This window comes from Parasteatoda tepidariorum, chromosome 11 (genome assembly GCF_982258835.1).
Source record: "Parasteatoda tepidariorum strain Cologne lab strain chromosome 11, Ptep-v5.0, whole genome shotgun sequence".
Classification (NCBI taxonomy): Eukaryota; Metazoa; Arthropoda; class Arachnida; order Araneae; family Theridiidae; genus Parasteatoda; species Parasteatoda tepidariorum.
In genome coordinates, this window is record NC_141765.1 from 1,739,294 (window position 1) to 1,861,504 (window position 122,211).

The window sequence follows — 122,211 nt, forward strand, 5'->3', positions numbered from 1 at the left end:
TGCATTTTTTGCATTTGGGGCAATACATGCGTTGCTGCTCCATCATTCCTTGTCTCTTTGTTTGGAAAACAAGCATGGAGTACCGTCATGTGATTATGCATTTATACGAACACGACCATCTTTCAGAGAGAGAAATTGCTCGTCAATTGGGATTGTCCCCCTCTACCGTGCATTACTGGATACAACGCAGAGGTCAAAAAGCCGACACCAAGCCAGGTCGTCCACGCGTCACAAATCCACAACAAGATCAAACGTTGTACGACACTTCTACCAGAGAGCCGTTTTTGTCGGCCGTAGACTTGCAGAAAGCGATCGTGCCCTCGTGTAGCGCAGATACGGTTCGCAATCGTTTAAAAGAGAAGGGATTAAAATGTCGCATTCCAGCCCGAAAACCCTTTTTGACCCCTCACCATCGTCAAATGCGATTCGTCTATGCTTTGCGTCACATCAATTGGACTATGGATCTGTGGGAGAGGGTTGTTTTCTCGGACGAAAAGATTTTTAGATCCACGAGCCGCGGAGCCTTGCGAGTGTACAGACCCAAGCACGGAAGTGATCGTTACGATGATAAATATCTGGTACATTCTTCCAATCCAGCGATGGTGGGTACCCCGCGGTTTACCATTTGTGTGTGGATGGCCTTTGGAAAACATCTCAGACGCTTGCTCAGGGTGGAGCAAAGGACGTTGAACGCCCAGTATTACACGACGCAGATTCTACCCTCCATCGAGGATGACGTGTGCGAAAATGATTTCATTTTTATGCAAGATTTGTCGTCCATTCACACCAGTAGGATGACTATACAATGGTTGAGGGATCGCAACATTATAGTGATGGACGATTGGCCTCCCAAGGGACCCGACATGAATCCGGTGGAAAATGTGTGGGGTGAGTTGGTCAGGCGCATCGAGAAGAAGAAGACGGGTGTCAGAAATCGGGATGAGCTCTGGGACGACATTCTGCAAGCGTTTCACGAGTTGCCTGACGAATACTTTGATCGTTTAATCGCTTCCATGCCCAAGCGAGTGGCTCTTGTCGCCACCAAGCACGGCGGTTGGACTAAATATTGAAAAGGTGTCAATGTGATAGTCAAAGAGCTCGTTGTATTTATCATCCAAATATTTCCATTTACAAGGATTCTGATTTTTACAAAACAAACACATTTTTTTATGATGTGGCCATTCCAACACCTTCATAGAGTACAAATCATTGTCTTCGTCATATTTGATTTGCTCCACCTCTGGAATGTGAAAACGTAAAATGTTGACAGCAGCCTGGCCTTTAAGAATAAAAGTATCACTGTCGTAAAAGTCGAGAATTCGTATATATTGTTCGGTAGTAATAGATAGAAGTGCGTGGGCTCCCTCTGCAATTTCTTTTACAAATCGTCGATAGTACATTATGAAAAGAATCTAAGCAGCGTTCAACTTGACTTTTAAATACTCAACAACGTAACCAATGTTTGAGCTTGAACCAATAGCGTCTCAGGTTGAGACGTTCAACAAATTTTAAAGTTGCGACGAGTTGAGGGCTTCAAGAAAGTTGAGGGCTTCAAGAAATTTTGACGAGTCTGAAATTATCAAGACTCGACGCCCGACTTTAAAATACAATGTCAAAAAAAAAAAAAAAAAAAAAAAAAAAAAAAAAAAAAAAAAAAAAAAAAAAAAAAAAAAAAATTTTTTTTTTTTTTTTTTTTTTTTTTTTTTTTTTTTTTTTTTTTTTTTTTTTTTTTTTTCAAATCTATTGACGTTTGAACTTGAGTAAGTATTATCTAACGTTGTGAGCTCCAAGAAATTCTAAAGTTGGGAGCTCCAAGAAATTCTAAAGTTGGGAGCTCCAAGAAATTCTAAAGTTGGGAGCTCCAAGAAATTCTAAAGTTGGGAGCTCCAAGAAATTCTAAAGTTGGGAGCTCCAAGAAATTCTAAAGTTGCGAGCTCCATGAAATTCTAAAGTTGCGAGCTCCATGAAATTCTAAAGTTGCGAGCTCCGAGAAATTCTAAACTTGCGAGCTCCGAGAAATTCTAAACTTGCAAGTTGGAGGGCTTCAAGAAATTCTGACGAGTCTGAGATCATAAGCCTAAACGTCTAGCTTTAAATTACAACGTCAAAAAAAAAAAAAAAAAAAAAAAAAAAAAAAAATTTTTTTTTTTTTTTTTTTTTTTTTTTTTTTTTTTTTTTTTTTTTTTTTTTTTTTTAACGAAGCTATTGACGTTTGAACTTGAGTAAGTATTATCTAACGTTGTGAGCTCCAAGAAATTCTAAAGTTGGGAGTTCCAAGAAATTCTAAAGTTGGGAGCTCCATGAAATTCTAAAGTTGGGAGCTCCATGAAATTTTAAAGTTGGGAGCTCCATGAAATTCTAGAGTTGAGAGCTCCGAGAAATTCTAAAGTTGCGAGCTCCGAGAAATTCTAAAGTTGCGAGCTCCGAGAAATTCTAAAGTTGCGAGCTCCGAGAAATTCTAAACTTGCAAGTTGGAGGGCTTCAAGAAATTCTGACGAGTCTGAGATCATAAGCCTAAACGTCTAGCTTTAAATTACAACGTCAAAAAAAAAAAAAAAAAAAAAAAAAAAAAAAAAAAAAAAAAAAAAAAAAAAAAAAATTTTTTTTTTTTTTTTTTTTTTTTTTTTTTTTTTTTTTTTTTTTTTTTTTTTTTTTTTTAACGAATCTATTGACGTTTGAACTTGAGTAAGTATTATCTAACGTTGTGAGCTCCAAGAAATTCTAAAGTTGGGAGCTCCATGAAATTCTAAAGTTGCGAGCTCCATGAAATTCTAGAGTTGCGAGCTCCATGAAATTCTAGAGTTGCGAGCTCCATGAAATTCTAGAGTTGCGAGCTCCATGAAATTCTAGAGTTGCGAGCTCCATGAAATTCTAGAGTTGCGAGCTCCATGAAATTCTAGAGTTGAGAGCTCCGAGAAATTCTAAAGTTGCGAGCTCCGAGAAATTCTAAAGTTGCGAGGCCCCAGAAATTCTAAACTTGCAAATTGGGGGGCCTCAAGAAATTCTGATGAGTCTGAGATCATAAGCCTAAACGTCTAGCTTTAAACTACAATGTCAAAAAAAAAAAAAAAAAAAAAAAAAAAAAAAAAAAAAAAAAAAAAAAAAAAAAAAAAAATTTTTTTTTTTTTTTTTTTTTTTTTTTTTTTTTTTTTTTTAACGAAGCTATTGACGTTTGAACTTGAGTAAGTATTATCTAACGTTGCGAGTCCCAAGAAATTCTAAAGCTGTGAGTTCCAAGAAATTCTAAAGTTGTGAGTTCCGAGAAATTCTAAAGTTGCGAGTTGGTGGGCTTCAAGAAATTCTAAAGTTGCGAGCTCCGAGAAATTTTAAAGTTGCGAGTTGGAGGACTTCTAGAAATTCTGTTTATTAATTTCGTTGTCTGCTATTTTTTGGTCGTCTGAGCTTCGATTTCAATTTTGTACAGGATCTCGTCCGTATCAACTTTCCAACTTTCTGCAACACTGGTGGGATGTATTTTTGTAAGATCAACCAAACCACGGGTTCCTTTTCATTAATATATACTCGATCGGATCCATTATTGATAAGACGAAAGTTGAGGTGTCCACAAGAACCGGGAGAGATCACATCATCATCTACTCTCACATTCTGAATCAATGAATACAACCATCCATATGTACCTGGTGGTATTTTGATCTCGACATGAGTTGATACTTTTACGTCATCCCCTGGTTCAATATAAAAATTGCAAATTGGAAAAAATTGCACAGCAAAATTTTTGTAAGTCTTTGGTTCCATTCCAACGAACGGTTCTTTCAGTCTGTATCGGAACAATCGTTGAGTGGAAGCATCCATGTTTTGAAAATCAGATGATGAGGTTGGACAATAGTTTTCAACAAGACAAGCACACTGCTTGAATAGCAAATCTCGTCGGCTCTTTTAAACACAAACCTCAAAAAAAAAAAAAAAAAAAAAAAAAAAAAAAAAAAAAAAAAAAAAAAAAAAAAAAAAAAAAAAAAAAAAAAAAAAAAATTTTTTTTTTTTTTTTTTTTTTTTTTTTTTTTTTTTTTTTTTTTTTTTTTTTCATCTATGTGTTCATAGGTTCTCCAAATAGGTTTACAAGAGCTTCAGAAAAGTCTGATGAACTGAAATCATCTAAATTTCTCAGTCTTTTGTTTTCTTTAATCCGTTGATCCTTCCTATACTTGAGGTCTGCCATGGCTCCTTCAATTCGGCGCAGACTCTCGTCTGTCAAAGCATATGATTCTGTAAATTGTTTAAAATCGTCTCTTATCATACGATTGATGACGTTGTCTTCCTCACTCAATGTTACAATTTTTTCAATATCAAGTTGGATATTTGAAACAATGCCTTTGAATATTTTTCGTTTAGGAGGTATACAATCTTGGTAAAAACCAATTTCATCATATTCATCTGGATGTTTCTGCATGTTGATTTTATTAATCTCGGATTGATGTTCGAGAGTTACAAGTGGCGCTACAATATTTAAAAGGTTGTAATTTAAAAGGTAACCGGATGGGTCATAGATGAACCGTTTACGCAATGCATTCATCGATGGAAATAGGGACTCGTCTTCGTGAAGCAAATGTTTCACATTCTCAATGCAGCATTCGATTTTTGAAACGCATTCTTTGAATTCAGTTTTTGCATTGCTCAGTTGTTCCTTGTAAAATTCAATTTGTTTTTGCGTAGACATATTAAATGTTATTCTCCTGTAGTCAATTGTTTCCAACAAATCTCTCGATATTTTTTTGCGGCGCACGGGACAAGTCTGACGGAATTTCAACCATAGATCTAGACATGGCTTGTGAAGCGAGTACTCGCATGGAGAAGTACAACAAATTGAACATTCATCCTCTATCATAATTTTTTTGAATGATATGCGAAAAAAAATGTTGGCTCCAAGAAATTCTGATGAGCAAAGTTCATCGAGACTCAACGTTACAGACGTTTGAGCTTGAACCAATATTGTCTAATGTTAAGACCTTCAAGAAATTCTAGAGTTGCGACAGCTCCAAAAAATTCTAGAGTTGCGAGTTCAAAAAAATTCTAGAGTTCCTACAGCTCCAAAAAATTCTGATGGGCTGAGATCCTCAAGACTCGTCGGCTCTTTTAAACACAAACCTCAAAAAAAAAAAAAAAAAAAAAAAAAAAAAAAAAAAAAATTTTTTTTTTTTTTTTTTTTTTTTTTTTTTTTTTTTTTTTTTTTTTTTTTTTTTTTTTTTTTTTTGACGTTGTACTTACGATGCTAGAGACGAGACCTTGACCTGATACAGTCTAAGGTTGAGAGCTTCAAGAAATTCTAAAGTTGAGACCCACAAATTCTAAAGTTGCGAGTTCCAAGAAATTCTAAAGTTGCGAGTTCCAAGAAATTCTAAAGTTGCGAGCTGGAGGGCTTCCAGAATTTCTGACGAGTCTGAGATCATCAAGACTCATCGAGCTCATCATCGAGATTAACATTTTTTTGAAAAACAATATTCACGAGTCAACCATTTCATTTTTTGTGAATGACGACGCTCGGGCGCGTCGTGTAATCTATATTGCTTTTGAAAATTCGAGCGTCTTCCTGCACCAATTCCACCACTTTTGGAATAGATACCGAACCTTCTACTTTTGATCGATCCCCGTGTTCAAAAAACTTTTCTTCAAAACAGGATGCTATTCCGTTGGCTCTCAACCCATTGTTGAGTTCCATCGTGCCTAAGCGCATCCCTCCCAGGCGTGAACGACCTTTCACTGACTGATTTGAAATTTTGTCTTGGGTGCATTTGACTGGCGCATACAAATGTTCTGAACTCCAGTAAGCAATCGGAAAATAGAACGTTTTTCCATAAAACAGTTTTGCATGAGGTAACATTTTCCCATCGCTGTTTCGCACCACCCTAGCGTCTCTGCCTTGCCCCCTCACGATGCCCTCTTTGATTTGACCGGGTGTCATTCGAAAGAAACCATAGACGTTCACCAGTAAATCGGGTGTGATTCGCTCGTCCAGCAAAGGAAATTGTTTTTGAACGCGCATGACTCCTTTTTGACCATGGAAACTGCACAATTTATCGCCCGTACTACTTTGATGCTCTTGTTCCACACACACGCTTAACGTGTTGCTCGTCAAGTGATGCTTGATGACTCGAAAGGGTTTTTTATGAAAATGCACGTTGATGACTCGGTCATTCACTCGCACCAGTTTGACGTGAATGGAAAAAGATTCCAAGTGGAGGGGACCCTCGTGCACCAGTGAGCCCAACAGCGTCGAATCGACGGCATCGCCCTGGACCGGTCGAAAGATGACCCTTGCATCCGTTTCCAATTTCACACGAATCGTGAAAAATCGACAACAATCAAAAGCATTCACATCCTCTCGACGTACGATGCAATCTTCTTGCGTGCATCCCAGAAAACTCATGTAGGATACCATCATGTGAGGGACTCGACACACGAAATGAGGCGACACCCCATCCTCCAGGGGTTCCATCACGTTTTGGTGGTACGGCGTCAATTGTTTGGCATACACGGTCAACGTATCCATGAAATAATGAGCGCATTTCGAATCTGTGGCCAAAACGGCGTTTTTCAAAGAATTGAATGCTAAAATGACTTTGGGAAAAGCAGTGTACATGAAAAAGGGATTTATGTCCACAAAATAACTGGTGATGAAGGGATATTGGAAGCGATGCACCACCTCCTCCAGGGTCGTGTATCCAAACAATTGTGACATCCAGTACATGATGTCGCGAGGCGTGACCCAAATGTCGCTGCTCGGAATTTTCTTAAAAATGATTCCTGCTTTGTAATGGATGTGGATAAAGAAATCCGTCTTGTAGCATTCCACCAGTCCAAACGTACGTTTCACGTGCAGCAGATTGAGGTTGGTAAAACAGGCTTGCGTCACGGGGATGCACGCCTCGTTCACCACCACACAATACTGCGAGTGTTTTAAGGGCTCCACATTCAACTCTTTCCAAAAGGGTGCGCTCGTGACGTGAAACACTGGATCCAAATCCACGCAGGTCGACACGACCGTATCCCTCACCATCATGGTGGTGCGTCCCACGTTTTTCGTCTCATAACAACCCAAAATGCATAAAAATCCAGCATAACTGTTGTGAAAAGACGGCATGGAATTGGCTTTGACTTTACTCGAAATTTGACGAACGATAATGTTTGAAAAAAATGGATTCAGGGGATACGTCTGAGAGTTGACTTCACGATAGCATTCTGCCGATTTTTCGACAAACACTTCTCCGTCGGCACCAATTTCCCGATAGGATTCCTGCGGGCCGCTCTTGCCCGGTGTCCCTCCTTCCTTGTGAAACTTGGTCTTTTGCGAAATGACTCGCATCAATTTGCCCGTTTCAATGCATTTGGTGACTTTGGCCGCCTTGGCTTTGACGAGAGACCAACAGATTTTGTCTGGTTGCAATGGGCCGTACAAGCATTTGATAAACAATTTGACAAACAAATGCCCAGGGCTAAATACAATTTTATTGGTGAGCGAATCAATGTCAAACACTTCGTGGCTGTACAAATACGACATGTAGGTGGCTGGATCTGTTGGATAGGGACAAAAATCGAAAAAAGACTCGACGTTTTCTGTGTCTTCCGTACCTTTGTTGCTTTTAATCACCACGGAGCCACGTTTTCGACCCGTAGGTGAATCATGCGTGTAGAAACTCAATTCCTTGCCTCGATCCAGGGCATCATAGGTAAAGACTCGCATTGATTTTTTGTACACTTGATGCGTTCGAGAGGGATCGTTGGTAAAACTGTATGGTAAATGCTTGAGAAATCCACTGATGATGAAAAAACCTCGTCCCAGGTCCATCTCTTGGAAAGGAGGGGTGGTGGCAGGGGGGTCCACACTGGCCTCAAATACGCGGCGCTGGCCATGCCGAATCGCTAGATCCAATCGAGTTCCCAGCATCACTGGAAAGACATTTTTCAACACTTTTCCCGTCGGCACATGCTTGACAGAACACGCATACAGGGTTCGATTCAAAATGTGTTGATACACGTCATCGGGTCCATCGTAAATGAGTATACACCGGACACGATTCTTTAAAAAATAGATGAAATTATTCACATGGGCATCAAAATTGTCCAGTATAGGTTTATGCATGACGGGCACATTGAGAGGTGGCATATTTAACTCGGAGGGCATGGACTCTTTTATGAAACGACTGCGTGCATTCATTTTGAACGTCATGTATGATGTAGGCACTCAAACTAATGACTAGAGTAATGACAAATAGGCAGTACAACTGTATCCCGTGGAAGTACGGACGATGCGTAGAATAGTGGCTACCGAAAATGGTTTGCAAAAACATTTCGAGGGATAAACTTTATATTACGCATTATACCCGTGATGAGGTTTTGCATCACAGAGCCAACAGCTTTTCACATTCTAAAGTGGAGTTTTAAGAAATTTTAAAGTTGAGACCTCCAACAAATTCTAAAGTTGCGAGTCCCAAGAAATTCCAAAGTTGCGAGTCCCAAGAAATTCCAAAGTTGCGAGTCCCAAGAAATTCCAAAGTTGCGAGTCCCAAGAAATTCCAAAGTTGCGAGTCCCAAGAAATTCCAAAGTTGCAAGTCCCAAGAAATTCTAAAGTTGCAAGTTGGAGGGCTTCAAGAAATTCTGACGAGTCTGAGATCATAAGACTAAACGCCTGGCTTTAAACTACAACGTCAAAAAAAAAAAAAAAAAAAAAAAAAAAAAAAAAAAAAAAAAAAAAAAAAAAAAAAAAAAAAATTTTTTTTTTTTTTTTTTTTTTTTTTTTTTTTTTTTTTTTTTTTTTTTTTTTTTTTAACGATGCCATTGACGTTTGAACTTGAGTCAATATTGTCCAAGGTTGAGACCTTCAACAAATTCTAAAGTTGCAAGTCCCAAGAAATTCTAAAGTTGCGAGCTCCAAGAAATTCTAAAGTTGCGAGCTCCAAGAAATTCTAAAGTTGCGAGCTCCAAGAAATTCTAAAGTTGCGAGCTCCAAGAAATTCTAAAGTTGCGAGGCCCCAGAAATTCTAAAGTTGCAAGTTGGAGGGCTTCAAGAAATTCTGACGAGTCTGAGATCATAAGACTAAACGCCTGGCTTTAAACTACAACGTCAAAAAAAAAAAAAAAAAAAAAAAAAAAAAAAAAAAAAAAAAAAAAAAAAAAAAAAAAAAAAAAAAAAAAAAAATTTTTTTTTTTTTTTTTTTTTTTTTTTTTTTTTTTTTTTTTTTTTTTTTTTTTTTTTTTTTTTTTTTTTTTTTTTTTTTTAAACGATGCTATTGACGTTTGAACTTGAGTCAATATTGTCCAAGGTTGAGACCTTCAACAAATTCTAAAGTTGCGAGGCCCCAGAAATTCTAAAGTTGCAAGTTGGAGGGCTTCAAGAAATTCTGACGAGTCTGAGATCATCAAGGCTCTTTGACAATTTTCTCTAATCTAGTATCTCGGTGAGTCTGCCAATTTTTATTTTTCTCACTTGACGTGTAGGTGAATTCGTTTGTATGTTTCGTGGTAGCTGAAAGTTTAGTTGATCGTTTGATACATTTTGAGATGAAGTGGACGCAATGCTCTGTACATTAGAAGCGGTCGCTGCTGGGGTGCGGATAGGTGATGCAGGTGGAGTGACTACTCCAGGATTTTCTGCAAGCGTGGATGCAGCAGGGGTTGTCAGAGGTGTGGTGGGCGCTACACGATTTCGAACAGGTGTTCCTGGAGGCGTCGGAAGATATGAAGTGATTCGTTCTGTTATGGTTCTATTCGATTCTTGGGGACCCATCGGTTCGTATTGAATAGAAAATGGTTTCACCGCTGCCACTGGTCTCGGTGTCACCTCGAGTGGTCTATCTGGAAACCTCCAGGGCACTTCCTTTTCAAAATACGATTCGGGTATCACACTATTGGAACGACGGTCTGGAATTTTATAAGGCGTTGTGCGAAGATCCGAAGCTCTATGATGTCGATCCATTCCCACCCTTTATTCCCATTTGGAGATTCAATTTTTTATACGAGCATATTGTTTTCAACATTTGGAAAAACTTGGCTTGGGTGCCATTTCTCTACTGTTGTTATAATAAAGAATATGATAAGTGGATTCATGTTAAAAACATGGTAGTCGATACTTTAATCAAAGCTCTCGACTCGAGCAAATCCACCGTCCTCTTTGGGAATTTAGGAAGAAATCGTTCACTTTTGGAATTTTATCTAAAGCCACTTGTCGTACCGATGAATGACTTTTCCGAGGGTCCGAGATGGTTTACGAGGAACGGTCAAAATATATATATTTGGTCAGAACCCGAATTTGGAGCATATATTCCCGATAAACACAAACATTTAGTGTTTACTAGTCATTTGGATATGGATTGGGACGATTCCAAAACAAACGTAGTTCGTTTGCATGTAGGTCCAGAAAAATGTTTGAAATGGGTCCCACACCTTGACAAACCGTATTCGTTCATGCATAATATTACTGATTCACAGCCATTTACGTCAAATATTCTCCTCAGAATGAACGACTCTGATTTACATCGAATGTATTTGCAAATGCTTCAATTTGATGATGTACTCTCTGGTGATAAAGTTTGGTCGTCTACGGGCTATCGAAAGCTATTGCCACATTTACAATGTTCATGGGAAAAGTTTAAAAAATATATCGGTGATGAAGAACTAGGTAAAAGATATTGGCTACCACCAACGCTGATGTAATTTGTAACAAGTGAGACGTCCAAGAAATTTCAGATGAGTAGAGTCTAACCTTACAAAAAAAAAAAAAAAAAAAAAAAAAAAAAAAAAAAAAAAAAAAAAAAAAAAAAAAAAAAAAAAAATTTTTTTTTTTTTTTTTTTTTTTTTTTTTTTTTTTTTTTTTTTTTTTTTTTTTTTTTTTTTTTTTTTTTTAATAATAAGTATTGCATATATTGTATTATAGTTTTAGACTCTACAACCATCTAGCCGAGTGTAGTAAATCATTGTATCCTTTTAGCAACTCAAGTATGGAGGATAATTGTTCAATTTGTGTCTTTTCTTTTATGCAGCTTACTACTATTTATAAAACGCCCTGCAATCACTTGTTCCATACGTCCTGTCTTGATTTATGGACAAACAACCATCAAACTTGTCCAATGTGCCGCAACAAAATATTAAAAGGTTCTATTAAACGAATCGAATACAGGACGTCGAAACATAATCTAAAAAAGAGTCATAGAATTTATTGCAATCTGAATAAACTTGGACTATCGAAAGATCTAACCTTTAAAGAGTTTTATGAAATGCAACATCGTGCGTCTCTGGCTGAAGATAAATGGAATGGCTTTAGTAATATACCTAAAGATTTGTTGGAATACCGGCGAGCATGTGGATACTATAAATAGTAAAAAAAAAAAAAAAAAAAAAAAAAAAAAAAAAAAAAAAAAAAAAAAAAAAAAAAAATTTTTTTTTTTTTTTTTTTTTTTTTTTTTTTTTTTTTTTTACGTATCGTATGTTATGTATTATAGTTTTAGACTCTACAACCATCTAGTTGCATAGTTACATTTTCCTCCAAGCAAGGGGCCGAGTGTAGTAAGTCACACGGTATCCTTTTAGCAACTCTTCTAAACAGCAGATACGCTAGTTGAATAGGGCATTTTTTGTCTCCGCACTTTTGACATGGGTATTTCAAAACAGTTCTATCATCAATATGGTAACTCATCCTAACATCGTAAAGACTTTTGAGAAATTTAGTGTGGGACCCAACCAAATGTATGTCGTTCACTCCCAAAATCTGCAAGTAATTTATGACCTCCTTTTCCCAACCTGGTATCAGAGGACACTTGAACCACACGGTTTGCGTGACGACGGCACATTCTTCTTCACCCACAGCAACTGCAACATTCTTGTTCGAAGCACATCTTGTGAAAACTTCAAGATTTCCCGTGTCACTCATTGGAAACTCATCAAACAGCAATATTTGGTGAAGATTCAAATATCCAGTCTCTTGACTTTCAAAAGCAAATTGGGCGTGGATTATAACTTGTTGAGCTTTCTTGCAAGGAATCAATGTCAATTGTTCAACATTTATAATGCCTCGCGTAAACTCGTACGTGTTATCAAAGTTGAATTCCAAAAATAATTTTCTTTTTAAACATTCCTGCATGTCACTAGTAAGCTCGTAATCCACACCATTTCTGTGTCTAATTATGCGTGTATGATAGTCAATCATCAACTGCTTAGTAGTCTTTTCCAATTCATCGAAACTTGCCCAACTATGAAGATTTGAATCTGTATGGGTTGCATGGGCTTCCAATTCGTTTGTAACGGCAGAAGTAGACATCTTGATTTAGAAAAGCAACAATGTCCAGAGAAGGAGATGAGTATAATGAGATCAAGACTCTGCACTCGACTCTTTAAACTACAAAGCTAAAAAAAAAAAAAAAAAAAAAAAAAAAAAAAAAAAAAAATTTTTTTTTTTTTTTTTTTTTTTTTTTTTTTTTTTTTTTTTTTTTTTTTTTTTTTTTTTTTTTTTACGGTGTTGTTGACGTTTGAACTTGAGCCAAAATTGTCCAAGGTGTTTTTTTTGGTGTTTGAGGTCGAGCCAAGAAATTCTAAAGTGGCGAGTGGAGGGCTTCCAGAAATTCTGACGAGTTGAGACGATACACTCGCCCGTTGGTGAGAGCTCCAGACAACAACCTCGACAGGTTTGTCAAATTCTTCACCCGATGCTTTGATCCACCACTACATCCGTTTTCCTCTGACACACATCCCGTCTGACAGGATGCTCTAGTCTCAAAATATACTTTATCTGTCTTCACAGGAAGCCCATTTCCTTCGACGCACTCGCTTTTTCCTCACACACAGGACGTGACATTCGTCCTACCGGATATTTTTGCACCTTATCGTCGAGTGCTTCACCTCTTTCACTTCCTGGTAATGCTAAAAAAACAGGATGTATTGCGGGAAATGCATCCGGTGGCGAGGAGAATTTTAAACGTTTCGACTGCGTCACAGGAAGTTTTGGAGGTCGCCCACATCCTGTCTGATGAGTATAAAAGACTCGACGCGCAGAGAGCAGTCATTATTATTCAGAATGAATCAAACTCAACTTGTCGATTTTATTCTCACCAATTCGTTCCGAGTGACCGACGAGGAGTGGGAGTCGCGCATCGATAACACCCCATGGCACATTTTGCCAGCCAAAATTTTCAAATTGTCTCCGCCGGTTGAAAGGCGCGATCCTGATTTCTTTTTTCTAAAGTATATGGATTTGGACCTTTTTAAACGGCGCCAACAATTCTGGAACTTTATTGACCATGAGGCTCAGATAACGTATTTACACGTGCCAATGCACTGGAAGGCATGGAGACTCTTTGGCATCCGATGGCTTCGGAAAATCGTCAAGACTTGGTGGGACAGACATTGGCTCTTGACTGAGGATCTGACGCATCGGGTAGCTATTGAGATTCTCCACTTTATCTACATGGCAAACGTTGAAAATAGATATTTGACGGAGCCAGCAGAATGCTCCATATGTTTATCTCGCATCATTTCCGGTGCAAAATTAAACTGTGGACACGAGTTTCACTCGAAATGTATTGGTGAGTGGGAAAAGAATATTAAAACTTGTCCCAATTGCCGACAGAAATTTTAAGGATTCAATTCTGGACTGAGTAAAAAAATGGGACGAGCTCCCCTTATTGGGAGCTCGTCCCATTTTTTTGCGACTCTAGACCCACCAAGGTTGGATTGTTGGCGTCTCGGATCTTGTGATACCCAGACGCATCAGCACCTGTTGTTTCGATTCACATTTTCTTTTCCATACGTCATCCTACTCCAGCGCCACGGGATGTCCGGCTCCAGCAGTATATAAGGAGCAGCCTCCAGAGCCAGAGCATCTCATTTTTTCAAACAAGCCTCGAGTCAACACATCCATAACCATGAGCCTGTGTGGATTTTTGCATCTGAATGGATACGTCCTCAACGAACGATTTCATGTGCGTGAGCTCGCTGCTGTATCGATTCACGAGAAAGAGCCACCTGTGCACGTGACTTTCAAGGTGGAGGATCTCCCTCGCAGCGTCTCAGACATCCAATCTGCCGATTTTATGCTAAAATGCCAGCATGGACTTTCCTTGATCACTGCACCCGACGAACCTGCCCAACCCCAAGATAATGTCCGGTTCACACTGTTGGCTATCTACTTGGCATTCAAGAAGTGGCATCCAGCTGGCGACTACCTTGGCATCAGTGGCTGTCCCTACACGGCGGACATTTTGAATCAAGTAGCCATTCCCTACATCACCAGTACCCGTTGGGCCACTCTGTGTGAGCTCGATCCCTTACCAACAGCCTGGAGGTCCTGCGGATGGCATTCCCCTTCAATGATTCACGAATGCAGCAAGGTAAAAGTGACAACTTTCCGGACTTGGTACGACGAAAACATGAAATGTTTATAAAGTGCTTATGCGTCACGGACTGGTTTCAACTCTGTATGTATTGGACTCTGGATAGACACTCTATGTAGTTTTGATTGTCATCAGTATATTCTTTAATAAAAAATGTTGAATTGGAAATTTGTGTTTGTCCATTCATTTCCAAAGTATGTTTAGAATTAAATGGTTAAATTATCAAACTGAGAGAATACAAGACTCGCTCCAAAAATATTTTGATAAGCTATGAGGATTGATGCTCAAAGCTCACCTTAAATGTACAACGTTAAAATTCTAAAGTTGAGACCTTGATTAAATTCTAAAGTGGCGAGTCCCAAGAAATTCAAAGTTGAGAGTTGGAGGGCTTTAAGAAATTTTGACGAGTCTGAGATTATAAGACTAAATGCCTGGCTTTAAACTACAACGTTAAAAAAAAAAAAAAAAAAAAAAAAAAAAAAAAAAAAAAAAAAAAAAAAAAAAAAAAAAAAAAAAAAAAAAAAAAAAAATTTTTTTTTTTTTTTTTTTTTTTTTTTTTTTTTTTTTTTTTTTTTTTTTTTTTTTTTTTTTTTTTTAACGTTGTCGACTTAAGCCGAGCGCCCCCAGTATATATAGTTTACTTTTTGGAAATTAATTTTTTATTGCAAGCTCTCTCTCAACATGACTGAAGCAAATGTCTTGTTTCAATATGTGGCTCGTGTGGAACCCAATTTGTATCAACACATGCTGCACATGATTCAACCTCATAGCATAGAAGCTGTTATTCATCATTTCCAAAAGCATTTGGAAGCATCATTGCCCGACTTGCGAGTGTTGAATGAGCGACAAGGTGCTATTCCTACACTGTGTTTTGAATTTGTAAAGGCCATCATCAAGCGATTCCCCACACCCGGTGATGCTTTCGGTATTCAACTCACGTGCCGAGTGACCAAAACAGAAACCCAAGGCACCTTGGACAGCAAACATTTACAATCTTGCTCTTCAGTGGAACCCATCTACCGTGTGGATAAAATGATGCTTTATGAACTGTATTGTTACATCAATCACGTTCAAATTTTTGAAATGGCCCCACGTCGTGGAGGATATGCGACGCTATTTACGCGTCATATAGATTTAATGGATCGTCTTCCCGAAGCTGGTTTGTTGGAAAGCAATGGTCCATTCAATCAAGCCAAAACTGCGGATGGTTCATTCAAATATTTGATACATTTTCCATACATTGTCGTTCAGGATAAAGTCTTGTATCATAAAACACCCCTCCCTTTGCTGCGTCGCCTCAACCGCGTGGAAGGGTTTTCGGATATTCGTCTCGTTTTTCAAAAATGTGGTTTGGTGAGTTATTTTTTCAACGTGGCTTGCGTGGCCAAACGCCAATTGATTACCAACGACGTGTATTACAAAGATGTCATGACCATTGTCAAGTACCAATGCCGAACGGGAGTTCCCCTCCCCCTGACCCGAGAAGGTTTAGCCAGACATCCAGAACGTTCCCCCATCGAAGTATTGAGTTTTGAGGCTCCCAAGAAAAACATGGCTCGTATTTGTACCGCGGCATCCAATGTCTATCCTGTGGAAAAGTCTGCCGACAAAATCTTGTTTGGTCAACAATTTAACGAGGGAACTAGTTTTTTTGCGTTAAGATCAGAGGTCGATCGATGCCTACAGCAAGACGTTGAAGCACGAGTGGAGACACCACTGAAAAAGTTTTGTAAATATACCCGTGAGGACTCTGATGCTGGACTCTGTACATCCCGAGGATCCACGCTATGACTCTCTACAAGCATCCACTCGTCGATGCTTGACTAGAATATCTAAAAAAAAAAAAAAAAAAAAAAAAAAAAAAAAAAAAAAAAAAAAAAAAAAAAAAAAAAAAAAAAAAAAAAAATTTTTTTTTTTTTTTTTTTTTTTTTTTTTTTTTTTTTTTTTTTTTTTTTTAACTATGTTTAGGAGATGCGTTTTTTCCTCACCAACAGGACGTGACGTCTATTCCACCAGATATTTTTTTGTCATATCGACGAGTACTTCAACTCTTTCACTTCCTGTGGACAAGCCCAAACGGGATGTACTGTGAGACATGTATCCGGTCGCGAGGAGAATTTTAGACATTTCGATTGCGTCACAGGATGTTTTGGACGACGCTCTAAAAACTGCTCCTTGCTGCTACTTTCAAAATCCCAGCGCACATCCTGTCTCACGGGTATAAAAGCCTCAGCCCGTGCAGAGCAGTCGTTCATATTCAGAATGACTCCTTCTGAAGTTGTCGAATTTATCCTCTCTCATTCGTCCCGTGTGGTGGAAGAAGACCATTTTTCAGCACTCTGGGGTGAGAGCGCTTGGCAGATACTACCCTTCCCAATTTACGATTTGTCTGCGCCGGTTGAAAGGCAGGAGCCTGACATCGATTTGCTCTTGGCCATAGACTCCAATTTTTACAAACGGGACCTACAGTTTTTCAAGTTTATTGATTCTGATTTGCCGACCCGGTATTTGCACGTGCCAGGAGACTGGCGATGGAAGACGTGGCGATTTTTTGGTATCCGATGGCTCCAGAAAATCGTCAAGTTCTGGTGGAGAAAGCAATGGATCTTGAGTGAAGAACTGACGTGCCGAGTAGGCCTTGAGATTTTGAATTTCATTTACTGGCAAGATGTTCAACCTCTCCCTTTTCAGGAGCCAAAGGATTGCGCCATATGCCTCAGTCGTATAGTGACTGGTGTAAAATTGGACTGTGGACATTTTTTTCACGCGCAGTGTATTTACCGATGGAATAGGAGGCGTAGTACGTGCCCCATCTGCCGACAGAAATTTTAAGGACTTGATTCTGGACTTGAAAAAAATGGGACAAGTTCCCGTAAAAAATGGGACGAGCTCCCCTAATTGGGAGCTCGTCCCATTTTTTACGACTCTAGTTATGCCAAGATTGAATTGTTTAGGTCTTGGATCTCGTGATACTCAAACGTACAGGTGCATATTGCTCATATTCACATTGTCTTGGTTGAGAGAGTGTCCAAATTTTTCATCCAACAAAATTTATAAGTTTTGAGGGCTCCAAAAATTCCAATGAGTGTAGATCAGCGAGACTCGAGGCTTGTCTTAAATATGCAAAAAAAAAAAAAAAAAAAAAAAAAAAAAAAAAAAAAAAAAAAAAAAAAAAAAAAAAAAAAATTTTTTTTTTTTTTTTTTTTTTTTTTTTTTTTTTTTTTTTTTTTTTTTTTTTTTTTTTTTTTTTTAAATATTGCCAATGACGTTTTAACAATAAAGCATTATTCTAAATTTGAGAGCTTCAAGAAATTTTTTTGTTATGGTAGACATGACAATCCTGCTCCGTGCTTGCCGTTAAATGGACAATTTTTAATCAAAGCATAAGATGGAGTGTCGCAATAAGGTGGGTCATTTGCTTTATGAATGTGACAAATTCCCTTCAAAGCCTCAGATGGACACTTTTCAGGCATTTTAAATGTCCTTCCTCTGAAGTTCATTACTAGATGAACAAATTTTCGAATAAATTGATCGTACGTGACATCTCCAACATCGTCATTAGGTTTGATTTCCACACAGTAATTGTCGTATCTTGCAATAAAGAGACATTCATTCCGTACCATGAGCTTGGATTTGAAGAACAGACGTAACCACCATACATACATCGGTGGAAAAAAAGCTCTTAGAAATTCCATCCATACACAAGTCGTAATGAGTTTGCACTCTTTTGTCAAAGTATTGAGAGGCTTAAATAAAATTTGATCGCCTGTTACAAGATAGTCTTGGATAAAGTTGTGAAATATAGGAATCACTTCATCTAAAAACATCTTTTCAAGATCTGAGACGTACCAATACAAATGTCCATCTCCTCCCACGGCACACGTCAACGGTGGCACTCTGGAATTGGCGTGCAGTTTGAAAAACATTGTAAGCAGATGCGACTATGAAAGAATTTGACTTGAGCCAGAGTACATCAATAATGTGAATTGTGTGGACAAACCCTACATTATAAATCCTAATTTAAAAAAAAAAAAAAAAAAAAAAAAAAAAAAAAAAAAAAAAAAAAAAAAAAAAAAAAAAAAAAAAATTTTTTTTTTTTTTTTTTTTTTTTTTTTTTTTTTTTTTTTTTTTTTTTTTTTTTTTTTTTTTTTTTTTTTACATTATTCGAAATGATGAAACATTGTTCAATACAACTTTTTTTTATTCATCTATTCAAAATAATTTACAGCATCAATGATATATTGGTTTAAAGTACATATTCAGGTAGCGTGAAATACCACCCACTACTGCAATCCAACGGTGACACTCTTCTCGACCACAAGACTCGCACATTCCGATGGGCGGCTCAGGCAAAGTATCCAGAGTCACAATCTTTATATCATGGGCTGGATGATATTTCGGCCACCTGCTCAGGATGTCGCTCCATAATTTCCGTGTCGTGTCGTCTGGTAAGACGAGGGTCGTTACGTTTAGGCTCGACAGTTTATCAAAGAGCTCCTGCTTCGGAATGGATCCGTCGCCCGACTTGCACACATAACCATTGGTGATTGTAAATCCATCCGAGCGCAAGCACAGGACTGCAAACGCATTTCTGTGTTGGTAACGGTAGTATTTGGGTGGTGGCTGAGCACGAGGCGTCTCCCTCCATCTCGAAGGATAGCGTTGGAAGGCAGACTGTCTAGAAAAATCCAATCTACGAGGTGTGCATGAGAACTTTGTCGGACGATGACGAGGCGTATAGAAATCTCTGGGACGCTTCCAGCCAGAGGGATCAGAGTTTGAATTTCTTGGACGCTCAGACATTCTTCGCCACGTGCCATGTTGGCTGGAATCGTGTATCCTCTCCGTAGACTTTGTCGAAACGGGTGGATCCACAGGAGTAGGAGTCATGGGTGGCGAGAATAGTGAAATAATTTCAGTGTCCTCGTCATTTTGGTCACGAGCATTGGCTTGCACTCGAGCCATTGTGGCTGTAAATTCACTATTGTCCTCATCAGTTGAAATGTATGGATGATTGCTGGCCATGATGCTATTCAGTCGTCCAATTTCCACAGGTCTTTGGGTTGTGATCAAGTCAAGCTAAGAGTTTTTTCAGACTTTATCTCCGGATGCTGGAGCAGCAACGAGTGATTTTCAACTGTGTGTGAGCGCCTTTTATACTCGCTGCTCAAAAATTTGAACCAATCACAAGCGACTTTTAAAGAGGCTGGTTCCAAGAAATTGGCAAGGTGTGACAGCTCCAAGAAATTTGCAAGTTTTGACAGCTCCAAAAAATTCTGATGAACTGAGATTCTCAAGACTCTACGCATGGTTTTAAATAGCAGCTTTAAAAAAAAAAAAAAAAAAAAAAAAAAAAAAAAAAAAAAAAAAAAAAAAAAAAAAAAAAAAAAAAAAAAAAAAAAAAAAATTTTTTTTTTTTTTTTTTTTTTTTTTTTTTTTTTTTTTTTTTTTTTTTTTTTTTTTTTTGAAGCTAAAAAATTTTTTAAAGTTGTCTTTAGATTTTTCAAAGTCTATTTTCAAGGTCATCCAAGTGGCAAAAAAAATTCACTAGATCCACACTAGTGAGGGGATGATGGGGGGTACCATCATCCAACTTAAAACTAATTGTAAATCTAAAACTAATTCTAAACAACGCAAAATTTTCAAAGTCCATTTTCAAGGTCATCCAAACGGCAAAAAAAATTCACTAGATCCACACTAGTGAGGGGGATGAGGTACCATCATCCAACTTAAAACTAATCTAAAACTAAATCTAAATCTAAATCTAAAACTAAATCTAAATCTAAATCTAAACCTAAAACTAAATCTAAACCTAAAACTAAAACTAAATCTAAAACTAAATCTAAAACTAAATCTAAATCTAATCTAAATCTTAAACATTCTATCCATGGATAGGGTCATGATCAACACATAAGCTCCAAAAAAATATCTCATAGGGGGGTGCAAAACCCCTACGGAAACGCTACCTCGGTATTGCTAATGCAACTCCGACCTGCAATATGTGCATCATAGCCGCCGTAGCGACTACGGGTTTTCTCGTTGGGCCGAAGCCCCTACGGGAACATGCTCTTCTCGATGACATCGTCGTGATGTCACCATCCTCCCTCTCTCCGCTGGACCGCAGAGTCTCCCTCTCTAATGAAACATTAGAGTTTTTAATTCAGCTATTTCTCTCGATTTTTTTTAATTCAGCTATTTCTCTCGATTTTTTTAATTCAGCTATTTCTCTCGATTATCTCCAATTTCTCTCGAATTCTTTAAGGCAACGCTTCTTCTGTCATCTCATGGCTGGAACATTCCATCGGGTCGTCTCCACCTGAAAAAAAAATACTTACCTGCTGGTCTGGACCTGAAAAAAATAAGCTCTCCTCATAGCTGCCGAAGCCACTACGGAAACGCTACCTCGGTATTGCCAAAGCAACTCCGACCTGCAATATGTGCATCATAGCCGCCGTAGCGACTACGGGTTCTCTCGTTGGGCCGAAACCCCTACGGAAACGCTACCTCGGTATTGCTAATGCAACTCCGACCTGCAATATGTGCATCATAGCCGCCGTAGCGACTACGGGTTTTCTCGTTGGGCCGAAGCCCCTACGGGAACATGCTCTTCTCGATGACATCGTCGTGATGTCACCATCCTCCCTCTCTCCGCTGGACCGCAGAGTCTCCCTCTCTAATGAAACATTAGAGTTTTTAATTCAGCTATTTCTCTCGATTTTTTTTAATTCAGCTATTTCTCTCGATTTTTTTTAATTCAGCTATTTCTCTCGATTTTTTTTAATTCAGCTATTTCTCTCGATTTACTCCAATTTCTCTCGATTTTTTTTAATTCAGCTATTTCTCTCGATTATCTCCAATTTCTCTCGAATTCTTTAAGGCAACGCTTCTTCTGTCATCTCATGGCTGGAACATTCCATCGGGTCCGGACCTGAAAAAAAAGCTAATCTCGTTACGACAGACGTCCACAGCTGAATAGGATTGTTTCATCCGAAAACTCAATTTGCGCAGCAAGCAAAGAGACATGCAAAGAGAAAGACATTATCCGCTTCCAGTTGGCCAGGCTAGTCGCAGATAATGTTGAAAAGGAGCACACACATGCAAAAGGTATAAGATAGAGAGTAGCAGCGGCAGCGGTCCCTGCGCACAATCCTATTCAGCTGTAGATTCATCCATCGTAACGAGATGACTGTAGAGGCTCTCCAGGGCTGGTGACTGCTTGCCAATACAGTGAGGATCCCAGATCTCACCAGCGCTTTTAAAGCCCAATCTCAAAAAAAAAAAAAAAAAAAAAAAAAAAAAAAAAAAAAAAAAAAAAAAAAAAAATTTTTTTTTTTTTTTTTTTTTTTTTTTTTTTTTTTTTTTTTTTTTTTTTTTTTTTTTTTTTTTGAGATTGGGCTTTAACTAGCCAGCGAGTACCCAGTCTCTTCACTCCTCATTCAGGATTTGAAAGTTCAAGAAGTATTTTGTCATCAATATCATTATTCAAAAGTTCTTCCTCGAGTCAAGACGTGTCTTCAATTGCTCCTGGTCGACGGCAAAGGCTGCAGATCGTTCCGGCAAATATCAGAGAGAGCTTCGGCAAGGCAGACGGCAATCGTCGGCCAGTCGTTCATCTAGTTCAGACTTGTAAATTTTTCAGGCATATCTTCTCAAGGTGGAGTCGCGGCTGCGACTGATTTCCAAAGCTGAAGGAGCTCCTTTTAAACCCAATTTTGAAAAGTTTGAACCAATCAGAAGCGACTTTAGATTATATAAGAGATTGATAGTCAATCTATAATTTGAATGCTCCCGGGTCCATCGGACCCCCATGGGACATTATTTAAAATTCAAGCAAAGTATATCGTGTGGGGTATCAATAGATTTGTCTCGATGAGCTGAAAATTTTGGTGGCCCCCCGGGGTCGGATGGACCCCCCATGGTACAATTTGAAAAATTCAAGCAAAGTATATCGTGTGGGGTATCAATAGATTCGTCTCGACGAGAAAAATATTTTGGTAGCACCCGGGTCCATCAGACCCCCCATGGATAAGAGTTGGAAAAAAGTTTTCTCAAAGCATATCATGTGGGGTATCAATAGATTCGTCTCGACGAAAAAAATATTTTGAGGGCCATGAGACCCCCCATGGAGCAGACTTGGGAAAAAATTTTCTCAAAGCATGTCATGTGGGGTATCAATAGATTCGTCTCGATGAGAAAAATATTTTGGTAGCACCCGGGTCCATCAGACCCCCCATGGATCAGAGTTGGAAAAAACAGTTTCGCAAAGTATATCATGTAGGGTATCATGTGGGGTATCAATAGATTCGTCTCGACGAAAAAAATATTTTGAGGTCCATGAGACCCCCCCTGGAGCAGAGTTGGGAAAAAATTTTCACAAAGCATATCATGTGGGGTATCTATAGATTCGTCTCGACGAGTAAAAAATTTTGGTAGCACCCGGGTCCATCAGACCCCCCATGGATAAGAGTTGGAAAAAATTTTCGAAAAGTATATCATGTGGGGTATCAATAGATTCGTCTCGACGAAAAAAATATTTTGAGGGCCATGAGACCCCCCATGGAGCACAGTTGGGAAAAAATTTTCTCAAAGCATATCATGTGGGGTATCAATAGATTCGTCTCGACGAGAAAAATATTTTGGTAGCACCCGGGTCCATCAGACCCCCCATGGAGCAGAGTTGGAAAAAACAGTTTCGCAAAGTATATCATGTAGGGTATCATGTGGGGTATCAATAGATTCGTCTCGACGAAAGAAATATTTTGAGGTCCATGAGACCCCCCCTGGAGCAGAGTTGGGAAAAAATTTTCGCAAAGCATATCGTGTGGGGTATCAATAGATTCGTCTCGACGAGTAAAATATTTTGGTAGCACCCGGGTCCATCAGACCCCCCATGGAGCAGAGTTGGAAAAACGTTTTTGTAAAGTATATCATGTAGGGTATCATGTGAGGTATCAAAAAATTTGTCTCGACGAGTAAAATATTTTGGTAGCACCCGGGTTCACGAGACCCCCCATGGAGCAGAGTTGGAAAAACGTTTTTGTAAAGTATATCATGTAGGGTATCATGTGAGGTATCAAACAATTTGTCTCGACGAGTAAAATATTTTGGTAGCACCTGGGTCCAAGAGACCCCCCATGGAGCAGAGTTGGATTTTACGCAAATACTTTCCAACGAAATATATCGAGTGAGGTATCAAAAAATCGATGAGTCTGCCTAGAATAACCTGGAGGAACCCCCCAGGGATTCACTCTACGATGACCCACTTCCAAAGGTTGCATTGGAAACGTGTCTGCCTCCTCCCGTCACAGGGGGTCCACTGAAAAAAGGTCTTTAACAAGGCGTCAATGGCGGGAGCCGTCAAACCAGACTCCAGATTCGGTTTGACGGCTCTCCACGGCTCTACGCCTACTCGACACGCAGTCACTCGAAAAAATAGCTGAGCACCGTGACCCTTGCAAAATAAAATTGGAAACGCAAAACGACACAATAAATAGTCTCAAGCCTCGATTCTCACTGCTCTTTTGTCGTGACACCATGATTGGAAACGTTCTCACTGCCCTCTCGTGAAGCAGTCCATTGTGTATGTGAAATGGGTGACCCCCCCAGAAAGCCCTGTCCAATGCATTTTCAAGGGGTAGGCACCCAAACGCCCAATGTTGGCTTGGTGTGTATTTTAAAAAAATGGGACGAGTCCCCAATGAGGGGGACTCGTCCCATTTTTTTAAAAAAAAATGGCTTTTGACACAGAGTTAGATTTCGTGTCGGCAAAGGGGACATGTCCTGTGTGGACGCGTGCGCAACCAATTGTCCAGACACTGTGCGTGAAACACGTGCTGGCAACGAGTTGGATGAGGCATTTCCAACATTTCCTCCAAACAAATCGGACAAGGCTCAGGTGGGGCGTAATACCAGCTTTCAAAAGGTAACGAGAACAGACAATTTCGAATTTCGCTGGCTAGGCGAATCCGCAAATCGTCTGTCAAGTTGTAGCCTTTCCTAAACCAGTCACACACAATATTCGACAACCATCTCATGCCGAAGCTATCAAAGCTCCGGTAAGCTGGGCTCAAGTGACTGACATTATTCTCGAAACGCAACTCTAGATCGAGAAATTGCTTAAAAGCACCCCTCACCTGCCTCACATCGGAATAGCCTTCCGGGTCGAGGAATCGAAGCACTGGATGCGCCTCGTCCCCCAATTCCACGACCTCTGGCTCTCCCATCAACAACACCTCCCGAGGAAAAGCATAGCATGGAAACACCTCATCGGGGGATTTGAGAACGAGATTTCTTACAATAAAAAGATTTGCCATTTTGAATCGACTCTATGTCAAAAAATATAACGGCTCCTCGGCGTGCAAGCCCTTTTTATAGACACACAGAGGGCGCTCCAGTCGTCCTGAAATGTTTTAGAAAATGCCACGTGACCTGAAAAGAATCACACGATGCATTTCCAGAAAGTCGAGCGATGAGATTCACCTCACCGGATGCACTTTCAAGAAATCGAGCGACAAAACACATCCGCCAGATGCACTTTTAGAAAATCACCGGATGCATTTCCAGGAAGTCGAGCGACAAAACACATCCGCCAGATGCACTTTTAGAATATCACCGGATGTATTTCCAGGAAGTCGAGCGACACATCATATCCGCCAGATGCACTTTTAGAATATCACCGGATGTAATTCCAAGAAGTCGAGCGACAAAACACTTTCGCCAGATGCACTTTTAGAATATCACCGGATGTAATTCCAAGAAGTCGAGCGACAAAACACTTTCACCAGATGCACTTTTAGGATATCACGTGACAGGACATGGGAATTGTGATTGAAAGGTCAATGACCCAAGGTCATTAGAATGTTTGGATGATGCATGGAGAGATTGTCTCGAGACTCGAGGCTCGGGGCTCAGCTGAAAAAAAATTTTTAAACCGAAGTGGGCGTGGCCAAATGACAACTCAAAACTTGCAATTCGAAAATTTCAAATTTTGTCTCGAGAAAATTTTTGCTCAACCCAAATCTGTGGCCGAGTGAAAAAAAATTTTTATAAACCGGAAGTGGTGAAAAGATAAGTGTCTCAAGGCAAGGGTTTTCCAAAAAATGTCACGCGATTCCAAAGCCCATTTTCACCAAAAACCCGCATCCCAATACACGTCAAACCTATCCATTGGCATGTGACGCATCCAAAGCAATGCGTCCATTGGTCTACAGTCCAATCCATCCATTGGCATGTGACGCTCGATGGCCATCCCATTCAGTCTCGAGAAAATTTTTGCTGGACCCAAATCTGCGACCGAGTGGAAAAAAAAAAAAAAAAAAAAAAAAAAAAAAAAAAAAAAAAAAAAAAAAAAAAAAAAAAAATTAACCGGAAGTGGGCGTGGCCAACAACTCAAAACTTGCATTTCGAAAATTTGAAATTTGTCTCGATCCAAATTTTGCTAGACCCCAGTCTGTGGCCTCGAGAAAATTTTTGCTCAACCCAAAATCTCCGGACGAGTGAAAAAAAAAATTTTCAATTTTGTAGTTAAAAAAAATATTCTAATTTTTAATTGAATAAAAAAATTCTTATTTGTAATTAAAAAATGCTCATACAGCTCTTCTACCTAAGTACAAAGTGATTTGCAAAGTGAAAAATTTTCATTTTTCTCATAATACACACCTTCAAAAACCCACAAAGCGTCGTTTTAAACGATGAAATATAATAGATGGAAAAAATCCAACCCAAAAATCCAACCCTGCTCCAGGATGTCAGATCGAAGTGCCATCCCATTCAGTCTCGAGAAAATTTTTGCTCAACCCAAAATCTCCAGACGAGTGAAAAAAATTTTTTTTTTATAAACCGGAAGTGGTATGTGACGTAACGACAACGCTTGCCCATGACAACTCAAAACTTGCATTTCGAAAATTTCAAATTTCGGCTCGACCCAAATTTGCCTCAGCCCAAATCTCCAGGCGATTGAAAAAAATTTTTTTGCCTCGGCCCAAGTCGTCAGACGATTGAAAAAAAAAAAAAAAAAAAAAAAAAAAAAAAAAAAAAAAAAATATCTATTTATAGACCGGATCTATTTATAGACTGGCTCAATTAGTCTTACCCGTTTTAGACCAAAGAATTTAGACCTTTTCAAAAAGGGCGTTTTTACAAGTACATGACCACGCCCACTTCCTGTCAATCAAAGTGGGCGTGGCCAACGACAACTCAAAACTTGCATTTCGAAAATTTCAAATTTTGTCTCGACCCAACTTTTGCTAGACCCAAGTCTGTGGCCTCGAGAAAATTTTTGCTCGACCCAAAATCTCCGGACGAGTGAAAAAAAATTTTTCAATTTTGTAATTAAAAATGCTGAAACATATAACTGTCTTTTTCCGCGCTAAAATTCCGCGCTTTTCAAGTATTCCATTTTCATGAGAATCATCATCTTTTTCTATCAACTACAGGCGACATCATGGACGAGCCCCCTATTATTGCAGCGTTTTTCAACTATTCCCATTTCCATAAAAATCATCATTTTTCTTATCAAGTGCGAGCGACTTTATGGTGAAACTCACGCCATTCCCGCGTTTTTCAACTATTCCCATTTCTATAAAAATCATCATTTTTCTTATCAGGTACGAGCGACATCATAGGAACTTACACCCTTCACGCGCCCGTTAAAAGATAAATGATTATAAAAATCCCAGCCCAAAACCCATGTTCCAACCCAATCTGCGAGTCCCAGGATGTCAGATCCAACTGAATGGATTCCAAAGCCAGCGCCATGGATTTCAAGACTCCCACTCCATGAATGTCCATGCATGTCAATCTTTTTCGCCGTGTTTCACAGCCAGATGGTTTCAACAAAATGTCAGCCGACGCCGTCGTATCCATCACTCACAGCCACCCTTTTCCAATGGCAACAGCCCCATGGATCCAGAGCACCGGTCCGAGGCCATTCCAAACGTCGCCAAAAACTTTTCAAACCCACCCAGCGGTTTGGCAACGGATCACCGGCTGTTCAGAGGCCACACGAGGCCTTTCCAAATCCTTCCGAAACAGCGTGATTGAAACATTGGAAAGCGAGGTCTTGAGGAAGGATGGACAGCAGTCACTCTAGACAACTTTTGCCCACGAAGCAGAGCAGTCCAATCGATCGACAGCATCGATCGACAGATCGACAGCAGCATTTTTATGGAAATGGGAACAGTTGAAAAACGCGGGAATAATAGGGGGCTCATCCATGATGTCGTCTGTAGTTGATAGAAAAAGATGATGATTCTCATGAAAATGGAATACTTGAAAAGCGCGGAATTTTAGCGCGGAAAAAGACAGTTATATGTTTCAGCATTTTTAATTACAAAATTGAAAAATTTTTTTTCACTCGTCCGGAGATTTTGGGTCGAGCAAAAATTTTCTCGAGGCCACAGACTTGGGTCTAGCAAAAGTTGGGTCGAGACAAAATTTGAAATTTTCGAAATGCAAGTTTTGAGTTGTCGTTGGCCACGCCCACTTTGATTGACAGGAAGTGGGCGTGGTCATGTACTTGTAAAAACGCCCTTTTTGAAAAGGTCTAAATTCTTTGGTCTAAAACGGGTAAGACTAATTGAGCCAGTCTATAAATAGATCCGGTCTATAAATAGATATTTTTTTTTTTTTTTTTTTTTTTTTTTTTTTTTTTTTTTTTTTTTTTTTTTTTTTTTTTCAATCGTCTGACGACTTGGGCCGAGGCAAAAAAATTTTTTTCAATCGCCTGGAGATTTGGGCTGAGGCAAATTTGGGTCGAGCCGAAATTTGAAATTTTCGAAATGCAAGTTTTGAGTTGTCATGGGCAAGCGTTGTCGTTACGTCACATACCACTTCCGGTTTATAAAAAAAAAATTTTTTTCACTCGTCTGGAGATTTTGGGTTGAGCAAAAATTTTCTCGAGACTGAATGGGATGGCACTTCGATCTGACATCCTGGAGCAGGGTTGGATTTTTGGGTTGGATTTTTTCCATCTATTATATTTCATCGTTTAAAACGACGCTTTGTGGGTTTTTGAAGGTGTGTATTATGAGAAAAATGAAAATTTTTCACTTTGCAAATCACTTTGTACTTAGGTAGAAGAGCTGTATGAGCATTTTTTAATTACAAATAAGAATTTTTTTATTCAATTAAAAATTAGAATATTTTTTTTAACTACAAAATTGAAAATTTTTTTTTTCACTCGTCCGGAGATTTTGGGTTGAGCAAAAATTTTCTCGAGGCCACAGACTGGGGTCTAGCAAAATTTGGATCGAGACAAATTTCAAATTTTCGAAATGCAAGTTTTGAGTTGTTGGCCACGCCCACTTCCGGTTAATTTTTTTTTTTTTTTTTTTTTTTTTTTTTTTTTTTTTTTTTTTTTTTTTTTTTTTTTTTTCACTCGGTCGCAGATTTGGGTCCAGCAAAAATTTTCTCGAGACTGAATGGGATGGCCATCGAGCGTCACATGCCAATGGATGGATTGGACTGTAGACCAATGGACGCATTGCTTTGGATGCGTCACATGCCAATGGATAGGTTTGACGTGTATTGGGATGCGGGTTTTTGGTGAAAATGGGCTTTGGAATCGCGTGACATTTTTTGGAAAACCCTTGCCTTGAGACACTTATCTTTTCACCACTTCCGGTTTATAAAAATTTTTTTTCACTCGGCCACAGATTTGGGTTGAGCAAAAATTTTCTCGAGACAAAATTTGAAATTTTCGAATTGCAAGTTTTGAGTTGTCATTTGGCCACGCCCACTTCGGTTTAAAAATTTTTTTTCAGCTGAGCCCCGAGCCTCGAGTCTCGAGACAATCTCTCCATGCATCATCCAAACATTCTAATGACCTTGGGTCATTGACCTTTCAATCACAATTCCCATGTCCTGTCACGTGATATCCTAAAAGTGCATCTGGTGAAAGTGTTTTGTCGCTCGACTTCTTGGAATTACATCCGGTGATATTCTAAAAGTGCATCTGGCGAAAGTGTTTTGTCGCTCGACTTCTTGGAATTACATCCGGTGATATTCTAAAAGTGCATCTGGCGGATATGATGTGTCGCTCGACTTCCTGGAAATACATCCGGTGATATTCTAAAAGTGCATCTGGCGGATGTGTTTTGTCGCTCGACTTCCTGGAAATGCATCCGGTGATTTTCTAAAAGTGCATCTGGCGGATGTGTTTTGTCGCTCGATTTCTTGAAAGTGCATCCGGTGAGGTGAATCTCATCGCTCGACTTTCTGGAAATGCATCGTGTGATTCTTTTCAGGTCACGTGGCATTTTCTAAAACATTTCAGGACGACTGGAGCGCCCTCTGTGTGTCTATAAAAAGGGCTTGCACGCCGAGGAGCCGTTATATTTTTTGACATAGAGTCGATTCAAAATGGCAAATCTTTTTATTGTAAGAAATCTCGTTCTCAAATCCCCCGATGAGGTGTTTCCATGCTATGCTTTTCCTCGGGAGGTGTTGTTGATGGGAGAGCCAGAGGTCGTGGAATTGGGGGACGAGGCGCATCCAGTGCTTCGATTCCTCGACCCGGAAGGCTATTCCGATGTGAGGCAGGTGAGGGGTGCTTTTAAGCAATTTCTCGATCTAGAGTTGCGTTTCGAGAATAATGTCAGTCACTTGAGCCCAGCTTACCGGAGCTTTGATAGCTTCGGCATGAGATGGTTGTCGAATATTGTGTGTGACTGGTTTAGGAAAGGCTACAACTTGACAGACGATTTGCGGATTCGCCTAGCCAGCGAAATTCGAAATTGTCTGTTCTCGTTACCTTTTGAAAGCTGGTATTACGCCCCACCTGAGCCTTGTCCGATTTGTTTGGAGGAAATGTTGGAAATGCCTCATCCAACTCGTTGCCAGCACGTGTTTCACGCACAGTGTCTGGACAATTGGTTGCGCACGCGTCCACACAGGACATGTCCCCTTTGCCGACACGAAATCTAACTCTGTGTCAAAAGCCATTTTTTTTTTAAAAAAATGGGACGAGTCCCCCTCATTGGGGACTCGTCCCATTTTTTTAAAATACACACCAAGCCAACATTGGGCGTTTGGGTGCCTACCCCTTGAAAATGCATTGGACAGGGCTTTCTGGGGGGGTCACCCATTTCACATACACAATGGACTGCTTCACGAGAGGGCAGTGAGAACGTTTCCAATCATGGTGTCACGACAAAAGAGCAGTGAGAATCGAGGCTTGAGACTATTTATTGTGTCGTTTTGCGTTTCCAATTTTATTTTGCAAGGGTCACGGTGCTCAGCTATTTTTTCGAGTGACTGTAATATTTACGATCGCGATGCTCAAACCAAGAATGGCTCAAAAGAGTTATCTGGAGAGAAGACCGGTTCCATGTCACTATGATTTGTATGTATATATATATATATATATATATATATATATATATATATATATATATATATATATATATATATATATATATATATATATATATATATATATATATATATATATATATATATATATATATATATATATATATATATATATATATATATATATATATCGCAGAAGTTTCCTTCATTAAAATGCAACGCGGCTGGAAGAAGCCGACCAACCTAATGCAAATCAGCTTTCCCGAACGGCGCGCACCTACACTCAACGAGTATAAAACGAGCTCGCCTTTCGTCAGCATTCGATTTCGACTTCAGCCCTCACCTGGAGATGTGGGCCTGACCAGGCCAGCCGAGTCCGGAAGTATTGGTGCCCCTTCTACTTACTCAGATGGTTGACTTTACTTTTTTACCGCTTTTAGAATTTTATTTGTTTATAAGAAAATAAACGAAGTTATTTTTATAAAAAATTTCTGGTGTCTTCTAATTGCTAAAAGCTCATCATCAATCTCAGATTTTTTTATATCTTACCTGACGTAACCATAAAACTAAGGAAATTTTTAGTTAAACGCTTATACTAAATTCTATTCTTAAATCAAAAATTGATCGCAAAATTAAAATATGATGATGACACGCAAGGTATAATTTTTTCAAACAATTGCTCTCACAAAGCGAAAGTTTTTCACCAACTGTTAGCACTGAAAAAATAGTGTGCTAGTAATGTTTGCACTGCTTCTATATTGTCTGCTGCCCAAAATGTTGTACTTTAGAAACATAAGTTTTGTACTATAGTTTGTCCAAGCTAATAACTCCTCCCGCCAGAAAGTCTGAAGTCGTCTGGTGCTATGGAAACAAGAATGGCGCATTTTAGGGAGGGTAGCTTCACTCTAAGACTAACACAATAGATCGAAGAAAGAGATTCCCTTTCTCTCGTCGACCCGATACCACTCCTAAGCAGTGACCTCACCCCCTACTTGAAATAGTCATACCTCGTTACCATAGCTACCGCCACAGGCCCAGACGAATGTCTGGGGGAGTTCTTATTTTAGACAAACTATACCTCAGACAAGCATCAAGGCTGGACTGAAATCTTCCACTTACTTCTCCTATATGAATCTTTGGAAGGTTTTAGATTAATTATGCTTTGAATGTCCCTTTATTTCTTATGATAAAGATTTTAAAGAAGGAAGCAATTTTTTATTTACTTTTCAGGTATCTCTGTTTTCTAAAAGAAAAAATGTATAAGTTTAAAACTCTTAACTACTTTCACTCGTCGAAGCTACGAATGTAATCTGAAATGATGACTAAAAAATATATTGCATCATTTTATTCTTTTCTATTTTCAATGTTTTCTTTTAATATTCCGATGCGAATATCTCTAAACAATCAAGGTTAAACTTCAAAATTATTTTTATACACTCTGGCTGATCATTTTAATGTAAATTCCAAATTTGACTTTTTTGTTGTTGACATTATTCTTCGAGATGTTGCATAGAAAGAAGGTATTCGCAAATTAGGTAAAACAAGAAGACATCAACATTAAAATGTAACCTTTTCTGAAAAGTGATTAGAAATTATTATCCCTATACTTTGAAACAACTGGCTAAGAAATTTGTTTCATTTATATCAATCATTCATAACTTTCTCTATCATACTAAATTCGTGTGCTAGGATTTATAGAAGGTCTATTTATAAAAGAGAAAATACATTGGAAAAATCTATTTAATATACTTTTTACACTTATCGTTAATCTCAATATGTACAAACTTGTACTCAACATGCATTTACTGTTAACAAAATGTACAAATTTTTTCAACAGTCTTTAAAAAAAATTGAACTTAATGGTAGGATTAATAAAGGATCCTTGCATCGTTTGGTCCATTTGTTTTACAAATAAGTTAAAGTTATAAAAGTTAAGAACATTATCTTTTAAATGAGTCCAGATTTGTGTTTCAACAACTATTTTATGTGCAATTGTTTGAAAAATATTATGTGCAAATGTGCAATTGTTGATAAAAATCTGCCTATAGTGTCCTTGTCCACACACCACACATGATACTTTTTGCAGAAAATTATGAGAATTTTAAATCAGAAATTGTCCGTTACTTGACACCTTCTAATGGCTTATCGGTATTTTGAATAAATTAAAATTCTTTCTAAAATACTCCATAAACATTTGTAAGTGTGTTCTATAAATATTTCTTCCATATACAGGGTGTTCAATAAAGACTGTCCTTCATATGTGCTTTTATAATTCTTATCATGACTTAGTTTATCATTTTTATCATCTTCTGATGAACTGCCGAGAAAATAATATTTTTGATTTTATACTGTAAAAAATTACACAAAGTGTAAAAGGGTAATGCTATATAGAATGTAATTTAAAGATTTAAAAATGAGCTACCCCCCTCTCTTACTCAAGTTTTCAAAAAAGTTTTGATGTTAAACAAAAGTTACTTCATTTCCTGACAAAAACTAAATTTCTGAAATTTTTAATTTTAGAGAAACTTGTGCATTTTTTTTTCAGATTTATTTTTGAAAAATTTATCTTCTTTTACACATATGTGCTAAGGCAGTCAATATTGACTGCCTCGTCCCTCATATTCGGGTGACAACAAAGTTTCTGATAGGGCCACGTCATCCGTTTTGGGGTGACGCTTACTGGACTACTTGCGAACTATATTCGTATGTAAAGATATTTCAAAGGAAATAACCAAGCTATTGAATTATTATAAAAGTAATACAAAAAGGACTTATTAAGAAAATTATTGTGAGCCTCGTAAAAGCTTTCTTGTTCACTGCTATTTGACTCACTAGGAAATAAGTTTTCCATTTTTTTTTCTCTAAATTTTAACGAATTAGGGAAAAAATTTAAAGTTATTCTCCTCTTTACTCGGCAATGATTCAAACTGATCGTGTAAAGTGCCGAGATGAGAAAATGATGCGTAGAAATGGTCACAAATAACGACTTGATACTATGGAAACTAACGGAGCGAGATATTATTCTTGTGACCACCAGAGACTCGCATAATTAAAATATCGGTTGTTGTGTCCAATCCTTCAGGATCTAGCGACAGCTAGATCAAATCCAAGAGACCGTGGACCCTAGCAAAATCAAGCACCAGAAGTGGGCTATCACGGATGTCCGCTAGAGCTAGCCCCAAGCAGTCGAGGATATGATCGGGGGAGGCCGGCATCAGATGGCACTTGGTGCACGTTGGAAAGACTTTGCGGCCGCATTCAAAGGTCATGCTTTTGAGGTGCCCACTGATAAATCCTGAGGCGGCCGTTTGAGCCTGTCTGTCAGCCTCAAGATCCAATGCACATCCTGGTCTTTTCCTACAGAACCAGGGATGGGCAGGAGGGGAGAGCCAGACCTGCCGGTCTCTATTTTTCGTCACTGAGAAAATCTCTTGAAAAGTGAGGTCATAGTCGGTAGTTGCCATCTCAGAGCAGCCTCTTTTAGCCAGGATATCCGCAACTTCGTTACCAGGGACGTTGACGTGAGAGGGGATCCACTGAAAGTGGACCTCCCTACGATTTGCAAGAATTTTGAGCATATTGATTATTTGGATGCTTACGAGGTCTTTTACTCGACTCCAGTCCTGTAGATGTTGAATCGAGCTGCGGCTATCTGTGAGAATCCAAATATCGCTAGAGTCAGTGGAGTGGAGAATGGTTTTTAAACCCTCCTCAATAGCTATTAATTCGCTCCTAAGTACCGAGCAATTGTCTGGGTTTCGTCTAGAGAGTCGAGCAGAAATATTCTCGATATAAATACCGCTTCCAGTGTGATTTGACTCATCCTTACTGCCATCTGTATATATTAAAGTGGCATCACTCGGGATACAGTTAATAACCTCGAGAGCCAGCTGTCGTAGGTACTATGTCGCCTAGTAGTAAAATATCGGTGGAAGTACTTAACAGAATACGCTTTGTACAGTGATACTTGTGGGCTGATTTCACTGTAAACGCGTGCGGCAGTCAACGTGTTAAAGGTTTCCTAATAAAATATATACATACTTTAGTTACATTAATGATAATGAGATACATCATAAATTCCTAATTAGCCTCCTGGGAAATGAAATTTAAATAGCATTTTCAGCGAAATAGTTTAAAATATTTTTTTTTTCAACTGCATGGAATAAAATAACTTTTCACGAAAAAATATTTATTCGTGTTTACTATCATTTAACTTATATTTCGGAGATTTCAAATCTTTGTTTTTACTTTATATTTTTCTCTTGTAAAATTAAGCTAAAATAACTTTAAAATTCATTATTTATTCGTTTATCCTTGAAATCACAATGAATAAAATAACTTTTTACGATAATAATAATTTATATACTATTAAATTAAAATGATATTAAACACTTACTATAAAATTTTTAAAATTAATTTCAATTTAAAATTTTTTCTTCTTCAAATTCACAGTTGAGCTGCACAATTTCCCCCCCCCCTTAATTCTTCCCAAATATAAACTTATAATGTTCATATTTTATCACATTCATTACTTACATATATTTATGACATCACACAAAGCTTATTTAATGACATATTACTTAACACACTATCTGCTACGTTGTGTAAAAGTAGTCAAAAGTAGCCAGTAAAAGAATAAAAAAGTACTTTTTCCTCAAAAAAGAAACCTTGTCTGATCCTTCATTAATTAATTAATTATGTCGACATTCAAATGAAACAAAGTTTTGTGAATCTGCTGGATTATTTAGAGAAGTTGTGGGTTCTACTAGTCTTTGGGTAACAGAAATAGTCAATGAAAAGAAACATATAAATGTTTTTATTATATAACAGTTTAAAAAATTATATCAAGCAGGTACAAGTCTCCAAACAAAAATCCCACCATCAGGTCCTCCGACACAAATTAGATATTTATCGTCAAACAGAAACTGAATGCCATTGACATCCGTGCTACACATTTTTTCTTCGTAGTATGTTGCCTGAAAAAAACATTACTTTCATTAATTTTAAATTCTTACTTGAAATTCATCAGCCAATCAAATACAAACTTATGCCATCTATACTAATTGTGCCATAATGACTGCCGCCTTTATATATATATATATATATATATATATATATATATATATATATATATATATATATATATATATATATATATATATATATATATATATATATATATATATATATATATATATATATATATATATATATATATATATATATATATAGATAAAATATTCCTTATTTTTCGAAAAATTATAATTTTTAGATAGTACATTTATAATTTAGCTAAATTATTTACTGATTATAACTTAAATGAGAAACTTATGTAGTATAAAAAAAAATTTTAAGAAAATATCCTTATATAAAATTTTTTGAAAGATTTATCTTAAAAACCTTTCATTGATTTAAAAAAAAACTTTCCGAGTAATTTAAATGCAGTTATATTAATGAAAGAAAAATTAAGCATTATTATTAGTTTTAAAGGGTTGTTAAAAGTTATCAAGTGTATTCTATTAAGAACGTAACATTTTAAAATTATAGTTAATTTTTTCGACGTAATGTAATATTTCGTACAGATACTTTTTCTTTCTAGAGAATGCTTTTTTTCTTTGTGTTTTCTGCAGCGTTTAAACTTCACAGTGCGAAAAATGGAAAAATGAAAATTGAACAACATATTAACTTTTAATCTACTGATCAGGTTACACATCTTACAAACAAGCATTCGAGGGGATAACCTAAAATGTACTAATTTCCCTTTTGGAAACTGAATAGATATTTTTTGTTGTTGTTGTTGACTGATTTGGATTCTTGATCCCTAAAGTATAGTGTGGTACCCGCAAACTGGAAAATATAGACTGATTTCTGATCGAATCAAACAAAATTAGTACGCAATTGAAATATTAGGTTATAAAAGATAATTTCGTGAAAAAAATAGTTTTTTATAATAATTTTTTATTTTTGTATTATTTTTTTAATAATAGAAGTAAAAAATTTGAATTGTAAGATTTTCACATTTTTGAATCATTTTTTGACTGTCAAAATACTAAATTTTAGCAAAATTGGTAGAATTGTTTACCTCATTCGATTAGAAGTTCTCGAGGTATGGTGAAATACACAAACTAAATTTACCATAAGGGGTCCAAGGGCTTAGAGAAAGTAGGTTTTTGTGTCTAATTTCGTAACTTAAAACCAATTCGTTCGAACTAATTAATTGGCCTATTTAAGTTTAAGTCCTCGAATAACTTAGATTGAGTTTTAGTACATGAAAAGCAGATCAAAAGCCATTCAAGGTGTTCATTTTTATTTTACGCACTTTACATTACGATAAGTTACTCCGAGAAATATCAAACAATTATCTATTTCCCATAATATTTTCTCAACACCAGTATTGTAAATAGAACACATTTAAAAAAATAATAATAAACATGTAGTATTACGCTGCAGTGGTATTAAATAAACGCTTTTTTTTAAATAAAATATATTAAGTTACTTATGTATATGATTAATATTTGTTGTAAATGGGATTTGAAGTTGACAAGAAAAAAAAAACGCTTTGCAAAATTATGAAAAACAAATTCAGCGTAATAAAACTCTTGTAAAAACGTAAACTTACTTGACTTATCTTAGGAAATTAAAGAAGGAAAAAAAAAGTCAAAACCAAAATGAAAAAAAATTCTTAGTGAGCTCTTTGATTAATATGAGCCAAAATGTGAAAGATAAGAATACTCACTCTATCACTTGTACTAGGGTATCGAAATAATCTTATAAAACCATTCTTATCTCCAGCTGCTAATATTTGCTTGGAATTTGACACATGACAACATACATGAACTGCATCTGGTATATGTTTATTATTCCACATACCTGCAAGAATCAAAACAATTGCATTGTTTTCATTGATTAATAGTGTTATTTGTGACTTCTGTGAGAAACATATACTGACATATAACTTGTAGGTACACAAATACCGCATTTGCTCCAGCACCAGATCTGCTTTGATTTCATCAAAATAGGATAAAGATAATAGTTTTTTTCCAATTTTTTTTATTTTTTATTTTGAACTTCATGAGCAGTTCAGCGTATCAGTCTTTCTTATAGAAGTTGAATCATTCCGGAACTGGTAGCGTTTGCCTTTGAAAATGAACAGTAACAGATGCAGTGATTAAGTATGAAACCAATTTCAGCCCAACATTGCTTTTATTTTGAAAAAAAAACAGAGCCAAAGAGCCCTTCAGAGGTTACTTCAGGAAAAGAATCTCATTTTGGACTCGTGATGTTTAGAAGGAAATTTTTCCAAACTAACCAGATCTGTTATCTGGTGGTGTTCTGAGGAGTCATCACAAAAACCCAAAATTTAAGTTAGCACAAAAATTAAACCACAACAGAGATCTTCTACTGTAAGGAAAATCAAAGGTTCATACATCCATCCGTAATATATGTTTTTCGAATCTTTGTCAAAATTGAAAATTATGCACATTAGGGGTGGTTAAATAATATTGAAACAAGGAATAAATACAATCGAAATCTAACGAATCGCTGCAGAGGCAGGGGAGACAAAAAACATCAGAACAGAGAGGAGTTGACTTATATTAGAAGGTTTTGATAGTTTTCACCTCAAATTCCTCACTAGGGATTCAACAGTGTTCGATAGTGTTTTTTTTCCCGATTTAAAAAGTTTTTTGTGACCCCTAATTATAGATTGCTCATGTGTATATTATATTGTATGTGTATATTTCTTACTTCATTTCTGACCACCTGACAATATATATATATATATATATATATATATATATATATATATATATATATATATATATATATATATATATATATATATATATATATATATATATATATATATATATATATATATATATATATATATATATATATATATATATATATATATATATATATATATGTTAAAGGAGGTCCTTAAGTAACACCCTATATAGGAGAACCGATGCATAGCCGCAATATTTAACAGTTCACTGCGCTAAGTTTGAATTGGATTTTTTTCTGCTATCCTCCATAATGAAACATTGAAAACTGCTTTACACATATGCAAAGGTGCGTAGCTAGTGAAAAGAATTGACCACCAGTTCGTGCTTGTTTCAACGTTGAACTGTTTCCCAGCTTGTTCGTTTGGCACCTGTCATTTCGGCAAGAGGGATAATTGCTGGAGATATTTGCTGTTTTGATAATTGAAATTTAAAGCTATAGTCATTTCATTTCTTATATTTCAGGTCTTTATTTGATTTTTGACGATTTTGTGTTTATTATTGCAAAGATTCAATTACAGTGAAACCTCCACGAAAGACCACCTCTATTTAAGACCACTTTTGGGAAACACGGAATTTCTTCCATAGACTTTGTGCTGAAGAAAATCTTTAAGAGAGACCATCGAAACCTCTACCAGCTACCGGGTAAACCTCTGCACCAAATGCAGAAAAGGTCAAATACTCGTATAAGGAAACACGAAAAAAAATATCAAATCAAAAAATTTAACAAATCAAATAAGTAGATCAAATTGTATTCAAAATATTTATGTGGGGCTTTTATTTGGAAAACTTTTTTTGACGATACCTCATGTTGCAGTTAGAGTGCATTCGACGATGCTATCAACGATTTACTTCTATAGTTGAAAGCTAAATTTGAAAAAAAAGTTATTTTAGAAAAAACAAGCATCTCAAGTAAACAAATTTCTTCCCGTCTTTTGAAGCTAATTAATTTTTATGATATAAAATTAAAAGCAAACTTAAAAGCAAACTTAATCAAACATCATAATTGTTTACAGCATATTTTTACACATAATTGTATCAGTTGTGATCATTTTTATCGCGGCAAAATTTCATTCATCGATCTGTCTTTTCATGACACCAACAAAAGTGGCATTTCCGCTCCAAGAAAATGACACTGACTAAAATTAAAATCGTTTTTGAACCTTTGATAATAAGTGAATGGAGGTAAGAACGACCAACCTCCATCAACGACCATTTCACTATGGAGTATAATTTGCACTTATGAATATATTGAACATATTGAATTTACTGTTTTCTTAGGATTCCGAATTAGAAGATTTAAAATGTTTACTTTTCAGTCAGATCATAAAAGATTAAAATATTTAGCATTTATAATTTCATCACAGCCTCGAGGAAATAATCTAAGCAATTTTAACAATGTAATTTCAATAAATGTTAAAGCATAATAAATATTAACTAAAAATTAACTGCTGAATGATATCCCAATTAGGTTGGAAAAAAAACTATTTCAGTGACAAGTTACTACATTAGAACTACATTTATTAATTGTTTAGTAGAAAAGTAATTTTTCATTATTCTGGTCAAATTTGGTTTCATTTTATTATTTAGTACGCAAAAAATTCTGAAGTCAGTATTATGTCAGCTGATGCGCAAAGGTATACAATTTGGGATGTATACAACTTATAACAGCTAAAAAAATAATAAAATCATGCAGCTAATCACAATTTTCAATTGAAAATATGACTTAAAATGTATTATGGCATTAGTTTTTCCAAAATTTCCCCCTATATACTAATTAACCAAATTTGAGGAATGAAAGGTGGAATAAGTGACGAAAAAAAACTGTTTTATTCCAAAATGAACATGAATGATTGCAGAGAGGTATGTTGATTAAAAGCAAACAGGGGTCTTTTCTCGCTAATATTATTTGTTCTCTGCTTGAATAAAAAGAAAAGATTTATGTTGCTAATTGTCTCAACTTTTTTACCTCTCCAAATATCTAATATTAAAGGATGCTCAATTCAATTTCAGCTTTATACAAGTCAATCCTTGAAGAACACACAAATAATGCGCAAAAAAAGTAAATAAAAATAAATAAATAAACGAACTACCCTGAACAACTTTTTGACTTTTGACTGAATCTTCACGTTCAAGAACTCAATTTTAATGGCTCGAGGGGGTGACCTCAAATATGTTAAATAATAAGTGCAGACGATATTTAAAGTTACGAAATCAGACACAAAAACATACTTTTTACTGAATAAACATACCTCTTTTCGATGGATTCAGATTTTTGATCCCCAAAATGTAGGGGGTAACTGCAATCTGTGAAATATGGTATCCATAATTAGGTCAGGAGAGCGCTCCAAAGTTTGTTTACTTTTTGCGTATTTCACTATAAATCGAGAACTTTTAAAGGGTATTGAAAAATTTTTTGCTCAGAATTATAAAATTCGTTAATCCGAAGATAATTTCATGGAAAAAGTAACGATTAGTAAATATTTTTTATTACTTTATTTAATAAAAATCAAAAAAATTTTTAATTGTAAGGTATAGAATTTTTGACAGCATTTTAAAAAACACAATCATTTACGGCAAAATGAAAAATTCGGTTGAATAGTTCTTGAGAAATCAAATTTTAAATATCTGACTTTTTGAAATTTAATTTCTCAGGAACTATTCAACCGATTTTCGTCAAATTCTGTATTTTATCATGTAAAATTACATTCATTTAAGTAATGCAAAAAATTGTATACCTTAAAATTTAAAATGACCTTTATTAAATAAAAATTATTAAATGTTTTTGACCCTGAACATTGAATAATTATACTGAATTGAAATATTTATGAAATATTTTTGACATTTATTAAATAAAATAGTAAAAAATAATAAATATTTACTTGAAGTTATTTTTTGCATGGAATTGTATTTGGATAAACGAATTTTATAATTGTGTGCAGAAAATTTTTAATTCGCTTAAAATTTTCTCCTGAGATACAATGGAAAAAGTAAAACTAACATTAAGGGGTCCAAACTTCGGAACGCTCTCCTGACCGAACTATTGGGACTATATTTCCCAGATTGCATCTATCCTCTATATTTTGTCGGTCAGAAATTTGAATGCGTCGAAAATAAGGTATGTTTATTCGAAGAAAGTACGTTTATGCGTCTGATTTCGTAACTAAAAATATCACCTACTCTTATTAATTCGCATATTTGAGATCGAGGCATTCAGATTGATTCTTAGAAGTGAAGATCCGAGCATTAGATCCAAAGTTATTAAGAGTGGACTGTTTATTGTATTGTCACTGCACAAAAATTATATCTCATAAGTTAAAAATTTTTCAAATAATTGTTCTAATTTTCTCACTCAACATTTCTTTCCGAATCAATTATTTAACAGAACTGAAATGTTTTTGTTACAAAAACTTGGTTTTGTAACTGATTAAAATATTTTGTTACTAAAGTGCTAATGGAAAAAATTTATATATGGAGAAAGCAAAATGAAATTTTGTTTCATTTACCTTGTCATGTTCCTTATTTCTTTCAATTTAATATCTAAGATTATAATGTTTTAATTATTTTTATGATTTGACAATAACTGATATTATTTAAATTTAAAATTAAGTAAAGAATAGTTATTTTTAAGTTAATTTAAGAGAAAAGTAATTACATCATATTCCCTTTTCTCTTAAATTTTATATAACATTCCTAAACTAAATTTTTATCCTAGTGTATTTTAAGACAAAATAAATCAGTCAATAGATTCTCTTATTATAAAACTTGATAAGAGCTTTGTTCATAAAGTTATAATCGTCAATATTTTTGTGTGCAGTACTTACCATTTATCTTATATCCCAATGTACAATTTGGCTTATACCACTCAATTGCTTTCAGTTGTGTGGCACTATGAAGTTTTTCTTTGGTTTTTAAATTCCCTTAAATATATATATAAAAAAACATTAAATGGATAAGATAAAAATTTTACCAAAACTCTCAATTTATGCATACAAGTATCAGATCATACTATACTGTTAGAAATGTTTCGGAAAAAGTGGTTAAATAGCAATTTATTGAATGGTTATTTTACCATATTTAATCAAAACAGTCAAATAACCATAAATAAAATGGTAATCAAACGGTTAAGTTTGAGGAAAACTGTTTTCACTTAATACGGTTAAACAACCAGAATTTTATCGCACCAATTAGAACCACCTAATGAAGGTACTTAGTTGTTTGCAACTGCGTGTATATCATAGCCGAGCGGGCTTATCTGTCAATCTCATGAACAGGAGTTCGAGTCTTAGTGTTGAGACCACAATATTTCCTCCATTCCCTTCAACACATGAAGAACTTCCAGTATCCGGCACTCTCGATTGCCCATTAACTTACAAAAAGCCGAGCTCCCATGTCCAGTTAAATAATTACTTCCTTTACGTTTTTTGAAAATGCTATTTGTAAATGGCTAAAAAACCGTACAGTTTTGTATTCATGGTTTCATAACCATACCTTTTGTAAATGGTTTCAAAACCAAAAAGGAAAAAAATATTCTTTATCGTAAACTAACGGTTAATCGGCTGGACAGATATCTGCCAGTTATTTTATCATAATTTTGGAATGAAAATTTTAACAATGTATGCCATCAGCAAAATTGGCTTAGGGTAAAACCACATTGTCTTCTGCTGTCCTAATAAGATGTTTAATTAACTTCATTTTGGTTCAGGTTGAACCATTATATCGTATGAATAATCTCTAACTAAACTCATGTTTGTGAAAATTGCAACACCATGAAGGACTAACGCGAGTGAGCTGAAATTTTCAGGAAATGCAAAGTACAGCATGATATGCAAATGATTAGAATTTCAGACCCGTAGCGCATGCGTATGCTGAGCAGCGCCCTCTAAACGGCGGATGGATCCGAATAAATAGACGGCTGTAGCCAAGCGAGTATGGTTATTGGTGGTTATCTGCTAGTGGTAAACGTTAGCTTAGTCATTACTTATGCCTATTCCACGAAAGAGAGTGAGATTTCAACAACTTACGGGGTTTAAACGGGGGAGAATCATCGGCCTTCGTGAAACTGGATTATCTTAACGTGCAGTAGCCGCTCGTGTGCAGCGTAACAGCAGCACAGTGATGCGTGTTTGAAAGCAGTGGATGGACGAGTGTCGGACAACTCGGAAATCCGGGAGTGGACCCCGAAATGTCACGTTAGCTCGCGATGATAGACACCTGTTCGGCGTTGCGTTAACGGACCGTACGGCTCCCTCTAGACAACTGGCAGAACGGTGGTCAATAGCTACAGGTTTTTCATTGTGCCCTTTATCAATTCGTAGACGTCTGCTGCAGCGTGGACTGCGCGCAAGGACTCCTTTATACAGGATCCCTCTCACGCTAAACCTTCGCCGCCTGCGGCTGCAATGAGCCAACCAGCATAGGTACTGCCTTGCTGATTGGCAGCGTGTCGTGTTTTCTGACGAATCTCGCTTCAATTTGTGGTACCATGAAGGCCGCATTCGTGTCAGACGCTATGCCGGTGAACACCATCTTCCGGAGTGCGTTATCGAACGCAACAGTGGACGAACACCCGGAGTTATGGTCTGGGGTGCTATAGCATATCATGGACGATCTCAATTGCAACGAATTGTGGGTAATCTGAACAGCAACCGGTACATCAGTGAAGTTCTACAGCCCCAAGCTGTTCCCTTCCTTCAAGCCATGCCAGGTGCTGTATTTCAACAGGACAATGCCCGCCCTCACATTGCTAGGACTGTTCAATCCTTCCTTGCATCGCGACAGGTACAACTTCTTCCTTGGTCGGCGTATTCCCCGGATATGTCGCCGATTGAACATGTGTGGGATTTCGTTGGTCGGCGTCTTGCTCGTAATCCTCGACCTGTTGCTTCTACAGACGAACTTTGGGTACGCATACAAACAGTATGAAATTCTCTTCCTCAAACAGACATTCAAAGTTTGCTTGACTCCATACCGCGTCGTGTAGCAGCACTTGTTGCGGAGCGTGGTGGCTACACAAAATACTGATTTCGATCTCTTGTTATTGTTTGTTTGCTTTGAAAGTTTAATCATTTATTTGTACCACTACCACTCAACTGTGTATTAAATTTCATTCAATTATGACGATTCCTTCATGGTGTTGCAATTTTCACAAACAGGAGTTTATAATAAGATGTTAAATTAACCAAGTTTTGGTTTAAGTTGAACCATAATTATTGTATAATCCAATTCAAAAAGTGCGATAATATGTTCACCTTAGCACTATATTATGGTTATAACAAATATTCAATAAGCTCAAATTTCTGACAGTGCAGATAATTTTTACATTAAAAAGTGTCTTTTGCTATAAATTTAAAGACAATTAGCCATTTTCAAATCATTTGGAAGTTTTGTATCTAGTTTTTTTTTAAAAAATCCCTTCAATAATGCATCAGTACTTTGAAATAAGAATTCTCTTGCTTTTTGGTTAGAACTACGAGTTGAACATAGTGTTGCTGTTTATTTTTATATGAAGATCTAATTTGACAATGGGTATATGTGATATTTTTAGAAAAAATACTTTTGTTTTATTTAATATTTATTTTATCTTGCTAAATCTTTAAATTCTCAAGATCTCGGTGGATAAAAGATTCAAGTAATAAACTCTGAGGGTTTTTGGAGTGGAAGAATGATCTAAGCGCATTTAGCAAAGCAATAAACAGTCGACGAGTAACCTAAGAAAACTCTTTTTTTTGGAAGCTAAGTGAAACTCCGAGCAGCTTAAATGAGTGTTAAAAATTAATAATTTTAACCAATTTTAAGTTCGTGAATAAGAAATAAAGGTAAGTCTTTCATCGTTTGCTGTTAATGTTAAAACTTAAAATCACATTAACTCAAATTCTCAAAAATCTCACTTAGATCATTTATCCACTTAGCTTTTAATTTATGGAAGCCACCTGATCATAAAAATTTCACCTCTGATTTTTTGAAGGTAGATGTATTTAATAACTTTAATTAATTAAACCTGAATTACGATACACGTGTTTCTTATATTTTTTAGATTATTTCAGAAATATAAAAAGGTACATAAGAAATTGTTATCAATAAAATGATTAAGTGAGCTTAGTTTCTGGAGATTCCTGAAAACTTTTCTACGATACTAAATAAATATTTTTATAAAACAAAAAACACACTAATTGAATAGGGAAAAAAAAATTTCTGTTCATTTTTTAGCAATGATTTAGTTTTTATAATTTACACGGCAATCCGAAAAAAGTGAATTTTTAAATTTGACTGATTATCTCCAATAGAACTTTATAGATTCTAATGAAATTTGAGATGAACATAGGCGATGATACGCGCATGTTGGCACGTAACACCCACCATATTAAGAAGGTACGAAACAATGGATACAGAACCAAACAAACAAAAACTAATAATGATAAGAGGTCCACTTTTACAAATTTCCATAGTAGTACAGTTTTCTTATTTTGCAGATTTTAATGAATGTTATGGACATAATGGTAAACGCATCATGGTACATAATACCCATGGGAGTCTGAAAGCACGGAAAAAAAATTAATAACAGGTATGGTCAAATTTAGCAGGTTTTACATAGTGGCTTTAGGCTGAAAATGAGGTAGTTTAAGAACTCCTAGATGAAAATTGTTCGTTCAGCAGCGTAGCTTTTAAGCCCTTAGTGATTGTTGGAGGACAATAACGAATTGCAATAGCTTTCGTCAAGGCTTCCCAGACATGTTCTAAAGAGTTAACGTCGAGAAATATCTGATGAATCTATCCTGGGAATATTTTTTTTTCTAAAAAAAAGTAGTCGACCAAATATGCTCTACACGTCTATTTAAATGAAATCCGGGGAAAATGTATTCCTGAAAAACTAAGGACAATCAAGTGTCTGAAAACATCATTATTGAATGAGTGGGACCGATTGCTACAGAAACATCTATTTGAGTAGCGAAGGCTCAGGGGATAGAGTGTTCGCTTTCCAATGAGGTAAAGCAGGTTCGAATCCTGGCGATGGTTGGTCGATACGAATTCCGCATCCGGCTGGCACCGACCACAGTGCTGACGTGAAATATCCTCAGTGGTAGACGGATCATGGGTTAGAGTTCCCTCGCCATCAGGCTAACCATGGGAGGTTCTCATAGTCTTCCTCTCCATGTAACGCAAATGCGGGTTAATTTCATCAAAAAGTCCTCCATGAAGACAAATTTCTCCCAATACTTGATCCAGGAGTTTCCTTGTCTTCTGAATTGGGTTCAAAATTAACAACGCTACGGAGTTGAGCATTAGTAATCGTAAACCCAAAAATCGGGTCGCCTGTTCAACGACGGTTACAATATAAAATAAAAAGAAACTTTTATTTCAAGCAGAAACTACGATATATGAGCTTGTATGTTTGTAAAAAGGGACTGCAACTCCTTTCAACATATTTTTTTGCCTCCCATGTTTCATACCTTCCCTTTGAAATGTGTATAACGCACCATCATACGTGTTTATTAGATAATACGATTAGTTAATTTGTTTTATATGAACTCATGTTTATACTTTAAAAATTTTCCTTAAAAACTGTCCAATAATTTTGGAGAAAATCGACCATTTCTAAAAAATCTCGTAATTTTGCACACCAATATACTTTTCTTAACTAGCATGATCTCTGAGATCTCCTATCAGCTATTTGATCAATTTTTGAAAATATATAAATTAATTGAAGATAAAAACTATTTAAGAATGCTCATTAAATCAAAGAGATTGTACTTACTGAATACGATATCATGGCAGTCATTGTCTGTGAATATTGTTTTGTATCCAATGTTTCATACCTTCACTTTGAAATGTGTATAACGCGCCATCATACGTGTTTATTAGATAATACGATTAGTTAATTTGTTTTATATGAACTTACGTTAATACCTTACAAAATAATTTTCTTAAAAACTGTTCAATAATTTTGGAGAAAATCGACCATTTCAGAAAAATCTCGTAATTTTGTACACCAATATACTTTTCTTACCTAGCATGATCTCTGAGATCTCCCATCAGTTCTTTGATCAATTTTGGAAAAAATATAAATTAATTGAATATAAAAACTATTTAAGAATGCTCATTAAATCAATGAGATTGTACTTACAGAATACGATATCATGGTAGTCATTGTCTGTGAATACGGCCTGTAGATATGAACCCTCCACCGACCAATCCAGCATTAAAATAGGAACACATCCCTATAAAATTGTTTGTTTTATTTAAATTTTTAACACACAGGAAGAGATTTTATTTTTACATACATATTCAATATGAATGGGATTTAAAACATCTTTAAAAGTTTGCAATATATCATAAATTTTCGTTAAAAACATTTTAAATTACGATGAAAAATAAATATTTTTGAATTGCCAAATAAAACAATTTTTTTTAAAATTAATGATATACTGTTTTTCTTTAAAAAAATAAAGTTTGAAACAAATAAAAGTGGAAATTTTAAAATTATTTGATTGAATATATATAACAATTTTAAATTTATTGAAGATAAATCAAATAAATTAATCAAAGAGATTAATCTATTCAATGAAAGTGAACACTATAAACAGTGCGTTTCGTTATTTCAGCCACTGATTAATTTAAAATCTTTTAAAGTAAATTAATTAATGATTATTAAAAAGCAATTATTAAAGCATAAAAATAAAGAAACGTCATCAATCTCTGGCCAATGAATTTATAGAGTAACGAGAGCAAAGCTCGTTTGAGATACATAATAAAAGGTGAGTCTTTTTGACATGGTTTTTCATGATTTTAACCCCTTGACATATCATTTTAAAACTCTAAACTATAGGTATACCTTGTTTATCATTTTTATCACAAAATTATTTTATTTGTTACATATTTATATACTTTTAGTGAATTCTATCATTTAATAACAATCATTTAATAACAACAATATTTTTTGTTAAAATGCATGTAACATTCAAATTTGAAGCAATAAAATAATAATCTTTGCAACCGTACATTTATCAACGAAATAAAATTGGTCGTTGATACCCGATATTCATGTGAGCGGGGCTACCCGAAATCCAATTTTTTTGAAAATTTGTAATTACGCGAGCAGTTTTTCACATATAGACTTCTTTCTTCGTGCAAATTAAACTTAAGACTACATACTTTAATGCTGTATGTATAGAAAAAATTATTTTTTTAGTATTAAAATGAAGTTTAATCGAAACATTCAGCCAATTTTTCTTAATTTCATGACTACTGTATTCAACATATTTTCAAAACTATTGTTTACCATGTTAACAGCAGCATAAATACTTGAAACTTTGAAAATAATCTTTTTTTAATATAACAATTAATGTCCGATGGCCCATTGACTTAAAAAAATATTCTATACATATGAAATTGACAGTGGGCGGGGGTACCTGCTGGGCGAGGCTACCCGACTCTCCCCTAAAAATATTATAAGCGAAGCAAATGCAGCATGAAAATCTGTTTAGTCATTAGCGAGGAAGGTGGAATTATTAACATCAAAATCAATGAGATTGTTCGATGAAACTTTGAGGAGTTTCTAAGAGCAGTTTTTCAAATTCTGCTTCCCCCGGCCACGAAACTGGTTTTGATGTTTTTAGTCTTGTTTTTTTGCTTTATGATTCGTTCTATTATCATTTTTTCAAAACTTCACTTTATGTAAAGATAGTCAATATAAAAGAAATTAGGTGGTGATTTCAGAGAATGGATAATAGTATTCTGCAGATTATATTGTACTTACATTTAGAACAAAATCAATTTTATACATATATCCATTGCTGTGCGTTTGAAATAAATATATATTGCCATCGGCTCCTCCAATTGCTAATGTATCTCCATCTGTAAAGAGAATTCAATATTAATGTCCTTTTCATGAGATGAAACTATAGTTTGAATTAAATTTATCCTCAGATCTTTTTTAATGTCACTGGTCTCGCAAAAAATATTTTCCATACGTGATCGCGGTTTTCCCCATTCTTATATAATTCCATGCTTTGTCAAATATCCCAATTTTAATAGAATAAAAATGGTTTATTAATGAAAGGGACCAATTTTTCTTTTATTGTGTTGTTTTATAGAAAAAGTAAGTAAATCAAAAGTTTACATAAAATACTTTGTGCACTAGATCTCGACTTCGTTCATTTATAATTTGATTCGTTGTCGCATAAAAAAGTTTAATATATTTGTGATAAATGTTTAATTATTTCGTTATTAACTTTAAAATGTTAAACGTAATAAGGGGATCGATTTTAATAACGGATTCTTTCCATTGACAGTTTAAAGTATGATGGGTGTTTATTCCATAGCAGGCACATGGCTCTGTTTAATGAATGTATTTATGTCGAGCTATTTAAAAAAAAATTTTTTACCAAAAAACTTAGCTAAACAGTGTAGTGTAATATTTCTTTCTTTTTTTTTTAGATCTAAATTACTTCATATTTTTTCTTTTCGAGCCTAATATTGTTTTTGAGCGAAAAATATGATATTTAAGATGTAAGACGGTTAGAGGTCGTATCACGCATGAAGGTGAGGGAAGGGGTTCTCGAAATTGTGACAATCAGAAGGAGTTTGGGAGCGTGTGACTTCACAAAGTTTGATTAAGATCAAGACATTCAGCAGTTTAAATGCTTTTAAATAATTTATTTTTAGATCTTTTCTCCAAATAAAGTGCCAATATAAAATCATTAAGCTCAAAAATGTAAGCAAACGTAGTTAAATTTTAAAAAAATTGAAAAATGACTATAACTAGTCCTTTGTGTTATATAGCACGACATGTGACAGGGGTTGACATATATGACACTTTGTGACAAGAGGAGAAGGGAGATAAAAAATATTGAAAAAATTTTTACATTATATGGAAGGCCCATTACCAAAAATATTTACAAACCCATATTTTTATGGGCATCATCGAAGGAAAGAGAAAAAAAAAGTTTTTGATAATTAAAGATTTTTAGTGAAGGACATTGCGAATGAATTACCAGGAGAGTACTTTAATGTGAATAAAGGAGTGTTGGTTACAGGAAGCGTCGTAACATGTAATCCATCTTCCATATTGAGAAATGTGACGTCTCCATGTTCATCTCCTACAGCTACTATACTTCCATGTGGATGAATCGTTATAGAATAGCACTCACTCTGAAAACAATATCTTGAATAGCAGTAGAATAGAATAGTAGTATAGTGGAATAGTAGTATAATAGAATAGTAGTATAATAGAATAGTAGTAGATATTGGCTAGTTCAGATAAAAAAAATAGATTATAGTCTTTGAAAAGTTTCAAACCTCAATGATAGGAAATTATCGAATTTCGCAAGTTTCCATTTCATTTTACATGTTTTTCAATTTCTCAAGAAATACTTAAGAAAATATTTTATTTAATTTTAGAAGTGCAATTTTTCATGTAATTTTTCATACTTTGCAGAAAAGTTTTGAGTTTTTAAGGATTTGAGGGACCGACAACAAATTACGAGAGAGAACAAGTATTTTTGAGCATCCTATACCAAAAAATTAAGCAATAAGCTTGTAACTTGCATCGATTACTTTAGTTGTTATTTTTAATAACTGCATAACATTTTGTAAACCTAGAGTAAATACTAATGGAGATATGGACATTTTTAAAAAAAAATAATTATTCTGCCTTACATTTTCCTATAACTTTATCAATGGAATTAAGCAAAATTTTTGGAATAATTTAAAATTAAATGCAAAATTATTAATTTAAAATAAAAAAGAATTCGTTAAAAACTGCTCAAAATATAAGTATTGAAGGCAGTTTTTTTATAGTATGCATGTGCAGAAAAATTAAAAAAAAGTTTCTTCATAGTTTTTTAATGAATCGGATTTGACAACTAATGAAGAAAGTTTGATTTAAATATCTTAAAAATTTAAGAAATGTTAAGCAATTTTCTAAGTAGTTTTTGTATTTTTTTAAAAGAATGCTCAAAATGATCAGGGGTTTTCCACAAATTTTATTTTGTATTAGAAAAAATTAATAACATAACCTTACAATCATCGTAATTTAATGGTATAAAGAAAGAAAATATACTTTTATGGAGAATGATCCATCCCCACAAAGACGGTCTCATTTTCAATAAATCTCATTTAATAGTATAAAATGAAATGAGAGGAAATCCCCTTATCAGTTTGAGCTCTTTTAAAAAGTACAAAAACTATTTCGAAAATTGCTTGGAATTTCTTAAATTTTTACGACATACAAATCAAATTTTTTCATTCGTTGCTAAATATGATTCACTTTAAAATTACGAATAAATTGTAAATTTTTTTTGAGCATGTGCAGTATAAAAGAACTACTTTAAATACTCATATCTTAAGCAGTTTAAAAAATTTTTTTGGCATTTTAAATCAATAATTTTGTAATTAATTTTAAATTACAACAAAATTTGAGTATTTAATAATTTTAATAGTTGAATACTGAATATTTTTAATAGCTGAATATTGAATATTTTTAATAGTCGAATATTGTATATTTTTAATAGTTGAATATTGAATATTTGTGAATATTATTTAATATTATATCTATTGAATATTTTTAAAGTTATAGCAAAAAACGTAAAACAAAAACAAAAATTAGTTTTCTTATAAAAATGTCCATTTTTCCAGTAAAACTTACGCTAGGTTTACGAAATTTTGTGCAATTATAAGAAATAACAATTTAAGTAAACGATACTAGTTTCAAGCTTCTTGCTTGATTGTCTGGCATGGAGTGCTCAAAAATAATTGTTTTCTCTCGTAATTTATTGTAGGCCCCCCAAACCTCTGAAAGATTTATATCTCATTGATAAGTATAAAAAATTGCATGAACTAAACACCTCTAAAGTTACAAAATAATTATTTTAGTAATTCGTGAGAAATTTAAAAAAATGGGAAAAACTGAAAGTGTCTCTTTCATTATTGTAGGGTAGTATATTTTTCAAGCAAGAAGCTGTCCTGCATACAGGGTGTTTCGTTAAGATCGCATTTAATATTGTTAATTAGAGTTCTTATCAAAAATGAAAAAAAAAAAAAAACTACACATGAGTTCACAGAAAACAGCCTTGTCTACTGTAGTTTGTAAGACTTCGGTTGTACTTTTTTCTCCCTTAAAAACTTTTTCTTAAATTTTTGTAACTTTTTTTCAAACTGTCATGTTTATACTTCGTTGCCTTTATTTTTGATAGAGATTCTAATAAAGCATATGAAGGATGGTCTTTACGAAACACTCTGCATATTTAACATCTTAAAGACCACTTTAGCTCGAAAGCAGTCTTAAGGTTGCTGCCTTTAAATATAGTTCTTTTATTCATAAATTAATAAGCTAAATTTTATTCATAAAATCATAAGCTAAGATTTTATTCATAAGTTCATAAGCTTACATTCATAAGCTAAAAATTTTTTTCTGTGAGTAAACACTTTAATACTGGCACACCAGCTGATAGTTTTTTCTATAAATTTAGCAGAATTTTTACAGTGTCTCTCTCTCTCTCTCTCTCTCGTATACCTGTTAAGGCAGAAGGGTGCGCTTGTTCTTGTTTTCCAGTGGCACCATCTATGGAAAAAAATTCGACTTCTGCCTCACCCATATGTCACACCCGTTTATAGGGCGGACCCATTCATACATCCACTCATTCATCCACAGGTCGTAATTTTGACCTGAATCTGAGAACGACTAATCTCCAATCCAGCACCCCAAGAGGTATTGATTTGTTATGGGAACATTGAGAACTTTGCGACTCGACAGACTTAACGTGCATCAGTCATCATTTACAACACGGGGAGTCTTCGGTCGGCTGGGTTCGAACTCTCGGAAATGGGCCCAGCGCCCTACCGACCAGGCTATCCCGGTCCCTTTTTTACAGTGTGATCTTGTGGATAATTTGATGAGATTGGTTGATGAAGACTACAATTTGTTCCTTCCACAGTCCCCAGATCTATATTTATTTGGCGAGATTTAACGAACTATCCATCATTAAAATTCACAACTATCCAGCCTTACACTATTTTAAAGTCATATGAACACTACAAACGGTGTATCTTGTTGTGTTGAGTCCATGCCAAGATATTAACTAGTTAAGCGCGTTTGACATGCATACACGATAGACCAGATCTCTATTGTGGTGTATATGACGTATACAGCACAATAAAAAAATTAAAAAATTCAACTCTTAGTGTAAAATAAGAAAAATTAAAATAAATAAATAGTAAAAATAAATAGTAAAATAATAAATAGTAAAATAATAAATAGTTAAAATAAACAGTAAAATAACAAAATTATTACTCTTAGTGTAAAATAAAAAATTACCATTGGCAATCAAAACTCGAAATTTTAACAAAATACAATAAGAAGATTACTTAAAAGTATGTTTCCATTACATAACCAATAGAACTGCAAAGTATTTTATATTGAGGTGCACAGGGGACTTGCGGCCTGAAGCAACACCTCCTAGATAAGAGCAGGCCTCAGCACGGGTTACCATAAATATTCATTAGTAGCCAAACGTAATGACATAGTTCGTATTTTCAACCACTGCACAGCTTAGTACCCCTAACGAAATGACATCTTTCTTATTTTTCATCTACTGCGCAGTTAACTTCGTTAGATCGACTACTAAATTGATTCGTGCTAAGGCCTTCCTTTTTCTAGGAGGTGTTGCCTGAAACCGCTAAAAAAGTAATCCTAATGAGCATTATGCATTTTGCCTCACAGATGGCAATGTAATCGAGAAAATTAAAATAGGGTACAAACTGTTTGAAATGGACAAACTGCTTAAATAAAAATAAACACTGTCAAAAAAAATTTCATCGATATTTTTCGAAAATAAAAAGTAGCGAAACATTTGTATTTCTGTTTCAACCTGATGGCTTTCGAGATGTTACCATTTTAAGACATTTTTACACCATTTTCATTTTCGTCGATTATAGCTTCCACTGTGAACGTAAATTCAAAAACTTGTAAGTCAAATTGGGGTAAATTTTTATGGAGCACCCAAATCTTTCATAAAAAAATAGAGAAGGGATTTATTTAAGATTTTAAAGTTGTCGCTATCCGACTTTTAGGGATTGGGTTGTTAAATAGAGCGCTCGAAAATATTTCCCACGCATATTTTCGATTCCTTGCGTATTTCCCAAAATATTTTACTGTTTATATAATCTACAGACACCTAGTAGTCATCTCAAATCTAGTAAGTGACAGTTTGTGAAATACTCTTAATATTTATTATGAACATTGTTCAAAATCTTTTTAATTTCTTGCATCTTACATTAGAGTTTCTCATTTAACGAACTCTCTTTATCAATAATAAAAGAAACTGCTCTGATATATGTAAGTTTTTTTTTTCATTTCGTCTTATAATTCACAGAATAATTTCACATTCGAATATCATAACCACCTTGATGAGAAAATAAAAAATAGTTTTGAGAATGGGTAAATTACTTACATCACTTTGAACTTTCCAAATGAGACTGTTTACTTCCCATTTACAAATGTAACGATCTAGTCCAGCTGTTACAAAACATGCCTTATCAGGATGGCAAGCAAGAGCTCTCACATCATCACAGTGTCCCTATAATTAACATAATTCAACTTTGTGAAAACTGCCGCCATACAAATAGACAGAACATTAATCACGGCAGCATTTTTCATATATTGTATGCATGAGTAAAAAATTTAGACATTTTGTTGAATATCTAAGTTATGCATAGAATGCTTAAAATCGGAAGTAAAACATTAATATTTCACATTTTGTCAAGGAGTTTTATATAATGTTAAATAAGAAACCAAGCTGGCGAAGTATAAAAAGGAATTCGAAAGATATAGCGTCTGGTTATTCAACATAATTCCTCCAATTTATACTTTATCGTTAACAACTATAATAGGTTGGCTAAAGCGATTTAGCCGGTCTAAGCACCGAAAATGCGAAAGTTTTTTAAAATCATTTTATCATGTTAGAAACCAACTACAAATTATAGGGATTTGGTAAAAATGCGGTTTTTCATCTCCGCGCCAGGTTTTCCTGCGGTTTTCCATTTCCGATCTGTGGCGCCAGGCATGGTGCGTAGTCGCCATAGGAATCAGCTGGATGACGTACACAGGATCGGCAACCTTGTACCTTTCTTCAGTATTTAAGAAGCTTCGAACATTGCTCCGTGCACATACCACACCATTGGACTCAAGCGTAAGCAGAGTGCGGTTGTGTTGTGACCAGCTCTGTGCGATTGAATCATGTCATCACGATTAGGTTATGCTCCTGGACTTGTACCTTCACGTGTTGGTTATTCCTCATGTGGGGGCTCTAACCATCGATCCGGCAGGGGATTCAAGACTATGTCTAGCGCTCCTCCAAGGACAACTACACCTCGTCTAAAGGTTGATTTTCCTGACTACAAGCAACCGACCATGACTGAATTCCTAGTTCCCGAGGTATCAACAAGGATTTGCGTCTCAGCTAAACCAACTCCAGTTCTTGAAACAACCATGCCTGAACAGCCGAATCCCCCCGTGGAAAGTCCAATTATGGATATGGAAGAGAGCACCCAAGCTCCTGAGGCAATCAACATCACCCCTCCTATGGAAACGGAGCAGATTCAAGAGTCGATTGAAGAGGCTTCGTCCTCCGAAGCGGAAAAATTCACCAGCAACAACAAAGAGCCACAGGTAAAGAAAAGAAAGAAGAAGAAGAAGAAGCTCACTAATGCTACTAAAACCACTGATAGCTCATCGCCTACAACAACTAACAACTCTTCTCCTTCCGAGTCCCTATCTCAGCCGGAGCCAACGACTACTACTACATCTGAGACTACGAACGAGACTCCCGATAATGACAAAGAGACTTCCAAAGTTACTGAAAAAGCTCTGCCTACAAAGCACGCCAAAATACTCATTCGTGGGAAACCAGATGATTTTGATGCAGAAAATATTTTCCATGAATTTGGAAAGATGGACTTAAAACTTCACGAAGTTATCCAGTTCAAGAAGAGGGTCGGCGGGGCCTATAGGCTCCTCCCCCTTTTTCTCATCATTGCACCAATAGCAGATCAGGAAAAGATCTTCGCTACGAAGCGTATACTACAGATCCCAGTTAGTACCGAGAGATTTCTAGGCTGCCGGCGGCCGCCACAATGCTTCCAATGCCAGGGCTTCTGCCATTTTCAGCGATCCTGCTCAAATCAACCCAGATTCATGAAATGTGCAGAAATGCACTACTCATTTCAATGCAAGAAGGATAGGAATTCTCCCGCCAAGTGCTGCAACTGCGAGGGAAGCCACACCTCCAATTTCTCTGGGTGCGAGGCCCGCCCCAGAAGAAAAACCTCACAGCCTAAGGATACACCTGCTACCGCAGCTCTTCACCTAGTCACCATCGTGAAGGAACTGCAGGAAATCAAGAAGTGCTCGGTTTACTTCAAACTTTACTCAAGGGGTCTTCCCCTTCGGAATGATGATCCACAACTGCAATTCATGCCCATCTCCAACTGGGATTTGATATTTGTTTTATCTCTATGGACATTATCTCAGTCGCCTACAGGCATCACAACCGATGAAGAAGTGGAGTGTCCGCTTGGCGGACAGGTACTTCGAATTCCATCTCAGCTCAAGCTCAAGCTCTGTGCACACATTAATGACCATACCTTTACAGAGTCTAGCTCTGTGCGAACCATGTCTCATCGAACTGCCCGCGGCGGAAAGGTTAGCCCTTCCGACCGCCCACGAACCTCATCTATTGATGTTGCATCTATGTTAGATAAGCGGTATCTACTGCCTAAACACTATGACCCCCATTAGATGAAAGACCATCTACTATCGATTACAACTGATGTTGATGCAATTAACAGAGTGAACAATGCCTACGTACAGATTTTCTTCGCAACGAACGATCCATACTATATGCATCTCGCCGGTGGAGCCTATCAAGCCATTCAAGCCCTTAATGCCAGACCATGGAAGCTCTCTTCCACTAAGAGAATGGAGCCACCACCGAAGAGAAACTCACAGACTTCCACTTTACATGAAAAAACTGCATCTGGTTATATACCTTTATCCTTTTTCTCCAAAAAGTCAAATAATGACCAGGTTAAATATTCTGTGTATGACAAAGAACTTTTGGCGATTTATTTGTCAAAAGTTCATTTTCGTTACATGTTGGAAGGAAGGGTATTTCATGTTATAACTGATCATAAACCTTTGACACACGCCTTTGCCCAAAGTTTTGAAAAGTGCTCTCCAAGACGTTTACGACAACTAGAATTTATATCACAGTTTACTTGTGTTTTACGATATTTAGCAGGCGCAGAAAACTTAGTTGCAGACGCTTTGTCAAGGGTAGAAGAAATTGCTTTTCCTGACAAAATTGATTATATGCAAGTTGCAGCTGAGCAGTTGACTGATGAGGAATTGCAGGTATATTTAAAAAATCCAGATGTTACTAATCTTAAATTTAAATTAATTGTTTTGCCTAATTCTGATGTAAATTTGTATTTTGATGTCTCCCAACCTAGTGCTCGTTTGTATGTACCCATGAAATTTCGAAAAATGATTTTCGATTCTGTACATAATCTTGCACACATCAGTGCCCCATCTACTGTTAGACAGTTATGTATTGTACATATGTTTGGCCTTCAATTCGAAAAGACATTGTTCAGTGGTGTCGCACTTGTTTAAGTTGTCAAAAGGCTAAAATACATCGACACTTAATATCTCCATTGGGCAAAATTCCTGTGCCTAATGCTAGGTTCCAACATATGCATTAGGACCTGATTGGCCCTTTACCGATGTGTAGAGGATATAAGTACTGTTTGACTTTAACTGATCGGTTTACACGATGGGTTGAGGTGGTACCTCTGCAAAATATCACGGTAAATACAGTAGCACGAGCAGTGATTTTCAATTGGGTTTCACGGTTTGGTGCTCCTCTTAGAATTTCAAATGATCAGGGAAGACAACTCGATTCCTTCACTTTCAAGAAATTAGCACAAATTCTTGGTGTTGAAATTATACGTACAACTGCATACTATCTTAAGACCAATGGGATGATTGAACGTGTTCATCGAACATTATAAGCTGCCCTTATGTGTTATACTACAGATTCTTGGCTTGATAATTTACCATTAGTTCTCCTGGGTTTGAGGGCAGCTGTTCGAAAGGATTGGAACTTCTCATCTGCTGAGTTAATCTATGGGCAAACATTGAGGGTTCCCGAAGAGTTGTTTACTAACTCGGGAAATGACATCTCGCAGTCTGAATTGATTTCTCAGTTGCGTAAAGCATTTAGTGAGGTCAAGCCTGTAGCTTCTGTTTGGCATAACAAACGGGTTGTTTATGTGCCTAAGGATATTCAGACTTGTACGCATGTGTTCGAGCGACATGACACCGTACGGAGATCATTACAACCTCCGTATGATGGTTCATATTTAGCTCTTAAGAGAAAAGCTAAAATTTATCTTCTGCAGATCTCCACGAAGAAAAAGTGGATTTTCATCGACAGGTTGATACCAGCGTATTTGAAAGTGGACCAGACCCTCTCTTTAATCCACGGTTATTCTCCTGGCCAGTCTGACCATTCTGCAACTACACCTTCCGAGTCTCTTTTGGCAGAAAAGATATCGGATTCAAAGAAGTACGTTACTCGGTATGGAAGAAGAGTTCGTTTCAGAATCTGACGACTATGAAACTCCTGTGGGGAGTGATGTGGCGCCAGGCATGGTGCGTAGTCGCCAAAGGAATCAGCTGGATGACGTACAAAGGATCGGCAACCTTGTACTTTTCTTCAGTATTTAAGAAGCTTCGAACATTGCTCTGTGCACATTCACACTTAACTCTTACTTTTCTGTTTTTATCTTGTTATTATGTTTCAGTTGGTAATAAATGTTGTTTGATTTTGTCATAGTTGTCCTCAACTTAATATGAGAGGGTTCCTCCTTCTCAGATCATTTTAAAAATGAGTAACATATTTTTTTTTATAAATTCTTCAATGCACTGTAATCGGATATTTTTTTCCGAAAAATTAAAATTAACTTTCAATAATAATTCACTTAATCTATTCTGTAGTTATGTTTATGGAAGATATGTTTGACATCATTACCCATACAGCAGAAATAACTACAAAATAGGGAGAGAAGTTTCACTTTGTTGGGAATCATTTAAATAGTCTCAGAAATGCTTCTAATTTACATCTAAAATGTAAAAATTTTCACCTTTTCTGAATATTTATTTTTTATTTTTTTAAAAAATTTTTTATCAACATTTGCGAGGTCAGAAACGCAAAATTGTTTCATTCACTAGAAAAACTTTTTTTTTATGTATATATAGATTTCTTTTGTACTATGAAAAAAGTCATTATTATTATAATTGCTTTCCTTGGCGTGTGTCACAAGGAACTGAAATTTCAAGCCGATGAGCTGTTATAAGCATGAATGCTTAATCATAAAGTACGGAGCGAAAAAAAAATTAAACCTTTCTCTTGATTTCACTTACGGTGATTCTTGTTACAATTTTATTTTGTAAATAAAAGATTAGAGAACTAAACTATTGAACGTAATTACTCAATACAAATAAAAAAATTTGTTTAAAAATATATTTCATTTTAAAAATGTAATTTCAGAAAAGAATTATGTGCAGGCAAGAAAGAGATCGAATGAAACTTGAAACTTAAATAAGCGTGGGTATTCATGACGTTCGAAAACTGATGGAAAGGACTGGAAAGAACAGAGCTACGAAAGGATTTGAAGGACCTTCAATTTACTCAGCAAATGATAAGCATAAAATATCATGCATAGCACGAAAAAATTATTAATAGAGTTCTGAACAATTAAAAAAAGTTTTATCTCCCTATGGAGATACTCTGTTAAAACAAAAGAATGCCGTTGCAAGTTAAGAAAAGACCATTGCGGCATAGGATTTAAGTAATCATCCGTGACTGCATGTAATTCCGCTTTATTTCGTTATCAAATTATGCAAAGATGCTTTCAAAACAATACAAAAGCTTTTAAAAGTAAAACATGTCTGACAGAAATTTAATTCGTGCTTTCTTTTATGATATATATCATAGAATTATTTAAAAAAAAGTTATAGTTTCGTAGCCTTACTGGAAAACTAGACAAGGCGACACATTTCAATAAATTAGGGAACATTCGTTCTTGAAATAGACACAGCTAAATGACGTTGCAGCACCATTGGATTTGATTGGACCATGAAAAATAGCGCTTCTTATGCTGACATGCTCTTAACAAATCAAATGTGAGATAAAGAATTTTTACTTTCGTTTCGCTGAAGAAGAAAATCGTTTGCAAGAAATTTTTTTATTTATTATTCTTTCATCAGTTTCTTTAATTATGGACAGAAAGACGTACATTTCTAACGATTTTCAGATATCATTTTTATTAATTCTTATTACTTGTGAATTGATGATTGTTGTTAACAACTGTTATTATTATTAATAAGAAAGCAATTAAAAAGGAGGTAGTGCAATGTCGTTTCAAGAGTTGGCGATATTGATATAAGTTCAGGGTGGGAGCTTGGCATCTATTTAGCGTACAATTAGCTCCCTCCATAGGGATAATGGATTTTTCTGAACTTGAGACAGTCCTCACATTTCTAGACAAGCCACAAAATGGCTTGATAATAATGGAATAAATATTTAAAAGTGGCCTGCTTCATCTCCTGATTTTAGTTCCACAAAGGTTTATAGAGAAAAATTAAAAATTGTCTCGAAAAAGCGGGAAAAAAAACATTCAAAGAACTGAAGGAATATCTGTTAAAATATGGGACGAAATAAATTTAGATACTCTCAAAGTCTCTCTACGAGAGACTTTGAGACCTCGTGCAAAGACGGTTTCAAATGATTATTACTGTTAAAAGAGAAAGAATTTATAACTTATTTATCTGTACAATGTTGTATAAAGATAAGACTTCTTGAAACACATTTTAATTTCTGATTTCTTTTTTCATTTACTTAAATAAGACATTTTTAAAGGTCTCAATTTTTCTGCTCCCTACTGTACATGTTTACAAATTTTTGAATGACAATTCTCTTCTCGCGTGGATAACAGATACTTGGAACAAATTGAGCTAGCTATAAGTCTGGAGGAAATGAAAGGTTTACAGCGAACAGTTCATATGAAACAAATTGCTCCAAATTTTTAAAATTATTCTCATAAATCTGCGAAGATTCAATAATAATTTAAAGCTATATTTTTGTTTTAATGATGCTTTATAAATACCACGGGAGAAAGATGCGTCTTCCTTTCGGATTCAATCAGTTATAATTTTCTTTATTTTCTTATCTTTCAATTTCGGTTTTATTCATTTTGCGAATTTATATTGAAGGAAAATTTCATGAGTGATTGAAAAACATGTAAGATATTTCGTGTTTTCAAACACTGAAGTATATATATATTTATATATATATATATATATACAGTGAAACCTCCGTTAAGCGGACATTCATGGGACCAAAAAATTTGTCCGTTTATGAGAGTTGTCCGTTTACGGGAAGGGTACCCTAATAACGAAATTTAACACCGTAAATTGTTTTTAGAATATTCTCAAAGATATGCTTCTGTAGAATAGTTAAATAATATCTACAAGGATACTGTAAATATCTACATGAATATTTATTTAAACAATAAGAAAGATAAAAATGAATATATAAAGAAGTTTGATATAAATACATAATTCTGGATGTAGCTACAGATAAATAAATAAATATAATTTTCCTATTAGCAGAGATACTCAAGTTAGACATATAATACCAAATAGGAGCGTACTGTCCTCAGTCCGTTTAAATTTTTAGGTTCACATCCCCTTACACCTACTTATCATTTGATAGGGAACATGGTTAATACCTTCTTGGAAAATAAACCTCCCATGATTCCCAGAAAAAAAAGTAATACATACCTGTAAGTCATGAGGACCTATGGAGATGATTATTCGCAATTGATCAGCTATCAAGTGTTTGAATAAATGTTTCCTTTATATAAACACCTCAAAGATTATACTTCTGTTCTCCTTTTTTACCCCAGTTGTGTTAAATACAGTCTTCAAATTGATAAGAAAATTAAAGAAATTTTCAATGGGGAAGAAGCATTGAGAGAAGTCATTTCAACTTGAGGGGTCTCATAACCTGTGTGGTCCAGATGAAAAGATCAAAAGATGCCGATGTCAGAATTATTTCAGGAGTGCAGTACCATTTTCTCTCCTTTCTTTACAAAGATAAGGCAAGGTGACAGGAGAATTGATTTTTCGGTGGTGAAATAGCTTAACAATATATTTAGTTAAGGATAAGGCAAAAAGCTTTATTTACATGCTTTAAAAATGGTGAAAAGTTGAATTTTTTTAGCTTGCAATTTATTTAGAAAAAGGTGTCCGGTTTGTAGAGATAAAAAACAACGTTTCAGGACCATAATGACTGTCCGCGTCCGGTTACAGGAGTGTCCGCTTTGCGGAGAATGTACGTAATGGTTTATTCATTGAAGGTTTCCGGGGAATTAAAAATATGTCCGTATTGAGAGGCGTCCGTTTTGCAGGAGTGTCCATAACAGGAGGTTTCACTGTATATATATATATATATATATATATATATATATATATATATATATATATATATATATATATATATATATATATATATATATATATACACACACACTGAGTGGCCAAATTATTATGACCGCCCCTTCAGTCATCTGCTTCCATACCCTATACGGCGCGATGTGCGTCGAACAGTACGTTCAGAGACGTTCACAGTTTCTCCTTGAGTAAGATCGCTTGCAATTTGTCGCACTATTGCTCTCCTGTTGCTCTGCACAACCCTGGCCAGCCTTCTCTCTGATCGAGCATTCAGTACCCTGTGACGACCACAGGTCTGACGTTGAGATCCGGTTTTTTGCTTGATTGTCCAATTTTTGTACACATTAACAACTGCTGCTCTAGAACACTTCACAAGTGCAGCCGTTTTGCTGATGCTCGTTCCGACACATCTCGCACCCACAATCATTCCACGTTGAAATTCAGTTAAATCACTTTTCTCTCCCATATCTGAGCAAGCAACACGGTATAACTGATGACTCACTTGTCCAGCATTCCCGTGTTATGGTTATCTTGCCCTCTAGCTGCAACGCTGTGACGTAATAACTCATTTGCATAAAACTCTGAGGTGGTCATAATAATTTGGCCACTCAGTGTGTATATATATATATATATATATATATATATATATATATATATATATATATATATATATATATATATATATATATATATATATATATATATATATATATATATATATATATATATATATATATATATATATATATATATATATATATTAATATATATATATATATATATATATATATATATATATATATATATATATATATATATATATGTATATATATATATGTATATATATATATATATATATATATATATATATATATATATATATATATATATATATATATATATATATATATATATATATATATATATATACGTATATATATATATATATATATATATATATATATATATATATATATATATATATATATATATATATATATATATATATATATATATATATATATATATATATATATATATATATATATATATATATATATATATATATATATATATACGTACATAAAATCTTACGTATATAGATTAAATTATATGTTTTTGATTCATAGCTTTCACAAAATGTAAGCGTTACGTATTTTAAGAGTTTCATTTTTTAAAAGTGTATCAGCATACATATAAAGTTAGACTAAAATATACAAGATTCCAGAGCCGACAAAATACACAAACATTCTAACGCAGCGAGTTTGAATTGCGACGCAATCCGAAAGGAAGGGAGGAAGCAATTTCAGGTGTAAGCGAGCTCAGCGAGCAGGGAGTTAGCCCCTAGTTGCCACATAAATGTTATCATTCAAAATTATTCCATATAAAGACTTCATCGCATCGCATCTTCTCAAGAAAAGTAATGCAGTCAAAAATGCTTAAGTTTAGGAATTGTTAGGAAAATATCAAATTAACGTTATTCAATGTACGCTTTACGTTTCTTTCTGTGTGGTTTTTCTTTTAAAAAAAACGCATGCTTTTATTTGTGAAACATAAAGTGATATACTGATATCTAGAATAATGCCCTGCAAATATACTTACATGAACCACGGGATTTAAAGCCCACATGACTGATCCTTCCAAAATGACGTTTTTATTTGTACCTACGAAGAGTTCCCATTCATTAGTAACTGTTTTCTGGGGACATAATGAAGTTACCCCTCCCGAACCAGTTGGAAGCTGAAAGGAAAAATTTTTTTTTATATCAGATCTCTGCTTTAAATTACGTTAAAGGATAGAATATTGATATAAAAGATCAGTTTTAATCAGATTCTATCAGTCTCTAATTTTAAAAGAATTCTTTTGTTTTCTCCTATAATAAACGGTTGATGGGACAGTTCACTGTTTTAACCATACTAATGGATTAAACGCGATTTATGTGATTTTGTGACGGCAGTTTTAACTGTTAATCTACCTTATTGAACAAACATGAATTTTATTTTATAGCCGTCGGTGAGCCGACCTAATTTTGGGTTTACGATAACTAATGTTCAACTCTGTAGCCTTGTAATTTTGAACCTCATTCAGAAGACAAGGGAACTCCTAGATCAAATATTATGAGAAATTTGCCTTCGTGGAGGACTTTTTGATGGAACTAACACTCATTTCTGTTACACAGAGAGAAAAACCATGAAAACCTTCAACGGCTAGTCTGACTGCAAGCGGATCCCAATCCGTTCATGTACCGTCTAATCATGATCCGTCAACCACTGAAGAGGATACTTAACGTTAGTGCTATGATCGGTGCGAGCCGGGTGCGGATTCCGTATCGACCAGCCATCGCTGGAATTCGAATCCGGTTCGCCTCATTAGAAAACGAATACCCTGAGCCCCCACGGCTCAAACATAAATATTAGTCGCATTTTCATTAAATATAACAGCTACTTCCTCACACAGTAACTAGCAAAATTCGTTACGTTATAATACCGGTTCAATTTGGTCGGAACTCGAAAAAAGTTGCCGAAATCACAAAAATTAAATCGCTTAAAGTATTACTCGTTGACTTTTTTTAGTAAATAAAAGTATAAAAAATAATGTAAAGTAATTCATTATAACAATACTTTAATTATTAATATTACTTTATCCATACAAAATGGGAAGAAATTTCTGCATCAGGAATGTGACTTTTGTGATACATTTCTTTTCAATTGTTATAGGCCAATGATATTTGAGCATACTACCAATTAAAACTATATATTTTGTACTGTTTCTTTAATCAGTATCAAGTTGGCTTCATGTATAAATTTTATTATGACAATGTTTATAATACAAATTATTACATAAGTTCTTTTCAAAATTTCACTGCATTTACGGTTACATTTAGAACAAACTAAAGAAAATAGAAAATATCAAAATAATGTTATGAAAAATTCTTTTTAAATTAACTGTTTAAAAACTTTTAATCATATACTACGTAATGTAATAAATAAAAATTCTTAACTTTTAAGAAAACAATTTTTTCTGTTTGGTTCTAAGATTCACATCTAACAACTGCATGTATACGAATAAAATAACCATGTACAGTGCGGGAAATAAAAAAAAATATATTTCCCAGAATAACTTTTGATCTAATGATTGAATTTTCACGAACTATGAACTGATCATAAAATTTCAAAAGGTGACCTCAAATATGCTGATTAATTAGTGCAGACTATAATTAAAGTACAGAACAGAACATACAAAACAAAACAAACATATATAAATAGACTTTCTTTTCCTGTGTAAACGTACCTTTTTTCGGCGGATTTGGATTTTTGAATATGAAAAATTAGGGGGGGGGGAAGGGGAAACCACTATCTTGAAAATATGATCCCTATAGTTTAGTCAGGAGTACAATTAGTTTAGTTTTCTTCAATCGAATGAATTTAGATTAGTATACAAATTTTTACATAATTTTAAACTTTGCAGTTTTAAATGATAAAGGAAAAATCGAAATTGATCGAATAGTTCTTGAGAAATGGAGAATTAAAAGTATAACTTTCATGTGATTTTATAATTTAGAGACTATTCAAGCGATTTTGTTTAAATTTTGAACTTTGTTACTTAAGATTAGACAGTTTAAAATGATGTTACAATTTGCGTACTTTAAAATTCAATATTTTTTTCGACCCTTATTAAATAAAATAATAAACAATAAAAGATCACTATTAAATTTTTTTACGTCGAATCCTCTTTGGATCAACTAAATTGATAATAGCGTACAAAAGGTTACTTAAAAGCTTTCCGAGATATGGCTAAATACGCAACAAGTGACGTTAACATGAAGGAACTTTCAACAGTTCTCTTGTTGAAGTCATTCAGACCACTGATTGTGGCCACCCTTTCCCTTATATTTTGATGGGCATAATTTCAAATCCGTTGAAAAAAAGGTGGGTTTATTCACAGAAAGTACGTTACTGTGTCTGTTAATTAATCGTTAGCACTAATTAATTAGCATTTTGAAGTCCTCTTTGAACCTTCCAGATTGTCACTTAGTATGGGAAAATCCGGTCATTCAAACAAAAGTTATTTAAAGTGATATCTTTTTCTTTTTGCACGCAGTTCAGAATTGTAAGATTTCAAAATGAAACCTACCACAGCAGAAGCAAGATTCGCAAACTTTTTCGTGGTATCCCATACACGAATTTCCCCTTCTTGATCGTTGGCACTACCACCAGATACTAGAACTCCTTCAGGTAAGGGAAGAAGAGCTGTAACTTCTCCCTAAAACAACATGCAAATAATAGTGTGTTTTCCAATTGCTACTATCTTCAAGCCCGAGTGCAAATTTGTTATAAATTGTTCATAAAATGTGAGGAATCATTTGTTCATACATAACCGTCATTGAACAGCAGTCCCAATTTTTGGGTTTACGACTACTAATTTTCAAATACAATCTAACTTGTCCCTGCTGAAACAACATTCAAATAATAGTGTGTTTTCTTACTACTACTATCTTCAAGCCCGAATGCAAATTTGCTGTAAATTGTTCATAAAATGTGGGGAATCATTCGTTTATACATAACCGTCATTGAACAGCCGTCCCAACTTTTGGGTTTACGACTACTAATTTTCAAATACACTCTAACTTGTCCCTGCTGAAACAACATTCAAATAATAGTGTGTTTTCTTACTACTACTATCTTCAAGCCCGAGTGCAAATTTGTTATAAATTGTTCATAAAATGTGGGGAATCATTTGTTTATACATAACCGTCATTGAACAGCCGTCCCAATTTTTGGGTTTACGACTACTAATTTTCAAATACACTCTAACTTGTCCCTGCTGAAACAACATTCAAATAATAGTGTGTTTTCTTACTACTACTATCTTCAAGCCCGAGTGCAAATTTTTTATAAATTGTTCATAAAATGTGGGGAATCATTTGTTTATACATAACCGTCATTGAACAGCAGTCCCAATTTTTGGGTTTACGACTACTAATTTTCAAATACACTCTAACTTGTCCCTGCTGAAACAACATTCAAATAATAGTGTGTTTTCTTACTACTACTATCTTCAAGCCCGAGTGCAAATTTGTTATAAATTGTTCATAAAATGTGGGGAATCATTCGCTTATACATAACCGTCATTGAACAGCCGTCCCAATTTTTGGGTTTACGACTACTAATTTTCAAATACACTCTAACTTGTCCCTGCTGAAACAACATTCAAATGATAGTGTGTTTTCTTACTACTACTATCTTCAAGCCCGAGTGCAAATTTGTTATAAATTGTTCATAAAATGTGGGGAATCATTCGTTTATACATAACCGTCATTGAACAGCCGTCCCAATTTTTGGGTTTACGACTACTAATTTTCAAATACACTCTAACTTGTCCCTGCTGAAACAACATTCAAATAATAGTGTGTTTTCTTACTACTACTATCTTCAAGCCCGAGTGCAAATTTGTTATAAATTGTTAAAAAATGTGGGGAATCATTCGTTTATACATAACCGTCATTGAACAGCCGTCCCAATTTTTGGGTTTACGACTACTAATTTTCAAATACACTCTAACTTGTCCCTGAAACAACATTCAAATAATAGTGTGTTTTCTAATTACTACTATTTTCAAGCCCGAGTGCAAATTTGTTATAAATTGTTCATAAAATGTGGGGAATCATTTGTTTATACATAACCGTCATTGAACAGCAGTCCCAATTTTTGGGTTTACGACTACTAATTTTCAAATACACTCTAACTTGTCCCTGCTGAAACAACATTCAAATAATAGTGTGTTTTCTTACTACTACTATCTTCAAGTCCGAGTGCAAATTTGTTATAAATTGTTCATAAAATGTGGGGAATCATTCGCTTATACATAACCGTCATTGAACAGCCGTCCCAATTTTTGGGTTTACGACTACTAATTTTCAAATACACTCTAACTTGTCCCTGCTGAAACAACATTCAAATAATAGTGTGTTTTCTTACTACTACTATCTTCAAGCCCGAGTGCAAATTTGTTATAAATTGTTCATAAAATGTGGGGAATCATTTGTTTATACATAATCGTCATTGAACAGCCATCCCAATTTTTGGGTTTACGACTACTAATTTTCAAATACACTCTAACTTGTCCATGCTGAAACAACATTCAAATAATAGTGTGTTTTCTTACTACTACTATCTTCAAGCCCGAGTGCAAATTTGTTATAAATTGTTCATAAAATGTGGGGAATCATTTGTTTATACATAACCGTCATTGAACAGCAGTCCCAATTTTTGGGTTTACGACTACTAATTTTCAAATACACTCTAACTTGTCCCTGCTGAAACAACATTCAAATAATAGTGTGTTTTCTTACTACTACTATCTTCAAGCCCGAGTGCAAATTTGTTATAAATTGTTCATAAAATGTGGGGAATCATTTGTTTATACATAACCGTCATTGAACAGCAGTCCCAATTTTTGGGTTTACGACTACTAATTTTCAAATACACTCTAACTTGTCCCTGCTGAAACAACATTCAAATAATAGTGTGTTTTCTTACTACTACTATCTTCAAGTCCGAGTGCAAATTTGTTATAAATTGTTCATAAAATGTGGGGAATCATTCGCTTATACATAACCGTCATTGAACAGCCGTCCCAATTTTTGGGTTTACGACTACTAATTTTCAAATACACTCTAACTTGTCCCTGCTGAAACAACATTCAAATAATAGTGTGTTTTCTTACTACTACTATCTTCAAGCCCGAGTGCAAATTTGTTATAAATTGTTCATAAAATGTGGGGAATCATTCGTTTATACATAACCGTCATTGAACAGCCGTCCCAATTTTTGGGTTTACGACTACTAATTTTCAAATACACTCTAACTTGTCCCTGCTGAAACAACATTCAAATAATAGTGTGTTTTCTTACTACTACTATCTTCAAGCCCGAGTGCAAATTTGTTATAAATTGTTCATAAAATATGGGGAATCATTCGTTTATACATAACCGTCATTGAGCAGCAGTCCCAATTTTTGGGTTTACGACTACTAATTTTCAAATACACTCTAACTTGTCCCTGCTGAAACAACATTCAAATAATAGTGTGTTTTCTTACTACTACTATCTTCAAGCCCGAGTGCAAATTTGTTATAAATTGTTCATAAAATGTGGGGAATCATTTGTTTATACATAACCGTCATTGAACAGCAGTCCCAATTTTTGGGTTTACGACTACTAATTTTCAAATACACTCTAACTTGTCCCTGCTGAAACAACATTCAAATAATAGTGTGTTTTCTTACTACTACTATCTTCAAGCCCGAGTGCAAATTTGTTATAAATTGTTCATAAAATGTGGGGAATCATTTGTTTATACATAACCGTCATTGAACAGCCGTCCCAATTTTTGGGTTTACGACTACTAATTTTCAAATACACTCTAACTTGTCCCTGCTGAAACAACATTCAAATAATAGTGTGTTTTCTTACTACTACTATCTTCAAGCCCGAGTGCAAATTTGTTATAAATTGTTCATAAAATGTGGGGAATCATTCGCTTATACATAACCGTCATTGAACAGCCGTCCCAATTTTTGGGTTTACGACTACTAATTTTCAAATACACTCTAACTTGTCCCTGCTGAAACAACATTCAAATAATAGTGTGTTTTCTTACTACTACTATCTTCAAGCCCGAGTGCAAATTTGTTATAAATTGTTCATAAAATATGGGGAATCATTCGTTTATACATAACCGTCATTGAGCAGCCGTCCCAATTTTTGGGTTTACGACTACTAATTTTCAAATACACTCTAACTTGTCCCTGCTGAAACAACATTCAAATAATAGTGTGTTTTCTTACTACTACTATCTTCAAGCCCGAGTGCAAATTTGTTATAAATTGTTCATAAAATATGGGGAATCATTCGTTTATACATAACCGTCATTGAGCAGCCGTCCCAATTTTTGGGTTTACGACTACTAATTTTCAAATACACTCTAACTTGTCCCTGCTGAAACAACATTCAAATAATAGTGTGTTTTCTTACTACTACTATCTTCAAGCCCGAGTGCAAATTTGTTATAAATTGTTCATAAAATGTGGGGAATCATTCGTTTATACATAACCGTCGTTGAACAGCAATCCATTTTTTTGGTCAACGACTACTAATATTCAAATACATAGCCTTGTAATTTTGAACCCAATCCAAAAGATAAGGGAAATCCTGGATCAAGTACTGGGAGAAATTTTGCCTTCATGGAGGACTTTTTGATAGAACTAACCCACATTTGCGTTACATGGAGAGGAAGACATCGAGAACCTCCCACGGTTAGCCTGACAGTAAGGGGACTCTAACCCATGATCCGGAGGATATTTCATGTCTGCACTGTAATCGGTGCAAGCTGGATGTGGAATTCGTATCTACCAACCATCCCTGGGATTCGAACCAGATGCATCTCATTGGAAAGCGAACGCTCTATCCCCTGAGCCAAAATGAAATTCTATGTTTAAAATAAAAAGGAAATGATGGACATCTGTGAAAAACAAGTGGGGGTCAGAAGGGTAAAAGGAGGGCGAACATATTTCTATCTTGACTAGTGAGGTATGGATTCTGTCTACGCTGAGCCAAATGAAATCATATCCAAGTAGATATAATTATTTAGAAGATATTAAGGTTTTACAGTTTAGAGTTCATATCTGTGTCTGACATTGTTATCTGAGCAAATAAGGTATGGCTTCCAATGCAATTGTTTTTTACCTTGAATGGAATGAGATCGGAACAAAATCCTGTAGTTTAAAAGTAATAACGGTTTTTCTGCTTAAAAAATTCAGTTTTACACTTTATTATTCAGTTATATACTTTTTACGAGTTTAATATTGTTATTTAGACAATCGATGTATTGGATATCAAATTAGGAACAGAAATGAATGAAACTAATGATAAATTCATAACAATGAAAATTTATAAGTTATGAGAGTTTTATGTATGAAAAGAAAATTATAATGTTTGACTAATAACCTTTTACATATAAAACTATCTTAACTTCGAAACTATTAGTTCAATTGACGTAATTTTGATTTAATTTGACTTAGAGAAAAAAATACATAGGAAATAATGCCTTCTTACTTGTCTAAATAGCAATGTAACGAAATTTACAATTGTAAATAAGTATAGGTACATAACTTTTTTTAAATTAAAAACTTTTAAAAAAGTCTCAGTTCTATCGACTCTGTTTTTTGCTTATTTTTAAAAAAAATTCAGCTGAAGAAAAGACTTATGAACCAACACCATACGTACATTTTCATATGCGTAACTAAGTATAAGTGGAAAACTGTACATTTCATGAAGAAAACCTTAATAACTTCTTTACTACTAGTTCTATCAACCTGGAATTGCTCACATTCGATTTTGCGTAGAAAAATACCTTGAAAACAGTACATTATCTGTCTAGATGGTAAAAGGTAAGTCCCCCCCTCTAGTCCAAAGTCCCAAACGTCCAACCTTTTTTTTCCTTCTTTTTTTTTAAAAAGAAAAAATTCTATAATGCATAAGGGTTAAAAGCTTGACTACTGACATTATAATTATACAAATATACACGGGATGTAATTGCGAGTCCTAGTATTGTCATTTGAAATATACAATTAAATAGCGTTTATCTTACGGTTTATCTTACGGACGGAAAAACGATAGTAAAATTTTTGGTAATAAAAACCATAATTCTGATTAATTAAACCAAAATATACCGCATTTAAATCATTCATTTAGCAATTTTACTTTCATATGGTAGTGATTTACCAGAAATTCTGGTTTTCAATGTTATGGTTCTTATTACCACACATTTAGTGAAAAACACAAAACTGAAAAGTAAATCAAGTGACCGAAAAGTAATTTAAATAAATTAAGTAACCGAAAGTAACCGAATAAATAGTTTTTATACCCTGCTCTAAAATATAATGATAAAATTACCAAATTTTACCATATTTATCAAATTTTATCATCTATTTTAAAACGATATTTTATCGTTAATTTTACCAAAATCACTATCAAAGTGATTCGGTAAAGCTATTAGCTTTTTGGTGTTCCCATAGAACCAGAAACACGGTAAATTTTACCATATTCTAATAGCTCTGACCATACCTTTTTCCTTCTGCGTAAATTTTTATAATTAATTAGATTGTTGTGCCTCAAGTTAACGGATCAATTACGCGTCAGATAAGCGATAAACATCTTCAATATTTGCTTATAAAACTACTTTAAAACTCTATAAAAACCAGTTGAACAGTTTAAATATTTAGTATAGAGCAAGGTCAAAATGATCTTCAGAAAAAACAAGAAAAGGCTGCTTTCTAATGGTGAGCATTATCTGAAAGAAGTGTTTGTAATCCTTTTCATATACTACTTTCAAAACAAATATTAAGTATTATGAAATGTAAATTAAGAAGAATTACATTTTGTGATCCATAAAAAATATCTTCAATAATATTTTATACTATATGATCTATTCACAAATTTGGCTTTATAACTTGGCGAATTTGAGTATTTACTCTTTTTTCACCCTAATTATTCTCGAACTTGGGGCACAAAAAGAATCCTTTCGAGCTAGAAACTGAAAAATAATGAGATCTGAACTTTTCAGCGCATTTCATTCAGGCAAACTAGTAAGAGGCTATTTCACTCTCTGAAATCTCTCATTTGACGATTCAGTGATTCTTGAGCTGCATTTCGTTAATTTTGACAACAATTTCGCCACAGTGACGAAACGCGAACTCTTAAAAAATGTTTCTTCAAAATCGGAAACTCTTTGCAGTGCATTGTAGGAGATTGTTAAGTGGACTGGACTGTGTGGTGGTCAAGCAGTTGACCTCGTACCAGGAAGATCCCGCGTTTGAATCCAGCTTTGGACATGGGTAAAATTTATTTCTCATTTCTGTCAGTCTTTCTAGTGCTATTTGGGTGATATTAATACACATATATGGTACCTACGGCAAAGTTGTTATTAGGAAATTTATATACATTAGGCATTATGAGTTATTTAAAAAAAATAGAATGATGAAATTTTTTATTTTATTTTGACGAAATTCATTTCCTTGATAGTAATTTAGAAGAAATTTTTGCTTGGATCTGGAAACGGTGACGTCTAAAATGACGAAAGTTTCCTGAAATTTGAGTATCCATTTTCAACATCTTTAGCAACAAACAAGCATACGATGTTTTTAAAAATCCTGAAAAATGTAATTGGTTAGAAATTTTATAATAGGAAGAAGGAGAAAAGTTGGAAATTATGACAAAAAAATTAAAAATTGGAGGGGTGCATAACAATAGGGACAAAAGAAGCATCTCAAATACAATTTAATATTATCGTGAGAAAAGAACATATTTTTACAATTTCGTGCGAAGGATTTTGCACAAAAATCAATCTTAGCGACAGAATAGAATACTTACGTCATGTGCTTTGAATTCTTTCTGAATAAAAAATACTTTTCCAGAATCTTCGCTTAATCCCCATACAGTTATAAAACCTCTTGAATTACCAGTAACCAATTCACCATCAGAAAGAAACTCCATTGATAAAAAATTTGTTCCTGTGCGTCCCTATGCAAATAAAGATAATTGATTTGTTTTAAAATAGTTCTGCTGCTTACTTATAGAAAATAATAAAGTTAGAAAATATTGGCTATACAATATAAATATTAGGCTTTACTCTGAATTGGGCCATACTTAAATATTAGACTATACTCTGAAGTTTATGAGGTATCCTTGATACCATTCTTCCTACATTTTGTAATCATCCTAGTTATGCAAAAAATAATATTTTTGAAATTCTTGATCTATCGAAGTTTGATTGAGTTTTATGAAAATTTATTTTATCTAAGCATTTTTTTACAATTAATAATAGAAAACAATTAGTGTTAGTGAGAAATAAGTGGAAAACAAAAGTTTCTTATAAACTCATAATTAATCCCGTTAATTTTGATAAAAAGTATGAAAACAGTATCCGAAAGGTATAAAAACAATCTAAGATCTAAAAAAAAAGAAAAGAAAATTACGCATCGGATTAAAAATTACGCGTAAAATATTTTCAAAAGATACATTTAATGATCATTTAACTTATGGGTGGGGTAATTATCTTTATGGGTGAGGTAAGGTAATTATTCAGTAATAAGCAATTATATATTTATTGCGAATTAATATATAAATGAGCAAAATCAAAAGCAATCACACTCTAACCAATTATTATTAAATTTATTAGAGAAATTTTAAATTAAAAAAAAGCTCCTTAATTTGAAAAGGAAACTCAAATAACGTTTCTTATTAATATAATTGAATATATTTTAGTAATGCAATAATGATGTTTGCAATAATGGTGTTTTTGATCATTTTAATTACTGTTGCAAAAAACAATTGATAACACTGGGGAAAAACTTTTTTTGTTTTCTGTTGCATTAGATTTTTGAACTGTTCTTAGATATTTTCGTATCACTGATTTCAAATTTGCAATCGGTTTCTCTCTATACTATAGTTTTTACGCAATTTAATAATATATTCCTAACCAGGATTATTAAAATTCACCCACACTTCTCTGCAACGTTGTAAGTGGTGGGACGAAGGTGATAATACATTTCATTTTATGATGTCATAATATCTCTTTTTGTCTTACATGTAATTTTCAAAGGAGCAGATAAGTGTATGTGCACCCATGCATCACCCATTCTTCATAAACTTATATATTCAGACAAAAGAAAATATTATTTTGAAAAAACTTTGTAGCTTTCTGGATAAAACTAATTTCAGATATGAATTCCCCGAATCATTAGTAAGAACTTGTATGAATGCAACGGAAAATGTGTTCCAAAGTGTAACGATTTTTTGAGAACCTTTTGTTTTTTATTTAAATACAATTTATGATTTCTTTTCCATTTCATATTCTTCATAGATTATAAATATTTCTTAAGAGAGGTCATTAGAGAAAACATTCAAAACAATTGTTTTATAATAAGCAGAAAGTGACCTACGGAAATGAATGAATATGGTTTTAAATTTGATATGATTTCAATACTGGACCTATCCTTTAAGCATTGTACGATAGGATATAACGTCACTATAGAATAGCTTGCTTAAATTTTGTTTATAATCCTGTTAAAAGAAAATGTAACAAATAAATACAGGTTATATTAGTAAGGATATTAATCAATCAAGAAGACAAATTTAATAATAATGGAACATGAAAATCATTTAGTGTATGAAGAAAGCGATTAGATTAAAATGGAAAGGAAAACCAGCTTAGAGCAAGCACTGGTATTCGTTAATGCAGGAAATATTTGTTGAAACTCATCATTCCGACGGTATAGTCGGTCAAATCGTCGCTCACTTTGGTTGGAAAGCTGGAGGTAGTGAGTTCGATCCTGAGAGCTGACAAAATAACCGCGTGCATACACAGCGAGGTGAGCGTTAAATCTGCCGTGGCTGAAAGTCTTTTCGTTGGTTGTGGAAGTTTGAAGAAGAGGGTACTAGCTCAGATGCTGCTCACGTCATCTGATCAAAGTCAAAATTACGTGCCATGATCGGTAAAAGATAAAGCTTTAAAAATTAGGCTAGGTGCTTGGCCATGATTGAGTGATGTGTGTATGTAATGCCACACTCATAAATACTCGATTATTATTTTTACGAATTTAAATATTAAAATTTTCTTTTCCATGAATATCTCTTATGCGATAAATGAATAATGATTTTTACTATTACCATGCAATATCATGTATTGTTTATATTGGCGCTATATTTGAATAAACATTCTCGTGTTAAAATTTACTCTTTTTATGATTAAAACCTGATTACAAGCTATTTTTTGCCATTTCAGTTTTTGTAGTTTTTAGAATTAAAATCTTCTGAATCATGTTGCTAATGATTATTATTTTTATAATGAATGGTTAATGGGCTCTTCATTTATTTTGGCAGCCTATAACAAAAGTGCAGCTTTCAGTGAATGGATATATTCAACATGAATTATTTTTAATTCATGTTAAAAATATTTTATATTTAGCGATAAAAAGCATTATTTGGCAATCATATTAATAAATTGTTATAGTTCTGATAATGCTTAAAAGTTCGCTTTGCCAGAGTATAGTGGTAGAAACAGTCAAGTGAATATGTTTAAGCATCGAAACCTATCTGAACGAATGATGGGTCAACAGTTTCTAAGTCAGATTCTTAGACCAAGAGGTGAACTAATAAAGTGTCTGTTATCAAAACCTCTTTCGGTATTTTACGAAGTAGGCCAATTTTAGATTACAAGCTAAATGAAGTTATTTAATAATCTACTTTTAAACAATATTAGTTATAACAACTCTCAAAAGTGAAACCAGTTTAATAAATGAAATATGATGTATTCTAAAATTATGTTGGGTACATAATTTCTGATTAACAATGTTAGAAATAAAATTGAAACAACTTAGGTTTGGTTAATATTTCATGCAACTATACAGAAAATGATGTTTCTGTATATTATAATGCTGATTTTCTGAAATGCGTAACTGAAATACGAGACGTGTACTTTTGCCGAGAATTTCCGTTATTAATTTTATCACACCTTAATAAAACTCAATGGGTTGGAGTAACGCATGGAGATAAGCTACATTTTTATACCTAACTGTTCTTTAGTATTCTTTCTAAATAGATTAATCAAAATCTTTACAAATATCTGGAAATTTTATCATGGTATTTAACAAAAAAACGCCCTGCAGATTGATTTTAAAAATTGTGGTCTATTATATTGCGTTTGCCGACCAGGTGGCCGAGTGGTTAGCGTGTCTGACTGCGGAGCCATTGGCCGCTGGTTCGAATCTTGCTCAGGGCGGGGATGTTTCTTTTTCTCTCTGTGTTCTATGTTCTTTCCTCTTTGTGTGAATATGCCCCGCCCTATATTGTGGTTGTGTGACGTGGGCGACGCTTCTCCACAGCTGCAGGTGCCCACTGGGTAACGAGATGAGAGTTTTGGCATTTCTGTGGCCAATGGGACAAACCCCGAGTGCCCGCCATTTAAAAAAATATCTTGCTATAATTAATGCAAATGTAAAAATGCAACTCTAAATGTTAAGCATGATGCAGTAAAATATCTACTTACAGCTGAGAGTGGATCCTTCCGAATCAGTAAACCATTGGACTCTTTGAGCCAAAAAGCTAAATGTTGTCTTCCATATGTAACTATAATATCGTCTTCTATTGGATGAAAAGCACCCCCAAGTAAGGATTGACCTGTCTAAAAAAATATTTTTCTTTTACATTTGTTCCACATCATTGCATTTATTTTTACAGCACATTGCAAGTACAAAAACAATTATTTTCTTTCAGTTTACACTTTCAATTATCTTCGCACACTTTATTTTGTTCTTAAATTTATTCAAAACACAATAGCGACAATTTTTTATCAAGATATTTCCCCATTCTTAGAATGCGTTCTAGTATAAGGGCTTGAGTTCTATACTTAAATCTTATTTTTGGTTACATACATTTCATCTTTTTCAGTCATCAAAGTGGGAGATTTTTGACATGCATTAGAACTACAATAATGAGCTATTAACGAGGGTTTGATGTGAATGGTCAGAAAAGCACTACACAGCCACAGACTGGGTGAATACTGCCATCTTCTGAACAGATGTATTCACCCAGTCTCATGTTTCCCATCCACCCAACAGAGAATGGACGTCTATAACCATCAGAGACATTACGCTAGGAAGAATTTAGACACGATAAAAAAAATCTCATCAGACACCCATAAATAATCAAATTTCGGCTGAAAGGTTGGCTCTATCCATCATATTGACCGGGCAGCCATTTAATAAAAGATTTTGTCAAAATAAGAGAATTTACCTCTGTATGTATGAAGACCAAGGGAGAAAAACTGTTTATGTCAATTTTTCAGAAAAACGACGGTTGGATCGTCATCTTTTGCATGTTTAGGATTACAGAGTTTTGACAAATCAATAAAATAAAAAATCGGTTCTCCTCGAGAGTTATTAGACAGTGAAGATGAGCCGTACTGTGGAAAATCCTTTCCTCGCCGTATGCAATATTGTTTTTTCTCCAAATCAGCTTTTACAGACATAAAATGTTACCTCTGCCCGTAGTCTTTATATATTATTGTTTATGATAAAATGCATGTGAATGGTATGAGTTGGTTTTCTTTAGTGTGAAAAGTACTTTGCAACATAAATTAACTTAATTTGAATCATCTTGATTCGTATGGTCTGCTTTATTAGTATTTGGTTAACTATAAATGTTTATTTTATAGGGTATCAAATTCTTATTGCGATTCAGATAAAGGTTCATATGAAAAAGATATTGATAAACATTAATTTGACTTCAATTGGGATTTTTTTTTCATTAGTTTAAAATTTGACTAATTATTCGCAAAGTTTTTTATAGTTTGTAATAAGAAGAGATTTTTGAATTTATTAATATTAAAGGCTTTTTAATTGATTATAAAACTAAAAAAACAAAGCGAATTTCATCATTGGAGCCTGAGATTATAATTGTTAATAATAAGTTATTATTTTTATTGTACATTATTTTTCATTTTTTTGTGTGTGAAACAAAACTTTACCACATAAATGTAAACAAACTTGGTAAATCATTAAGTTAATCATATAAATATTGTTTACTGAAATCTAACTTACTTTAAATTTTGTATTATTTATTAACACTTATTTCACTTACTAAATCAATAAAAGCCACTTCGAAAAAAATGTCCATGCTTTAAATTCAATGATAATCATTGCAGTATGAACAGTATAACTGAAAAAACATTAAAACAAAGTACTTACGGAGACACGGGTTATTTCTGTATCATTTTGCCAATCCCATAATGATATTGTTGTATCCTGAAGTCCTTCTAAAATCATCATTGATGATCCCTAAAAACACGAAAGTATTTTTTTGAAAATATAAAATTGAAAAGAATTTTGTTCGAAGAATTCGGTGACAATCTATGCCAATATTTAAAAAAAATTGCTTAATTAGAGTGAATGAACGAACACAGGCTATATATAAATTCTAAAAATTAAAAAAAAAATACATAGTATTGAAAGTAATTACCTCCCATGAAAAAACTGCTCCAATAATATCATTTTCTAGCTTTCCCTGTCCTATTACAGCAATTGTTGTCAAATCATCTGCTCTCCAAACACGGATGTGAGCCTAAAAATAAATACTTATTTGTAAAAAGGGGAAAATCGAGTGAATAAAATTACTGAAATCTTATTTAAATGATAAAATAGACGTTTAGCTCCAAAACACAAATATTGTAATTTTTAATTTTAAAAAATATATACATTCTGTAGGGTAAATTAATTATTATTATTTCGAAGTAGGCAGATATACGGTTTTATTTGACCTCTGGTCAAATGAAACTCGGTTTATTAAAAAAACAATGAGAATTTTTTTTGGATGAAACATTTATTTATGGCAACAAATTAATATTATGATCTTCCTACACTGAGAAATATCCAAGTGTTCGAAATTCAGGGATCATAAAGAATGTATTTTGAATTTTTCGTTAATTTAGTTTATTGATCAGTTTTAAGAACAGAAATCACAAAAGTAAATATATAAATAAAAAACAAAACGAAATTTATCCTGTTCCTTTGCAATGCAATAGACTTCATGTGCCTATCATCTACATTTGAGACTACCAGGAATTCTGACTTGGACTATTGTGAAATATAGCTACCCGGTGTGATTGAAAAATCCCGATTTTTTCTCATAGTGCCATTTAGCTGGAATAAAAAGTTTAGTGTCTTTTAAACTTGCTATTAAACCTGTTTAAAGAAGCAAAAACTATAGTTACAAAGAAGTATAATGAAATGTCATCAAAATGAATCAATTAAAAACTACTAAATTAAACTGACGGAGTAAGAATCGCAACTTTCCCAATCGAATTTTTAAAAATTCGACAAAAAAATGGCAGACACTGTTTATCATTTATCTTCAAATAGCATGGTGTCTGTTCGCGACTAGTTTCATGCGATTTCTCATAATTGAAAGTAATAAATTAGTCAAAAATGTTGGTTCTCGGATTTAAGCCAGTTGTCTCCTATGTTTTCTTATAGTAGTTATCAATTATTTTTCTAAATAAAAATAAAGGAGGAAAAACATAAATTTTTAATAATATTTAAATAATTTGAACATTTTCGATTTTTCTACATAATTGTTATGACGTTAGATACATTTTTGTTGCCGATGTAATATGTTTTTGTCAAACAAGCTCTTCACCACGTGGAAGCACTGAACATTCACGTCGTTATGGTAGCTAAATTGCTTTCTGACCATATGTTCTTTAAAATTTAGGAAACAAGTCAGTTGGGTGCCGACTACATGGTACGATCTGTTACCCAAAGAAATTAAGTTAGAAAGTTTTTATTAAATTAAGTTATGTCACGCGTGGATTACAAAGAATATTGCTTCCTATTTTGTTTCGATTCACAGTAACTTCACATTTCGACTAAGTCGTTATTCAGGGTGTTCTAAATTAAACTAATGGCTTTAAAAACTTTGTAGCAGGGAAACAGTTAAGAATTCGAAGAAAAAAATTCTTGGAACAATTTTATATCACAATTATTTATCCCCCGCATAATTATTGGTTCAAAATTTTTTCGAGAGATGGAAGTTTCACTACTTTTTTCCTTTGCGTAAAAAATGTAGGATTATGATGTGCCATTTCCTTTTATTTTATAACACAGTCTACCCGTCTACCACCGAGAATATTTTACTGTGGTTGGTGCAATGTGAAATTCGTATCGACTAGCTATCGCTGGGATTGGATGTGTGATTGTAGCTGATGAAATTCGATTTCTCAGAAACTATTCGACTGATTTGGCTCAAATTTTGTATTTTGCCGTATAAAATTACATTCTTTAAAATGATGCCAAAAATTGCATACCTTACATTTCAAATTTTTTTTAACCATTCTTAAATAAAATATAAAAAAATAATAGATATTTACTAAAAGTTATTTTTTGCATGAAATAATCCTCGGATAAGCAAATTTTATAATTGTGATTATCTTAAAAAGTTTTCGAAATATAGTAAAATATGAAAAAAGTAAAATTAACATTATGGGGTCCAAACGTTGGATCGCTCTCCTGACCTTATTTCCCAGATAGCGGCTACTCCCTATATTTTGGGAGTCAGAAATCCGTCGAAAAAAGGTAAGTTTATTCAGAGAAAATACGTTCTTGAGCCCGATTTCGTAGTTTAAGACAATTAATTAACGCATTTGAGGTCACCCCCTCGAGCCATTAAGATTGAGTCCTAGAAAGTGAAAATCAGGGTGGTCAGTTTTTTCTTCTTTTTTTTTTCTTTGCGCACCTTGCGAAATAATTGAGTTATTTCTCCAAATGTTGCATATTTTCGTTTCTGAAATAGTTTCTGTAAGTTGGTAAAAATAAAAATGCCTTCTTCATATTCAGGTCAAAAATAGAGTCAAGATTCCAGCGTAATAACAAGAAAAAAATATAAGTAATTATAATTTTTTGAAACTTTTCTTCTTCTTTTTTTTTAATGGCGGGCCCTTGGGGGGTGTCCCATTGACCACAGGAATGCCAGAATTGCTACTCTCTTCTCGTTACCCAGTGGGCACCTGCAGCGAACCCACGGCGGTGGAGCAGCGTCGCTCACGTCACACAACCACAACCCGTTTGTAGGGCGGGTCACATTCACACAATCACACACAAAGGAGAAAGGACATAGAACACAGAGAGAGAGAGAGAGAGAGAGAGAGAGAGAAAGAAACATCCATGCCCTGAGCAGGATTCGAACCCGCGATCAGCGGCCCCGTAGTCAGGCACGCTAACCACTCTGCCACCAGGTCGGCTTTTGTGAAACTATATGCATTTTTTGAAACTATATGCATTTGAAACTATATGATTTTTATGTTCTCAACCATGGTAAAAAATTTTCTTAAATGACTAACACCTTCATCAAAATAATGAATGAAAAAAAAATGGAATTAGTTTTTCTTTTTAACTTTAAGTCCTGAAATAAACATTATAAAACTTTGAATTCTTTTTGAAACATTTTTATAACATTTAGCAGTTTTCTTTTTTAATTTTCTATGAAAAAGTACAAGCTATTTAACATAATTTCTCAAATATTTGTTAAATTCTAATTATTTTTTCCTGCAATAAAATTTTTAATGAATAAGGGTAAATATTTTATTACTTATGAATAAAAATTGGCCTCTTTATTGTTTTAAATATTGATTAAATATATTAAAAAAAATTAAATGAATATTGTTTAAAAATGATTTCTTTCCATTCTTTTTTTGCAGTTAAGAAAATTTAACTTAACAATAAGTATTGGATGTTTTCAGATGGTGATGTTTTTTCTTATCAAAAAATATTCTTCGGTAAAAAATGTATCTAATATAAATTTCTTTAACTAGAAGGTTCAATAAATGATATTAATTACTTGAGATTTGTTATCGATTCCTGACCCTTGACCAGTAGCCAGCACATCATCATGTGTATGAAGAGCCATGCTAAAAAATTAAAATATTTGATTATGCTTAATTAGATTACTCATCGAAATTAGATTAGATCTACTCAACTATAGCTTTTCATTTTATTATCTTTCGGGCTTGCTGCCTGAGAAACAACAGCCAATCCACGAAATGTATCAAACATTGAAAAAAAAGTCTAAAATAGCTGTTCTCAATTGATATTAGTATCACAAAATAAAATTTATATTTCTTTACGTAGGGTGTCTGAAAAGTATGGAATTCGACAAGTATCTCAATAAATACGCTTTGGAAAGTAAAAAAAAAGTTATTAGAAATTCTTTTGTCAAAATTTCTCAAAAGAAGCATCTAATAATATCACAGTTGACTCTCACCTTCTGGCGTGAGAGCAAGGACAATCTTAAAAACTGAAAAAAGATTTTTCATTACAAATTTGGATTTTTCAGAAAGAAGTTCCTCAGTTTGATGAAGAGGTTTTTTTTAATTTTGGCTAACAGTGCAAAGAAGCCCCGCCGGTTATCTTCCCAGTTTCATGAGCGAGTTTTTTATCATTACCAAGACTTCTCAAATTATCAAATGTGCCTATTTTAATATAACAAATAGTTTCTCGAGATGTCTTCTTTTTGAATGACCCGTTTTTAGTTTACGATTGTAAATAATTTTACGATGCGAAAACCGGCAGGTGAAATTGGGTATTTCACCTGGTGAATCCAAATCTGCAATGAAAATGTGGGTTCCTATTCAAAGTTGCTCTTGCACTATCCCAGATCAGATATAAGCACATGATTTTAATCATGACTCTTACTTACACTTCAAACTAGTGAAAAGGAATCGGTCAGTGATGCCAAACACCGAGATTACACAGATATCAAGCATCCCAGATCAGAGGTTAGGAGATCAACATTGGTAATAGTGAATGTATCTTGTAGTCTTCGGAATATATCACAGTTTCTATATTCCTGTACAGTGTATATTAAGCAAGAAAGTAAAAATTATTATCAATTTTAAAGTATGATTTAACTCTTCCCTATTTATTCCTCGGCAGCTTCTTGTGATATTGGAACCAACCAGTTATTTGTATTTGATAAGTTTTTTGTATCAAATATATCTGCAATTCTCGTCTATTATTTGATGAAAGCGAAATTTATTTTCTTTGTTTACTATACATCTTGTTCTTTCGAAATAGGACTTTTTAATGGTACGTAGACAGTTTGAAACTTAGGTAAAATGCAACTTTATTTCTCTGACAATTTTGTAACGAAAAATTTTAATTTTAAACATTTCAAGAATACTAAATTTTAAAATAGTGAAGGACATAGAAATTATTGGTTCAACTCTAGATTTTGCTCCTTGAAAAAAAATAGTGTTTTTAAAGATATGAATTAATTTGATTTTATTAAAGTTTTTACCTTTGCGTGCTGGCTCCTTTGTTCTCGAGTGACATAACGCAAAATTTTTCTTAAGAATTTAAAATTTCTGATATCCTTATGACCCAATTTATCACTTAATTTTTGTATCACTCGCTCAGATAATAGATTTGTACTCACAGAAAAGTGAAAGCTAATATGCGTAAAATTAAGTTGCAAAGCACTATTTGTAAGGAATATTATGTGTGATTCATCTGAAAAAAAAAGAAGAAAAAAAAGAAAAAACAATCCGCCAATTTCATAATTCGACAAGCTCTTTTCTCGACCGAACTCAACCGCCGAAGGGGTGGCCACGGAGGAGAAAAACTCTAAATATGCTTTTAATTTTCTTTAATTTTTATTTATAAATTGATTGTGGATATTTATTCCATTCGTCAGTATCTTTCGCAGAAAATAATTATAAAGGCAGAATATGAGATATAAATCAATCAGCATTTTAAATTCTCTATTTGCCAATAAGGCACAAGGTCATCATTCAACTAGAATTTGAGATATAAAGCGTTCAGCATTTTAGATTCTCTTTCAATTTTTTTCTGACAAAATTATAATAATAAAATTCTGCAATCAGCAGTTTTCGAAAGGTTGCTAAATAGTATATGGTATATATGTATTTTTTTACACATAATTTAATCTAAACACAAATTTAATCTGAAATTCAAAATGGCTAAAATAGAGGCCTCAGTACAACAAGAAACAATCAAAAAAAAAAAAATCAAGTGATTATGTATCACATGATTATGAATCGCATTGTAGAATTTGAAAAGGATGAGTTTGTGGATGAGTTTTGTATGTGAGTTTTGATATTTATATAACTAGTAAATCCATGTAGCATTTAGAAATAATCATTTAAGGATCATAAATGTAAGTTGAAAAATAATTTTCCCAAGTGGTAAGCGAAATGGCAACTAAATAACAATTAACAAAAATATTTTTATATTATACCAAGTTTGTAACTCGCCAACATGTAGCTAACATGCACTTATGTACATGTTTAAATTCTTTATGTGTAATGATTGTCAAAATCAACTTAAATTAAAATTATGTCTCCGTGAAGAAGAAAATCATTAATTTTGACAACTAAATATAAAATTAAAATCTTCCGGAAAACCTGAAAAAATTATCATCTCTAGAAAAGCAAACGATTTAAACGTTAACAAATAAGCTCATTTTTCAATGAGAATAATCTTTGTGTCTTGTTGGCACAAAATATTTCAAAATCATTAAATAATAGTAAAAAAAAAAATAGTAGTAGAAGTTCTTTCTTCTTCTTTTAATGGTAGAAATAAAACAAAAAAACTATAAAATTAAGTGCTATCAAGCAAAAAAGCCAAGGTTGTTTTTCAGGACAAAACACGCAAAATAATTTTTTAAAGACGAATTGATCATTTATTTTTATATTTTTGCAGGTTTGAATAAGTAACTGATGTTTTAATATTTGACCATCTCCAAAAACAAACATACACGTTTTCCTTATTTTTTTCTGAATCAAATTTGCGCAAAAATATTTTCCTCAATTTTGAATAAAACATATTACCATAAAATATCTTCCGTATGTCCTAAATAATGACGCTGCGTTGCATTGGAATAATGGTGTAATACTGCGATAGTACCAACGTAATATGCTAGCTCTCCTGTTGTCAGCATAAACAAATTTCGACCTGGATCTAACCCATGGTATCCATGGCTAATAAAAAATAAAGGAAAATCTAACGATAAAGCATTATTATATTTTTAATAACTAGCTCTAATAACAGTTGTCTTAGGTGAGAAATCAAACCAAATAAGGACTGAAAATCGAATTACAAGTGATCTTAAGATGTACTAATTATTAATTACTTAAAAGCTAACCATAACATACAGGGTATCCATAAAAACCACCCTTAATATGAATTTTTGATATTTTGATCAAAAATGTAATAAAATAACATAGAGATTAGGAAGTCTCAATATATAAATGTAGAAAAGCAAAAACGTTATGGAAGTCTGACATATTAGAGTATGGGAAGACGCAGACCTCCAATTTGTATACTTTTTTCCTTCATCGTTGATAATAATTCAAAAATGCATATTAAGAGTGGTTTTATAAGAACATCCAGCATAATTATTTTCAAGAAATTCGAGCAACGTTTTTTATCTGATACCAGTTTAAAAGCATCCTGCCTTAAAAAACATTTCATGCGTAGAAAATCGTGAATTTTCTACGCATGACACTTTTTAAGAAAATTGTAAGTGTTTTGACCAAAACTAAGTTTAAAAAAAGTTCTATAAATATTAAACACCTATTTGAAAAATTTGATAATTATTACATCTGTCTCCTTGTACTGATATTTGTCAGATTTCGATTGCGTTTTTCTTTTTTTTCTTCCTGTCCTTATATTGAGTTAAGACCCCAAATGTGTAAACTTTTCTGTCCTTACATTGAGTTAAGACCCCAAATGTGTAAACTTTTCTGTCCTTATATTGAGTTAAGACCCCAAAAGTGTAAACTTTTTGATTTCATTTGTGATAAGTATTTTAAAAATACAAATAATAAAAAATACATAGCGGAATACTTTGTATGTGTTATTTAGAATACTTTTCTAAAATGAAAACTTAAAAGAAAATACTTTGGGGCATGATAATTAAAATTTAAGTGAAGAAAAAAAATAAGTAAAAATAATATCGAAATCTGACAAATCACAGTTGAGTAAGGCAGGTGAATGAGATACCAAGATATGCTTGATTGTCGAAGGAAGCAGAGAAAAGTTGAAAACTAAAGTAACCTTCAAGTTTTGGTTGCAATCAAAAAGTTTACAAACCAGCTTTCCTCAGTTTTAATTTGTCAGATTTTAATAGGGTGTTTTCTCCTAGCTAAAATATTAATTTGCAGCACTCCTTCTGTATACTTTTTGTAAACCTACATACTTCAAAAAATATTTATTTCGGGTGATGTACACTCTGCATTTAATAATAATTCACTTTTTAATAAAATAATAGTATTTTTATTAATAAATGTTAGGTCATTAAAGCATATTATTCCATAAGGAATCTGAAAATATATTAGGGAAGGTGTTTATGGATTACAGAGTGAAGGATATATTATCACCCAACTTTTATCATGAAAAGGTTGAAAATTAAACAAATATTTAAAATAACTCTTTGGTATTCATTTTTTAATGCGAAATTTGAGGGATGAAAAACGATGGATGTTGTATATGAAGGAAAGAGGTAATACGTAGTTATGCAACTAATAAAAACTTTAAGAAAGATAGTCTCGGTGAATAACGATGGATGCTGTATATGAAGGAAAGAGGTATGTATATATATATTGTATATATATATTGTGTATATATATATATATATATTGTATATATATATTGTGTATATATATATATATACCTCTTTCCTTCATATACAACATCCATCGTTATTCAGATTATAATTTCAACTTTTAAATTTTATAATTAATAGTTTTTCTGAACAAGACATGAAAAAAGAGATGAACAAAGCCTGGTCGTGCTTTGTAGTGAGTTTTAGGCATATTGTTATCTGTAAACTATTGTTCAAATTGTAGTAAAAATTATAAAAATGTAAGGATACACCCATTCCATTTCTATACGTTTATTTGGTGATAGTTTTACTTGAGTTCCATCTTGGGCTTTCTTGGTTTTTTTGTTTGCTTGGCCTTTATGAGTTCTTTTCCTAGAGGGTGGTGAAATAGCTATGGAATACGATGCTTCTAATAGGTCATTTGTTGCGTCTTGTGAAATCAGATCTTCTTTCATATTACCTTTAAAGAAAAAAAAACTATTGTTTAAGAAAAACCTTTTAAATTTTATAAGGAATGAAGTTATTTATGATTCAATGAATTCACTTTAATCCAAAGGTAAAGAAAGATAATCCAAAAGTTATTCATTTTAATCCAAAGGTAAAGAAAGCCGAAACTCCAAGCCCATTTCAATAATTTACCCAATCCCCCTTACATATAGATAAAGGACAAGCTGCAGCTCTAAAAGAATCCCAGAGTTTCATTGAACTTGCCTCGTCTTAGTGGTCATACTAGGTCTCACCTGAGATATTTATTGAAATCAACAAACATTACAAAAAGATAGGTGGCAATGACAAACATAAAACATATGGTTGGTTAAAAATAACAACTAAACAAGTAAACAAACCATTGAAGGCAACACGTATTTTGTTAATTGACATATTCTGCTTTTCTTACATGCTATTTATTATAAAACTCCGAATATTATAAATCACAACTCATGATCATGACTAATAATTAGCCTAAGCGAAAGTGCATCCAAAAGATTATTTTTCGAAGAAAAAAAAAGGACAACAGAGTGTTTAACATCCGAAAAACGATGCTAATCGTCAGGTAGGTTTAAATAGAAGTTAGAAATTTTCAATATTGAATCCAAGCGCAAATAAAATAAATTAAACACAGAGGTCAAATGTCCTGCAACCAACGACTTTCTTTTGATTAGAGAAAATGTTCATTAATATCTTTCAAAAAGTTAATTTCAAAGTAAACGACTCTATTAGTATGTTTAAGATTGCTTGAACTTTATAAACTGGTTATTTTTGTTGTATGATGTCATCAACAAAAGTTACAAGTGAGATTAAAAGAGGGCAGTTTGTGACCATGCGACAAATCTGACATTTCAAAACAATTTAAAATATCAAATAGAAGCGGTATAAGGATATAAAAAGCATATTTTAATGAAGTTTATTTCAAGGGGGCATAGAAAATGACAAAAACAGAAGCAAACAGTGAAATAATGTCGGGAAAGCAGGTTTGCTATAGTCTGGATTGAACTATGATATGAGGCTATCGTAAATTTTAAAGCTCTTGATTTCACGTCTATTTTAGGAATACAGCTTTAACATAGATCTTTCATTTACAATTAATTTTGGACGATAGTAATTCGTAAAAACATTTAGTTTCCTCGAGTTTTTCTTCTAGTATTTTCTTAAAAGTGGCTTCTTTCACACATTTAACAACTACAAAAAGTAATTGAATTTAAGCTCAGAAACAATGTTCATAGAGAAGTTAAATTTTATGAACTTGAAAGTCGAGGAAGCACCAACTAATAAATAAGGGAAAAAGTCACTTGGCAGTTTATTTCTTATCTTATAGTGACTTTAACCACAGTCGTTATTATTTTAGTATTTATCATATTAGTATTTAAGAGACATAGAAGTTTTTATGTCGTGCCTAACTAAGAATACCATATATAAATATTGAAGAAAATCAGTTGAAGAGAGTTGCCAAAAAATAACATTTCAAAAAATAAGCATTTATTAATCACAAAATTCCTTTAATTTGCTGCTATCGACTTAAAATTTAATATTATTGTATATGTGAAAGAAATTGCCTAATAAGCAATGCCTTATTTTTCTGTAAAGAAGTTTCCGACGCTTAAATATCATGACCTTAAAATTGCATTTTGACACATGAAGCCTCTATTATTAAGGTTATTTCCTCCTTTTACTGCTAGTTCCCAAACAATGGTTTCCAATTGTTTTTTTTATTTCAAAAGTATAAGAAAACTCACAACCACAAAGTTACACATGGGATCAAGAATTGTAGTAGTTAAAAAACACATTTTTCGACCGAAAAAAAGAGTTGAGAATCTTAATGAATAAGAAAAAATTAAAATCTAGCTACAATAACAATAAATTCTTTCTTTTTTTTTTGACAACATACTTTTACAGATTGCCCAAATTTTCCGTAATCACCAATTAGCAACAAGAGCAAGCGACGTATTAGTAAAGTTATTAAACATAAGTAAATAATCGATGTAGCCTAATCTATGTTAAGCATAAATAATAATGTATGAAGAAATAATCAATGTCTTGCTCATTGTTGTAAACTGAAACATTAATTTTTTACCATGAAACGCATCGAATGTTTTGTTAATCATAAAAATTAAAAACCACTATACATTCCAAAACAAGTGAATTTCCGAAATATATTTGCAATTCAAAATTGCATTCATTTAACCTAGAAATCTTTTAGTTCCAAGAAAAGGCTTCTAACTTTATTACTAAAAGTTTCGTTTAACCTTTAATAATAAAGCAAATTTCTGAAGTCAGTAACAAATAATGTTTCAAGGTTTTACATTATAAAAAATAACAGCATGCAAAAAGTCCATAGGAAAAAAAATCAAATTTCCTTTGAATACAATCTTTTCTTCTTGTTGATTATCGATAATAAAATACATATTACGAGTCACGCGATCTTGTGTTGCGCAGAAAACAATCGAACTCCATTTAGAAATTTAGGTCTTATGATATTATCGATTCCATATTTTATTTATTGAAAAAGGATTGTACGTGGAGAAAAAAACGCTTTTGACTTAACTTTTGTTTCAAATTGATGCAACAAATTTTTTATAATTAACTGATGCCCATAATTATTGATTTCCTTTTTTTTAAAGTTTTAAGAATTGTATTTACAATATTCTTGATTCCTACTATATATATATAAATATATTACATATTAATTGTTATTTTACCATACTCAACCAAAACAGTCAAGTAACCATAAAAAAGATTATATTTAAATTGTTAAGTGAGGGAAAAAATGTTCATCGACTCATATTACCTAATACGGTTTAACAACCAGAATTCTATCCACCTTATGAAGTCATCATTTTGTTCCGATCAGCTTCTTACACACTGTAGCTGAAAGGGCTAATCGGTCAATCTCATACCCGGCTCAATAGGGGTTCGAATATTAGTGATACCACAATATTCCTTCAATACCCGACGAGTTTTTTTTAACGTCCTTCAGTTTTCAATCTGTAAGCCAAGATTATCAGAATACGAAACTATATCATTCACTCCTAAATGGCGCAGCTCCCAGAAAGCTCCAATGTCCGTTTGAGTTTTATTTTTATGGTTTAGAAATTAAGCTAGTTGTAAATGGTTATAAAGTCATATAGTTTTGTATTCACGGTTTCTTAACCGTACCAGTTGTAAACGGTTTCAAAACTGTAAAGATAAAGTAATATTCCTAACCACAAACTTTATAGATGGATAGACTGCTGCGTGCGTGCGTGCGTGCACGCGCGCGCGTGTGTGTGTGTGTTGAGAGATATACTATATTTATATGTAAGCTAAGAGTTCATGCAGTGTTTTCATTGAAAATAATGTTTCTAAATAGAACTCTGTCAGAAAAAGCCAATTTAATACATTAATGTCTCTATTTTTATTATTTTAGACATGTCGTAGAATATTATAAAATTATAAAGTCAACACTTATAAAAATTTGGGGAAATTAGTTTGCGTAAATATCTTTTTTTTAAAAAAATTATTGCGTACAATAATTCATTTGTTTTAACTTCCTCTATTCATTTGTTTTAACTATTAAAAAGTCATTCAATGTATATATAGCAGTTCATTTAATTGTCATTTCACCATACTCAACCAAAATAGTCAAGTAACCATAAAAAAAGATGATATTTAAATTGTTAAGTGTGGGGGAAAAAACGTTTATTGATGGTTTTTACCTAATACGGTTTAACAACCAGAATTCTATCCACGTTACCTTATGAAGCCATTTTGTTCCGGGCAGTTGGGTACATATTATAGCTGAAAAGGCAAATCGGTCAATCTCACCCGGCTCAATAGGGGATCGAATCCCGGTAGTAGTGATACCACAATATTTCGTCTATTCCTTCAAGAGTTCTTAACGTCCTTCAGTGCAGTGATTTCACTGAAAATAATATTTCTCAATAGAACTTTATCAGAAAAAGCCAATTTAATGTCCCTATTTTTATTATTTTAGGTAAAATATTATAAAGTCAACACTTATAAAAATTTGGAAAAATTAGTTTGCGTAAATATCATTTTTTTTTAAAGTATTGCGTACAATAATTCATTTGTTTTGACTTCCTCTGTCACAAAAAAAAAAAAAAAAAAATTCACGACAACACTGTAGAATTTTAATTTATGAATCAGTTATATTGAATTGCATTAACCATTAACCATGACCGTGAGTGTTAGTAATTATTTAAATTATCATCTAGAAAACTTATACCAAACAATGTGTTATTCTGTAAAAAAAACACTAATTTAAAAAAAAGGAATTTAAAATAAAGTTTTTATCACATTGAGAAAAGATACAAACTCTCACTGCACACTAATGGTTTTAGAAACGTGAAAATATCATTAGATTTGAAAGACTAACAAAATTGGCTTCAAATATCCAAGAACCATTTTTATTTACCCACTAAAACATAAAAATGTCTGCTATACACTTATTAAGTGTTTTATAAATATTTTCAAAAATGTTTCGAATAGTCTTAAGTGCAATGGTATAGAAAACATTTTGTTATCTATACGATCTATTATTTTAAGACCAAATTAAGACCAAACTGAAGAATTAAGACCAAATCTATTGAAGAAACATTTGAGAGAGTTTTGTTTTGCTATGTTCCTTAGAAAGATTATATTAAGAGGATTCTATTAGAAAGGTTATATTTATAGAAAGATTACATTGCATTTTTAAGAATTGGTTCTAAAACAAAAAAAAGAGAAATTTAAATGCGAATAAACTTTATAAACAAATTATTTTCTTTGATAAATGCCAATACATTTTAACTTTGCCACTATATAAATAAATTTTGTTAATTTTGAGTTTAAAAAGTACATTTCAAGATATAACAAATTCTTACGAGCATGCTTAGCTCATTTATATAATTAAAAACACATATTTAGTTAAATCAATTATGATAATTGTTTTTTAGCAAAGAGAAATAAAGAAATGTTTGAGAAAAAAGGTTTTAATAGGCATACTCTTAAAAATAGACTTCTACCTTTTATGTCAATGAAAGTAGAGCACTCCTCCCAAATGAAACAAAATAAATCTTTTTTTGCTCTCATTTTAACTAGAAACATTCAGTACATATTCATTTTTAGTTTTTTGTCGATTACATGGTATTGCTTTCTCTAATTGAAACTCATACTACTGCAATTATCTAAAAGCAGAATAAGCTAAAGAACTTGGATTAATTAATCTGATGATGTATAATTTAATATAAAACGGTAAATAGTTTAAACACTTGGAATACATTTAATTTTGTCAAGCTATCCAGCTTTTTTTTTAAAAAAAAAAAGTTTAAAATTTGGTTGATCAAGTGTCATCGATAAGTGACCCCAATACCCATTGTTAGTGAATATTTCATTTTAAAAACAGTATAATACTTTAATATTTTTTAGCTGAGTGCCCTATTTTATTAATATTTCTGAAATTTTCGATTATTTCATGAAAAAATAATTAATAAAAAAATACCAATTGATGTGGGGTTGCTGAAATGACCCCACTTGGTCATTAATGTTTTAAAACAATATTGCAAAAATTATTATTGAAATTTACTGACATTGGCAAACAACAGATGGTACCCCCAGGATGGCTCTAGAAATTGTAAAGCTTTTGGGAAAGTTTGCAATTAGTGCTTTATGCAAAATAATAAATAAATTTCTCAGTCAGTCTGAGATAGAAAAGTCAGTTTCTTAGTCAGAAAAAAAAAACAAAGCCACTAATGATATTTTTTATATTTTTGATAAACTTAAAGCTTCGGTAGATAAATAAGCATGATGCGTTGATAATTTCATTGCCGATTTTATAACAGAGCAAATTTTCAGAAATATGTACTAATAACGATAGTGATTTTTCAACTGGAGATATTGCATGTTCTAAAACGGCTCAAATCTGATAATGTTTGTTTCTTGTCGAAACGCTTTGGTTATGATTTTGGTACAATAAAATATGGTTTTATCTTATGTGATATATTTGGTAATTTTATCATACTTTACAGAATGGCATAAAAACTATTTATTTGGTAAAATTTACTTTTCAGTTTTGTAATTTTTACTAAATGCGTGCTAATAAGAAAAAAAAATTGAAAACCAGAATTTAAGGTATATCGTTAACATATGAACGGAAAAATTACCGAAATGCATGGCTTAAATACCGTAAATAATGGGATTTCATTATGGCTTTTTTTTACCAGAAATGTCATTACCATACAATACACTAATTTTAATAGAACTTTATTTTCTAAGGCTATCTTGCTATCGTTTATCTTGTTTAATATTCGCTTTCATCCGAATTATGTATTAAGCTGAAAGCAAAACCTAATATATTACAATAATTTATAATGGCTGTATATTATTGCTATCACCATCAAACAAATTTGATTTTTGTTTGTAAAAGTCAACAGATTTTAGATATACTAACTGTAGAAACGAATCGCGTAGAACTGAGGAAGATGTTGAGTGTAACATTCAGTTGAGATGAAGACATTTATAAGATTATTTACACTAAACATACCAGCACTTAATCTATACCTATTTTTACCATAGCCGGTCAAATAACCGGACTTTAAGTTTCTTGATTGAATGTATGAAATATGGATGTTAGGAAGGAAATAAACTAAAACAAACTTTATTATAATTAAACAAAATTGTAGATTGCCAATTTTTATGTATTACAAACACTAAGAATTTTTAATTCATTGCTCAACGCAATGTACATTTTCCGCAAACATATCTCTTCTAATTATTATTTCTGTAATTCTTATACTTATTCTTATAATTATAAGAATATAGAAGAATTATAATTCTTATAATTAACATAATTCCTTCTAAGAACTTGTGCTGTCTTGATTGTTTCAACATTTTTCTGGGTAGAAACTAACAGTTACTTAGAAATGAAGTAAAGCTATTAAAATAAAATGTAAGCTACTTACCAAAACATTTAGTTTTTGTCACTTTTTCTTACAAAAATATGCCAATCTAAAATTTTAGGTACTTTCTTGAAATTTGAATTGACAGTTATTTTGATTGAACTAACTGCGCAACAGTCTTTGCAGAAATGTGCAATTAAGCGAATGCAATACGTTGAACACGCATTACATCATAATTTCTGTTCCGATAACCTTATAAAGCAAAAGAATTGTTCTCCCGGTCGAATGACAGGTTGTGGTAGAAATAGGTGTACGACAAGTATTATTCGAAGCAAACAAAATACAAAAAAAACGGAATAATAGAATATTAACCGTATGCAATTGTTAGAAAAAGTAATGAAGTCAAATGTGCAACAACGATAAGATGATAAGCGCATTTTCGATGTTCTTAAACAGTCATTTGACCGGTTATGGTACGTTTAGTGTTAATTATCGAGCGTACTGAGCATACTGAGCAAAAGCATAAATGATTCTACACGGTCTTTCGTATCTGATCATCAGATAGTCAATTTAGTAAAATGGTAATATTAGGATTATTTTTTGATGCGAGTGTATTCTTTTAGTATTTATTTATATGTTATCTTAATCGCTATTAAAGTTAAAGAATATTTTATACGTTTTAAAATGTTAAGTTAGAGAAACTCATACTTGATGCTTCTTTGACATATGTTTTCACTAAAAATTCATTGTGCTTTAAACATACAACCAATTTACCCCTTTACATGGATTACTTGAACGAAATTATAAGAATAAATCTGAAATGATTAAAAAACTGGCTTTAATATTCTGTGATGAATGAATATACTATGAATATATAATATATGTTGTAGTCTAATTGAAAAATCCAGCTAATCATGGCTAAATGGATAAGTTTTTAATATTCCTTTTTAATCTGATATTTTTAAGCTTATTACAAGCAGTCTAATGCCTTATAGCAATTAGGGAAATTGGCTAAGAATTTTTATTTTTTGGTCTAGTTTGCTTAGGATTATTGCATTAAAACTTTTAATAAAGCTATTTAAAACAAGATTTCATCGCTCAGGACTTATTGCTAACTAACTAGAATAAATCTGGCTAATTGAGTAATGTACACTATATTTTCTAATTAGTCTGAATGTATGTGGATTCACTATAATAAGCCAAAAACTGTCAGGCTGATTAGAATATGCTGGAGATTCTCAAATTGGCCTGACGCATTGCAAAATGTCGGCGGCTATTTGCAACGAGTGAGATTATTCAATTAATATTCAACTAAATACAAAAGGAAGTTTACAAAAATTTAATTTCATCAAAAAATTTTAGTTGCCAAATAAGGTACATCGAATTAAATAGTATAATACTGCCATGCAATCATAAAAATAATTTAAGCAATAAAAAGAACCTTTTTTCAATTTATAACTTATTTCTAAGTTACGTGTAAAGTGTGCATCTGTCTGGGGAACTAATGTTTCCCCTCAATGTAGACTCTGTCAAATGTTACACTGTGTTCAATAAAGAATAAAGATATTTTTAAAGAAATTATACCAACATACAAATTATCAAAAAGCATGAAATCATTTTTAATCTTTTGTGGTCAAAGGGCTGCTCTCAGCCACCGATTCCTATTGATTAACAACAAAATCTGATCGTAAAGGATTAATATCACCTCTGTTTTTTTTAAAAAATCAAATCTTTCTTCTATATATTTCGAAAAAATATAACGATCAAAACAATGATATTATTTTGACAGAAAATATATTCAAATACTTTAAACTTATTTTTCTATCCATATAAAAAAATTTTGAATTTTTTGAAGTACTCTCTTATGTTTTCATAAAATAGTTTTACAACAAACTGCTTTTTTTGTACAGTGTGTTAAAAAAAGAAGGAAAAAAACAGTTCCTGTGAAATCGAATTTTAAAAAAAATCGTACATTTAAAATTTGATTTCGCAGGAACTATTCGACCACTTTCGCTCAAATTGTGTATTTTGTCATGTAAAATTACATTCTTGAAAATGATGCAAAAAATTATGTACCTTACAATTCAAAAATGTTCGACTATAACTATTCAAATTAATAGAAATAAATAATAAAGACTTACAAAAGTTATTTTTAAATAAAAATTATATCTTTGGATAAACGATTTAAAATTATGTGAAAAATTTTTCAATTTGCTTAAAATTTTCTCGAGAATTACCCAAAAAGTAACATTAAAGTGACCAAACTTTGGATCACTCTCCTGACCATATTTCCCAAATTGCGGCTATTCCCTATATTTTGTGGGTCAGAAAAATCCGAATCCATCATAAAAGAGGTATTCAGAGAAAGAACATTTTAGTGTTTGTTTTGTTATGTAAAATATTATTAACCATATTTAAGGTTACCTCCTCGAACCATTACTATTGAGTCCCGATCATTAAATCAAGAGTTAATCACCATTTTTTATTCTTTTTTTGCGTTCAGTCAGTAAATAATTTAAATTGTGTAACGATTGCAATGTTGATAATTTTTCTATAAATACAGAGATAATCTGCTGAATTAAAATTTAATGAAAATAATCATTTATATAGTATTTTTTTTCATTAGAAAGGTATATTGTAAAGAAGTGAACATTAAGTATTTTTTTTAAATTTTTTAACCGTCGTTGAACAGCCGACCCCATTTTAGGGGTTTACGACAACTAAAGTTCAACTCCATAGCCTTGCAATTTTGAACCCAATCCAGATAACACGGGAACTCCTGGATCGAGTATTGGGGGAAATTTGCCTTCGGGGAGGACTTTTTGATGGAGCTAACCGGCATTTGCGTTACATGGAGAAGAAGACCACGAGAACCTCTCACGGTTAACCTGACGGCAAGGGGACTCTAACCCATGATCCGTCCACCACTGAGGATATTTCTCGTCAGCACTGTGGTCGGTGCAAGTCGGATGCGGTGAACATAAGTATTAATTATTTTCAAAATAATCTCTAATTAACATTATTATTCCTGTCTCATAAGCACCCAAGGCTAACTACACTTTCAAAATAAAGCGGAAGCAACTTTCAAAAATAAGAAGGTATACTGTTGCAATAGATCAAGAAACTCTCTATGTTATCGCTGGACACGCTATAACGTTTAATAAACAGGCATTTAACTAAATTGAAATGCGTTTTAAACATATATGTTATGACTATGTAAAGATTTGTTTAGTAATCGTGTTTTTCAGGCGATCAAAATTTGAACTATTTTTAATGCAAGTTTTTCCCCATTAACCATATATTGGTTATATTATAACTATCCTACAATTACTCTATCCTATATAACTCTATTGGTTAGACTTTAAAAAATAAAATGAGAACCTTTAAACATTTGCATCGATTTTTAAAAAACATGCATTGTTTTGAGATTTTACCCAAAAATGAAATTAAAATGATAGGTTACCTGACAAGTTAGGTAGACTTCCCGATGATTCCGGTTGCAAATCCATTGAAAAGTCTCTTTCTGTGTCGATGTAAAATGTTTCACATTTCTTCAGTTCATTTTTTAGCTGAGAAAAACTGCGAACCTGAAAAACCAATAAATAATTCGTATATTGTATTTTCATAATAAACTTTGCTTACATATGAGGAATTACTTTTTATGCTATATATTGGGAATTAGTTCGGTCCGTTTTCTTGTGGTCAAAAATGCATTTATTTCAGAACAAAATGAATGAATAGATTAATCAAAGTATTGTCCAACGCTGTATACTACTTTTTCCCACCTCTCAGGCAGATTTCGAATTCCATCTCGAAAAAATGTCTCGTCTTTTGAGGCGATCCAAGTTAGGAGCCAATTTTCTGCGAAAGAAGTGAACCGGTGACCTGCCAAATCGTGCTGCATCCGTCGGAACAACTAGTGATCAGAAGGAGCAATGTTCGGGAAATACGGCGGATGTGGTAAAATATCCCACTTGAGCGTTTCCAAATAATTTTTGATAGCTTTTGTGACATGAAGCTGACCGTTATCATGCAGAAAAATAACTTTATCATGTCTTTGCTCGTTTCCGGACGTTTTTCTCGTAATGCACGGCTCAAACGAATCAATTGTAGCCTATACCGATCGCCCGTAATGTAATCGCCAGGTTGTAGCAGCTCATAGTATGCAGCACCATTCTTCATTCACCATTAACCATTCTTGAAATGTCGAAACCATTCCCTACATAATTTATCAGTTGGAGCATTGTCACCCTAAACTTCGACAAGTATTCGATGCGCTTCAGCTGCACTTTTCTTCCAATTAAAGCAGAAACATAATACCTCCCGCAAATGCTGCTTAGTTACCACAAAATTTGACGTATTCAACAAAGTAAAAAACAGGGTCTTTGTATGAAACTCAAAGTCATATAACCTGAATATCATTGACAGCCTCTCTGAAACCACCGAAACCAGCTGTCACTATGAAACATTTTTAACAGCCATCTTTTGAAAACGGACAGAACCAATTTGTACTCTCTAGTATTAAAATAGATATAAAATGTTATTTAAAAATGATTGAAAATAAATAACTAAAGTGTAGTAGACAAGGAACTCAGGAAAACAGTTTTTATATAAAGTTTCATTTTTTCATTGATTTTGCATTATTTTTTCCTTAATAGTTGAAACTTTTGCATATTTAAAGGTATGTTTAGTTTTATAACTTTTTTTGTGTTGAAAAATAGATTTTTGTTTTTTCAAATTTAGTAAAAAAGTATTAGTCTTTTATACTGAACTTCCTGCTGTTGTTGCACTACTGCAGGCATATATGACACAATTTTTCTACATCAATACGCAATTCTTATTAATACTCTCCATAGCATAAAATACAATTATGAGCATTTAAAAAGCCAGTAGTGCATGTAAACATCCTTCTGAGACCCAGGCTTTAAGTAATGGCAGAAAACGCCTACCAAGAAATATGTTGCTTAGAAATATGTTTCTGCAAAGAAATGTGTGCCAAATACTAGAATGGATTGTGAAACCATTCGGAATTAATGTGGCAAACATTACTCCTTTGCTTTTAAAATTACAAGAAGAACTTGACGAGAGAGTTATCAAATGGGTAAAAATTTGATTTCTGAAATTGCTCCAAACTTTTAACTCTTTCTAAGACATATTTGGTTGAGATGATATTTTCTTTAATTGCCATAGTATTAATTAAATCGAAAGAATATTGAAGGGGTCGACTACTATACCAATATTTGATAATAAAATAAACATTACGCTGTTCTCAGAAGTAACCTTCCAAATAGCTATACTTAATTGACAGAACGTTTCAATTAACTCAACAAATTGATTTTATTACTGTTTTATATTTTAAAGTTTGTAAGTTACTTTCCCTAATTCATACTTAAAATGAAGTTAAGGACATAAAGCTGCAATGATATATTACAGCACGTGATTTGCTCAATGCCTACAAGTTTCGCAAACAACAAAAAAGAAACCCTGATTCAGCATATAATGCACGATAAGTAAAATTTTTATTACATGCTAGATAACATTTCAACAATTTTCTCTGAAATATTATTCCCCGATCCCTATTGTTTTCTCAGTTCAAACTAAAGAATCTTGAATTGGTTACAGTTAAAATTCACTTTCAATAGCAATAAAAACTCGTCAATTGGAATTTAAATTTTTATAAATTGACATATTAGCCATCGTGAATGACGGAAACAAATAGATACTCCTTTATTAATGTATCACAATAATAGTTTTAAAATATCATCAATAAAATATTTTTTTCATCGCATATTGGACTTACACATTTAATTTTGCGAATCTGACTTAATATTCATAATTAGTCCAAATCTTTACATAATATACAATTACCTTAAGTACACTTCAGTCTCCTTTCATTCATTTTCAATTTGAATATTTGTAATTTTAAACATACGTATGTTATTTAAAATTTTCTATCACAAAAAATTTTAAATTTAAACGCATTTTGGGTAAAAATTAAAAGAGTAAATTTAACTTTTACACTTTTTCAATTTAAATTTCCATTTTGGCTTCGAAACTTTTATTTTCTTATTCTGAATTTATGTAGTTTTTAATATTATTCCGTTCAGTTGCATGAAATGATTTAAACTTAACTAATGCTAAGGAAAATTGAAAGAATAAATAGATTAAAAAGAAAACTGAATTATGCCTTTTTATGCAAATTTCAATTTTCGGTTTTTAAATATCTGTAAGAAATTATTTTATTTTTAATATTTTCACATTTGCTTGCAAGACACGATTTCTTCGACTAGCAAGTACCAAATTGCTACTTGCTAGTCGACAAAACGTCGTCGACTGGCAATTTGTTACTAGCTAATAACAAATCGCTAGTCGACGACGACGTTTTTGATTTTTGTTCTTTTCAGAAATCAATTTTTTCCTTTTGAATTTTGCCCCTTTTTCCACATCGCTCTTTAAATTCTTATATTTTTAATTTTATCACTTCTTGACGTTCTTGATTAACGTTAACTCGATAAATCCTCTTCGTTTCTCGCCAGTTATTTATTGTTTTCTGCTTTAATGACATTCGAATTCTGAACTTGAATGATCCCTTTAGACATTCCCACAATCTGCAGTTACTTTTCGTCTTTACGATACTTTTAATATGGTTTTTTGCCTAACAATATTTTTAATACCTTATTGGATACATAAATTTCATACCTGAATAATCACTTTTTGAAGTGCTTAGTTTGCTATTATGCCCTCTTAAATCATTTTTCCAACTTCTTCGGAAGTTATTACAATTAGTTACCCTTTTTATCAGTCATTTCCTCCATTCATTAAATTCTTGATATTTATTGCTACTACCGGTAAATTTAGAATAAGTTAAGTAATTCATTTTTGATTCGCGTATCGTAATACAGTTTTGGTTCTGAAAAATTACCGCTCTTATGACCATTTCATTTAAATTGACTCCAGTATTTAGATCCCCTTTTCAGCAATCATTACTATTGTAATGGTTATAAAATCTGAATTGTTTTAATACAATATTATTACAACAAGCAAAATTCTCAAAACACCATTATTTCGCATATTTTGAAGCCGATTCATAGAATGCGTGAATTCATCACAATAATTACTTTTTATTAAAAAATTATAGTACACTTAAATTAGGAAAAATAATGGAGGAAATTTAAAAAGTTTTGAAAATTGGGAAAATATTCGTATGGGGAATAGCAACGGATAACAGAATATTTTGCATTATCTGAGTGGGAGTTTTCCCTTAGTCACCCCTCTAAAACTATAACAATTTAGATTCTTCTTTAAAACTTTTAAGCAATTGAATTTTAGAATATCACTTACATGGATCCTAGCAATGAAAAGAAAAGTAGCTCATATTTTTCGAGAAAGAAGTTACCTTCTCCCTATCCTCAAATCATAAGTTTTAGGAACTTTTTAAAAATACTATGCAAATTTTTTTAGTTTAATTTTACATAATTTAACTTAAATGAGTGCTAGTGAAACATATAAATTAGTATAATGAAAAATAGACATTTTGAAGCCTTAAAAAATATAAAACAGTGTTCTTTGAATTTTCATATGGGTATGAATATTTAATATTAACCATTCGGTAATAGCTTCATTTGCAATATGTCGCACGGTAATGGTTACATTCCATTTGTTTTGCATCACTAAATACTACCCCGCTTTAAAAAAATGCTTATGTGAGCCCTGCTTTTACTAATAGCTAGTGATTTTTCTTAAAAAAAGAAATCATGTCCTGTTTGTATACTATTTTAATTCCAGGACAGATGAGTGTTCGAAGCAATTTGAAAGAAATTACGCAGAAAGAAATTGGACTAAACGAATACGATACTTGGATTCACGCATAGCTGGCTGTACCATAAAGCTGTTAACACAAAAAAGTCATGTATTTCCCATATCTTACGATAGGTGAAACAATCAGTTAAGCTGAAACCATATTCCACCGTTCTTTTGATAAAACACAACTCAACCACAACCTAACTCCAATGACCATTTTCTAATGAAAAGCTAAGCTCCAATGTCCAGCTAAATTTCTTTCTTGCGGTTTCTAAACCATATTATTTGAAAATGGTTTAAAAACCGAATAGTTTTGAACTCCAATTTTTATGTATTAGAAACCCTAAGAATTTTTAATTCATTGCTCAACGTAATGTATATTTACCGCAAACATATTTCTTGTAATTATTATTTCTATAATTGCTATAATTATTCTTATAATTATAAGAATATATAAGAATCATGATTCTTATAATTATTCTCATAATTAATATTATTCCTTCTAAGAACTTGTGCTGTCTCGATTGTTTCGAAATTTTTCTGGGTAAAAACTAAAAATTAGTTAGAATTGAAGTAAAGCTATCAAAATAAAATATAATCTACTTACCAAAGCATTCTGTTTTTGTAACTTTTTTTTACACAAAAATGCTAATCTAAAATTTTTTGTACTTTTTTGAAATTTAAATTCACAGTTATTCTAACTGAACTAACTACGTAGAAGTCTTTGCAGAAATGCGCAACTAATCGAATGCAATAAGTTGAACACGCACTGCATCGTAATTTCTGATCCGATAACCTTATAAAGCAATAAATTGTTCTCCAGGTCAAATGACCAGTTGTGGCAAAAATGGGCTTACGACAAGTATTATTCGAAACATATTACATATTATTGTTAGAAAAAAGCATGATGTGGGAAAACGATAAGAGCATGCTAAACGGTCATTTGACCGGTTATGGTATGTTTATATTATTATAGTTTCTTACAGGACTGAATGATTTATATGTTTCGCAAAATGATAACCTCATTTCATTTTTATATTAATTATGTAAATGGAAAGAAAACAGACTATTATTCAAAGATGAAAGTGGTATGCATTAAAAATTGACTTATAAAGTCAAAAATAACTAGAATGTGCTAAAAATGGTTCAGGCGTTATCTACCAAGTTAGTCTCACGGGTATCTTTTCCGTTTTTAAAAATAAATTCTACGAAACTGTTACATGTAGTCACGATTACATGTGATTATGACTACCTATAATAATATTATTTTCATCGGAAGTGATTGATTATTTGGAATTGGTTACATTTTTGGCCAACTCTGATACATGCATGCGCATTAGTGTTTTATGTAACAGGTAATTCAATAATTATTTAAGAATCATGAAGTGTGCAGTAGGAATAATAATTTTGAATTAAACAAAACATAAATTTCAACTTTCAAGTATTACTCAACGCTTAGTTTTTCAAATTGCATGGAATTTCTTGATTTGATGATTCTAAATCCCTTGTGACTTATACAACAAATAATCCCTTGAAAGCTTTACAAAGTCTCCTGAGCTCTAATTAAATTAGGTGGAAAAAAGTGTTTATTTCACTGTATCTGCGAAGTTGAAAACATAACCTGGAAAATGCCAAAAAATATTTGATCACTGAATTAATGCAATAGTTTTATTTTGATGCAATTAAAAGAGGATTGACGCAATTAATATTTGACGCAATTATATTTTTCTGGTGTAATTGAGCTTTGATTGCTCAAAATATAAATGCTTTCTTATTCTTTCGAATGTTTTATTTTTGTTGAAAACTTATAAATATGCGTAATAATAGATGGATGAAGAAATCAAATTTATCATCGGCTCAATAACATAATCCTTGATCGTCATCTCGGGAGATTCTTTTTCGATTTTTTAATCCCTTGTTTTAATTCTTAAAACATAGCCTGAAGTGCGAGTTTCTTTATTAAACGCAGAATTTTGCAATTTCTGAAAATTTATAACTTTTTAGATTTAATTAAGTATATTAGTTTATCTAGTATTCAGTTAGTTTTTTTTTTAAATGTTGCTTTTAAAGTTCACTCCTTTTAAGAAGCTAAACATAATTGAAATCAAGAATATTTTTCATTGTATTTTTAATAACACATAATTATAGTTTTCAGAGGTATATATCATTAATATCAGAGGTATCATCATCGTCAGAGGAATATATCAGAATAAATTTCATTCAATTTGGTATACAATATTTGTTTTTTAACTAGAAAATTTTGTTTTTTTTTCTTAATTTTTTTTTCATTTTATTTGCGATGAAGACATTTTTATACATTTCAATTTGTAAAATTTGTATGAAACAATATAGTAATACAATAATTTGCTAAGTTTTTTCTTACTTTATGCGAGAAAAATTGTCAAAACGAGTTTGCTCTTTACGACAAAAAGTAAGAACGAAAATTTGATGCTTGATAAAGTTTTAAGAAGAATGAAAATTTGTTCGCCAAATTTTCCATTTAAAAAAAAACTAAATTTGAAAGAAATATAATTATTCGCACTTTCCATTTATAATCAACGAAGAAATCTAAAATAAGCGAAATCTAAAATGGCATAATCATGAATATATCTTGAATTACTAAAATATTTAGTAACAGAGATTTTTTAGAAAGCGATATTTTTCGAAATAGAAATTATTTTATTTTTACTTAAAACTTAAAAAATTTGGGCAGAGAGCAAATTTAAGTCAATATTTCAAATATTGTAATGTTTACTCTAACATTTTGTTTAATACCAAAGAACACATGCACTGCAAAAAATTTCCGGATCAAATTACTGTTTGCACTTTGGGTGCATCATCCGTAAAATTCATTTTTAGTGCAAAATTTTATACTGTAGTTTTTCAGAATTAGTTATTTATACAATTAGAGTGATTCAGTGATTTTATGGTAATACTTATTGTAAAAATTGCGGTGAATCAAATTTTTATTTCATAACATGTTCTGGTCAAATTGATTTTACGGTAAAAAGTTTTGGCACAATGAGTGTCAGTACTTTTTACCGTATTTTTTAACACGATCCGAAATATTTAACAAAGTAGTTTTTTATTCTAAGAATCAAATTCTAAGTGTAATAAAGTTATAATTACTTCTCAGAATAATATGGCTCCTTATTAATGTTGCTGAAACTGTCGTAAATGCTCCAAAATTTTTAACAGTGTAGAATTGTAAATTACCACAATTCCTCGCTTTCAACGTGAGAAAAACTAATTACCGAGGTGGTAAAATTAAGAACCCATGTTATTAAAACATATTTATAGAGTTTTTCAGTATTTGAAGCTATTTTAATAAATCAATATTCAACGAAAGTCTCTGCATTTATCAAAGTCCCCCCCTTCAATATCTTTTAAAAATAAACTAATATATCAATGCCAGAACTAGAATTAATCATTGTCACGATAAGAAAAGGGCGACATTTCTTTTCAAAACTAATTTTAAAAGTACAATGAATTTTGAAACATTTTATTTATTACGTCATTTGGTGGTAAATACAGGATGTTCTTTGTTTTATTACCAATTTTTAGAATCCTTTTTAAGAATGAAGACAATTTACATTAAGGGTCAGAGAAACAAAAATGTTTTGAAAAGACGGGATAAGAAGAAAAACCTGCTTGATGAAATTCGGAGGCTTTTCCAATAATATTTTCCACACTCTTTCTATGTTTCTTTCTGCAATCAAATAATTTAGGTTCTGTACACAATGCTGTTCTTCACAGAAATTTAGATAATAGGAATAGATTTCGATTACGTTTTTTCTTCGCTTAAATATTAGTTTGCAAATAGAGATCTAGATTAGCATTCAAAATAGCTACCAAAACATCAAATCCCCAAAAGTGGCCAACTATATTACAGGTTAATGCACAACAATAATTATAATTATAAAATAAACTATTTCTTCTGTCACTTTATTAATTACTTTTCTTTAAATAATGTGTTATTAAAAAAAATATTTATCCAGATCTATTCGTAGTATGCATTTAAAAGATATACCCCTGGATGAACCCTTTATTGCCCTTAAGTAACCCTTCTCTTTAGAGTAAAGATAAAATGAGTTAATCATGAAGCTGAAATGCTAAAAAAGTACATCATGAAGCTGAAATGCTGAAGAAGTAAATCTTGAAACTGAAATGCTAATTAAGTAAATTGAGAAAGCTGAAATGCTAAAAAAAGTAAATCAGGAAACTGAAAATTTTTTTTTATAAATTATTAAAATCCTGCAATACTTGATACTTGCATTTCGATACTTGAGTTTTTTTTCAGCATTTGAAGCTTAATGGTTTACTCTTGGTTTACCTGAACGAAATTTTTTCTACATTTTAAATTTTAGAGTTCTGATGAAAGTGGAATAGAAATTGCCATAAATGGATTTTTCTGCAATATAGCGCCCTTTTGAGTGGCTCTTTATTTTCAGTCTTGCAAAAAAGCTTCGCATTAATTCATAAATGCCTGTAAGTAAAATGATGCTTGAAACTGATACAATACTGAAGGTTCTTTATATGATGAAAGAATTTCGAACAATTACTCAAAATTGCAACTCTCTCATCTCTTTTCCCTATACAAAAATTCATTTTTCGCCTTTATTTTCTTTTCCCTAACACTTTTGCTTTGATTTTAGTTCGGCTATATTGCTGTACAATGCTTTAGATTTGAAGAAAAAAAATTTTTATTGCTAAACAATTTTTTACATTAAGTATAGTATTTTGGGAATGATTAAAATTGCACTTAGTTAATTAATATTGAGTTCTAAAATAAATTAGAAAACTTTTCTGAATTTAATACATAAGCAAAAGCAACACAGAATGCTTAGTACAAAATTCCGAAAAGCATACATAAAGCATACTTTTATTAGAATTTAAAACCTTTATAAGAATGGGAAAAATAATTAATTTCCCAAAACTGGTGACATTATATGGAATTATCAGGAAATATAAGCATTCAGTAACATAAATATCGAAATAAATAAGTGTATACATAAAATAAATTCAACGCCTACTTACAGACGTTTGAAGATACTTTAAACAATTATTAAGAAACTAAACATTGAGTGCATTTTTTTGCCTGATTGGATCTGTGTTCAGATGTGCTGAGCTTGGCAATATATTTCTTTTACATTATTCATTCTGAATAATTTCCCTAGATATTATTCTGCGTTTAATTTAAGTGCACCATTAGCCTAGATTAGGTTCTAAGTTTAATTAAAAAATGCCTTTTATATATAATGTATCCCTTTTTTCTTATTTGTTATTCAACCATTACTGAGCAAGATTATAGTTCTGAAGGAAAAAATTTTTTTCCTTTTATATTACTTAGTTTTATGACATTTTAAATTTTTAAAAAAAAGCATTTTAGTAGTTCCCCTTGAAATTTATTATTCCCATTCTGTTTTATCCTTATGTGTGAATATTTGTTTTTAATCCCTTGTTACATAAACAAAAAATAAATTCATTACATAATTTTTGCTAATTCAGGTGTATTTTTTACATTGTAAAATGATTAATTTCTTGTATTATCCTAATTTTCAATGCTATATCTACATATTTTTAATAAAAGCTATTATTTTGCATAATCAATAGTGACTCTTTTCTTACAGAATATATTATGCAAAATTTATAATAAGGAAAAAATAATAATAGTAGAAAAATAACAATAGTTCTATTATTAACATTTTATAATAAAATGTAATCTCTAGAATATATTACTCTCCATAGAAAATATATTCTATTAATTTGTTGGAGTTGAAAAGAGAAATTTTAATGGATATTTTCAATACAGGTAAATGTTAATTGAAGAAAATTTTAAATAATTTGCTTTCCTAACTATTTTACTACAAGAATCTGAAGTTTTATCTTTTCAAATGAACTAGTATTTATTTAAAAACATTGTAAAAAAAACAAAAACATTTTTTCTTCAATTTTTATTACTTTAAGGTGATAAAAAATTATTTAAAAAATATATTAGTTAGTTTTTACTAATAATTTTAGTTAGTTTACACTAAATAGTTTTTACTTAATAACTTTATTATGTTTTCACTTTCAAAACATAATCAAATTTCCGGAATAATAGTGAATTTCGCATGGTGAATTTTTTTACCACAAATTGATTTCGCTAGCACAATAAATACAAATTTTTTTAAGGCTTAAAATATGCTTTTTTATATATAGTATCAAAAACGGTCCATAGATATTTATTTTGGCACATTATTCATTGATTTCCTAATATTTTAACACCGAAATTCAAAAGAAATCAAAATATTTTAGAAGGAAAGACACTTTTATCTGGAAAACATATTTGCTTGCTGGGTGTCCCATTTATCACTGGTTAGCTTTGTATAAAAGCGATGTACATAGAGCAGAAAAATAAAACAAAGAAAACTGAAAAAAAAACGAACTACCCTGATTAACTTTTTATCTAATGATCAGATGTTCACGTTCTAGAATTCAGTGGTTCGTGAGGGTGACCTCAAACATGCTAACAATTAATTAGTAAGAGTATTTTAAGTGGTGAAATCAGACATAAAACGTAGATTCTCTGAATAATGAATAAACATACCTTTTTTTGACGGATTATGATATATAACGTCCAAAATATCATCTTATGCTCAATCTTATTAGTATATATATATATATATATATATATATATATATATATATATATATATATATATATATATATATATATATATATATATATATATATATATAGATTTATATATATATGTATAGATATATTTAGAATCTTAGCTGAATTAAGGTTAAAAAAGTACACAAATTAGGACTTTCAAATTTATATTTAAGAGATATAAAAAATAAAAAGAAAACGCTTTTGAATTCTAACGAATAACTACTGAGGAAGGGAAGACGAAAAATTTAAAAATCAGTTTTATTCCTTCTGGACGCAGAAGAGTGCTCTGCACCTTTCAATTCTTCTGATTTTAAGTAAGTTTTGTTGTTTCTATGTCTGTTTAATCCTAATCATTTTAATATTACTTACATTACTCAAACAATTTGCATAAAATAACATATGCATAAAAAAAAATTTTTATAGGTTTTATTATATGGAGTAATTCTTTTACCTAATGAACTAATTTCAAAATTCACTAATACACAAGAAATAGATATTTTATTTTCCTCCAAATATGCAGAAAATCACAAGCAAAATCGCGACAGAATATCGTGCTTTCTGGGAGAGAAAAAAAGAAAACGGATTTTATATATGCAGTCAGAAGTTAACATCTCAAAGAAAGAAATTATATACTCGGAAAAATAGATTTAAATATTGATTAATTTTTCTATACAACGTTATTTAATGTGAACTATAAATTCTATTGATCAAACAACATAATAATATTTATCTACTTCATACATAAAAATGCATAAATCAATAATCAGTTCAATGATCTCGAAATCAATAGAGAGCTTTCACTGGATTCAAGAAATGAGTGATTTGTGAAAATATTGCGTGTCTACTAAAAATTGAGCAAATCGATAACACGGCTATAAATAATTTAATGAAGTGAGTTTTGTTGGGAAGAAATAAATTACAGAGCTCTTGTTTATTTTCTTACTGCGTGACTGAACTTAATTAATTTTAATATTGATAATTTATGAATTCTCAATATATACACAACGTGTACATGAGTCACCGGACGATCATACATACACACACACACACACACATATATATATATATATATATATATATATATATATATATATATATATATATATATATATATATATATATATACACACAATCAAACCCCGCTATAGTGAACCTTCAAGGGATCGAAATTTCAGTTCACTATAACCGGGAGTTCACTATATCCGTTACGCAGGCAATTTCACTAATGGTTCCCAAACTCCTCCCTTTTATTACATTATATTCATATAAATGACTGAAAAATATTATGTAGTAGAATTAATAAAAAATAGTATAATAAAAATTTGTCATCTTTAGCTGATGAGCAATCCTCAACATCAGATATGGAAACACTTCCCGACTCTCAGATAATTTTTCCTGATTTTCTGTTATTCCGCTTTTGAAACCTGTCTAACCTGCATTCGAGCACATAAAAGTAGTTTCTATAGATGGTATATATATATATATATATATATATATATATATATATATATAAAAATTTAAGGAGATTGTAATTAATTTAAGAAAATGTAATTTATTGCAGAATATCTAGTCAAAAATCAAAAAACCACTGAAAAAGCATCATAAATCCACCGACAATAGCATCAATCCAATATATAAATAAAAAGTGGAAAGCATTGACAACATGGCAGTTTCTACTGGGGAACAAAACCATGCAGTCAATGAAGATGCAGTTTCTGTAGACTGGGGGTAAAATACTTCAAGCAACTCTATGCCCCAGATTGTCCCAAGAAGATGATAAATAAGCAAGAAATAAGAGCAAGTCAGTTGAAGATAATATACTATAACATTGAAAATCTAAATGGAATGATATATATTTGACGGAAGGAAAGCTAGATCTGCAAGATGAAAGTCAATTGTCGCAGGTCCTAGTATTAATCAGCTTACAAATCCAAGCATTGAAAAACCTAAAGTCATAAATTCAGGATGAGAAAAAATGAAACGAAATGAAATTAAAAGAAATAAAATTGAGAGAATATAAAATTGAAATAAATAAATTAGAATCAAACTAACCGAGAAGTATTTTCAGGCACGAAATTATGTTTCAAGGCGAACCCACCGAACCTTCAATTTTAGGTTGGAATTATGGGTTCTATTTCCTTAATATATATAAAATCAATTATATATAAAAGCAGAACAATTCAATATTGTTCTACTTTTTATATTAAATTGTGCTTTATATATATATATATATATATATATATATATATATATATATATATATATATATATATATATATATATATATATATATATAGCCTTTTAACCTGTTTGATGCATGAAGTGGAAAACAGTAAGAGAGTGAAACGCAATTACATCTATACATCTGCAAGATTTGGGAGAGATTTGAGATATTTTGATAACGTGTTCATGTTTCTTTGCCCTGGTGTATATACTTTTTTTTTATTTTCTTTATCACAAGAATTCTAAAAACATGCATTAAAAGAGGTCATTGCGGATCTCACTGTGTATTTTTGGAGTACCAAAAATTTACATATTTCAATTGAATAATAATGAATTCTAAATGCGTATAAGACAATGGAGAAAAAACTGCTAATGTGCAGACCCAGCATGTTGGCAATATTAAAAAAACTGGTAAAATTACATTAAAACAAAAGCAAAATTCAAGGGAAGTTTTAATTCACATTAATTGGCAAACTGATTGATTGCAGGCGACTGAAAAACGTTAGATTTAAGACATAGCTCAAGGAGAGTGTTCATGAAAATAATTTGAAATGCGTATTTTCTGAAGTGGATATAGCTCAGAATGCGCAATTAAGAAATTTAACATAGCTCGAATTGATAATTTAAAAAAATTGACATAGTTCAAATGCGTTTTAAGGGAAATGGGTGAAACGTTTGATTTGGCTCTTTAAAATACTTTTATGTGTACTGTATTTTTTTTTTTTTTTAAATAAGAAATAACTAATGAATTCAAAATGAATTCCTAAAATAGTGTTAACCGCAGCTCTTAAAAATTTATTATAGTTGTAAGTGTATGTTAATACTTAAAAGAATTTCCTTTTTTAAATACCACTTTTCGTTTTGAGATCTGAATACGAAGAGGAAAAATTACGTCTGTAAGAAACTTAGCCACCCCGATCCCGAATACGGTACTTTGCTCCGTAGCCGCAATCTGGGTTTGCTCAAGAGAGAAGTTTGTACGACTTTTGTTAATTTCACTTCTTATGGCCTTGTCTTCGGAATTAATGTACAAAAATGAAAAAATTTTTGCATACAATTATAAAGCTTGTTCTACCAATCATCCTTCTTTGTAAAAATTGTTTTTTTGTTAGAATTATTTATTGTTATTTAGATAGCTAATGGTCGAAAAAGTTTTAATTGCATTACAAATGTTTACACTGAATAAATCTATATTGCTTTAAATGACAAAATCCAAAATTAGTAGGGAATGACAATCGAATAAGTTCAAAAAACAAAACTAAATAAAAATTTGAGAAGGCGCAATTAATGAGATTAACTGTAAGAGTTCCTAACGTCGTAACTGCTTATACTATTGGAGTCACATTTTCAAGATTTCGCCGTACTCCCCCCCCCCCTTTCTTTTTTTCAGGGACCAGAATTCAAATCTGTCGAAAAAAAAGTATCTTCATTCAGAAAAAATAGTTTTGTTTTCTGATTTCGTAATTTAAGATATCATCAGCTCTAACTGATTAGCATATTTAAGGCTCCGTCCTCAAATAATTAAGTTTGAGTCCTAGTACATGATAATCCGATTACTAGATCAATAGTTAATAAGATGTTCACTCTTTTGTATTATTACGCATTGCATGACGGGCCCGTATATATGCTAGATAATATGCTTATAAAAAATAGTGTTTACCAGCGGTAGGCAACTGTAAGCTCAACTGACATTGTAAGCTGGTATTTAATTAAAATTTAATCCACACTTCAGAACTCTTTTAGGTAGTCAGCAGGCCTACATTATATGCGTTTAAATTAATTATATATAATGGTAGTCAAAATTATTTAGTTCACATTTATTCAAACAAGAATAAAATGTGTATATGTAAATTTTACAGCCGCATTAAAATCTAGAGAAGTTTACAGGTACGGGCCCATATGGTGATCAAAATCATTTCGACTACAATAGTAATATAAATAATATTTACTAACCATTTGTGAGCTTGAAAATGTTATGCGGGATGTTCCGTAGTTTCCGCCCTAAATATATACTTTATAGTTCTTTTCAAAGATGCATGCAATAAGTATACATATTGGGGATCTCATTTAGCATTTATGCAAGGAAAAAACAAAAACGATATAAAAATCTTGCATTTCACTATTCAGAAGGGCGGACAAAACCTGTTTGATTGCCAACTGAAGGCGTTTTAAAAAATCGTCTTTGAAATCATCTCTGTTTCCATCAAAAAATTTTAATGTCTATTAAAAATAAAATTTAAAATTTCGAATTCTGCTAATAAACTGTTTTAAAAAATATCTGTAAATACAAAATTTTTCTGGAGATTTATTATTCAAAACAATAGAATGTTTATTCTAATATTATAATTTGAATTTTCAAATTCAGCCTTTTTAAACCCAAATATTATAGCCTTCGATTAATGAGAAAAGACATATAACCTTTATAGCCAATAATACTCTTCGTCTGCTGAATGGTTTAAATTTGGCGACGTATTCAAGGAAAAAAATTTAGTTTTTGACAACTTTTGATTTAACAATTACTTTGCAACTGGCAGAATAACTTTTATATTTGGTTCATGATTTGGATCCTAAAAACGGCCTGTAAAAACAATTTCACACCGATTGGCGAGTGTCCGGGTACATTTTTTATAATTATGTAATCAATATATTAATTAACGAACTCATGTTTTTCTTAAATTAATATTCAGAGTGACCAACGCAATTCCCTTTAAATTTGAGGAATTTTTAAACTAGTTGTTGAAAGGAAATTCCTGTTTAGTACACAACTGACTTTTTTACTTCTTGTTACAAAAGTTTTAGTGCAGCTTGGTGGAAAATCTCATTCAAAAAATAAAAATTCATGCTTGAAAAAAATAAAAGAAATGCATTAAATATTACTAGTTTAATTTTTTATGCGATAAAAACTATTTACTTATGTATATATATTTTTTAAAATAGAATTGAAAAAGAAAACATTTACTAAAAAGGTGGATTTCTAACTTAATTAACGATGAGATATTTAAGGGCGGCATATTAAAAACCTGTTCTCTAGGAACTTTTGCCTCTTATTGAGTATGCAATATCCTGATATTATTTGTATCTTTTTATGTAGTAACAAATAAATATATTTTCTTCCCTTCATTTATTCAAAATAAATAAATAAATAAAAATAAAAAAATATTAAAATACATTAAAATAGTAACAAGGATTTCCCTATTAATTTTAGTTTAAAAGTAAAATTTTTTTTTAGATATTTTTGGCAATCATAAGAGAAATTTAATATGACAAAAAATATTCGGAGGAAAAATCAACTTTCAAATTTAAACACACTAACAACTGGGGGACATGAATAGTGCAATTCACTTAAGGATGATACATCTGAAAATTCTTATTTTCACAATTAATTACCAGTAGATAAGAAATGAACATTCGGTATATTGCAGTAAACAGCAAATAATTAAGAAAAGCTGGTTTAAATAATGCCGACCGGTTATATGTTCAGTTTTAAAAAAAAACGTACTGTCAAGCAATTCTGTGAAAAACGCTTTTGAAAATTTAAGCGCAATTTACAGTCCCTGAACAAATTATTAAACGCAACGTAAGATTCTATGTAAAATCTTAGTTATCAGGTGACAGCTTTATTGTTTTTACGCTGCTGAAACCAGTTTACACTTGTTGATGTTCGTGTATTAATTGGTTAACATTGTAATGCAATAGGTTAAAAATAAATACAAATAGGAAGTATATAAAACAAACTATAAAAACCCATTACATTTATGATTAACGATAAGAGTATAGCATATAAACTCGTACAAAACATGCAATTATTAAAACACTACAGTGCATCTAATATTTTTGGTCTAATTATTATAATATGCCAATATAATACCTGATATAATACATATTCTATATTTATATCGTCTAACTTATTCAATTGTCGAATTTGTATCGTCTAATTTTACCACTTTATACACGAAGGTAAACAAGTACAAACCGGTTTCAGTCGAGTAAAAACAATAAAGCTGTATGGTATCAAGTGATAATTAAGATTTAACATCTTATAGTGTGTCTAATAATTCAGCCAAGGACCGTCCTATACAAATAAATTTTTCCCATTTATGCACAGTCAAAGAAAATGTGCTTGTTCGACCCCAGATGCTCGAAGTTTGATCAACGCTATGTATTATTTTATTTCCATCATTTTTCAACCACTTCTTTATTCTTTTAAATAAAGTTTTCGTATTCTTCTTAGATATATTATTAGTTTAAATAAAAATAATTTATTTTATTTATTATCTTTCTATGTCTTACTTGGTATTTAAATTACAGTCACGTTTTTTTTTAATTTCACCAAGAATCAACTTTTAAATCTGGTTAAAAAGTTTAAAATACAGTTAATGAATACAATCAAGGCAATATATAAATAGTATTTTTCATAATTTTCCGGGCATTAACAGCGCTATTATGTATTTAATATATGTTTTTGATTGCAATCATCAACAGTATTTTGAACTTTTTCACCAGATTTAAAAATTGATTCTTAGCGGCATTAAAAAAGCGTGACTGTAATTTAAATATCAAGTCAAAATCTTTCAAAGTAATATAAAATCCTTCAAAATATTCGTAAAAAAATGGATAAAAATAATTTATTTTATTTACTATCTTTCTTTGTGTTAGATCTTACTTGATATTTAAATTACAGTCACGTTTTTTCTTATGTCACCAAGAATCAACCTTTAAATCTGGGGAAAAGTTCAAAATATAGTTAATGAATACAATCAAAAACATATATTAAACGTACAATAGCATTGCCAATTTCCTGAAAAATTATAAAAAATACTACCCATGTACTGTCTTTCTACAAAACCATTTTAAGTCTTAGGAACATTTTCTTTCACTTTCTAACTTTTGGAATTATATGCAGATCCTAAAATGGGCGAAACCTTTTAGAAAATTACCTATTTCTAAAGTAAAAGCTATTCCTCCAAAATTTACTCTCCATATGCAATTTTGAGATGTTTATTTTTGTAGACAAATAAGAAATTTAATGAAAATTTAACAAAATGTTGCATATTTATGTGGAAAAAAAACAAGAAATATGTTCTCAAAAAGACTGTATTAAAATAAGAATCATTAGTCCAGCAACAAGTGTTATCGCGAATTAATTACATAAAATAAGCTTCTTAACTTTTATAAGACAAATCTTCCTGAATGTACATTGTAATGATTCGTGGTATTTTTTTTTTTTTTTTAATTTTTTTTTTTTTTTTTTTAGCATGTGGTGTGTTTTTCACGACATTAACTTAAAAACGTTGTTCATATAAACAATCATATTTTATTTGTTAGCAAGATAGTAAAAATATTTTTACTTTCAAAACTTTTATCATATATCACCATCAAAATTTTTTTGGTTTGAATTACAAAACATATTAATAGAATATATCTTTTTAAAAATCTAACCTTTTTTTTATTTAAAGCTCTTTTTCTACATATTATAATTTTAAACCACTATTAATCTTTTGAAAGATTAAATTATTGAAAATATATAATACTTAATAACTGAAGATACATTAATTTAAACATCAAGTAATATTTAATAAATAGAGAAATGCAAAAATTAAAGTTATTTTTTTCTAAATAAGAAATATTTGCAAGCAATTGATTTATTAAAGAAAATCTTTAATAAAAGAAATGGAAAAAATACTTGAAACTCCTTTTGTCTAAGCGTAAAACAAATGAGCAACCATTTGGGTTTTTGCATCAGTGAAAGAAAACCTTGACGAGTATATAAATTGTGCTTAAATGAGTGCAATTGGTTGGTTAATGAGCTTTATTACCTTAACGTCGTGAACATCTTTAAAGTATACCACTCATACACAAAGTTTCGTTGCAAAATAAATTTCTTAAGTTGTGACGTTACCTTATAAAAGAAAAAAGCTTTAAACACCTGATAAATTTTGATTGGTGAAACTACCACTAATACAAAACAGTTTCACGATTACTTTAAGGAGAGTACCATATACCAATAAGCTGATACACCAAGTTTCGTTGTAAAATGACTTTCTTTAGTTGTGACATTATCTTTTAAGGGAAGAAAACATTTAAACACCAGACAAATTTTGATTAATAAAACTAACACTCAGTTTCACTGTTATTTTAAGAAGAGTGTTGAATCCGATAATGTATATATGTTCTCCAAACTCTCAAGTCTCCAATCAAAATGGCAAGAGTTAGTTATTAAAAATAATATGAAGCATAAATTTCAAATAAAAAAACAAAGATTATTTTTTTCGTTTCATTATTTAATAACGCTTTAGCAAAAAATTACCTTTACAGCCACAAAAAAAGTTTTATTTCATAACTGGGACATTTTCAGAACAAAAATTATTATAGGTACGTACGCACTTGATGGGGAGTTAACACGTTATAAACAACACTTGTCAATGAAAAAACTTCAAAAATCATGATGGAAAAAAGCCGTAAAAGTGTTCACGAGTTGGTGGGTCTTGATGACTTGCGCCTACTTTGAGCGCTCGAAACATGTTGACTTTTTTTACCTTAATTTTTGAAGCTAATGAAGTTTTTCCATTGACAAACATATGTTTCCGCTTCAGTTTCTTTGGATAACTCATTACGTCCAAGCGATGTTTTATGTCTCTAGATGTTAAAAAATATTAATAAAAAGAATCTTACTTCATCACCCATTTGGTTGTAAATTTTTTTCGCCTGTGGAAGTTTAATAGCTTGGCCTAAATCTTCAACAATTTCTTCAAATGATTGAGTAGTTCGTAAATTAAGTAAAATTCTACTAAAAACTGTAGGATTTTGACTATTGACAATAGTAATCGTTTTCCCTTCATTTTGAATGGGAAGAGATCGACTTCGTAAGTTTTTGGGAGTTCTAACACGAAACACTTTGTTTGGCGAGATTGGTCTGTAGAGTTTAAGATCCTCCTTTCGAATTGGCAATGGTAAGTGAGCTCGAGAAACCATTGCTGCTCTCATTCTATTAGATTGCCCATAAGCAAGTTCTTGGAAGTTTTTTGTACCGGATACTACATAGGAATATCCATCTAATAAGTCATTTAAATCATTTACCCTTCTTCCAGTCAAAGAAAATATAAATCTCACTCCATGAGGAATATTCATTCGTTGCGTCAAATAATCGCACAAGCTATCTAAAGAAACGAAATCTTTACCAGGCATTATAGATACTTTAGTACCGCTGAAAAATGGATCCCCATTCTTATAAAATGTAACCATTCGAGCCTTTGGTGGTACGATTGGTTTCGGCATCATCATGGGGCGAGTTGTTTCCCACCTATGATGCACTCGACCCCCCACAGCAGCCATCTTTGGATTTAAACGTTTAGTTGGTTTTTGTCGGCAAACAACACTGATGGTGTTACCACTCTTGCTAACTCTCCAACGACAACGAAAGTTTCCCTCGATGGTGCCTAACTTGAGTTCTCGTGCCAACATGATCAGATGTAAACTGATCAGTTTGACACATGATTCGCAGCTGCTGTTTTGTTACTCACTGTTCAATACTAGTGACGAGTCGAAAGGGTCAATGATTCCTTAACCGGAAGATGAAGCAAAAATAGTACACGATCAAAGTGTTATCATTAATTTCCACTCAAGGGAGAAAGTGCTGCGCTACTACAGAAACTTCCTCACAGAAAGCGATCCTAGTTCGAACATGTGAGGCAATTTTATTGGTTGCAGTTAATATATTGTTCAAGAGTGTTGTTTGAAACGTTGACATGGAAACCATCAGAGCAATCGAATCGATTTTGATCATCAGGGAATATTTACGGATGCTATAGTGTGAATTTCGATTCGTTAGCGAGCGATCTGGCTGTTAGAATGAAAGATGAAATGAATCCCTATCTTACATTGAGGCCACATCCTCACTGGGCGTGGTCCGTTCGTTCATTTAGATCTCATTTTTCCCCTTTAAATTTTTATTTAAAACTTTTTCTACGTCTCATTTAGAAGTTCGTTAAATACCTTAGATTGGAATAGCTTAGAATAAAGAAAATGACTCGTGAAAAAGAATGTACGATGATTCGGAAATACATTAATACTTTTAAACCTACACTGGTTTAAAACAAGGAAAAACAATTAGTAAATAATATTCTGCAAAATAAATAACCTTAGATTGAAATAGCTTAGAATAAAGAAAATGACTCATAAAAAAGAATGTACAATGATTTGGAAATATACTAATACTTTTAAACCTACGTTGGTTTGAAACAAATAAAAAACAATAATTAAATAATATTCTGCAAAATAAGTAACCTTAGAATGGAATAGCTTAGAATAAGGAAAATGACTTGTAAAAAAGAACGTACAATGGTTTGGAAATATACTAATACTTTTAAACCTACGCTGGATTAAAGCAAAAAGAAGCAATTATTAAATAATATTCTGTAAAATAAGTTTCTAAAAACTGTGGATAAAAATGTAAAAAGAAAAAACGAAAAAAAAGCAGAAGTACATTTTAAAATGGGGGAATGAACACGGGAACTTTAAAGAATGAACAAAGAATTTTGGGAATTTTTCAAGAATTTATTGAGAATTTGTTATGTAGATGATTGGAATGCTTGTCACATAAAATGCTTATAAACTATATCAAACATTTTCCTTAAAAAATACACTAGTCATTTCGAATTTTGAGTTTAATCATCATGTATGAATGGAGTCATTGCTTTGATTCCATCATTATAAATTTATCCCCATATTGATATGCAAGTAAGAGTTTGCTTTTATTTATCAAAATTATAGAAAGTTTTAAGAAAACATAAATGATAAAATGTTTAAATCAAATTACTTGTTTTAATGTAAAATAAGCATAAGTAATTAAGAGTTTTAAAAATGATTGTCAAAAGAATAATATTTTTAATAATTAAATTAGAAGCAAAATTTTTTTACAAATGAATATAATAAAACTGAGAAAGCAGACGGTCATTTTTACTTGAATAACATTTCTAACAATAAAATAATAACTTGTAAACTAAGTGATTCTCTAATTGAAAATACAGTGAATTCGCGATAACTCGAATCTGATAGGACTCACGAAAAACTTCGACCTATCGGAAGTTCGACTTAACGTTAGTTTCGGTTTTGGACTTTCAAAATATTGTCGGATTATTTAATTAATGCTTATTAATTACAAATCTTCTAAATGCTTACAATATTTAAGATCATTTTTCTGACAAGCCATTTACGATAAGACTGTTTGAAGCACTTTATGATACCCTGGTCCATCGGCTGCAACTTTGCTGTTGTGTTTGGCGGGAGAAACTGCAAGTTTACTGCTTTCAAATTAGGTAGATCATTATGCGCTGTGCATTTATCCATAAAGAGTATCACTTTTCTTTTTTTAGCGAAGAATTTCCCATCCAATTTTCTTAAGTCTTCAAATAAAACTGATGTCATCCAAAACTTTTTGTTAGACTTGTAATCCAAAGGATACCTTTTTACATTCTTGAAACATCGGGGATTTCGGTATTTTCCGATAACAAGTAAGGGCAATTTCTTTGTCCCCGACGCATTTCCTTCAACTAGGACAGTCAGACGTTCCTTGCTCATTCAAGACATTTAAAAAATAAACCCATTTCATCAATGTTGAAAACATAATTTTAACTGTATCCTTGAAGTAAATTTGGTAACGTTTCATTTAACCACTTTTCACATACTTCAAGAGGGACAGCTTTAGCTTCTCCATAAAGAGTGCGAAAGACATTGTGTGTGTTTTGCAAAGTAAGGGGCAAGATATCAGCTCCTAGGTTTTTTTTCTTGCTTTAAAAGATCAAAAAAAAATCGAGTTAAAGGGAGTAAAATTCGAGTAATCGAGAATAATTAACATGAAATTTAAGATAAAAGGGTCGGGACCTCATGAAAAAATCGAGTTATAGTAATATTCGAGTTAT

General features: G+C 32.5%; 1 protein-coding gene across 1 annotated transcript; it reads right to left on the minus strand.

Annotated features, from left to right (window-relative positions):
• Positions 1 to 35,443: 35,443 nt before the first annotated feature.
• LOC107437024 (echinoderm microtubule-associated protein-like CG42247) lies at positions 35,444 to 119,979 on the minus strand. Its single transcript, XM_087154682.1, has 18 exons — positions 118,967 to 119,979; positions 99,074 to 99,197; positions 88,511 to 88,700; positions 86,466 to 86,615; positions 83,456 to 83,525; positions 80,084 to 80,185; positions 79,813 to 79,902; positions 78,114 to 78,248; positions 74,438 to 74,587; positions 67,141 to 67,269; positions 64,609 to 64,746; positions 54,881 to 55,006; positions 50,426 to 50,582; positions 49,189 to 49,286; positions 47,557 to 47,650; positions 42,257 to 42,352; positions 37,382 to 37,515; positions 35,444 to 35,621 (listed from the first exon to the last, which is right to left on the minus strand). Exons 1-18 carry the CDS (start codon positions 119,753 to 119,755, stop codon positions 35,490 to 35,492), a joined length of 2,904 nt encoding a protein of 967 aa, XP_087010808.1. The 5' UTR covers positions 119,756 to 119,979; the 3' UTR covers positions 35,444 to 35,489.
• Positions 119,980 to 122,211: the final 2,232 nt, after the last annotated feature.

What these genes read in the sequence shown, in the direction of transcription:
- LOC107437024 (XM_087154682.1), bottom strand. Translation starts at nt 119,755, where the DNA reads ATGTTGGCACGAGAACTCAAGTTAGGCACCATCGAGGGAAACTTTCGT. An exon ending in ACAACCAAATGGGTGATGAA is followed by an intron (nt 99,198 to 118,966) that starts GTAAGATTCTTT and finishes TTGGTTTTTCAG; the next exon opens with GTTCGCAGTTTTTCTCAGCT. An exon ending in CGAATCTTGCTTCTGCTGTG is followed by an intron (nt 64,747 to 67,140) that starts GTAGGTTTCATT and finishes TTTTCCTTTCAG; the next exon opens with CTTCCAACTGGTTCGGGAGG.